The sequence below is a fragment of the Periplaneta americana genome, chromosome 5 (assembly GCF_040183065.1).
Source record: "Periplaneta americana isolate PAMFEO1 chromosome 5, P.americana_PAMFEO1_priV1, whole genome shotgun sequence".
Taxonomy (NCBI): Eukaryota; Metazoa; Arthropoda; class Insecta; order Blattodea; family Blattidae; genus Periplaneta; species Periplaneta americana.
In genome coordinates, this window is record NC_091121.1 from 63,163,830 (window position 1) to 63,268,135 (window position 104,306).

Consider the following 104,306-nt stretch of genomic DNA (forward strand, 5'->3'; position numbering starts at 1 on the left):
AATTCTTAGAGTCGATAGTTTGGTTTATGTTATAATTGAGGACGTCACCCGAATAAGGGCGTATACAGCAAAATGTTGTTCTGATATAAACTGATTTCAATGCTTGTAAGTTGTTAGGTTCATCATAGTTGTGTCGAAAAAAATTATTCATTACTGTTAAATAGTTTCGAGGATATTTAAAACAAAATTATTGAAACATAACAGCAAACAGTATGTTCTGCTATTAGTAAATAAATATAATATGGAACTCAGTATACGCCCTTTTTCCGGCGACAGTATGTTTTAGTAGTGTTTTTAATTATTCTGATGTTCTAGGTGTCTAACTTTGCATGAAAATTAATTATGTATGAGAACATCTCGTATTTATTAATAATTTTGTCTTAAAAAGTAAAATAAAATAAATTCAACACAAAAAAATATACATTTACTATAACAAATTAAATAAAAATATTGAATAATTATGCAAGTAGGCCTACAAAATAACATTACATTTTCAGTTTATGGTTTTCTTGTTCTTATATGTTCTTTTCTTGTTCTTATATGTTCTTTTCTTTTTTGTGCATCATCACTATTGTTGCTAGAGTCATCTTCGCCATTGTGTGATGATGTCCTGGCTTCATTCAAAATTGAGTTCAGCCAACTTTGGCCATCTTCATCTAAAAATTGTAACAGTTCTCTTAAGTTCTTCGCCTTGGAGGGTTCCAAAGGCACTGGGTTCATTTGTGTTGGACTCAAAAGTTTCAGCTGCGACACTTCCATTCTCGTCTTTCAAATGTTGAAGGAAACAAAATGATGCCGAGTATGAGATTCAAGCTGAAAATACCCTTGATGTACTGTATTGCATTTGTTTATACTTTTGCATCATGATTGTATGAGAACGATTTAAGTGTGTACCCCCTTTTATCATTGAGGATTCACCAGTTTATTCTGAATTGTTGTTAATCGTTTCTCTAAAATTTGCAATAGAATCAATAGAAAGTTTCGACACACATTAATTTTTTCACCCCCATTATAGAAAACACTATATTTCCACAAATTATCCCTATTCTTGAATGATTGCAGTTTCTTAGTTTTTAGATTCACTCTTTCAAGGCAAGAAGTAATAAAACGATGTTGTTCTAATTTCGAACCCATGTCGCAAAAGAGTTTGAAAATAGACAATTGATCGTCCTTTGAAATTTCGTCTGTACAGATTTTCATATATCATGTTCTTACTGGTGTAATGACTTCTTTTCCATTTCCTTGTCTGTACAAGTTGTGTATGATTCGTCACTGTTTCTATTTATTTTCCTTTCTTCGGTTTTCTATTTAGTTTTGTTCACAAGCTTCTTTTTCGCCATATGTTCGGTCATGATTCACTGCTGCAACTGACAACCTGAAGTAGGTTTAAACATCGAATATTAGCCTACTACAGTACGGCTTGCAACAGCATGTGACTGCCGCTGTAGTAGGTGCATTCACTTGTTCAACGTAAATATTATGTAACATTGTGTCCTGTGTTACGTATTGAAGCTAGACTTGCGAAAATTTGCTACAGTGTACTATATGCATTCAAATATATAATCCCTTGATCGTCGGAAAACAGGCGTATAAGGATATACGCTGTTATTCGGGTGATGTCCTCAATTGTTCTCCTTCAATAAAACGTTTTCACATGTGATAAATTAAGGTTTCTAAGGTTGCTGTCAAAATTGAGGTTCTGTCATTAATGATGTCTTTACGGTAACTCTCATACCTTCCATTATTTAAATGTGAATAATTATCATTATTACTAAGAATATTGACTATATTATGTAAAACTTTATTTTGTAGAAGTATGTTGTGTCTGTACCTAAGGACGCTAATGGACCTCTAGTTGTTTCTTCAGATACCATACAGCATTTCTTAGCACAACTATCCAATAGAAGTAATTAAAACTGGTGGAAAAGGATTTGGTAGGAAAGCCATATGAGAAAAAATTATATAATACGCAATGAGCGTGTAGGTTTTTTAATTAAAAAAATAAGCCCAAACAATTGATAATATATCATATTAAAAACTGACCTGAAAACACACACTGCTCTAACTTCTTTTATAACTAGCTAATAATTAATTAATTAAAGCAATATTACAATGGTATCAAACTCGAGTTCTTACGCGTTAATTAAGAAATGAATGGGTTATTTATGAAAGGGCCTAAGTCTTCAATACCGGTACTAAATTGTTAGCAAATTTAAGAAAAACTGCTTACAGGCCAAAATTTTTAAATTAAGGCTGGAATAAAAATTGTATCATAAATTCTACTAAGCATTAAAGTGTGGAACTTAGTCCTCTTCATATCTAAATCGATGTATCTACACCCAAAGAGCAGTATTACATTACAAACTCATTTTCACAAAATTAGCGACTTAGGCCGTTTCATAAATAACCCATTCAAATAAAAGATGTGTTCAGGTATAGGTAATGCAGCCCTCTGTTCAAGTTCTTTACATACTTCCAACTGTGGTGGATATCTTGAGCTATAAAAGAAAAAAGTAGACCTACATATTTACTTGGTAAAAAAAAAAGCCACAAAGGTTATGATTTTGATAGGTGAGTGTGCATGTGTATTGAAACTTGTGTAATAACACTTGAGCAGGAAAATTGTCTCTCGTATTTAGGTATTGTGGTCAGAGCGTTTGCAATATTTTGTTCTTTCATTGCCTTTGAATGAGGCATAAAATACCCCGACTAATGAGACTATCTGAGTGTGTGCATAAGCTATGACATTTCATTAATTTTGAAAAACATCACCACTGAATTTTGCCAACTCATACCGATCTACTTTGCGAGAAGGAACAATTGAATTAATATTTCAGTGTGTCTAATTCTCAACTTCCTTCCATGCTTTCAATCCATGCTTTCAATCACTGATAACCTAATATAACAGAACTTGGAACTTAAATGTTACGAATTATCTTGAAAGAATAACATGATTACTCAAAGTATGGTGCAACAGTGTTGACTTCACGGAAGAAAAGAGTAAATTGAGACTTTTGGTGACAGGCGTGGTTAATAAGTAATCATCAAATCATCAATTATGGGGCAGAAGCATAACGTAAGTATCATTGTTTAGTTTTAATACAACGAATTTTAATGGTAAACAATAAAATAAAAAGGCTAGATGTAATGTTGCATTACTCTGCTCAATTGAAAAGTAAGATTGAAACTAATGCAACTTTAGATTTCTTGTCACCAAATTACTACACATTGTTGTATTTAATTTCATTTTTTAATTTTACATAAATTTTATTTACTGCATAAAACCACCCATAAAGCTAATTCGGCGGACATAGGTCTAAGTATTATCACTCAGATCTTTTTTCCTGATTAATTTTACACATGTGCACTACGTAGAAGTGAAACAAAAATGAAATTTAATCAAAACTCGTTAAATTAAAATACAATCATTGTCGGTGTATGCACAATGATGAGACAGATTGTAAAGTGACTAAAGAAAAGTTGTGGTCCAAGGCTGTGGAGTAACAGTTAGCACATCTGACTGAAACAAGCAGGTCTGGGTTCAAATCCTGGTTGGAACAAGTTACCTAGTTGGGTTTTTCTGAGGTTTTCCCTCAACCAATTGAAGCAGAATTGCTGGGTAAATTTCGGCGTTGGACCTCGGACTCATTTCACTATCATTAATTCACATATCATCATCATTCATACCATAGTCCAAGTTAAATTCAAGGTGTGGCGTGCTGTACACAAGTGTGCGGTCGTTCGGCTACCAAATCATTCACAGAACAGTAGTGGTAGGTACAGTAAGCCTCAGATTGCAGTGCAAGCCTTCGAGTCTCTCCTCCGTACAAGAGAAAAAAAAAGTTGTGAACTAAATATAACATTAATTGAAATAACGAGGAAGCTGGATTAGAATAATTGTTTGGAAGCAAAATGTAGCTGCATTTTCAATGTTTTTATTGAGTGGGTGATAGAAATGGGGGCACAGATTAACTTTGGGTCGGTATCAGTTCCAATTAGCCAACAAGCCCCTTCCTGACACTGCTCATCCCAATAAATCACCATCTCGTTGTTCCCAAATAAATCTTTGAATCTTAATGGATTATAAATAAACTGTTCATTTATAGATTTAATCACTTATTACCTATCGGTACAGTGTAAAATGTTACAAGAAAATGCACGAAATTTATGTTGGACTGTTTCCATTTTGCTTCAGGATTATTTTGGAAATTAAGTATTGGTGTATACTGTATGTAGGTACCTTACAGTACTGCTTTAAAAAAATACAGAACTTCGTAAGATGTTGCTTTTACAATTTAAAAAAATTGGGGACCAAAAATTGAAATAAAATCTCTGTAATCAATTTTCGTTACCAGTAGGCTATATGAAAATTTCTGAGTAACAATAGTGATAATCGGCCTGGGTAGCGTAGTGAGTATAGCGCTGACCTTTTGTGCTCGAGGTTGCGGGTTCGATCCTGACCCAGGTCGATGGCACTTAAGTATGCTTAAGTGCGACAGGCTCATGTCAGTAAATTTACTGACATGTAAAAGAGCTTCTGCAGGACTAAATTCCAGCACACCGGCGACGCTGATATAATCTCGGCAGTTGCGAGTGTCGTTAAATAAACCATAATTTAAATTTAATTTAATTTCTAATTAATCTATATCGAATTTAAAAATTGCGACTTCCACATATTTTCTACAAAATATGTTTTTATCGGATTTTTTTACAATGCAAGTCCTCGTTCGATATGCAGAAATGTAAGCATATGCAGCACTCTTAAAAGAATGCTACAAGCATAGTATACATTAATATTATGCTAATTTTAATTAATTTATTTAGAGCCAACTGTGGTAATAGATATGTATCATGTATATCGTTTCTCTTTCTCTGTCATGCATTGCGTTTTACTTTTGTTTCATTTCATGTTGACATAGGAGGCGTTGAACATGTCGACCGCCAACACGGAACAGCTGACACCGAACACCCCCTTAGTTATAATGGCGGTTTCGCGAGTTGTGTATATGAAATGTACTGTATAGTTGTAAAGACATTATTTATATTATGTTCAAACTTCGCACGGTATTCATTTGATTTTACAACGAATGCCGTAGCCCGTAAGTCCATTAATACTTACTATTAGTACTCTTGAATATGGATTATATCCGCGTGATGCCAGGGCATTTACTGACATTTGACATTTGTATTGCCTAGATCTATTGTCAGTTCGTGAGGCTCATTAACATGTTTTTAGCAAAGTGATCAGTTTCATGAAGTTTTAAATTATGAGAATAAAGGCATGGACTACTTTTGGTAATAATGATATAGGTTCTAATGACAAAATGTTGTGTGGTTCCGGCAATACTCAGATATAGGCCTATTCGATTTTAGTAAAACCTAACAAATGACCACATTTTCAAATATGTTACTGCACTTTAACCCTTGCTTATTGCATTTTAAGCTTTTATGATTTGAAATGTGATTATTAATCGTCATGTTTTGTTTCACAGAAGATGACAATGACTCCATCGAAAGATAATCAAGATGTGGCGTGTTTTCTTGTCACCAAACATTCATGGAAAGGGAAGTAAGTTGATAAAATAGCTTGTATATAATAATCTGAGTTATTCTTTTCATCGAGATAGCACTTGTGTCAGAAGGTTGGGTTTAGTATATGTAGTGAAGTATACCTATGCTTCTGACTTACGCTTAATAGGTATTAAGGGAATAGAGATACAATAGTGTTATTATTCTTGGTATTTTCATTATTTCCTAAATATCATGATGCTTACTGAACGCATTAGAATATTCGTTTAAATAAAGAGTAGATGAAACATATAGTGAAATACGTAATTCAAGAAGACTGTTTACAAGGCCTATCTGAGTTTCTAGGCTTTCACGATAACTGTGATCAGAATTAGGCTTTTGGGTATTTCACCGGTCCTGTAACTTGACATTTCCAACGTTACGGAATTTCATATAGGTTCCATAATCAGCAAAAAGTAAGACCAGAGGTCGCTTACTCAGGCTTGTTATGCCAGACTAATCCAGATGACATAGTGGAATATCCAAAAGCCTAATTCTAGGCTCAGTCGCCCGGAGGAAAAAGAAGTATAAGTAGTCCTACAACATACAGAAATTTTGGTATGGGTCTAACATTCTTCATTCCTTTTCAAATCAAGAGTATTTTAAAACTAATAACCTATTATTTAAGCCCTACTATTTCATGAAAAATCAATAAGAATTCCAAATTGTGATAATTGAAATAGATGTCAAAATTCTAAACACACTTTAAACACTAAAAAAATGGATCCATACAATTAGTGACGAAATTAAAAGAAGAATTAGAAGTGTCAGAGATAAAGAAATTCATTCCCAAATACGAACTTATTAGACAGTATTTTAGTACAATACAAATTAGATTAAAAGAAACAGACTTTCATAAGAAAAACATATCTTCAGATCAAACAAAGACCATTACATTAGAAACTCTCCAGATGAAATTACCGGTACATTAGATAACTTAGCTGGACTCATGTTATATACAGATGGTTCTCTCATAGATTCTGATGAAGGGGTTGGAGCAGTTGGAATTTTCCAATGCTTTTGATTTTATAAATGTGTTTTGAAAAACACGTACACATTTTGATGAAAAGAGAGAAGCTATTTATGTGCACCTACAGAACTTATTAATTTGGCTACAGAAGTGTAAGAATATTGTCATAATTGTCATTCATATTCCAAAGCAGCAATTCAGGCAGTGGAAGGGGGGAGGGGGGGAAGGAAAATATAATGTTACGAAGCAAGAAATTCAGAACTTAATTTGGCTAACTTATAGTTTTACAGTGGATACTGAGTCATTGTAGAATAAGAATTTATGAAAGGGGTTGATATGTTGGCTAATAAATATTCTGAAAACGTACAGAAAGAACAGAAACTATGATGTGAATACATTAAGCGAATAATAAAAAAGTAAACCAACCATAACTTTAATTTCCAAATGCTAGAAGAAGAAATACCGTAAATTCTAGGTGGATCAAATTTTTTAAGGAACCTTACTTACTGGTATCACTGAATGGTTAGACCTTTGGCCTGTCACGCAGGTGGTCTGGGTTCGAGTCCCAGCCAGGCCTGAAATTTTCCATTGAAAAACCATAGTGACACTTGAGACATTCTCCTGTTTCCGCATATTAGGCATCTACAACTCTCTATCAACATTTCTCCATTCTGTTATCATTCCATAGCATTCCCTGAACGCTGGCTGGCAATGCATGGAGAGGGCTGGCTTAGGGATGAGTGGGATTGCCTACTTGAAACCTGGGTACGCAGCTAACCTTAGTGTATATAGTCAGCCGGTGTGGGTTTGGGAATGTGTCTACCTTGAGGGTTAGCACAATAAATCTTGAAACTTCGGAATATGTATGATAAGTCTTTCTTGTGTTAAATTTTAACATACCTTGTTAACATGTTTCGACCTATTTTGGGTCATCTTCAGAACTGGTCGGTGTTGGTGTTGGCGTCTCTTGTTTCCTGTGTGGGTGCGTTCGTAGTGTAGAGTCAAAGAGAGTATGTGTGTTGAGAATATCGTTGGGGTGTGTTTTCGTGTGTCTGTATATTTCATATTGTTCTAGTGTGTTCAATTTCAAAACACATACACTCTTTGACTCTACACTACGAACGCACCCACACAGGAAACAAGAGGCGCCAACACCAACAATGACCAGTTCTGAAGATGACCCAAAATAGGTCGAAACATGTTAACAAGGTACGTTAAAATTTAACACAAGAAAGACTTATCATACATATTCCGAAGTGATACAATGTTAAAAGTTGTGTAATCAAGATGTATATGTAAAATCTTGAAAGTTCACAGTGCTTGGTCATATACTTACTGATAATCCGGAAACTACCCCAAAAATCTGAAAAATCTCCTGTTACTGTCATGAGTGCTTTAATTTATCTTCATAAAATTGTCTTCTATATAACTCAGTAAAGAAGAGAAAATATTTTGATAAATTGTTAAGACTGAAATTATGTGACTATATCATCTGTAAAAATTGGGTAGCAAAGAGGAAAATGTCTTAATTGTTACCGGTAAATGCAAAATATTAGACACACACATATGCACGCAAAATTCTTCATAAATGTTATTCTCTAGATTTTTCGTGTCTAAAAAGTTGAGAGAATGTAAATAACATTTCGAATATGCATTCATTGGCGATTTAAGCAGTAAAGAAAAATATAAGCTGCACCTGTATTTGTTCACAAACGAGGCACATATTCATCTTAATGGGTCGCAACTGTCTAGAGAAGAATGTTCAGAGAAAGCAGAGTGTTTACAGGAAGTGTTTTTACATGATGCAAAAGTGGGAGCATGGTGCATTGTAAGTGCATAAAGAATTATTACCAAATATATTGCACTGGAAGACTTCGTTATTTCAAACTTGTGGGCATCCTATTTCTCGTTTGTTCCCTTCCCCTTTTTCCCTTCATGCACCACTTCTACCAGAGTTTTCCTCATCCATCCTTTTTCCTAGGCTTCTCATTTTTCTGTTAGCATCCACTTCAAGAGGTTGTTTTTTAATCAGCTGTCCGAAGATAGATTTGAACCTCATGAGTGACACCAATACAGCATCATTCATGAAGCAATTAAACCAGGATATAGTGCGGTAGAGTGGCCAATTCCTTTCCCCCCTCCATTGCATAATATATCACTGAGTAGTAACATATTATACTAACTAGACTTCATATGTATATAAATAATTCTTCCTCTAACATACATCGTCTAAGGAAATGCCTGATAATAGGTGTACATATCAACCAGAATATAAGTCAGTAAATAATTTGATCTTTAACCTTCTTGTATTTCAGAAAGAGTTGTAACTTTTAGAATTGGCTTTTTTTTTTTAAATAAACTCGAATTAACTTTAATATACTTGTGTGTCAGACCGGGGTTCGATCCCAAGTGGTGACGGGGTTTTTCTCATTGCCAAACTTCCAGAATGGCTCTGAGGTTCACTCAGCCTCCTATAAAATTGAGTACCGGGTCTTTCCCGGGGGTAAAAGGCAGTCGGAGCGTGGTGCCGAGCACACCACTTCATTCTAGTGCTGAGGTCATGGAAAGCATGGAGCTCTACCTCCATGCCCCCCAAGTGCCTTCATGACATGTAACAGGGATACCTTTACCTTTTTTTTACACTTGTGTGCCAGAAGCTTTGCAATTAGGTACTATATTGTTTGGTATGAACAACAAAATCATCTTAAAAATAATCGATTCTCAGACATTTATTCATTTGTGTTCGAATAGTCACAAATATTAATACTATTTTTGTAGCCTATGCTTATGTTAAAACTTAGAATACAAGATTATTTAGAAGAAGTCTTTGTGTATATTTGTGTATCAGATTGCTTCCACTGTGAATGTATTTCTAGTATCGAAGGTTACTCAACTCTGTGTTTGATTGAGAGGGTGAAGTTTGTGTTTTAAGTAGAGTAAGCAGGGGTAGCACTCAGAATGACGAAATTGGCGCCCCCCTTCCCCCCCAACCTGACTTAAATTTCATGGTCACATAGTATGAAAGTGAAATATGAATACCGTACCATCAATTCGTTGCCTAACTGGAGGAGAGGAGTTACATAGTTATGTCCAGCAGGACAGCACAGTACCACAGATTTAAGAAATTTTAATAAATTAATTGAAGGGTGTAGTATTAGTGTAGTGTGGGAGATTTTAATCTCTTTGCACTGTATCATAGATGTGGAGACATCCAACATATCAAAGCTATGTATTGACGGCATCTTCAAAGAAGATAAGGGAAAGAGAGAACTATCTGCTTGATCCATTATCAAGAGAAGTTCTCCAGGACCAGACTGGGAATTGCACTTGGTGAAAGGTCCAGCTTTGTCTTCCCTCATGGCAGAGCTGATACATAATTCTGAAACGTTTAGAATATTTCTTTGAAAACTAATTGCATACAGTAAAAGACGTAAATACAATATGTGTTTTGGTTATGATTTTTTTAATACATTAGACCTGTCATTTATCCAGATGCACTGCAGCCTTAAGCTTATTGTGCTACCTAAGTTGTTTTAATATCGATTCATTAACTCTGCATCCTTAATTGGGTTATGACAGCTAAGATTACATCAGTTGAACTTCAGTGTGTGCCTCAAAACTGACTTAAAAATTGCCAGTTGTATCTTGAATGTAAAGGAGGTTTTTAGTATCTCATGTGAAGGTAAATTTTGTATTGTATTGTCCTTATACCATCACCTCTGATGATAAGATCTTGTAGAATCTGCATATTTGCTATCCATCATGTACAGTAATTAATATACACTGCTGGCAACTGAGTAACGTGAATTGATTATGAATTGGATACTCTGTATGAGCACTACAGCACACAATTGAAAACTTGAATTAACAAACATCCCAAGTCCAAAATTTACCGAATTTGACTTTTTACCTCACCTGAAATAGACTGTTTTTTTTCATAGGCTACCATCCTGTACAAAAGAATATCCCAAGTCCGAATCTTAGCATGTGTTTTTGAATCATACAAATATTTATTTCAGTACTCTTATATGGCAAGTTTGTCAATTCAGGTCTTCAGTTATTTTTATTATATAGTTGAATTCTTACAGACTCTGCTCGATAACTGATAACAGTTTGTTTATGATTATTAAATGTGTAAAACATTTACAGTAATACTAGGCCTAGATACTAATTGACAAATACTTCAGTTTCGTATCAAATATAATGTACTGTACGTCCTGCAAATATGTTTAGTTGAACTATTATGGAAATCAAATAACAAACAAAAATAATATAAACGGCTTATAAACAATCATTTTAGAAGCAGTAATATCTGTTCATTGTTTATACTTCGCACTGCTGATAACTCAGAAGTATATTTTTAAAAAATTTTAATTTTTTTTTATTTTTTATTTTAGTTGGTTATTTAACGACGCTGTATCAACTACTAGGTTATTTAGCATCGATGAGATTGGTGATAGCGAGATGATATTTGGCGAGATGAGACCGAGGATTCTCCATAGATTACCTTGCATTCTCATTACGGTTGGTGGGGAAAACCTCGGAAAAAACCCAACCAGGTAATCAGCCCAAGCGGGGATCGAACCCGCGCCCGAACGCAACTTCAGGATGGCAGGCAAGCGCCTTAACTGAGCCATGCCGGTGGCTTAAAAAAATATGAGACGAACATTGTTAATGTAATTTTTTCTGCACACTGATAAACTATTAAGTTATTTAAATTAAATAAATAACAACTTCTCTGTGTTAATATTTAAATGGAATTCTAGTCAATTCAGAGAAACCGACTGAGCCACGCCGGTGGCTTAAAAAATATGATATGAACATTGTTAAGGTAATTTTTTTTGCACTTCTTAATTTAACACTGATAAACTATTAAGTTATTTAAATTAAATAAATAACAACTTCACTGTATTAATATTTAAATGGAATTCTAGTCACTTCAGAGGATGATGGAAACTACATTGCAACTAGTCAATCAGGTAAAATAACACCTCACTTTGAGTAATAACACAGTGAAGTTATTTATTTAATTTAAATAACTTAATTTTGTGTGTGTGTGGTGTGTGTGTGTGTGTGTGCGTGCGCGCGCGTGCGTGCGTGCGTGTGTTTTTTTCTTTCATCCTGCCCTCCTCATTGAGGATTCTACAGCATTACAGAGTGGAAAATGGTACTTTCATGCCTGTCATGACTTGATTCAAAATTCATTCCTGTTAGCGAGCTCTTCTTGGTATAAATAAGTGATTTTTTATAACACCTATAATAAAAATGACCTTAAGTATAGAATTTATAATTATGTAAATGTGTCTAACTAATATACTATACTTTTATAAAGTTCTAGATTTTCCTTATTTACAAGTTATTCTAGTTCATATTCACTGATTACTATCCTGTGCTTATATTTAAACATACACTATCTCTATAAAAACATACTACTAATTTGAGGAATTTAAACACGAGTATAATGTTGTCTTTTAACAGATACAAAAGAATATTCTCCATTGGGACTTCAGCCATCACAACCTATAACCCCAGCACTCTGGAGATAACAAACCAATGGTTCTATAATGACTTCCTCAGTGTGACACCAATCTTGAAGGGCACTAGTCAGCAGAACTATGAGTTCAAAATCACGTTTAAAAAGGACAGAAAGAGTGATTCGATGATATTCTCCTCTGAGCATCGATCTGACCTGCTTACAGAGGCACTTCACTTTAAGCCACTGTTTGCTGAGAAAGGAAAAGAAACGCTGGTGAGTAGATTTTACGTTAGCGTTGCATATTTATGTAAACTAGCTATGGATTCTTCTTTTATTGCTTTATGGCTTTTCTTGTTCTGTTTTAATTTTGTTGATTAATAAAGAAAATGTTTGTAATATTCTGTTTTGTTAGTTATAGAGAAAATCGAGCAATGTCTGTTTCCAAGTGTAATATGGTGCATTGTTATTGGAATATCAAACATTTTTTGTGAACATGTAATAATGGAAGAGATCAACTTGTTTGGAATAGTAGTTTCTTCTTTATTTTTTTACATCGGGCAATCTAAATAACCTGAAGCACAAAAGTCTATATTTTTTTTTGGTCTATTGTGGTGTGCCCATATTAAACAGGTAAGCCAGAGAAAAGTATGAACTTGCATAAGTTGATTTAATTTCCTTTAGCAAAACCTCAGGAAGTTTTTTTTTTCCTTCCTACGTCACGTACACATGGAATTATTAGAAATATCCTTGACATATTTCCATGTGATAGTGACCTGGAAGTATAACTGTCACCATATTTAAACCCTGTCTGTTTAGTAGTAGGAAAGATGTACTGAACTCTAGCCGTTGTCCGTAATGACAAACTTTGCTCATTTCATAGCTGGTGCTTTACTACTAAATCAATGAAGATGAGTTCTCTGAGTCTGGCACTTAGAAGAAGGCTGATAAATTACTCTGGTCCAATTGGAAGAATGTGGTCCTCTTTTTCGGCCGAAGAATTTGTAATATCATTGCATTCGAAACCCCCAATGGTACCGGTAACAGTATACCTTAGCAGTACACTTGAGTAAAAGTAAAACTTCCTGCCAATGAAGAATGTTTTTCATCCATCTTCATATAGGCCTATATTAATTATGATACTTCAGTACAAACACTTTCGACAACAATTTACATACTGCTAAAGATACCCCTCTCTCTCACCCCCAAGAACACGTGTACACACAGCACATTCCTTTCCTCATCCACCCATTCAATCAATCAATCAATCAATCAATCAATCAATCAATCAATCATTCATTCATTCATTCATTCATTCAGGTCGTTCAGACACTCACTGAAATCAGTTTGATAGTTATTCACTTGTTTGTTGCCACTCCATTAGGTTACTCAGTTGCTCATTCATTTATTTCACTCACACACTTCCTTGGTTAGTAAATCACTTGTTCATTTAATAATTTATACCCCGTTTGTTATACAGAAGGAAACTTCCCACTATTGGGTTTAAACATTAGGGCGAAATCTTGCCAATTAGTAATAAGAGGGGTTGGGGGTATGCTACCATATGCCTGTTTGATAGGATGTTCCTACAACATGTTAATCTAGGCCTACTTGTAATCTAATTAAGTTCAGTTTTTAAATATGCTATTAGAATAATTACTTTTTATTCAACATGATGGATATTGTGATTGATGTACTGGTGTTGATTTAATTAGTAATTACTTTCTATTTAATAGGTGATAGAGGACATTACATACACTCTGATAACAAGGAAGTCGTGTATCGTGTTCATATGTATTTCCAGAGCAAATATGACAATGCAAGGAATGAAAGACAGTAAATTTCCATTAGTCATGTTTTGAAGAGAACGCTTAAAGTGACGAATGTGTCTAAAATTGCAGTATATAGTTACATGAATCAGTAGAAAAGCTTGAAAGCCCTTCCAGAAAACAAATTCGCGACTCTCCTGCTACAACATTGGACACATTTATTCAGGAAGCTTTCAGACGGACAGTGCTTTCTTTATATAATAAACAGTGGCAGTGCATCTTATGTGTTCAGTGGTTCAGAGAATCCCCAGGAAAAACAATTTAATTGTTTAAATAAATTTATTTATAATTTACACTATCATTCTTTGTTTCTTGCTCATCTTTAATAAGTTTATATGCAGGTCTGATGTATTTTTGTCGTATGAAAGCCTATGAACCGCAGAAGTAGAATACGTACATGCTTGTAAGCTTTCGAGGTTCATTTTCTCCTCTGAACCTCACCGAGCCAGCGTCTGGACTTGTGTGCGGGGCAAGACGCAAGGGTATTTGCTGCAGAGCAAATGTGTGAATGCTCTGGTCCTTGAACCAGTGCAGCTGTACAGTCACGTATCTGTGAGACAGCCAGCATGCTCTGGTAGAAGCGTAAGAAGTTAGCTTCAATCTGTAGCTGAGATCATGCTTTTAGCACGTGTGCTGTGTGTTATTGATTGTTGTATTTATTTGTGATTTCTTACAATCCTTTAAATGTCCATTTAGTTGTTCTTGGTATTTTAGTCTTAATATATTCATCTATGAGTGTGACCAGTGTTCGTTTCCAAAGAAAATGAATAGTGTTCAGTATCTTTTACAAATAAATTTTTCAGTTTTAATCTTGGAAGATAAGTGTAAAATAAAGAAGCTTGGAAGGCTGTTACCTCATCTCGATTTAAAGCAAGCACAGATAAATTATTTTGTTTTCTGTGCCTGCTATTTCCTAAGGGTAAAGATACGAGCTGGATGTGCACTGGTGTATCAAATTTAAGCCATTTGACACAGAAAATTAGAAGCATGAGGAATCTATTGCTCGTAAGAATGCTTGCCAAGATTTATCAGTCCTTGGAAAAATAGAAATTAGGCAACAGCTTAGCTCAGCTTTCAGGCAGAATATTTAAAAACAGAATGATGACATAAGGAAAAATCGCTATGTTCTTTCAAAGACAATTTGATCATTATGGTGATGTTCATTTTAAGGTAATTATCTACCTATTTTAAAGAACTGTCCCGCACTGTGACGTCGCTGTCTAAGGCATCCTGCCTAGGACTCGTGTTATGGAATGCACGCTAGTTCGAGTCCTCATGGGGGAAGAAATTTTCTCATGAAATTTCGGCCAGTGTATGGGACTGGTGCCCACCCAGCATCGTGATGCACTTGGGGAGCTACAATAGGTAGCGAAATCCGGTTGCGAATACCAGCTATAACGGCTGGGGGGATCATCGTGCTAACCACACGATACCTCCATTCTGGTTGAATGATCGTCCACCTCTGCTTCGGCATGTGGGCGTGAGGCCAGCAGCCGGCTGGTCGGTCAAGGCCCTTCACAGGCTGTAGTGCCACAGATTATTATTATTTTAAAGAACTATAGTATTTTTTTTAATTTTTCAGAAATTACATATTGTTTAAAGTTGGAAAACTATGTAATATCATAAAAGTAGTGAACCCTTTGTCATTTTTGGCACGAACCACCACTGATGATAAGGCTTTATATCCAGTTTAGACGATATTTTGCTGGAAGCTTGCAAAATACGAAACACAACATATTAAAATTTCGTGTTACTCACTGCGGAAAGTACTGAAAGCTGTTAGATTCCAGTACAGCAGGAACAAATATTTAATAAAATGTGGCGACTTTGTTGCCCATCGTAACGAATTTTTAAGACAAATGAGAGAATTGGAAAGACATATATTTTTAGATGAAATTATTTTTAGTGTAGTACTATATTTTGCCCTCATATATTCTTTTAGTTGAATTTGTTTTTGTCAACTTAGTTCTGAAGCACCCTGTACAGTAGCCCTACCTCAAAGTGGAAATTTCAGCAGAAAGCTTTCTTCTGTGTGAAAAACAGAGTACTTGCACACAAGAACAGATTCCATTTATGGATTTTCAATGGAATAGTGAATTTCAGATTGTTCCTCATGTAAACAACATCTTTTCCTATGGAGTAATATTGTGTATTATACATAAAATGTTTTAATGTTGACAGAAATATCAAGGGTACAAACATCATTGGTCAGACACGAGGCTACCTATAGTGCTTGAGGTGACAGCATACTCTCTAAACCAGCTGGACGCTGCCACACACACTGTTCTTGCATCCTACTGTTATAAGGACATTGAGGGCATGGCTGAGGTTAAAGATTACCCTGGAGGTTTTGTAGTCGTGTGTGGAGGGTTTGGGAGGATGGTATGTTACAATGATATTATATTTATCATTTGTATGTTTTTGTTTCTTCTGTTGTTTAATAAGACGTGTTCTTTCTAGCACCTGTTCGTATGCGCACATTCCAGTGAAGTTCGGCAGAAAATGATAGACATGGCTGTGACTTGTATAGGGAGTGGCATCAAGGTATTGAAAGAGCCGATAACTTTGGATGAGTTTTCCACACAGCGATTAGGCAAATTCAGGTCAGTAAGACAGTAAGTTTTCTTTTATGATATTCATCCACATGATACTAAAAGTTCTTGTAATAAAAACATTCCTAACATTTCTGTACAAAATTGTGTGTTGAGGTAGAGAGAATTCCTCACCTCATCTCGCCAAGAATTTGTGTAACTTTTGACTTGTTCCACATCTTAAAGCTTCAATACTGATGTAAGATCTATGGAATACAGTGAGTGTAATGAAAAAATGAAAACTGAAATATTTTTACTGATTAAACTGTTACACCTTCTAAACATTCATGTCTCACTACACACAAAAAGTGTATATTTTATCGAACATTAACATCTGTTGGAGTACATATGAACCATATGGTTTGTGATAGTTATGCTAATACAGTATTTGCTTTATCATACGTAATATTTATTATCTGACAAAATACCATACAGTCTGATTGTAGCAAAAGTTGTTCAGAATTTTGTTAAAATAGGGTTATACACAGGAATGTACGTACAAGTACACACAAATAGAAGGATATATACAGAGTGAACCAGAACTCTACCGATAAACTTTCACAGGTTGTTCAGAGATGTTGGCTGAGTTTTTTTATATAAGGAACCTATGGTCTCTGCTGACTTATTACTGAGTAATGTGTTGTTGATGTATTTACTTGTAGCAATGTCGTTTGGACATTGATAAGATGGGTTCTGATAGATTACAAGGAAAAATTAAAAAGTAATCAACTAAGTTCTGAAGTAGGTACTATAATATCATAAATTGTAATACAAAGAATACAAAAATTACATAAGTAATGAAACAAACCTTAGAACAAAATGCATACTTGTTTGCTAAACACTTCACTGTACAGTACACTGTGTACTCTTCACTTTCTTTAAAGCAGCTGTTCAAAAAACCAATCTCTGCAAACTGTAGGCCTACAAATACGCACCATGGACTGTTCTATACGCTCTAGCATCCCAGGCGATTGGTGCACCTCTTCAGCGGCTGCAAGAATTCTTGCAACCAGATTCATCTTAGTGTCGATTGGAGTCTGTAGAGATTATGGCTGTCGACATTTTGAACAACTGCTGCCAAGAAGTCAAAAGGAGAATAACGACAAAGGAAGCTTTTAATAGAAAAAGGAGCATCTTCTGCGGACCCCTGGAGGAAGAACTAAGGAAAAGACCAGTGACGTGCTTTGCGTGGAGTGTAACATTGTATGGGGCATAAACATGGACATTACGACGAAGTGAAGAGAAGCGACTAGAAGTATTTGAAATGTGGATATGGAGGAGGATGGAGCATGTGAAATGGACTGATAGAATAAGAAATGAAGCTGTGTTGGAAAGAGTGAGTGAAGAAAGAATGATGCTGAAAGTGATTAGAAAGAACAAAAGGAATTGGCTAGGTCACTGTTTGAGAAAAAACTGCCTTCTGAAGGATGCACTAGAAGGAAAGGTAAACTGGAGAGAGTTTGGGGCAGAAGAAGATATCAGATGATAGACGACATTAAAATATATGGGTCATATGTGGAAACAAAGAGGAAGGAGGAAAATAGAAAAGACTGGAAAATGCTGGGTTTGCAGTGAAAGACCTACCCTTGGGCAGAACACTATGAATGAATATTTAGAGCAATCTGAACAACCAACCTCATCAAGCTACTATACATAGGTTAAGACATCATTGAACAATGGTGTGTATAGCAGTTTGCTGATCGACCAATAAATTTAAAAAAGAATTATTCCAGTTTGAGGCTTTGTTCAGCAAGATTACTTTCTGCATTTTCCAACAAAATGGGACTAATAGACCTCCCAACAAGAGCTGTCAGGACACCAAGACGAAAGATATAAAAATGGGATTGTCTTGTTCAAAATGAGACATCTGGTCACATTATTTCATACTTTTATAGTTTCTTCAAATCTGTATGTTTGAATACACTGTTAGCATGTTTTTAAAAATTAGTTGTATCTTTAGTGTTTCTTAAATAATTAATTATTGTTTAGTTCAAAGTATGTAATATTTAATACACGTTAATACTTAATACAAACGTCAGATTTTTTTTTTCTTGAAAAGCTCATTTTAGTGAAAATTAAAAGTCTTTTCAACTTAGTTATATACACACACATTCTTATTCCTACACAGGAACTTTAGTTATGGTGACAAAACAGTTTCTTATTTATCCCATACTGTCATTTTTTGCTCCATTTGAAAGGTAAAAAAGACAGAATTTTAATGTATTTTATTCAAAATATATTTGTAATGTTTTAGAGATACTTAAAAATCACATTGAAATCTACCATAATTTTTGTAATTTAACATCATTTATCTACTTTTTTTAACTCCAAAAAATTAAAGATAATATTTTTCTTTTTTTATATATACTGCTACTTGGAAAATATCGACAAGAAGTTACATTATCTTTTCTCACAATTTTTGTGCTTTTTGTCATTATTATGAGTTCATTTGCATTGAATATAGATCCTTAATGCAGTACTTTTTCTTGTAATTAATAAACGAAGTTGGTTGTTTCAGTGGAGATGAACATGTTACATCTGTATCAGAATTCTCCATCCACAAAGTGCATAGTGTCCGTCATAAGGAGCCACAGCGGCGAATATTATGTCTCAGTGACACATGTCTCTTGGAGAGAGACCATCAGACTTACAGTGTATGCACTTTGAGGCCACTAGCTGATATCTTCGCACTCATTAGATGCAAAGAAAATCCACAGCTCTTCAATATAGAATATGTGAATGGGCAAATTCGTACCTACACAGCTACTGACAGGTAACTACTCTTTGTTTAATACAGGACTTTGTAGACTTCGTTAATTATTTCTGTGTAATAATATTTGTTATTTATTCAGTGCAAGGCAAAGGTCACACCTTTGCATTTCTCCTTTCTGCCACGTGCATTTATTCTTGGTCATAGAGCAACGATTTGCGAAAATTGTTTTTAGCATGGTGTGAGGAAAATAGCAAAATAAGAACGAAACATTCACTCACTTTCCTTAAAACAGGTGTCCTCCCAGGTCTGAGGGTCTATTTGCGATATTTCATAAACTACTCCTCCACAATCTGCATTTATAATATGATTATCCTGAAGGGGTAGTTTGGTGATGGAGTATCACCAGTAATTTTTATCCCAATGTACTCTCTTTTTTTTTTTCAAAGCTCTCACCCAATCATAACTTCTCCCCCCATCCACCATGCAAATAGTGTCAGCAGGCCGCAGATCTTGTTTTGAGACCTTACCTGTTCAGGGGTTGTCATGTTGGCATGTGCTGCATGGTGTGCTCCCAATTCAGAAAGTTCTTGGAAACATGGGGATGTTAAGCCTGGTGGCCCCCTTGGTGCTATTCGACAGGAGTAAACTACGTGCCGGCACTGGGTTTCCCCTTCTCTCTTCATCATCGTCCTCATCCATTCCCTACACTACACTTACACGGACAATTACACATACACTCACCCTAGTACACGACATAACTCTTCACAGATACACATCATGCACAGTGTGGCCTGTTGAAGTGGTGTGCAAATTGAAAATGGATTACAGTCCTGCCATCTATCTGCAGTATGCGGAACCCGAATCACGTAAAGTGAAATGGGTAGGCATTAGACACACACACTTCTTTTATTTTCTAACTCTTCATAGTATGTGGATTATGGTACATCCCTTGTTTTGTTTTCCCTTAGTTAAAAATTACACTTACAGGTCATGAGTCTGAGATAATCATAGTCCTCAAGTGGTTATTCTGTACTCAACACGCTGTTTTCTTTCTCCAGTGACAGATACTTGACTCTGTATTATTCACCTAATCATCCCCATTTATGGGTTATGTGCCAAAGCTGTAATTCTTTTGACTGTCATATGTTGTTGCCCTCTGTATAGCATGGAAGGCGAACTACATAGCATCGTATGATGATATGATGAGAATGCTTAATGGAGCAATGTTGGCTTATCTGTAGGGGAAATGGGAGTACTTACTCTGCAAAAATCTATTAATAAGCACTGCCTTTGTCCACCACAAATTCCACTTTGACCTTATAGGATTCGAACCGTCTTACTGTGTGGATGGAAAGCTGATGCTTTAGCTGTTTAGCTAATAGTGCATTGTAATCCAACACTTTGTGAAAGGCCTAGATCATATATGTAACAGATATGTCGGGGTTATAGGCTTTGAGGTTAACAACTTTTGTCAGGTTTACTACGCTGCCATCTAGTTGTTACATAAGGAGTCACGTCATAATACCCATTTGAATTGCATTAGCGACTGTGCTGCCATCTCATGATCGTTTACGCCGGACGGGTGGCGATCCTTGCGGTTGTTCTCTTCAAAGCGCTGCCGATTTTAACGTAGCGAGGAGTTATCTGTTACATATATTATCTAGGGTGAAAGGTATCCATTGACTAATATAATGTGTCCGAAGTTGCATTGTCCTGCTGAAAATAAATGTAGTGTTTTTCTTCTTAAGTGAGTATGCCAAAAATGATGTTAGTATGCCATTCACATAAGTCAAAATTAATTGCCTCATAATGAAATATTGGACTATTAATACGAGTATAATGGGCACTAACCACTTGATCCACACCATATCTCAAAACATTGAATTTTGGAAATGTACACCACTGTTTAAATAAAACCATGTCTCATCTTTTAAAGGGTATTCCAACAAGGACACTGAATTTAATAATGTGAATAAATGCAACAAAAACAGACAACAATAGATAACAGCACCGCCAAACCAACAAGTCAGTGGCGCAATGTCCCAACAATGTGTTGTTATTGTTGGGTTGGCAACACTGCTGTCTACTCTGTTATCTGTTTTTGTTGCATTATTCAATCCAGTGTTCTTACTGGGACACTATTTATGAAAACGAGTAGTGGATCAATTGTTTCATCCAGTTACAAACATTTTTTGCATTGAAATCAGAAGGTTGCAAATTGTGAACAGCAGAAACTTTGTTTTGATAAAACTTTAAACTTTGAAGTTCCCTTAAAATTGTTTTTGAAATTCTGGTTCTCTGAGCCACACAATGGATTTACTTTCTTGGGCTTAGTTCTAATCTCTCATGTATATTCTCCAGGTTTTAATGTTACATAATGCTCAGAATGATGCCTCTGAAACTTGCGAGTGCACTTCTTATATGATTTTTTTCTTTAAAATAGATTTCGATGAGAAAAATGCGCTTTTCAGCAAAATATTTAATAATTTTTAAAATGGAAAGTTTATTATTACTATTTAATACGAGAAGAATTCGTACCGGCACGGGGAATCGAACCCAGGACCTCTCAGCTCTGCGCGCTGAAAACTCAGAGTAAACTAAAAAAAAAACCGCTCTTTTTCCCGTTAGGAGTGAAAGTGTGAAGTGAACTTGTTTTTTGTTGCTAAATTTAAAAAAGGAGTGTATGGCTGGAGATTAAGTTGTGACAATCCTGGAAATGTTCAATCTCTAACCACTGTTTAGGGATAGCAAATAACGGGACAAATGTGAAGATACCGCCAATGCTTTGCACTATATGTAACTATTACACTATTAAATACACACAATATTGATGTATAATTTTTCTATTTATATGTATATTTTTAGGGATGCATTACTAGCATCATTACTAGATGGGGTTCGGGCATCAGGAAACAGAGATGTTCATGTAAAGATGCAACCCACACCACGAGGCAAAAGAATGGGTCCACTCAGTGTTCCAGTCGAAGAGGAGGTGAAGAACATATTTTAAACAAGTTTTAATTTACTACTACTACTATTATTATTATTATTATTATTATTATTATTATTATTATTATTATTATTATTATTATTATTGTTGTTGTTATTATTGTTAGTTATTATTATTATTATTATTATTATTATTATTATTGTTATTGTTATACCGTTTATAATAGGCAATTCAATATGACCACTTACAGGGTTGCCTTGTAAATTACTTAATACATATTTTATGTAAATTACATGTAATTTACAACTACATGTTACCCCGTACTTGAAAGATTGTTCTCTTGTGCTAAGGCTTATGGACGTGAGGTTAGCAGTCAACTGTTAGTCTGTCATGCAACACATTCGGATTTCTGCCATTTACAGTACCGGTATGTATCTTTTTCCAGGCTGAATCAAATCATCTGCGGTTTCTTCAGCAGCCTTCTGGGAAGAGATCATTTGCTGAAATTGTGGAAAGATTTAATGCAAACATCCCATACAGTGGCCTTCTCCATTCTGTGACTCAAGACGTGAGTAACATCTCTGCTCATACCAATCTGGAAACAAGCAGAATATGTCACGTACTAAACGTGTTTTCTTTCAGGGTTTATTTGCTGAAAACAAAGAGAAGCTGATCACTGGAGCTCTGCAGTCCCTTGTCCAAAAGGAAGGAGATCAAAGTACTATCTCGCTGATAGATCTGGAAGCCCAGTTTCAAGCTTTGAGACGATTGGTGGCTTCAAAAGTAGGCTTTGCAGCATTTACCTCTCTGCCAGGGTGAGTTCAGAATCAAGTGGAATTCACATAAGACACATTAATATAACAAAAACATTTATAATTTATTTTCATTAGTGATATATTTGTTCATTGAACAGTGTTGAAAGCTGCTTCTTCTTTCAATATGCATCCAACCTTAGCCAATAGCATAATGACTGTAGTAGATATAATAAGCCGTTCTCCTGAAGTTTTGTTCAGGATTTCTTTTGTAATATAGTGGTGCATTCTGGTAACATCTGGAAGCTTCATTGAGAGTTTATAACAGTGTGTTCTGAGGTTTCGCTTTCGAGTTTGCAAAAGTTGCAAAGAATGGTCAAGCTGAATAAAAATTTATGGAGGTACTATATGACAACTGGACATTTTATGTTTTCTCGGTAGGGTGCGAATTAATGGGGCAGTTGGGGGGGAGGATTTCTCCCCCTATTGGAAAGTTATCCCCCTCTCATAAATTCATATTAACATCCCTGCCAGAGATAACTTCTCCATTCCAAATTGTGTTAAGGAAATTAAGAAATCTTTGTAGGAACGGTGGTGTAGCATACTTAAAAGTTCCATATTAATTGTATCTTCTCCTGCAGCTTTATTACTTTTCATATTTTTAAGAACTGTCATTAGTTCATTCATCGTGGAATCTTCATTTTCTGTATTATTTAATAATTTTATCAATATACTGAACAGTTTCCCATGTTCTGCAGCACATTGTGTAATTGTACATCTTTATAGAAAATGAATTACTGTACCATTCAAAACAAGGTCAAAGCAGTTTGAAATTCAAACGTGTAGACTAATGGCAAAAGTTATCTAAATTCTCCCATTTTTATGGTACTTTTGAAGTAACAGGAACGAATTTTATATGAAAATGGAATTATTTTTACTGTTTGAACCGTATTTCACATAATTTAGAATTTTATAAGAATTAATTAATTTCTCCTTTGCACTTTTATTGTATGGAATGCCTTTGTGCTAGGGGCAGGTTTCGAGAAAGTGTGGGGCTGAAAGTGGTAAAGGCTTTGAAGAGGGAAGATGAAGGGGTGACTCACGCTGCTATTGATATGGTGTGCGCTCTAATGCATCCCATGCATGATAACTATGACCTCCGGCAGGAGCAGCTCAATAAATCCTCACTCCTGTCGTCCAGCAAGTTCCTCGAAAGTCTCTTGGGGAAGTGGATCAGCCACGTGGTGAGTTACATTTCGTACTTCATGTTCTCTTGTGTAAAATGGTACACAGATTCATTCACTCTAAGTTTAAAAATAAATCATTACTGATAATTGTTAAGCCAGATTTTTCTTACTGTGTAATATTGCAGTACTGAAGGATGTTATTAAGACCAAAGCAGCCAGCTATAAATTGAAAGAGTACGAATTTATTTGTTGAGTTTTTACACTATCTGCTATGTCTTCAGTTTAATGGTTAATTTACTTTTGGATGCGAAGTTCACAAGTTGAAAACATGGTGGAGGGTTATGAATTTTTAGAAGAAGATAAGAAATCTTAACCATGACTTTCTTAGGAAAGAAAGCAGGTTTATAAAATATGAAAGAATTCTGTGCGAATAAAATTGCTGGCCAGTTGTTTCTTGGACCAGAAAGTTGATTGAGACTGCAGATATTTCTGCAAGACATCTTGTGAGGTTGCAATTGCCGCTGACCAACAAAGTAGAGAACAAGTAGAATATTGGATGCAATAGACCTAAAAAAAATTAAAACAATCACCTTAAGTTACTTATACCTGTTTTTTTCGAAAGATGGAACATGACAGTCAAGCGGCTGAGCTTGGAACTACAGCCCTGTGTTGCCAATATGGACTAACACGCTGTCAGCTGATGAGATTAATGTTAGATGGCTGATGTTAAAACATTAATTGACAATTTACACGAAGGTAAAAAAAAAATACAAAAATCAACAAAGAATGAAAGACGAAACATATCAATGCTAACATTGTGTGCACAATAAATGTCTCCAAGAGGGCTACTGAGTACTCACCACGTGGGAACTGTAATTTTGGCAACTCAACTGTTGTTACCATAGCAACAAGCCTACCACACTATGTAACATTCAGTTGTTTTTCCAATTGTAGCGCTAATGCCATGTCCCATCTTTAAAAAAAAAAAACAGGTATAGACGCATTCACTGGAAGATGCTGTGTATTGCTGCCATGTTATGAACGAGTCTATTTGTATATCCAGTGGCAGCTCGTGATAAAATATTGTGTGTATTCACAATTTTGTGTTCCAAAATCGAAGAGAGTTTGAAATTGTACGTTTAGCCTAATATGAAAGGTCATGATTCCAATATTTCACTACCGAAAAAACCGTATATAAATTCAAAACAACATGTAATAATAATAATAATAATAATAATAATAATAATAATAATAATAATAATAATAATAATGAATCCCAGTCTTTTTATTTCCAATTTTTCCTCGTAAGCCAGTTTACCCAGTTCTTTACTGTTCAAAATTACTTGAACAGAGTTCATTGTTTAGGTTTGTTAAAAATTAATACATACCGTTATTTACAAAAGCGTGTGTTCAGTAATATATTTTGATTCACAACAGACTGATACACTATAGCCTATATCAATACTGTAATCCCATTCGCATAGATTGATTACTATAAATACATGCCAGTAAATATTCTTAAATAATATACACCACCATACAGATATTTAAATTCATACCACCATCACATTCAGCCAGCACGTGTTTGAAAGCCAAACTATGCTATTATGCTGACACTGTAGTATAGTAATTCACAAACTATACTCTTGTAGCAGCACTGTACACACATTCACATAAAGTAAACGTTCTGACAGTAAGGTGCTGACAACTACAGGCTAAAATACAGACTATTAAATTTCCTCCTCGAGATATAGCACATGAACGATAGGCATCGATGCACCTGACATCTGTAGGATAGATTCACTGTTCACTTAACGCTTTGTGCTCTTTACAAGTCATAAGCGGCAGCGAAAGACAATTTTCTCCTGCGCATGCATGGAATTCCTGTAACCTTCTTGAAAAGAGCATGGCTTGTACGTGAACAGATGTTGCCAAGTTTACATAAGAAGTTTATGCAAGATGCGGGAAGTTTAAAATACTCGATACTGATATTATAAATCCCCACTACGTCAATACGGTATTAAATAATAAAACTAGTTGTGCATTAATGGAAACAAGGTGTTCATGTGCTCTTGTGCTCTTATTGACGCACTGCCACTGTATATATATATCTATGTTTCATACATTTTCAAATGTAGTTAAATACCAGAAGCCATAAAATGAACACATTTTCGTTGCCCTCTATTTGTGCAGCATGTTTTTTGCATGCTCATCCACTAAAATAAAAAATTATCAAATATATACATTTTTGTATCTCTACAATAAAAATTATAAATTATGTTTTATTGCAACTGTCGAGGTTACATCAGTGTCGCCAATGTGCCATAATTTTGTCCCGCAGGAGTTACTTTACATGCCAATAAATCTACTGATATGAGCCTGTTGCATTTAAGCACACTTAAATGGTCCTTTATTAATATGGATTTTTTTTTTGTTAAAATTAGGCTTTTCTGTGACTTGGGTGGTTGTTTGTTTATTCCTTGCCAAGCATGCCCACATGGGATGGTATCCACTGGAAAACAATTTCCTTATTTCTTGATATGATACTTTTATACAGTTTTCCGATGTTTTGTTACGGAATATACTCTCTAATGCTGCCTACTTAGTTGAGATGATGAATTTCGTTTTCTTGAAACTGAAATCTGTATTCATTCACGAAACTTTACTTACTTTGTTATAATGTGATCTCATACTTCACAGTAACAATTTTTCACTAGTAAATCTAATTGAATTTCGTTTCATTTCTAGTCAAATAATTGTATTGGTCAGAGAAATAAAATAGTCCCTTCCTCTCCTAAGTTGTACTTTTTAGTGAGTGTCCTCATTACTAAGAAAACTGTTATAGCAGTCAACACTAGTGTTAAAAAATGGAGAAACTTTTCTGTTCATTCTTTTTTAAATATTTTGTTACGAGATCTGTAAATAATAAAGTTGAATTGACTCTGATACTGTTTCAGAGTCATGGGACAGGGGCGCTTGTTGTATCATCTATGTTGGATTTTCTCACATTTGCATTATGTGTACCATACAGTGAAACAACAGATGGCAAACATTTTGATACACTGCTTGAGATGGTTGCTGACAGGGGACGCTCTCTTTTCAGACTCTTTCAGGTATGAATAGCACATGCAAAGTGACCATTTAAATTGCAATTTATTGTTAGATAAACATGCTCTGAAGATTAATTTTGGATATTTGGTATGTTTTACGGTATATTTAAAGAAAGCTCAAGTCTTCTAAACTGACTTTGGAAACTGAAATAAAAGTGAGAATGATTTTAATACTTTCATGCTATGTTCATTTGCCACTGAAATTGCAACTCATTTTTTATTTTCACGAAAATTAAGTCATTTATATTGATAAGAAGTTGTATTATTAGTAAAAACAGCTGTAATTGCATTCTTAATTTTTGCATAGGTACAGAATTTTGAACTTCAATCTTTTGGTACAAAGAGAAGGTAAGTTATTTAAGACAATAATGAAAAACAAATGTAAACTTTCTAAAATCATTTCTTTAATGAAAAGCTAATTTTTATCGTCTTTGAATATTTTGCCTTCATTATTAGGTCAGTTTTCTTCTTTCTTGATATTTATTGTCACTATATCAAACTTCGACTTTCTGTAGAAGTTTATCTACAAATACATTCATGTTTTATTAATTATGTATTTTTTTCTAAGTACATCAAACACGAGTTTCTTGATGTAAAAAAAAAACTGGAGTTATTCGGATAATGTTCAATTTTGTCTTGCATATGAGCAAAATCAGTTTATTTAAATCTCAAAATGAAAAAATAAGCGTAGGTAAAATCAGTTTATTTAAATTTCAAATTGAAAAAGAAAAACATTCATGTAAAGAACGTACATGGATTTATATTTTGTATAAAATTAAGTACTGTATTTGAAAAATTAAAAATCAATAGTATCTTTGAGTCATATGCAAGCATTGTTTTAATTATACTTCGCAACTTAGTCAAATATTAATACTTTTTATTTGTCCTGATTTGAATAAGAAATCTACAATATCTTAGTGTTATCTGTATAGCACAATAGGATGGTTGAAACTTCAAGAGATCGAATACTAACACAAGACTTGTTCAACACAAATTGTCAGTCTTAATACTGTTTTGTAGAGAGAATATCTTCACTGAAATTGTTGTTGTACTTTTGCTCTAGTGTTAATTTTTTATTTTTGTGTATTGCACTATATTAACAGAGAAAACGTAATCAAGGTTCATACAGTTTCGTGAGATGAGCATTTTCTTTTTCTTTCCAATTTCAATATCTTATTAAGATGTAAGAAAACAATGGAATTTATATGTCATTTGTCATTTTTTATAAATTGATTCTGTGCTCAGGCAAAATAGCAGCAATAGAAGCATGTCTTGATGCAAATAAAAGAAATATTATTTATGTTCATATTCATTTATTGCGTCCAACTGATCACATACATAGTTTGGAACATGCAACTTTTATACCATAATTACAAAATACAAAATTTGCAACACAAGTTACAAATAATTTAAAAATTAACAATTCACATTAATGATAACTTCTCGAGACACCATATGTTACTAATTGTTGTGTAAATGCAGGCTGGGGCCAACTTCGGCTATAAAATTTGTCTGAGAGCAATGAGAAATGTCTCATCTTGAAATCAGGACCTTGAAAAGAAAAAGTAGATATTTTAAGTAAACCACTCTCTTACTAGTCAGTTACAGTAGTTTTCAATAAATTCATTTGCACTGTAAAAGTAGTTTTCAGTTAAAATTTTGTAGAGAACTTTCTTAAACTTTTGATGTGGCAGATATTTCTTTAAGATAATTTGGTAGGCTATTATATACGTGGTATAGTCATTAAGTTCTAAGACTTGACGCCTGGAGGGTAGGCTCCCACAAGAATCTGGATGTATCACAAGATGCCGCATAACACGGCATACATTTAAACAGAACCACATCCTCCCTCAAAATAGTCTCCGTTGGCCGTTATGCATGTTTGCCAACGTTGGTATAGCTGCTGGAAGCACCGTTGAAAGATGGCAGGAAGGTCCCGTATGGCTTCTCTTGTGGCAGTCATGACCTCTTCAGAAGAATGAAATCTACGCCCACGTAGAGTTGCTTTCATGCGAGGAAAGAGAAAAAAATCGCATGGTGCGAGATCAGGTGAGTATAGAGGGTGTGGAAGAACTGTCACCTGTTGTCTTGCAAGTTTGCAAGTTCCTCTTGGACAAGGACAGAGCGATGTGCAGGGGCGTTGTCATATAGCTACAGCCAATTCTTTGTACGCCATAGCTCAGGTCGCTTACGGCAAATTGAATCTCGTAAACGGCCAAGGATCTGTTTGTACCGGGTTTTGTTCACAGTTGCACCTTCTGGGATGAATTCCATGTGAACAATTCCATTTGAATCAAAAAACAGTTCAAGCATCACCTTGCCTTTTGACCTGTCTTGTCGCGGTTTTTTCTGTCGTGGTGATAACAGCGTTTTCCAGGTGGCGGATTGTCGTTTCAGTTGCGGATCGTAAAGGAAACACCAAGTTTCGTCTCCGGTTATTATCCGGTTGAGAAACGTCGGATCATCGTCAGCACTACTGATGAGGTCACCACAAATCGTCATGCGATCATCACGTTGGTCTTGCGACAGGATTCGTGGCACACTGTGCTGGGTAACACGAGACATGTTCAGGTCATCAGACAGAATTTTGTAGCAAGTACCATGGCTGACCCCTATTGTTGCTGCGATATCGCCTACCGATTGGGAGTGGTTAGCATGCACCAACGTTGCAACTTCTTGGATCTTGCGTTCAGTTCGAATTGTTTGTGGCCGACCAGTACGCACATCATCTTCCAAACTGTCTCTTCCTTGCAAAAAACGTCGGTGCCACCTAAACACAACACTGCGACTCACTGCGTCCTCACCGTAAACTTGATGCATCATTTGAAACGTTTCGGCAGCAGTTTTGCCTAATTTCTGGCAGAACTTGATGTTTGCCCATTGCTTAAACTGTGACATCTCGGGTTCCGATGTGCGCATTCAAATCACCTTCACAACAAAGACCGTAGTTCTGCTTACAATGCATGCACTCAACTGTTTCTTGTTGGGTCGAGAGACTAACTGACAAGGTATCATACCATGGCGCCACCGATGCGCTATAGTGCACCACAACGCCACTATGTGCTCAGTATTAGAACTTAATGACTGTACCACATATTTAGAACTTAATGACTGTACCACATATTTAAAGACCATCATGAATGAAACTATTTTAATATAAAGTTGAGTTCAAAGGTTCGATGATGATGATGATGATGATGATGATGATGATGATGATGATGATGATGATGATGATGTCTTTATTTCTTGTATTGTACTGGTGCTTGTCTGACTTAATAGGAAAGTTATTCAAGTTATATTTGATAAAAAATAATTATGTATTGTGGTTACTATTCAACAGTGTTCATGAATTTAAATTCTTAAAATATAACTAAAATACAATAAATAATTAAAATAGTTGTATGAACACATTCGATAAAATTTAAGGTTTCATAAATATTTTTAAAGAATGGCTTACCACTAATAGTTTGAAATACTTAAACTGTGGCCCTAACAGCTCTCTTTTGTAGTGTAAATATTTGAATTGTATTGGGCGAATTTTCTCAAAAGATTATACCATATGTTAGGACATAATGAAAAGTATGCAAAGTACATGTCATTATGTTTTCTTCTAGGAGAATAATCTTTCTATCTCTCTTAATGTTCATTCTTCACAGTTTAAGACCTCAACAATCTATACTAATAATAAATCTGTAAGCGAAATTTTTCTGGTAATTTTCGATTTTCCAAAAATAATTGGTGTTAACATGTATAATTAATCATCCTGTAACCGAAAATCGCATTTTTGAAATTTTTGTTTGTATGTCTGTCTGTCTGTCTGTCTGTCTGTCTGTCTGGATGTTTGTTACCTTTACCTTTTCACGCGATAATGGCTGAACGGATTTAGATGAAAATTGGAATATAAATTAAGTTCGTTGTAACTTAGATTTTAGGCTATATGGCATTCAAAATACTTTATTTAAAAGGGGGGGGTTATAAAGGGGCCTGAATTAAATAAACCGAAATATCTCGCTTATTATTGATTTGTGTGAAAAATGTTACATAACAAAAGTTTCTTTAAAAATGATTTCCGATAAGTTTTATTCCAGGCAAAATTTTGATAGGACTGATATTTAAGTCTGTCTGTCTGTCTGTCTGTCTGTCTGTCTGTCTGGATGTTTGTTACCTTTTCACGCGATAATGGCTGAATGGATTTCGATGAAAATTGGAATATAAATTAAGTTCGTTGTAACTTAGATTTTAGGCTATATAGCATTCAAAATACTTCATTTATAAGGGGGCCTGAATTAAATAAACCGAAATATGTCGCTTATTATTGATTTTTGTGAAAAATGTTACATAACAAAAGTTTCTTTCAAAATGATTTCCGATAAGTTTTATTCCAGGCAAAATTTTGATAGGACTGATATTTAAGGATATACAAGAATTTTAAAATAACAATACAATATATTTCCACCGCCGCCTCAGATTATAGTGTCGTTGTTCCATAACTGCTATGTGCAAAATATTAAATTTTTTTAGTAGGAAGAAAAACAAATTTATTCATTCTATGGCAGTAGTGCATAGGAGATCGTGAATTCTTACATTTTTACACAATCAACTCTATTAATTTGGAGTGATTTATTAAAGGATGCATTCAAGACTAATTTAGAAAAATGTTAAACGAATTATATTTGCACCAAATGAGTGGTCTCTGGTCAAAAATGATAGCATTTTAATTATTTAAATACAATTTAAATTAAGTAGCATATTAAACTATTTATTCTTCTATCAGAGACAAATGTTCCTTGGACCCAATGTCCTATTTTAATTATGTAATTACTTTATGTTATTTTCTAATAAGTGCAGCGGAGCGCACGGGTACAGCTAGTGTTAAATATTTGTTTGTTGTAGCATCCTTCACTGGCTGTAGTGAAAGGAGCAGGTCTGGTGATGAGAGCTGTGATAGAGGAGGGAGAGGCGGAAGTGGCTGCTCGTATGCAGGATCTGGCTCTAGCAGAGGGAGCACTACCACGCCACCTACTTACTGCTCTCTTTAATCATGGCACTGATGGTCGTGTTCTTACACATCGACAGCTGTCACGTCATCTGGTAGGACTCTGGGTGACTGGCCATCCCACTGCAATGGGTTTGCTCAAGAGAATAATGGTGAGACTCATAATATTTTTAAGATGCCCATAGTACTTAATGCAGACCAGGAAGAATACAATATGTTATTTTCATTTTACTCAAGGCAGTGGCTGTAATTTTTAGTACGACATTAATTAAAATAATCAGTCTAGATGTAGGCTCACTAGCTGGTTCCAAACTGTGTTGGAATATATCAGTCCCCTAACTGCCCATTGTGCAACGCAAACCAAGAAATGGATTCAGAACACCTCAAAATCTGTGCTTCAGTGGCTGACCATGATAATATCTTTGAAAAATATTGGAGTGCAAGAGGTCAAATGACTTTGTCAAACGCCTGGCATTAGAAAACAACAACAACATTTCTCATCACCTGTGTTCAACTCGAAGTATCTGGTAACATGAAATTTCTACTTATTTCCATAGGAGACATTTATGAGACGACATAGATATAAATACTGCATATTAACTTACTCTTATTAGACGTAACATACTTTTGGATAAAAATGAAAGAACATTAAAACATGAATGTTAATGTAGTTACTAGCTATGGTTGAAATGAATGCAATTCACATTGCAATAATAACTATATTGTACGGTGATATAATCTTCATACCATAAAAAAATAGTGTCTACATTAAAATGGTTATACTTTTGCTACATTACTCTCCTCTATTAGAGAGCAAGAGAGTTAATGACTTTCTTGTCAAGAACTAAGCATTAATTAACAACAGCAATGTTGTATATAGTGAGGATCATGTAAGAGTAGTTCCTGAAAGTCTAATTTGGCCATCTTTTCAGTATTGCCAACTAATACCAGATATCACCAAAGAGGGGTAAAATCACAATGCTACGTACTGAAATAATAATAATAATAATAATAATAATAATAATAATAATAATAATAATAATAATAATAATAATAATAATAATATAGTGTTAACAATAACAATGTCTTGCTTATTTACCACATCTCATCTTTATGTTGCGAGGTGTTTCCTAAATGGTTCAATAATTTATTTATGAAATAATATATTTTCCTCTTGGACTTCTCGCATATTATGTTGGTAATTGGGATTAGTATGATCTAATATTATAATTTATTTTGTTGGCAACATGAAATTTATTGCTTTGACTAAAGAGTTTACGATTCATCAGACCTTACCTAAAAATGTATTTACTTGCTTGCATTTTCATCAGTTTGCTTTATTGTAAACCGAAATCATTGCTGCCAACATAACACTTAGAAAATAACTGCCAGTTGTAGTATTGGTCAGTACCCGAAATTCGAAACAAAGTTGGTAAAATAAAATTCAACCTGAGAGCTAGAAAATCACTATAATCCATTAGCATATATAGTAATAGGGGAAAAATGGTTAGGTTTCACCCTTAGAGTATTAAGTAAACTGATCCAGACTATATATCGCAACTATAACATTATGGTCAAGAGCGATTCACTGTGTATCAGGATCACAGTTTGACGAGGTTGACCCAATTTTGAGATAATTGTATGCCTTGCATATACTAAGTGAAGTGAAAATTTCGTTTCGCGTTATATTTTGAAGTGTTCTACCTCTTTATTTCACAAGTTAAATAATCACTTTTAGGTTATCTACACCGATCAGTTCTTTCCGATTTTTATCCATTTTATGATATGTTTTCAAGTCAACTGACGTCCTATACGAATTCTTCACATTCTAAACTACTTTCCCTCTGAAAATTAGGTCATTTTTCCACTTTTTTCGTCAAAAAGAGCTTCAGTGTTGTGTGCTATAGAAAATCCGAAAATTTTATCAAAAGAGTCGGGAATGTGTGAATGTAGACTGACACCATTTTAAGCAGCTCCTAATAATACAGCTTATTATGAAATAAAAATATAATTGTGTGCATGTTATTCTTAATCAAAGTTGTATGACTAGAAATACGCGGGAGGTTATGGATCAATAATGACTCAACCTAGACCAGCATCTCATGCATGGCTTGTGCACATGTTCCCCATCAGGAGTCGAATGGCGCACTCTGTGCATAGATATTCACTTATATTTTTGGGATGTTATGTTCTAGCCTTCTGGTCTCCTCACTTACCTTGATTCAGAAGAGAAAGTTCCAGATTCTGTATTAGAACAAGAGCATTTGAACACTAGAGACAATCTTAAGATGGCTCAGGATCATGCAAGCAAGAATAAGAGAGGACAACATTGGATTGCCATCGAGCGCCAGATAAAATACTTGGAAAAACATATGGAGGTAATAATATGCAATGGTTTAATATTATAAAATTATTCTGTTCCTATTGATTCCACATCTTCATGATTGATAGTCCACTTATGATCATCATTTCTGGTGTTTCTTCATCTAACATTCAGTTCAATCTGACATAACTTGTTCCAAGCTGTTTGATATATTCATTACAGTCGAACAATATTATGCATGTTTTCAGTGTAACTGATCTCTCTGCTTTGAGAATATTAGGGTCAAAATTCAATTTTTCATTACAATATCATCATTTTGTATTTAAATAATAGTACCGGTATATCTTTGTGTAAAATTATAAAGTGTGTAATGTAACGGTTTAAATGATTACTTGTATGTACTTTGTCTGTGAACTATAATATAATAATTATATCATATCAGCATTTAAGAATGAAAACCTCGTATCTCACGAAAACCAAACTTTACAGGACGAATAAAAAATTGTCTGTAGACTTCATTTTTATATTTTTAAAACATAATTGACCAAATTTAACTTTTAAATAAGAAACAGGAACAGTTGTTTTTACACTTTTTACAGATGAGTTACGAGATTATCTTCCATTTAAGTCAAAAAAGCATTTTTCTTTAATTGAGATAAGAGGTTTTCATTCTTAGCTGATGATGTATGTTTTCGTAAATGAGACTCAAACTCACATGTTTCTCTTTATTCACTTCAGAGCAGAACTGTATTGATAACGTTTCATTTTCTGATTTGTTGATATTATGATGGCAATTGAGAGTGAGAATAGAAACCTTTTTTTTTAATAGACTGTGCAGAGCAATGTCTGATTTATTTTTACTAGAATAGTTTTGTCAGTTTTTATAATTTTTTTTCTATTGCACACCTAGCTTTGTACTTATGATAGGGACTGTTTTCTTCTTCACTAATAAATTAGAGTTTGGTTTCTGGTGCCTGATATGGTATTTACAGCAATATTATGTGAATGCAGGTAGTTTGTGTTGGCTATATTTGTACATCCAGTTATATGATCTATTGATATTAATTCTTGTATGTATTTTTAGTTATTTGTCTCTTTATTGTTGATACTGCTGCTGCCACTATTTTTATTGCCCCTGCTCCATCTCTTCCTATTTCCCTTTCCCTTTTTCTTCCTTTTACTAAAATTTTTCTCCTTTCTTTTCCATTTAATTTCTATTTTTTTTTCTACTGATCCTTAAGAGCCTGTCTCATAATCATAAACACTTGAGGATTGAAGAGGGAACATTATCTTAATTGATTCTTATTATAATATATATCAGTGTTTGAATAAAGGTTTACTTAAGACTCTGTCTCACTGTGAGATAGTTTGCTTGTCTAGTTATTTTTCTAAATGTCTGCAGATGTTAACATTCAATTTTCTGTTTGTGTGTTTTGTTTTTAAAGTGCTATTACAAAACCACGTAACCTAAAGTTGTAACATTTCTAATACAGAATGCCCTTAGGCACTGGGGTGATAGAATGGGACTCGAGAGAAGAGAAGATAAGTATAAAGAAAGACCGATAGTTCTGCGAAAGAGAAGAGAGAGGATCAAGAGTGAAGCTAACTGGAGTTTGTTCTATTACAAATTCACTCAGGACCATGCACTGCCAAACCTGATCTGGAACCACAAGGTGAGTTGTGCAATGATGATGATACCACCATAATAATTTCTGATACAATGGAAGACTCCCTTGAAAAAGAGTATAAAATCAAATTAATAAAATATGTGACTTCTGTTGAAAAAGTAATTTTGAAGCATTCATTTATAACAACAAATGAATGCACTCCAAACCGGAAGGTCATCTAATCCATCTGGCCGCAATATGGCCCAAAGGTTCACTCAGCCTTGTGGGTAAAGGCGACAATGCATAGTACTGATATCCCTATTGCTACTAATGCCAATAAATTGTCTGCAAAAGAGGGTACCTTAACCTCTATCTTGTAGGTAAAGGGTTAACTTTTAACTTTATTGCAATGATTATAGTATGTTCGTATAAATGTATGATAGTCTGTTCACATTATGTATTTTTCTGAATAGGGATCCACTTGAGAACTTCACGTAAGTTGTACATAATAAGTATTTCTTCTTTTCAGACGAGAGAAGAGCTACGTGATGCCCTCGAAAATGAGATCCGTATGTTTGTCAGTGATCGTGACCTTGCAGGCAATGCTCTGATTGCATGGAACCACCATGAATTTGAAGTGCAGTACCAGTGCCTTGCGGATGAAGTACGAATTGGAGAATATTACTTGCGCCTTCTTCTGGAAAAGGAAGATTCTCCAGACTCTCCAATCCGAAAATCGTACGAGTTCTTTAATGACTTGTACCATCGGTTTCTATTGACATCCAAAGCAGAGATGAAATGTATGTGTCTGCAAGCAATGACAATTGTATATGGTCGCCATCATGAAGATATTGGTCCTTTTAGTGACACGAAGTACATAGTTGGCATGTTAGAAAGGGTGAGTTATGTGTAGGGACACTCGATTTTTGCAAATGATTTTTTCACAAATTTCTCCTAATTTTGTCAGAGTTAAAATTTTTATAGATATGAACGAAACTCGTTCTTTAAACACGTTTTGCGATTGCGATTTGTCGCGAATTTTGCTTGTCCCCCCCCCCTTTTTTGGTGAATTTGGAAGTTTTTTACATTAAACGCGGGTTTTTTTTTTTTTTTTTTTTTTTTTTTTTTTTTTTTTTTTTTTTTTTGCAAATATTGCTGAATCACACATTCATCGATCACGAAATTTTATTTTTCGATAACGAAGCATTCAAAATCTGGGTTTGTATTTCATGTTTTATCATGTGGAAAGCATGGCTACTCAGCTGTGAAAAATGAAAATCTGTTTGTCGTGCATGTTCAATGCTTAGGTTCGTTACACACTAACTCAGTACGATGAAATGTGTAAAAAATATCTATCACATTTTCAGCAAGAGTACTAGACGAAGACTTACGGAATAATGTATTTTGATACTTTGGCAATGAAGCTGTCTGGCATAGGGTGCAAATGAACATAGGCCTAAATGTGTTTAATATTCACTTGACATTTTTCTCCATCTAGTGTGTAACCAGCCTTAATAATACTGGGGAAGCATGCAGGATAATGAGCGTTTTATTGCTAATTTTTAAAAGTGGTTTCCATGTTTAAATTCATACTTTTTCTTTACGATTTACATGTTTAAATACCGACTCTTTAGGATTTTTTCATGATTTACATATTTAAATTTTTTTTTTTTTTTTTTCACCCAAGAATCACATTAGTTTTATTTGCCGATTTTGATGTATTTTATTCGCCATTTTACAGTGTCCCTAGTTATATGTAATCCTAATTTCATCAGGCTTCAACTGTTTTTGTCCAGTACTATTAAGAATTTTGAAAGAAAAACGTTTCATAGACTTTGAAAAAATGTTCATCTTTTTCAATTTATTTGTTATTTTTTTCTTTTAGTGAACTGCTGATTCCTGTAGTTAGGAAATTATTTATGTTTTTATTTATGTGCTACATATCCTGCTATGTTTACATGAGAAAAAATTCACTACAGTACTATGAGCTCTTTTTAACAGAAGACACAGAATCAGTGATCTTCAACAATGGTAGAGGAAACTAAATAACTTTCATAAACTCTTTTAAATCTGTATAAATTTTACAAATACAATAATTTATTAATGTAATATGTGTACTTATGTGCATGTGGTGATCATAGACATATTGGGTAGTGCAATAAACTTATTGTAGTTGAGCAGTTTCTACAGTGAAGAAAAGTGATGTAAATAAGTTAATAGTCTACTCAATACTCATGTCCTCAGACAAAAAAGTCGTCTCTTTTCTCCACCACTCAATAAAAAGTTTTCCTAAAACCTTTGGAATGTGGAAGATCCATTTTATTACGGGATAGAGGGTGACAATGTAGTCCAGATATACGAGCAAGATCCACATTCTCAACATATATATATATATATATATATATATATAAATTACATGCAGACCTCATTACACAAAGGTGCAAGGTAAATCCGCGGATAAATGTACCCATTTTCAGTGGCAGGTGAACAGCATATGGAAGAATATTCATAAATCACGACTTTCACACTTAATTTTGTTTTATGGAATGAAAGGGATATTACAGCAAATTCTGTTTCAGATCAAGCACTAATTCTAGCAAAGGAACATAGCGTCAAATCATTATGAAAATTCTCGTAATCATACTTGTTCTACAGAAGTGCTTTCATATATCTATAAAAAGTTGGCAGTAGTGGTTATAAAGTGGGAGGAAAAGTTGGCATCTTTGCATTTCTGCTGCCTAGTACGTGCTTTTATTCTCGACCATAGTGTGACTATTTACCAAAATCGTCTTCACTGTTGTGCAGGGAAAATCCGAAATAGAAACACAATATTTCACCCATCTTCACTTTAAGGAGACTTATATGTAAATGCATGGAAAAAAATCATTATTATTTGCTAATATTTAAACTATAGATACGCAAAAAGTTGGTCGTAATTTGTACAGCATTACAGTGGGTCATTTAGGATATTTTAAGGTGTGAGACAACTTTTAGGTGCGTAGTTTTTTCTTTAGTCACTTTACATACTATGTGAAAAAATATTTTAAAATTTGCTTGTATGAATACAAGTGCACACATCTAAAATAACAATCATTATGTTAGGAACTTGATTTTTTTTTCTTTTAATTTTAAAGATACTAGCTGCACTAGCAGAAAATTCGGTGTAAGCTAAAAAAAACCATTCCGTTTCCCATTAAAAGTGAAACCGGATTGTTCCTCTTCACTGGTTGTAAGGATGGAATCTATGACTGAGGATGTAAACTGTTAAGAGGCCAGAAAATGATCGTTTTCTAATCAGGATTCAAAGTATGAAATATGAAGATATCATCTTTACCTCGCACTGTTCAACTACTTCATGTTAGCTACATTGCAGCACTTCATACCTCTGCAACTACTCTCACTTGACACATGCATATTGTTATTTACTTGAACTTTGAGAAAAACTGCGTTTGTTTCATAAGTTTTCAGTATGATCTGTTTTACTTCTTGGAAGGGAATTGAAGCTGAGAGGCTCTTGTAGATTAGCAGCTCGTAAAATAATCTTGTCTTTGAACGAGAAGGCTCTGGACAAAATTTACCTGTCATTCATTGCCCACATCAAAATTCAACCCTGGAAATAAAACACTGGGTCCACTTGGGTGGCTGAGTGTGCACGAGTTTATTCCAACTTCCACCTAAAATCCATCTACATAATAATTGTACGATGTTTCTTTCGTGAAATGGCGTCTTTTTCGGGATTTCCACTTTAGAATTTTGTATATTGGAGTGCAAGAGGTCAAATGACTTTGTCAAACACCTGGCATTAGAAAACAACAACTACTACTTTAGAATTTTTAAAAAGTCTATTTACTTTTTTTTTTAAATACTGTATTCATAACTTGATGTTTGAAATAGATTTAATATTGATACACAAATATACATATATGTATATATAAATTTAAGAATGCAGTTATATTGTCAGACTCCAAAGCAGCTATTCTATCAATAGTCTCTAGACACACACCTTCATCTCAAACAGCAAAAATAACTAAAATGCCCTCTCAATTAATATAACTCAATAAAAGAATTGTATTCCAATGGATACCATCCCATTGTCGAATCTTGGGAAACAAGAATGCGGATGCTTTAGCAAAGAAGGGCAGCACTGCTACTTACAGACCTGTTACTAAATCTACATATTACTCTGTGAAAAGATTTATTAAATCTACATACTTGTACTTCAACAAACAAAATTTGATAGCATAATCTCAAGGGAAAAAATGGAACTCTCTGCGTCATAATCCACAGTTCATTCCCAATTTACCACGAAAATCGTCTGTAGCTGCATTTAGATTGGCAACAGGCCATGACTGTTTGGCCAGATACCTGCATAGAATTGGAATATATCAGTCCCCTAACTGCCCATTGTGCAATTCAAACCAAGAAATGGATTCGGAACACCTCAAAATGTGTGCTTCAGTGGCTGACCATGATAATATCTTTGAAAAATATTGGAGTGTAAGAGGCCAAATGACTTTATTGTCAAACGCCTGGCATTGGAAAACAACAACAAATATTTTTTTTTTTTATTTTGTAGTGTATGGATAAAATGGAACGTGATCGGCTAGTCATGTTTATCAACAAACTAATCCTGCATCGACGCAATGTTAAGGACATTATGGATGCCAGTGGAGTGCGGATACTTGTGGATCTCCTGACTCTTGCTCATCTGCATACTTCCAGGTATTCTAGAAGTTTTACAGCTAATAGACGTAAGATTATGTCTGAGGGATATTTTGTCATGATATTGTGGAATTTCTTTTCCAGGGCAGTGGTTCCAACTCAGAGCAATGTGATAGAAGCTGGTCCTAATATGACAAGGGAGAGTGAAAAAGAATGGCATTACAATGCGTCAGGAGAAAGGAAAGGCCCCGTCAGTTTCAAGGATGTGAGAATTATATTGCATGAAGTATACTCTTCTATTACATGTTAATATTGAAATGTTGTACGTTGTTAAAACCTAAGATATACTGTACACCACATTAACTTAATAGGTTAATATTTCCACACATGCTAGGAAACTTTTGGCCCTGGATCTTGGATTATATGAATCTAGGGTCCAGGGCCAAAAGATAATCATAGCAGTTGATAAAGTGTCATAAAATAACCAATTAAAAAAATATTGCCAGATAGGAGTCATTTAAATACCTCTGTTAATTGCCAGATGGTTAGGGTCAAAATTGATAATTTCGCGAGTTTTGAAGCCATAAATATCAAAATGTAACCGTCATAATGCCCTTTTGTGTAAGGAAAAATGATGATTTGGCATATAATTTATTGTGCGACTAAGATAAATTGTTGTAGATTTTAAGGTGTTATTCAATTTTTGCTTTAACACTAATATTTTATCTCTCTCACGTCTTTCAATATTTTTTTTTCTTTTCACACAATATTACGTCTAGTACTTCATTTCTGCATGATTTACGTCACAGCAGTCTTCTATGAACTCTTGCAGTAAATGGTGGTGTACTTCTATATGGTATTTCCAGTATGGTACCACTGTTTCCTCCTGTATGCATAAAAGTAACATGTACAGACCCAGAAACAACATTTTTGTTTCTGAGCCTGTACATTGAATATTGAATCTGAATCATCTACAACTTAACTGAGTTGTATATCTATTTAGACTGCATATATTTCACTATTGAAATATATCTTTTCTGTGGAAAACATTCATCTACATTCATGTTCTGTGTTTGATTTAGAACAGTGATTTTTTTTTTTTTTTTTTTACTTTTTAGATCCATGACTCCATTTGTGTCTACATAAATTCATGCAGCTTCCCTATATCAAAAAGGAGTTTCATAATGAAGCGTAATGTTTACATTGCATATGTGTCTTTTTTAATTAACATTTTTTGCCCAAAAAGATATGAAGATGGCTTACCTTTGTGTATAAATTTGTAAATACTTAAAAACTGGAGGAAAAATAAACTGAATTACAAAGACATGAATTAGTAATATGCAGGTTGTTCTCATGTCATATGATTATTCTGCCAAAGCAACTTTCTAACCGATGGTTGTAGCACCATTTCAGGGAGGTTTGCTCCACAGTTTTAAAGCTGCTGTTATGAATCAATCATAAATTGCTTTTGTTTATTTATTCTGAAAGATGACATTGTGTGGGACTTGTGAACAGATTCAAAGATATGTTCGTTATATTTCTGTAACCCAGAGTGCACTACATATGATTTTGTTGTTTTATATGTCTAATTACAGAAGTCCAGAGCTAAAAATAAAATATTTTTGACGATAAAACAGTCATTTTTTTTTGCAGCAAAAAGGTTCCCTAACATAATTCAATGGTAATATTGTTACAGTCAAAAATGAAGTTGTCAAATCTTAAATTTATACACGACTTGACAGCACACTTTCTTGTTAATTCAGAGATCAGAAAAGTCAAAATCGTAATGTAACTGCTGATAACAGTGACGGATGTTGTCTTATTTGTTATTTCACTAGATGCGTGAACTGTGGGAGAGCAATCAGCTGACAGCAAAGACAAAATGCTGGGCTCAGGGGATGGACGGGTGGCGGACTCTGCAGCAAGTGCCCCAGCTCAAATGGTGCCTGATGGCAAAGGGAACGCCTGTGATGAATGAGAGTGATTTGGCAACTCTCATCCTCAACATCCTCATACAGATGTGCCAGTACTTCCCTAGCAGGTAACATTGTCAGTCCTACAGTGTGTATGAAAATACATGCAACATACAGCTATAGGCATCCAACAAGGAAAACTCGGTGCGCAGAAACCAGCGGGTGTGACTGTCTCGCGCAGATGATGTATGCTCCCGTTTCCAGCATGCTCTCATGCCTACTGCAGAGGAGTAAAAGGGGTATAGCATGCATGCTGCGAGGAGTCTGAGCTGAGTTTTGTTTGTAGGATACCTATATGTTAAAAATTGTGTTTTCTTGCGTATAAGTCAGCTTGTGTGTGTGCATGTGCATGTGCGTGCGCGTGTGTGTGTGCGCGCATGTGCGTGCGCTGCTCAAATATTATTGACCACCCACCATTGAAATTGATTAGTGCATATGCAGTCAATTAAAATGATTCATTGGGAAGCTGTACAGAGTAAGCAATAAGTATGGAATATTGCTAATAACTTCTTAAATTTTAATTTTACAAAAATAAAAAAGGTGTTGGAGATTAACCATACAATATCATACCATTTGTCCCAAAAAGTTATTCAGGCATACAGGTTGTGATAGTAAACTTTATTTTTTTAAATGGCACTCTGTATTAAAATTACATATTCCGAATCTCCATTAAATTTTACATATGAATGTGTAGAAATTTTACCCACTCATCAGTTTCATGTCTCGTAACTATTTATTAAACTTGTTTCATGGACTTCAAACTTGAGACAAATAAGTATGTAAAATCATGTTGAGTAGCCCATAATATTAAACAAAACACTATTACTAACCGAACTTTATCACAGATGCTCAAAATGAGAACCATTCACAGTTAAAAAATAGCCCTTGTTTATCAAGAAAATAGTCCCCTCTCCCCCATCCCTCTCCCCCTCCCCCTCCTTTCTCTCTTAATGAAATTTGTGAACTAATTTCTAAAGAGTATCAGCATATAATGATCACATAGTTACATCAGTTATGTTATAAAAAAAAAGTTGCACATCATTTCTCTTACCCAGAGATACAGATGATGCCATCATTCGTCCACTTCCAAGAGTGAAGCGTCTGCTGTCTGATCCTGTGTGCCTGCAACATGTAGTTCAGCTGCTGTTGACATTTGATCCAGTATTAGTGGAGAAAGTTGCAACATTGTTATGCGAGGTGCTGAGAGACAATCCATGCATCTCAACTCTGTACATCACAGGCGTGTTCTACTTTATTCTTATGTACACTGGGTCCAATGTACTGCCTGTAGCCCGCTTTCTTCAACTAACTCACACAAAGCAGGCCTTGAAGGGAAGTGATGTAAGTTTTACTAGTTTATTTTGTAATGTAGTTTACATACATGAAATTGTGTTGTGTTCTAAAAATTGCATTTTCCATTTATTTCCTGTCATAGACACTCCTGTCGGAAATTATGCAGAGGAGTGTGTTGGGACAACTGCTCCCAGAAGCTATGGTAAACTATTTGGAGAACCATGGAGCAGAAAAGTTTGCACAGATATTTCTGGGAGAGTTTGACACACCAGAAGCCATATGGAATGCTGACATGAGGCAAGTAGTTAAGCTAATACTGTCAGTATGTGGTTAAAAATTGGTATATATCAGTATCTCTTTTAACAGTAATGCTGTTTTGCTTTTTCTTTATATGAAGAATGGAGAACATACTGTGATGACATAAAAAACATATTTTGAGATTTTCATTTAGTACATGGTTTTAGCATCCCTACTACTTTCGAAAGTGTTTCGTGGCATGTACAGTGGAACCCCGATTATCTGTTACCCTGTTAACTGATTGGCGGATTATCCGACTGTATTCCTCTTCCCCCCCCCTCTTTTTTTTGTCTACAGAAATACAGTAGGCTACATGAAGTACTAAGACACATTATATTAGTACGCACTTTTTTTCAAGAGTGTGTTATTAACTTATTAGTCATTACAAGCCTTTACTCTTACAGAGTATGGTCTACTGTTCCAATTGCCACGTCATACTGTATAACTTCTATATAAAAATGCCTTTCACGGCTGTTAAAAGAAAACATGTTGTGCTAAGTATCGAAAAAAGTTCTGATTATTGAGTGGTTTGAGGAAAGAGAAACTGTGGCTCATGTCGCATCAGAATACCAGATTGTAGTTAAACTGTGCGTGTTTAATAAAAATCAAGAATAAAGTGTTTAAAGTACATAAATCTACAACATGAGATCCCCTGCAAAGCGTGTTAAATACAAGACCACAGAGGAAATTACGAAAGTGTAAGTACTAGTATTATTTCACTTAACAAAAATTTTTATGGTATGAATTATCCGTTTTTTCGATTAATCATTCAGTCTGTCCCTTTCATTACTATGGATAATAGAGATTCTACTGTATTTTGTTTATCGTCTGAATTCTTTCTTGCTTAAATATTCGACACATTTTATTTATATGCAGTACCTATTCTCCTGCCACTCTTACTAAAAAATGAGGGTAAACAAAGGCATGTGATAGCTAAAAGTGCCACTTTCGCCATCGATTTTCGAATTGATTTAATTCTTATGTAATAAATAGTGCCAGATGAAACAGTATAACATATGCTCCCAAAAACATTTGAAACAGAGCTGCAAAATTATGCGTCATATCGAAGACGCCTGTAATTGTAATTTTATATGAATTATTTGCAACAGTTAACAAATTCAATCTTTTCGGAGAGATGGCAAAAATAACGTAAGTACTGCATTTCGTAGTTATTTGCCAAAACGCGAAATTATCGAACACCACAACGAAAATCATCCCTCTTCATTCATTCCAAGCAGCAGCAATCCCATTCATTCAATGAGTCAAACTTATGTCTACAGACTAGGTGCACAGCTGTTCACTTATTGTGGCAGTAATAAATACAACCTCAGTACTGCATGAAATATGTAGTTTAAAAGTATCTGTCATTTGCAATGAAACAGTTTATTTTTCATTATTTCAGAAACCTTTATCTTGTAGAAAATAGCACATTTATTCTCTCTAGCTTCGATTTTTATCTCTTACCTTGAGTTCCTATAAGAAAGTGTTGTGTGTCTAATATAAATCTGTATTTTACCACCTTACAGGAGGATGCTGATAGAAAAGGTGGCAGCACACATTGCAGAGTTTAGTCCAAGACTGCGCAGCAACACACGAGCTCTATATCAATACTGTCCAATACCAGTTGTCCGCTATCCACAACTGGATGAAGAGCTCTTCTGTAATATCTTCTATCTGAGACACCTCTGTGATACCACACGCTTTCCTGATTGGCCAATAAATGAACCTGTGAGTATGCCTGGTAATGCTTCATTTCTTCTTGGGAGGTATTGTGTTGCATTTAGTGTTGTCAGACTAAATCCATTCCCCCCTGCAGAGTAACAGTGTATAGTAAAACATTTAAGCAGAAGTCAAAGTAGTTAAAGATTATAAATACAGCCATTTCTCACTACTCGTGTGTTCTGTGTTTGCTCACTGCAAAACGCATTTGATTCAATCACAGGTGCATTGTAGCAATTCACAGCCATCAGCCACTCCATAGGGTATCATATACTTATCTGTGCATTGATTGCTGCAAAAAGCTTCTTCTCAAAGTAAAATTTAATTGTTAGTGACCTTAAGCTACGGTCACACATCGCTACTTTTGCAGCGCTGCAGTACAAAAAACTGCGCAACTCTTGTACTGCGACATGTGAACAACGGTGCAACCCGAAAAGTAGCGGCTGCCGAACCTGCTGCCCGCTACTTTTCCATGCTGCGCGCAGCTTAAAAGTAGCGATGTGTGAACAGGGTTCTCAGAGTTGCAGCCGCAGCATTTTTGATATTGGTTTTGTTGAAACTTTTGCTGCGGTTGCAACCAGTGTTACCACCCAAATGTACCAATGATACTTTTATTGTTTGGATATATTTTAATGTTAAATGTGATGAAAATAAATTATTTGTAACAGTTATTAAATACACAACACAGTCTGAACATAATTGCTGACGATATAATTCATTTTTTTAATTTTTCGTAGCGTAGTTCCAAACAGGAGGGTTGCCAACATTGATTACTTGAATATACTGTTGGTTATCATTTAAGTATATAGGCGTTTTTAAAAGCTTTATAGTAAAAATAATGTCAATTTCTGAATACTAGATACGACAGAAAAGCAAATAATAGATAAGGAAGCTTTCGCGTGAGTTTCTTAATAATGCGAACATAACCACAAAATGTATATTCAGAAGTCAACACGGAGATGGAAACCTGCAGCATGACTGCGGCTGCAAAAGTAGCGGCTTGTGTGTGAACAGACTCGCAACCTCCAGTTGCAACTTTTGCAGCACTCGGGTTGCACAGCACGAAAAGTAGCGTGCAGCACGCTACTTTTGGCTTACGTGTGAACATGACATGCAACTTTTGCAGCTGCAGCTGCAAAAGTTGCGCTGCAAAAGTAGCGATGTGTGACCATACCTTTAGGAACAGAATAAAAGGAAATAATATTGTCGCTTCTGCTGTGCTTTCATTCCACAAATAAAAACGACAGATGTTACATAATACAAATAATGTTTTTTCTCAGTGTTTTAAAGTTGTGTTTAATTTTAATATGTAGAATAAATTGAAAGGTGCTTAGGAAAATATTTGGGGCTAAGAGGGATGAAGTTACAGGAGAATGGAGAAAGTTACACATTGCAGAACTGCACGTATTGTATTCTTCACCTGACATAATTAGGAATATTAAATCCAGACGTTTGAGATGGGCAGGGCATGTAGCATGTATGGGCGAATTCAGAAATGCATATAGAGTTTTAGTTGGGAGACCAGAGGGAAAACGACCTTTGGGGATTTCGAGACGTTGGTGGGAGGATAATATTAAACTGGATTTGAGGGAGGTGAGATATGATTGTAGAGACTGGATTAATCTTGCTCAGGATAGAGACTGATGGCAGGCTTATGTGAGAGCGGCAATAAACCTTCAGGTTCCTTAAAAGCCATTTGTAAGTAAGTAAGTAAGAATAAATTGATGTATGAAACCTTTTTTATCATTATTTATGTGCGTAATATGTATCATATAGCTTAATCTTTTAACATAAAAATCCCTTTCCAATTCATACGAAATTATTGCGATAATCTTACAAGTAATTCGCGATAAAACGCGAAATATAATACTTTTATCACGATTTTTTTAGTGAATGCGAAATTCTGTGATCTCTAGTGATAACATTTAGCTGGTCGAATATTCAGTTTGCAGAGGTGAAACCAACTTTTCAAAAAGAAAAAAAAAAATACAACTAACAGAATCAAATTGACATTTAGCTAAACTGTTTTTAAACAGACTCGTTACTGTGACACTTGAATAATTACATTAAAAGAGACTACATTTCTTTATTTCTTCTGTAATGAGACAGTACTTTCGAAAACTATAGTATATATCTGTGTGTGTGTGTGTGCGTGTGCGTGTGCGTGTGTGTGTGTGTGTGCGCGCGCGCGCAAAGGTGGCTGTACAGCATTATCATCCTGATAAGAATTCTAAAAGAAGAGTTCAAGTTAAACTGAAAATAAAGCATTGTTAATATTGTATGAATTTATCTAATTCCTACATTAAATGGATGATATGGCAGTAGTCTATTGTAAATGAAAATATGTATTGTAGTTACAGACCATGAAGATGCACAAGGTAGTAACAGTACTGTATCTTCGAAAATATATGCTGGTGCTGGTGCTGTTGCTGCAGCAGCAGACCATGGAGCCCATATGGTAGTGAGAGGTTAAGTTCTCACTGTAGTAGACAATGGACATTAGTAGCAGTAGGGATGTCAGCTTGCTTTTTTATCACCTTTATCCTCCATAAAAACTCTCAGTACTCATTTTTTTTTTCTAGGTTGAGTTGACCCCAGGATCATAGGGCAGCCACTAAGATTAAGATCAATTGGAAAAATCCATGATCCCATAAGGTGCACAGGGAATCAGTCAGTGCCTTAACTACTCTGATACTGCATATATGTATACGTGCGTCCATGCGTGCGTGACTATATTATATGTAGTAGCTTGATGGTTTAAGTGGTTTTCATATTATATTAGGAGACGTGTTTCGATAAGTGAGTACCTGAATTTGGTCTTTATACTGAATGTTATAGGTAAAGTTACTGAAAGATGTGCTGGAGGCATGGAAAAAGGAAGTTGAGAAGAAACCTCCTGCCATGTCTGTGGATGATGCATATGAGGTACTAGGCTTGCGCAGGGGTGTTCAAAATGAAGAGGCAACTGTAAGGAAAGCATATTATCGGCTTGCACAGCAGTACCATCCTGATAAGAATCCTGAAGGAAGAGTAAGTTAAACTAGAAGTAAAGTGTTGTTAATATTGTATGAATTTAACTGATTTATATATTAAAAGAATGATATGACAGTGTTTAGCCTAAATTAAAATGAAATCTCTGCTTCAGTAGCATGTAACTAGAAAAGAAATATAATCCATTTGCTCTTTCAGACAATATGTTTTCTAATCACATTTCGCTATCGTAAGGGATGATTGTAGTTTCTACTCGAGAATTGAGGTTTTATGTGTGCGTGCGTGCGTGAAAGAGAGAGAGAGAGATTTTTTAAAGTTGCTTATGTACTTATTAAAGTTGCTTATGTACTTTAGCATTATAAGTATGTGGTAAGCAATATTTCTGTTGTTTCTGTCAGGACCGCTTTGAAAGTGTGAACAGAGCTTATGAGTTCCTCTGCAGTCGCAGTTCTTGGGCTAGTCAAGGACCAAATCCTGACAACATCGTACTGATCTTGAGAACTCAAAGCATTCTTTTCCATCGTTATTCAGAAGGTAAATCCTTATTTTATAACCATAAAATTTAATATTAAAAACCTGTTTGAAAGACATGTTATAGTTGTGTCGCTCTTATTTCTGGCAGCCAATCACGTTGTAGGTCAGTTACATTTAAACATCTGCGTTTTGTCATTCGCTGTTGATGACGTTATGTACTTCCTAAGGCTCTATAAATACTAGGTATAATCGTCCGCCATTTGGGTTCTTTCGTTTCCGTTCACAGCAAGCTGACAAAAACTGTTTTTACCACACCGTTAAACATTATCATGTTGTAGCTCCTTGTAGCAGGCCATGTTTGCGAGCTCGGTAGGTGAAGGTCCCTTAGTTCTCAACTCCCTCTTATTCGCCATAGTCGCCCCTTTTTCGAGCAAGTTTCGTTTCACCTCTTTCCAGGCACTGCCATACACCTCACTTCTTATATCTTCCATCATAGCTTCGTCACATCTTCAACTAGCCTCAGTCAGAGTCATAGGAAGAAATATTTCAATATTCGAGATTTTCTCAATGACACGCCCGTTTTCCCTGCCCACGATCCAGTGAAGGGGCTAATTGTTGAAATGAATATCTATATCTGTAACCAGAGTTTTTCCTTCCAACATCGCACCATCCCCACCACATACACTTTGGCCCATCTTGTCCCATCACTCCCATTTCCTCTCTCTCTATACCTTCGACCACTGCATTCAGCAGAGGGATGTCAACGGAAACTGGCTCACGACAATTGGTGCCTAACATGGGACCTAATATCGTTTCATCATCCCCCCCCCCCACAAACTTAGGCCTATCTTGTCCCGACACTCCCGTTTCCCCTCTTTACACCTGTGACCACAGCATCGAGCAGAGGGACGTCAGTGGAGACCAGCGCATGACGTGTTTATTATTTTAAAAAAGCATCTATTCCTTAACTGATGTAATTGTATTAAGTTCTTTCTTAGTGTTTTGTGTAAATTGAGTTGAAAGTACATATAAAGTGTTTTGAAAAGAGTTTTAGCTGTACATCTAGTATTAGCATAGTTAGGATGTGTCGAGTGGGCAGCTTATGGAAGTTCCCCTGTTGATGCTTTTTGTTAGTATGAAGTGATTGTTAAATAAAAAAGTATGAGTATTGATTTTTTCAGAACTGCAGCCTTACAAATATGCTGGATATCCCCAACTCATTAAGACCATACAGCTGGAGACTGCAGATGATCAACTGTTCTCGAAGTCTGCTCCACTCCTTGCAGCTGCTAGTGAATTAGCATATCATACAGTACACTGCTCAGCACTCAATGCTGAGGAATTGAGGCGAGAAAGAGGACTTGATGTAAGAAACAACTCAGATATTATGTGTTTTTGTATTTTTACTACATAATATAATTGGTAGAATTTCTATCATGAGAATTTCATATCCTCTAGTTCAGAGACAGACAACGTCGAAGCTTTGGTGATCTACTGAGAAGTTCTTACATTTTAAAATGATCTGCTTCTGTAAGAATCACAATTACCACACCGTTTTTTATGTCTAGGAAACTCGATATGATAACAAGAAAGAAACATTACGGAAATAGAGTTAAATATTAAATACCAGTACTTGTGGAAATAAAAGTGTCCATTTATAGGGATATCTTATACAAAGTTTTACCGTTAGATGGCAGGAGCGTTCCATGCGGCACAACATGTTGTAGGGCTATATTATGTAGTATGCTACAGTTGATTATGTTCTCCTGCTGTTGGTTTTCTGTGCGTGTCAAATTATATTTATAATTATTTTGTATAACCTAGTATATTTTAATATAATTCAGCATTTTCTTACATCATAATTTAATTTAAATTACAATAAATAATAGTGTAAACTTGCATGATACTGAGCGATTCTCCTTAAGAGATGGATGGAGAAATCTGCAGTACGCAGAATATAGATATGAGTAAATGTTGAATGTTCATAAACATAAACCAGAACTTTGAGAAAGAGGTGCACAAATAAAAAAATAGGAACTTTGTCGAGGATGAATATTACCTCTTAACTTTGTCGAGGATGAATATTACCTCTTAATCATTAGTATTGTAAAAACAGGATATGAGCCATCAATGTGTTGTTGTTTTTTGTTTTTTTTTTTTTTTTTTTTTTTAGGGAAGGGACTATCGAGATTTAATTCCTCGTATTTTTTTCTCTAGTTGCAGAAGATCAAATGCAATGTTTGATAAAATGATATAATATGATTGCAGTAGTATCACGATTATTCCTATGTTTTGTAGGTTAAGGACATGCAGTTTTGAATACTATGTAGGATGATTTTGAAAATTTGAAGTAAAAACATGGTTTTAATTAGTTTACAAGACATTAAAAACATTATTCACGAAATGGATTTCATTATGGTTCGTCCTAGATAGTAAACATCCCAGTTAATCGAGAATTTACTGCAGGCGTAAAATGCTGGCATAAACTTCGGAGAATTCTAGAAGTACTGAATATAATCTAAGCTAACATAGCTTGCTGTTGAAGTTGCATATGTTTTTATTAATTTTTCTTTCCCCTCCTCCAAAATGAAACTGTAGCCATCAATTCCTTACTTGAAGTAGTTATTTTTATTTAATAGCTAGCACTTTCGAGGCGCAATTTAATTGGTTAAATTTTTTTAAGGTTTAACGCATATATTCAGAATATTTCGGGACCTGAATGAAGACAAAAGACTTTCTCTGGTTTTTAAATATAGGAACATAACAAAAATTTGGCATTTTGAGTTGTTTTTAAGAGTATTTATTGTACTAATACACTACGTAAATCCTCAGTGTTTATATATTATATCGGAAAACAAATGCACATGCAAAGCGCATCCCTCAAAGTACATGCGCACTATCTGTTGGTGCTAGTTCAGGATATCCCTATTCAGTGACAAACGTGGCAGAAAAGTTAATGTTTTAAAACAAGACCTTCACCCAAAGTGTAATATCAGTTTGAATACTTGTGTTGATTTTGGTGGAGATCTCCAAGTAATAATGCCATATGACAATATTGAATGTACAGTAGTGGCAAAAAAAAACTGGATCGACCCTTGTAGCTCATTTCAGAGCCTTGTTCACTCCAGAGAACGATACACTGGTAACTAAGACTTTCGTGGTTCGAATCCTGCCTGGGAAGGAAACTTTTTTTTGTTCCTTATTCAAATTTATTCCCAATACTTTTCGATAACTGGTAAAATTCATGTTCTGGGAATAATAAGTTAATTAAGTAGTAAAATATCGCTGCAATCGAAACTGGTAAAATTCATGTTCTGGGAATAATAAGTTAATTAAGTAGTAAAATATCGCTGCAATCGAAAAGTATTGGGAATAAATTTGAATAAGGAACAAAAAATAGTTTCCTTCCCAGGCAGGATTCGAATCACGAAAGTCTTAGTTACCAGTCTATCGTGCTCTGGTGAACAAGGCCCTGAAATCAGCTACAAGGGTCGGTCCGGTTTTTTTTTTTTTTTTTTTTTTTGTCACTACTGTACATAGTCTAAGTAGACAGATTTTAAAAGTTCCATGGGTGATATTTTTGCAAGGACTTGAAAAGCATAATACAAGCTTCTCAGATAGATGTTTTATATGCTTTTCCCTTGTTAGATTGGAATCTATCTATTACTCCTAAAAATTTAGTGCATTCTACTTCCTTAATTATGTAACTATTGATTACTGTATGAATTTGATCACATGGATGTTGATTAAATAACATAGACAGTTTTAACTGCTGAAGCTTTCCTGGCGACGTGATGATTCGAAATTTTATTTACATTTAGCTTAGGTTTATTGTTTGCTGGCCATTGTTCTAATTTGAAAATGAAATTTTAGCTCATTATGTTCTCTTTGATTTCAGGTTCTTCAAGATGCGTACACTAGATGTGTATCTGTGCTTAGTGCATCTTCCAAGACTAACGAAGTGAGTGTGCAGGTGTGTACACATATCACTCGCTGCTTTGGAGTAGCTGCCCAGTTCCAGGGCTGCAGGGACAAGATGGTTGAGATGCCACAGTTGGTAAAAGATGTCTGCCGAATACTTTATTTCAAGCATTTGACACGGCTGTGTTCTGTGGCCACAGAGTGTGTGAGTTCACTTGCTGTGGACAGCATCCTGCAGATGCAGTTGCTGCAAGCAGGAGCACTGTGGCATCTCCTTCTCTTCATGTTCAGCTATGACTTCACTCTTGAGGAGGGTGGTGTTGAACGAAGTGAAGAAGCCAATCAACAGGTATCATAGTCTGAATATTTGTTCATTTCTAGACAAAGTATGGAAATTGCTGATATACGTAAAACATAGTTAGGCAAGAGTCTGATATATTGTCGCTGTCAGAGGACATTTTACTCACGTATTATAGTTGGGGGCACTGTACATTCGATAAATGAAACTTCTGTAATTCATGAAAAAAGTCGTTATTTAAATATGTAAATCGTGAAAATTGTCCGTATTTAAACATGTAAATCATGAAGAAAAATTTCAATTTAAAGATGGAAATCACTTTTAATAATTGGTGATAAAACACTCATTCCTATACATTATTCTTTTGTCTTGATTGCATACTGTTGTTGAAAATATCTTTTACACATTTCTTCTTATTGTGTTAGTGTGTAATAAACCTAAAAATTGCACATGAGTGATACACAAATTTTCATTTTTCACAGCTGAGCAGCCATGCTTCAGTGTATATAAGTGTCAAAAGAATGTAATCAAGAGTGAATAATTAATAAGGACTTTTTTAGATCGCTGATTGATTTATCATTATTTAAAGAAGTATTTTCTATCTATGTCGCAATTACAAAAAGTGCATTTTGCTGACATTAAAATTCCTGTTTGATGCAGATAATCCATAAAAAAACTATGGCAGATTGTAAATTTTGTCGTTATTGTGACAAATGCCTCTCTGTCTGTTTCAGGAAGTGGCCAATAAACTTGCGAAGCTGGCAGTGCGGGCATGTGCCAGACTCGGAGGTTACTTGGTTGGCGAGTTGGAGTCACCAAAGAATGCTCTCACACAGAACATTCTTGATCGACTTCTCACGCCATACCTGGCTCGACAGCTCAGCTTGGACAAACCTGAAGAGGTCAGTAATGCCAGCTAAATGTTCTGGACTTCAAATTAATGTCATTTGGACTTCATTCGCATACTTTACAAACTGTAATTTGTGCTTACAAAAGATATTACAGTAGCGGTATGCAGAAGTGGTAGCTGGATGGAGCTGTACTCCCACTACATTTTGCTTCGTTGTCACTTTCTTTCATCAGCTCCAAATCCAGTTAGTCTCTTCATATTCGCTTGCCCAGAGGCAAGAGATTGTTAGTCTGGAGTGTCTAACTTTCTATGTTTGATCCTGAATCTGTGGGGTTTCACACATCTTTCCTTATCTATCTAGGTTGAACTAATATATAGTGCTTATCAATGTAAACTGTACATTTGAAAAAACTTTACAAGCAAAAGGCATTGCTGTTATATTCTCAAAATAATAAGTACCATAGTTCGTAGTTCAACTGAAATACACATCAATTTATGATTACAATTTACAAACAAGTCTCTTTCTGTCTCTCTGTCTCTTTTTTGATGCAAATTTTTTCCGTTTTTGCACCATGTCACAGATACAGAGGAAACATGCAGCATTTCAGAGGTACATATCCATTCCAACATAAAGGAAGGCAAGAAAAGGGAAACTTATCCATTGGATCTGAATCATGCATCATGGAAGTTTTAAATCGTACATTCCTCTCCCTTTGTCAGACAGCTGTCTTGTATATCCTACACTTTGAGTTTATTCACCTCCCAAATTCGATAAAATTTCCGATGAATATCTTGTTCATTTCTCACACTAAGATGAATAAGATGTTCTTGACTGAATTTAAATATGACATAAATGTAGAAAATGTTTGCTAACAAAGTTATTACAAATTAAAAGTTGCTGATAGTAAATATTAGGTATTGTTGTTGTTTAGTCAACTGTCCGAAGACAGGTCTGAACCTCACAAGTGATACCAACAAGGCACCACTTATGAGGCAACTAGGTCAGGAGATAATGGGTTAGGGTGCCCAGTTCCTTTCCTCCTCCATTACTTACAGTGCTGATTAGCTATGTTTTACACTGATCAGACTTCAGATGTATACAAACAATTGTTTTTCTCTGACACATTGTCAAGTGAGATGTACTGCCTTATAATAAATGTACATATCAGCCAGAACCTCAATCAGAGGCATATTAGGTATTATGAAAAAAAAAAAAAACACTAAAATTAGTACAAAATGGAAACAATTTTTTATCAAATATTTGAGTATTAAATAATTATTTCTTTCCTCTGGCCTGCATGTGAACACTAAAGATTCCATGTGGCTCTTGAAAAGTAATTGGGAATTGCTGAAATAGAGATGGCTTCATTGTAAAAAGAAAAATATTTCCACTTCAATTAATACCTACTGTAGCACAGGGAAAATATTGGAATCTGCATTTATATGAATAGAGAACGTACTTTTAATTTGACAATGAATTGTAACTAGTATTTGTGCTGAAGCAGCTCCTGAAGACACTCAACAGCAACTGTGAAACTCCATATTTGCTGTGGGACAATGGAACACGAGCAGAGTTGTGTGAGTTCCTTGAGCAGGAGAGTCGCATGGGCTTGGACAGTAATGACCCCTCATGTGGAATTGATTTTGTATATACTGCTCACAGTAAGGAGCTCATAGTTGGAGAAATTTTTGTACGAATCTACAATGAACAACCAACTTACCCAATAGAGGTAAGCTGTAAAACTTCCTGTATACCATTTCAATATTTTACTTCTTTCACATACTGTCACCATTAATAAAAGTTTTTTCTCTCAAATTTCCTGCTTTTTTTTTTAATGCAAATTCACGATACTGTGTTGTAGGCCTAATATGTACCATTATTAGAATAAATATACAGCAAATCCTCGATTATTCGTGCTAATCACTGGACGAAATGGCATGAATAAACGAAAAACATGAATAAAATCGGAAATGTTCATTGATTTGCCACAATAACGGTTTAGCTTAAGAAAATCATAAACATATATGTATAGTAAGCTACCTTACTGTATTTAAAATTATAATTTTTACTTTTTACAACAGAATAAAAATATCAGGCTGCAGTTTAATCATTGAACTTACTGTACTGTAATGATCTACAATAACCGCGATGTCAGTTTAATTTTAAAATAATTGCCTCCAACATTCGACAAAAAAGACATTAAGAGTTAACTAAATTGTAATTAGAAAGACAAAAGTCTGTAACACCAACAAATTAGAAGCTCAGAATACGATATAATTTGAGGGATTCGGGAGTAAAACATGGTAAGTGACGTTTTAGTGTTTTGAAGTTATGAGGTAGGTAAACATTTATACATGCAGCAGTTTATATAGTTACAAGAAAAGTAAAATCTGTATACTGCTGTCATCTGTTGAGATGTTTGAAAACTAACTACTGCATTACTGTACTCCAACCACGAGAAAGTCTCAGGGGAATGAGACGCAGCGGGGTAATGCTGTGAATGAATGTTGATGTCAAAAGATGTCATTAGGTCACACACACGTGGGTACACATATCTCTATTGGCTAACTCTCAAAGCACAAACAATAACACTGATACACATATACTTATACTACCCTAGTTACAAAATTAGATCACTGTTAATCTCCTGGTCTTTTAATCCCTCCATACAGGAAATAACATATGCAGGGGAGCACGTGGTTTTTAAACTGATGTTAAAACGGTAATATTATCTATCTACTTCGCTCCAATAGATGACGGAATAGTAAGCACATTCCTTTCACGGTTAATCTCCTGGTTGGAGAACAGTAGATGCATAATGTAAGATACCATATTATATGCTACATATCTTATTTTTGACAAAAATGTTAGCTACCATGATTTATGCCCGAGCCCCTCATTTATATTCTATTGTTTCTAATTACAGTACTAAATACATTACTGCATTTAAATTACTGTACGTTGTTAAATTTAGCTTTCATAAGTTTTTCTAGTTTGGTTCGCTTATCTAGTACATACTGTACTGTGTTTATACTACACCTGTGTGTCGATTGTTGCCGTTTATGACATGCACTCTGCCAGTTGTGCGAGCTCAGTTCACACGTATTCGAAATGTCTTGTTGTCGCTTCAATCTTTCGAACACCTTCGCCAAAGTAAGAAAAAAAAAAGCCCTGCACGAATAACCTGCAAACTGAATAATCTGTGCACGAATAATCGAGGGTTTGCTGTAGCAAGAGTATGTCTTTACATAAGGTTGCTTCTATGTGCTTCTTTAATAATTTATTTCTTTTTGCATCGAGTTTGTTTGTATGTTAACTATACTATTTTGTTATTGAAATGCATAATAAATTGAAAGGCGACATTTTACATAGTGAATTTAAGTTTTAGTAAAAAATAACTTCAATTAACTGAATCGACTTTATTCCATTTATTAGTACTGTCTGCTGTAGGTGAGGCATTGTTCTCGCTATGGAAATAACTTAAAATACTTGGTTTGTTTTTGCTTGCCTGACGAGTTTCACTTTATTGCTTGAGCTGCTGTATACATTGTATATAATACATAATTTGCCATTCTAAAATTCTAACGTTTTTACTTGAAATTCAGGTGTTTCTTTACTGAACTCCTCCATTACTAAATTTTAATGAAATATGGAAATTAATTGTAATATGTTTCATGGTACATTGTACACTCTCAGGCATTTCTATTTTCCGTCATGTAAATGCATTATCTCAGGAAAAACATAGAGGCCATAACAATGAAAGTGAGAGATGGCTGAACTACTGCCACTGATTTATATTTCAGAATCCAAAAGGATTCAGTATTGATCTCCTGGAGTTTTTGGCATCTCAGTCAGAACACCTCAGTTCTTTGGGAAGTGTATCTCTGTCAGAAGAACTCAAAGAGCGCCTTCTTCATGTTGTCATGGCCCTGGAAGCACTCGGCAATGTTATCAAGAACAATCCAGGTTTTTATGCATTGTGTTATTTTTTTTTTCTTTTTAATTACAGTAAACAATTCAGTACACACAAAACATGGACACGTGTTATTTTGTACATAGAATGTACAGCTATGTTATAAAATATGAAGATAAAGTTCCACATTTTTCCAGAATTTTTTTGTACTTCATGTAAATTGATAGTATGTTTATATTTTATCATCTGCCTGCATGCGCACATATAAGTAAGCACAATTTAATGATCTTTAAACATTTCATTATGGTGCAACATTATTGTAGAAACTTAAGTAATTAGTAGAGGTGAAAAATAAGGAAGGTGAAAAATTTGTTGATTTTTTAAGTTTAACCTCAGTGTAATATTAATCCGTCAAAATTTATTAAATGTTGGGAAATTTTATTTCACTTAATGGTAGAAATATATTTGAGTCATTCTCACAAACTTGTATAATTTTAGTGTTAAGAAATGTAAAAAAAGGAAACATAAATTATTGAGAAAGTACTGCTCAAATGGTTGAGCTCAATTATGCATATTTAAAAAAGAAAATTGTAAAGTAATTTCGTAGTGCAGATGTAACCTTTTAACGGAGGTGACAAATTAAGCAAAACAATAAGGAGGCTTCCAAAACAAACTTTTATTTGATTGCTTTATGCCACATTTTTATAATCAAAGGATAGTTTTGAAAATACATATTGTTACTTATTATTAAGTATAGGTTGTGGCAACCTGTATACCATTTTGCTACCCAGAACCAAAGATATGTCACGCTTAGAAGAAAACACAAATTTGTTGATACCACTTTTTTTTTCCTTCTTCTTTAAAGGATAATGACGAAGTTATATCAGCACTTAACAGGGTGCATTTCGAGTTAAATGATAATGTGAACATGGATCAAATTTTTTATAATTTCAATGCTAAAACCGTTTGAACCTTTAGTACTAATTATGTTAACTGTGAAAGAAAAGATTCAGAATACCAAAACAAACTCTTGCAAACGCAATGAAATCGAAAGTGCATTCTCATAATACGGAATGTTGAAACCTTTCTCCTTGAAGTTGCACAATGTTTGTGTGGACGATTTTTAATTATTTTATTTCATGGAGCATAGAATAATAATGAGTATTTTATTCTTTGAATACGTCGTTTACAAAGAACTCTAAAAAATTCTCTGCCTATTTTAATGCACCTATCTGTACATACTGAATTGTGCACATCCTACAAAGATATTACGTCAATTAATTGATTATAGAGCACGTCCATGTTTGGTTTTACTATGTTCAATAAGGTTACGCCTTTTTTTCTTTCTCCTAGGAATGCTGCTTGTGATGTTACAGGTGTGGAGATCCAGTGTATTGGTCATTTCCGTCTCCTTTTCGGCCTGCTGAGCGTAGATAACTGCAAGGCCATTCAGCGAAGTGCCCTGAATGTAATATCAAGTGTAACACGGAACCAGGAGTGTGTGAATGATATTGCAGCATCTGACGTGTTGGTCCATCTACTACTAATCTTGTACAGTCTTCCTGATGCACAGATTATGACTCTGGACACGCTTTATGCACTAATGCATACCACTAAGATCGTGAAGGATGCTCTGGCCAAAGGTGAGACGTTTTCAGATTATTTCTTATTTATGCATAAATTTTGCTGCCTTGAATTATACTTTGACTGCTAAAAATACTGCTCTTATAGCTTCTGTGAAGGTGGGAAAGGAATTTGACCTGTCTATCTGGTTAACATTACTGTGATAACCTCTACATTGTTGTTTTTCCCCAGAACAGAACCACGTGCTTCAAATAACCTTACTGGGACACATAAAGCAATTTTGTGCTTCTTTATCTGTGGGGATTTCTGTTTTTCTTACTGCTAATGTTAAGTATAGTATATTTATACAGCATAGTTTAATTTGTTGAAGTGCATTTTAAACATAAGACTTTTAGACTGGCTGCATTGTTGCAAATTCTGTACCTGCTTGCCTCCGAACAGGACGGTATAATAATTAAGTTTTTCACTCAGTGTAAGATTTTTAGTACCACTGAAGATTATTAAACGAACTCAAGGCAGAAGCTTATTTTCGTAACAACCTGTTAGTACAAGTTCAGTGTTATTGCTTCATTTTCATTTTGCAGTTAATATAATATTACATTGTTATAGTTTATATTATTTTATTTACCATAAAACATGTGGAAGAGAACTAAAAAAATTATCCACTGTTCTCAGCAAGGTTCAAACTCACAGTATTTGGTCAAAAGACAAGTGTGGAAACCATTAGACACCTGAGGACGACTAAGGTGTCAGGACTAGAAATTTGAAAAATATCACCAGCTATTCCTGATGATTTGCTTTTCCGTGATTATAATCATCTCTAATTACGACAATATCTTTGAAAAATATTGGAGTGCAAGAGGTCAAATGATTTTATTGTCAAACTCCTAGCATTAGAAAACAACATCATTTTTGTTAATAGTATATTTATATATTTACAGCCACATGTCTTTTGCTATTAAATACAAATTTTTTTCCCCAACACCTCTAAGTTAAGTTGTTCTTTCTCGAACAAATCAATCATTTTGTCTTTGAATATCTCTGGTTATATTTCAAGACATTATGTGCTTACTTTTATTTATAAGTAATGTTTCTTTTTCCAGGAGCGGTTCTTTATTTACTGGATCTTTTTTGCAACTCAAGTGTGCCTACTGTAAGGGAGAAGACAGCTGAGCTTTTGGCAAGAATGGGAGCTGACAAACTGGTGGGCCCCAAAGTTCGCCTCACAGTTGGTCGTTTCCTACCACCAGTATTTGCTGATGCAATGCGAGATGCACCTCAAACTTGTGTCCACATGTTTGAGGGGACTCATGAAAATCCAGAACTCATCTGGGATACAGATGGCAGGCAGAGAGTCTGCAACTCCATTGCCAATCTTCGAGAAGAGTATGTTGCAGTTTACTAGTATCAAACTTACATGTTGAAACAATTTACTGACAGAGCAGTGATGCCAAACTCGATCACTTGCGGTTGTTAACTTGTTTTGCCTTTGTTCTTTGATCTGGTGCACATTTGTGCTTTGAATTATGAAAGAAGACGCATGACAGCTGTCAAGTTAGTATCTGTAGGAGAGAAATGAAAAATGAGACACGTACAGAAAACATAGACCTTGCCACATTGAATTTGGGGTAATCAGTATTGCCAACCCTCTTATGGGCATCACGAACTGCGAAGGATTTTCTCAGAATTGTAGTTTTTCTCTCTCAACTTCTCTCTCTGTCTTTGTGTTATGTTTGTTTCTGTTTTGTTCTGGAACTAATTTACTCCAGTTTCGGTTGAGGCAAAATTACCTTCAGATAATAGATAAGGATAACATTTTTATTTCCGAGTTAAAGTCCTAATATATTTTTGTTGACTGCTAGCACTCTGTTTTCCATTGTTTTACATATATTTTTTTATTCATTCATGATTTTCTTTCACTGCAAGCCTAGAATTTTACAGTCTTCTCTATCGATAGATTAATTCTTGTATAGCTGGGTTCAATTTCTCCATCAGTAATTTTGTACCTACCCACTGGGGGATACTGCCTGAATGGCAGCTTGGAAGTCTACTAAAGGGATTACACTGTAATGTAATGTAAAATATTTGATTTTCTAATAATAATCATGTTATTTTCTGAAACCATGTTCTGAGTTGTTTTAGAGCACTATTCATCGTCTCTTCAAGTTTATGTCTTTGCTTTTTGCTCCTGCTACTTGCTGATGCCCAAATAATATCATCAGCAAACATATTGACTTTAATACCCTCAATTTTTTTGACAGGTCTTTGATGTAGATATTGAAGAGAGTTGTACTTAAATGCGGCTCATTGGGGAAGACCCAGTTACAAATGTTTTAGCTTGATTGGGTATCCTTCCACCTTGTCTTTACGCTTTTTTGTGACTGGAATCTTGTGTACCAGTTTAGAAGTGTTCCCTCACTCCAGTCTTTAGTAGTTTGCTAATGAGTTTTGGTCGCCAAACTGTGTCATATATGCTCCTTTGATATCTACAAAGACTGTGAGAGTGCTAACTCCTTGCATGTTACCTAAAAGGCTCGGTCTCTTCCACATTGCAGATCCTGTGTACCAGAAGTTTACACTATTGCTTGTTGACATCACTGTTCTGTGGACTAGTAAAATTATTATCTAGTTGTACGTGTACCTGGCTTATGCAGTCACAAAATAAATTAAATTAAATGATCGATTTTATTTACAGACATTATGTAGCCCAAAAGCAAAACCCTCAGGTCAGTTGGCGTATTCCCGATGACACTATGATAGCAGCACCAACTAGTCCTGGTGAGCTTGTAGTGGGAGGAGTGTATCTTCGCCTATTTGTTGCTAATCCAGGATGGGTTCTTCGTAAACCTAAGGAATTCCTTGCTGAATTAATGGATACTTGCCTTGGACTGATGAGCAAGGAGAAAACAAATGTGAGTAGTACTTGCATAAACTTGATCAAAAATGGTTCAAGATTATAGTAGAAAAATCTATAATAACTGATCTAAAAGAAGAAGAAAGCACTAGTGCATTGTTCAATGGAGGTATAGACAAGACTTTTTCCATTTCTGTTAATGAATAAAGAATGTACAAAGTTTCGATATTGGTTCTATCGTCGCCTTCAGGTAAAAAATAGGGTAAGGTGTTTTACTATGGTGCAGATATACAGTATAGGTAGGTAATACAGAATTTGTAAATTCCTTTTATATAATACTGTTTAGTAGTCAACGTGTATATACCTATTAATTTGAGAAAAATTCGTTCTGGCACCGGGAATCGAACCCGGGACCTCTCAGCTCTGGGTGCTGAGTGCTCTTTCCAACTGAGCTATGCCGGGACATGATCCACGAATTTTTCTGTTGACTACTAAATAGTAGTCTTGATTATTCAATCATGAATATAAGTAGGCTATATATTGATGTTAACAGTATTCAGAAACTGTTGTTGAATATGATCATAAAGTCATTTAAAATGCGCTCTTGCATATATGACTTATATGTCTAAAATGCAGGTAGTAGGCCATTGACGATATAATGAGGAGAGTTCGGCTAGCACAATGGATCATGTCCCGATATAGCTCAGTTGGAAATAGTGCTCAGCGCGCAAAGCTGAGAGGTCCTGGGTTCAATTCCCAGTGTCGGAACGAATTTTTCTCAAATTAATATATATGTATATATATATTTATTACTTGTATTCAGGTGGAGTTCTTAGACAGTGCTACAAGTGCCTTAGTGTGCCTACTTCAGGCACAACCAGCTCTGGCTGATCACGTGCCATCCTTGGGGCATATTCCACAGCTGTGTAAGCAGATGGTGATACATCGGCAACAGGGTGCTGTGATACGTGCTGCCATATTGGTTTTACATCAGCTTGCTACAAGTGAGGTATGTATTTATCATCCATTGTATTATATTCCTTATCCTATCGTAATGCTCATAGAATCATGGAATCAGAATTATTCAATCTATTATTTTATTACACAGGTGTGCATTCAAGCTATGGGACACACAGAGTGTATCAGTCCACTGAAGCAAGCAATGCAGGCAAGAAAGGACATGATAGGAGTAGCGTGTGAAGCTCTCCACAGGCTTTTCTCAGCCAATCAAGATCAGCTCATAAGACAGGTACGAGTTGATGATGAGCATTGGGTGTGACTTTTTTTTTTCAATTTATTTTATTACATTTAAAATTATTATTACTGATATGATTGTTATTTGTATGACTGTGCAGATTAATGGGGGCAATAGAATACATTAAAATAAATAAAAAACCTTAGTTTGACGGTAACAACTTTTGTCATATTTACTATGCTGCCATCTAGTTGTTACATAAGGAGTCACGTCATAACTCCCATATGAATTGCATTAGCGACTGCACTGCCATCTCGTGTTCGTTGACGGCGGACAGGTGGCGATCCTGGCGGTTGTTCTCTTCAAAGTGCTACCGATTTTAACATAGGGATGAACAATCTGTTATATATGTGATCTAGGATTTTATAATTACATGCATGGTTAATTAGAAAAGTAGGCTGTAATTCTATGTAGTTTGGCAACAGTTCAGCTCACGAATACACACACGAACTCAGGTCTGAATAGCAGCATTCCATTCCTTAGTCACTACAGCAGGGTTGCCACACTTCCTAATGGTAAGAAATTATACGTGTTGATCTTATTTAACTTACGAGAAAACCGTCCATTTTGTTGAAAAATTACAAAGGGTTTATCATTCCTTATCAATTTCTCTAATGACGAATAAGAATCAGAATCATATGGGTAGTACTTATCAGGTGTTAAAATTTTGGATTTAATATGGTAGAAGTTTTTTGTATTCTATCCAAGGAATTCCACCCTGTATACTTTTAATTTCGCTGCATGAATCCCAGAGGAATATGTTTCATCTTCATGTTTTTTTTCTCGTTTCACCTTATATACCAATACTTACTGTTTGGCAACAGCATTGTAAATTAATGAGAAACACACACACAGTGTAAATACATCTACATCTTATAGTGTACTCGAATTCCGTTATTGTCTCCATATATGACAAGTTTGTATAATAGGTTTCTGAAATTAGTATTGCAGTACCCAATATCAATTTAAAATTGTTTAGTTATTGAGTAAGAGTTCACGAAGCCATTCCAGTGATTGAAATTATCAGTGGAAGTGGGTAAATTTTCGAGTTGATTCCAAATACATATTCGTTAATTTTAAATCAATATGTTGTCTGTAAATTTCTGATCAGTAATATAGCTGTGTCATTAGTAGAGAGCGGAATTTAGGCAAAAACCTATTTTTTTTCCTTGATACATACAGGCTTGAGATATATTTACATTTTTCATGCAAAATAAGTATAAATAAAGGAGTTTTATAGTGCCTAAAATGCCTATTTCGACGTTAGTGCCAATTTTTTTAAGTTTTTTTTTTTTTAATTTTTGCAACATTTTTCGTAACTGTTTACTGTTTTTCTTAACACTCTGTACCGTTAACATTCCAAGACTGATAACAACTCCTTCCTATCAGTAAACAACACAATAGACAAGTACCTCTGGTCCAACCCTTCTCATTCTTACAATCTTTCAATCCTAGAATTCCAACTTTCAATTGGCCTGGGTAGCGTAGTCTGTATAGCGCTGGCCTTCTGAGCTCGAGGTTGCGGGTTCGATCTCGGCCCAGGTCAATGGCATTTAAGTGTACTTAAATGCGACAGGCTCATGTCAGTAGATTTACTGGCGTGTAAAAGAACTCCTGCGAGACAAATTATTATTATTATTATTATTATTATTATTAATATTATTATAATATCTGCCTCTGTTTGTCAGCAATTTAACACAAACTCGCTGGGTTGTACTCGAATAAGCATTCTCTTACATTCCAAGACAGATAATAACCCCTTCCTTTTTTCTCACCATTTGTAAGTACAGCAGTGAGCAACACAATAGCCACAATAGTGTTGATCAGCTACTGTGAAGCAAACTATGAAAATATCATTGGTGAATGAAAAACACTAACTTAAAGATAGAATGTCTTCATTTTGTGTAGCCTATGCATGTGTACCCTTGTAAAATGTGAAATGTGTGAAAGTTTCTTTTAATCCTAGAATTTTGAATTAAATAAATGTTGAATCTTATATTAGTAGTCATTAGTGTCATTCTACTTCTGTCTTATTGTGCAAAATACTTGAATAGTTTGCCTAAATCCTTTTGTTTGCTTTGACTTTGTTTCAATGTAATTTGAATGTTGTTTTCTAATGCCAGGCATTTGACAATAAAGTCATTTGATCTCTTACACTCCAATATTTTTCAAAGATATTATCATGGCCAGCCACTGAAGCACAGATTTTTTAGGTATTCCGAATCCATTTCTTGGTTTGAGTTGCACAATTTGCAGTTAGGGGACTTATATATTCCAATTCTATGCAGGTGTTTGGCCAAACAATCATGGCCTGTTGCCAATCTAAATGCAGCTACAGACGATTTTCGTGGTAAATCGGGAATTAACTGTGGATTTTGATGCGGAGAGTTCCATTTTTTCCCTTGAGATTATGTTATCAAATTTTGTTTGTTGAAGTCTAAGTATGTAGATTTAAGAAATCTTTTCACAGAGTAATACGTAGATTTAGTAACAGGTCTGTAAGTAGCAGTGCTGCCCTTCTTTGCTAAAGCATCCGCATTCTCGTTTCCCAGGATTCCACAATGGGATGGTATCCATTGGAATACAATTTTTTTATTGAGTGATATTGAGAGAGCATTTTAGTTATTTCTGCTGTTTGAGATTTCTTATACTTCTGCGGGCTCATACTTGTAACTTGTAGCTTTTTTATATGTAGTGCTGCTGTATTAGCCAGTGTATGTACATTATATTATTTGACGAAAATATTTAAGAGTGGCACTAGTTTTCAGCGAGAACCTTTCCCACATGTTAATAATTAAATTACACACTAAAAGAAGACTAGCAAGTTCCATATATGGGCAGGGTCAATAAGTTCGTGGACTGGCTGCATAGTTTCACTTGGGGGGCAGGGGTGCGCGTGCGACAAAACAGCAGTCCACGAACTTAATAACTGTATCTTGTATATAGTTTCTGGAATGAACTTGTAGCATTAAAAACTTTTGTGAGCCAGATGTCATGTATAACTCATTCCCTTGTAGGCTCTGGAGGCAGATATGGTGCAATATCTGTTGGGGCTGTTGGAAGGACGTTTGGAAGCACTGGAGAATCCGGCAATGACCAAGGCTCAAATTGTAAAGGCACTGAAAGCAATGAGTCGGAGCCTTCTGCATGGGGACAGAGTGTCTGCCATTTTGGAGAAGTCTCCTATTTGGTCGGAGTACAAGGATCAGCGACACGATTTGTTCATCAGTCACACACCCACTGCTGGTTATCTCACAGGTAACATAGTTTGGTTACACAGTTTAAATGATGTGAAATGCAGTGCAATGCATAGCCCATAAAAACAATGTAAGTTCGATCTGTATTTCCCACTTATGGGAAGATCATACAAAACCATGAAAATAATGAAATGTCATCTCTAACAATGTAATATTCAAGCAACAGTCATAAATAGGAAAATATCCCGAAATATAGTTAGACTACGGAATGTGAAATTCTAAATTTGTTGAGAGCATTAAGTTTGTCACCATAGATTAAACAGTATGAGCATTAAGGCACATGCAGACACTAATATTTATTGCTAATATTTTTACAATATTTCAGAACATCTCTGTCACACAGAATAACTCAAATTAACATGATTCACGGTTTGATGAAGTGAGATTTGTTACTTTTCTTAAGATCATGTTACAAATTTAGCACTAGCAGATACTTTATTTTGCACAAGAAATCTATGTGAATACCTTGAATCTTTCTATGTGTCAACACTGTATTCCCACCATCAGTGGTTCCCAAATTGAGGGTAGCGGATGGTCGTGTAAGAAACTAGGGGGGGTCACGAGATGATTTACAAAATAAAACAAAAAATGCTTTATTAATATACACTTAATGTTTGTTCAGAAACATAAAAATATTTACCTTAAAAATAACAAATATCCTTAGTTTTACACGAAAGTAAACAATAATTAATGCGACAAATTGTCATTTTTTTAAAAAAAGCTCCCAAATCTGGACTCCGTATTCATACCACTTTCAAGTTCAATAAGATTTCTCGTCTTTGTTTTGATTTCAATTATAGACGAGAAGCTTATTTTGCATAAATATATGGTTGTAAATGTTATGAAAAAATTAAGAACTTCTTTTGCAAGCTCGGGATGTTCATGCATTATTTTGATCCAAAACTGGTCTACACTCTGCGAAAAAGCCTACTTTCAACATTCCATCAGTAAGGTACGTACATATTTAAGTGGTCTCCCCCCCCCCCCCCCCCAGTTGAATGCATCACATTGCTTCTTCTCAAGTGAGGTTGACCAGAAATCACTTGTCACCCAGTTTTCTGGAGTTTGTACAGCTGTGATGTTGATTCTGACCATTCCTGTTACAACTGCCAGTGTGTAGCATTCGTTTTCCAAACTTAATATATTAAAAAGCTATCTGAGAAGTACCATGGGTCAGGTAAGATTGAAAGGTTTAGCACTTCTATCCATCAGGCAGGTTAAGAAGCTGGACTTGGAAGAAATAATAGATTATTTTGCTGAGGTCATGGCAAGAAGGAGCGAGTTTTAAGGTATGAAAAATGTTATATGTTTATTTAAGTATAAAATTTAACTAGAAATAAATTCTGAATATCTATTTTGTATATAAATTACATTTAGAGTTACATGGTAAAGAAATTTTATTATTCAGATATTATAAAACATGTACTGGTGTCAGATTGTAGAACGCAAAAGTGGTGGAGGTCCACCCTAAAACTTTCCTAAGGGCCTCCAAACCTTTAGTGATGCCACTGGTTTTGCTGTATATTTGATCTGTACTATGACGGTAAGGAAGCAGCATTTTTGGGACTTCTTTGGACATTAAATATGAAAGCCTTCAGTTATAGAAATTAGTAAATTTCATGTGAAGTATGTACATATGTTACACTGAATGTACAAAAGTGCCTATTTTGTAAAACCAACAAAAAATTGCTCATTTCACAAATTCAACACGATTGCAGAATTTATGAAATTGACAATTTGTAAGTTATTTTCTGAAATAGGCAAACTAAAAAAGTGAGTGATTCTCCCTATGTTGAATTGAGTGCAAAGAATAGGATAACATATGAGGTGAATAATTATGAAGGATATATGAAATTATGTTGATTATGACTGATTATAGAAGTACTGTAACAGGCCAGCTAGTTTATTAACTCTCACATGAACACTTTGGGCATATTCCATTAAAAATAAACTTTAGATCATCATCATAGCATTACAATCCAAAGTGGACCTTGGCTTCTCTCACAACAGCTCTCCACTTCACTCTGTCTCCAACTACAGTCCTCCAATTCCCCATTCCCAGGCTTGTAACATCTCGCAATACGTCGTCCATCCACCACTTCTTCGGTCTTCCTCTCCTCCATTCTTGCATTCATTATTATCTTAGGAAGCCTTCCCTCATCCATTCTCATTACATGTCCTAACCATCTCAGCCTAATAGATTTAATAAAGCTCATTATATTCTTGCCTTCCAATAGCTGATCAACCTCTTAATTCATTCTTTTTCTCCAGCCTCCTTTATTGTATACTAAATACAATTTTTCTTTCAAAGATGAGAAGGCTGAACTTAAGATATGCAGACTTTTAACCATGCCCACTTCTTTGGAACTGTTATCCCACTAGAGGAAGGAAAAAACCTAATATAGCTAAAGTTATAAAAAAAATTCTTGATTTTTTTTCAAGGAAATAGAAGTCTTTGGCATTTCTGATACTGAAAAGGTAGTTTTGGGTATGCAGTGATTTCTCATAACTATTGGACAGATTGTATTCATATTCAGTATCTGAGAGTTGATTTATTTGGGAATGATATACTGTATATGAAACATAAGAATTGTAGTAAAACGTTATGTCTCTATATATAATTATTAACAGTCGCAATTCACTCCTCAAATTTAACTTTCTTTTATAATAAATTGGTAATGAAAAATACAGTTTATATCAAATGAAATTTCCTGACAAAAATCAATTATATATACTGAATTATTTCTACTTTTCATTGTGGTTTCACTGTAGTTCTTATTATCTGGGGCACTAAAGACCAGTGTGAGTAGGTACTAGAAAGGGTTGCTCTCTCTTGAAGCATTAGTAGCCATTAATTCCAACTTCTCCTTGTTATACATTGAATTTCAAGAAGAGGTTGAAGAGGTTAGTTTCACAATGGTATTACTGGTATTTGAAAAGCAAGGAATGTGATAAGAATATTATTACCTCATTTATATCATTTCCGATATCAGTTTTCGTAAGTAAAAAAAATAGAAATGATTACAATGCAAAATGTGTAAAATTAATGTCTATTAAAGTTGGCCTGAGTGGCACAGAAGAGTGCTGGCCTGAGTGGCACAGAAGAGTGCTGGCCTTCTGTGCCCGAGGTTGCAAGTTCGATGGCATTTAATTATGCTTAAATGCAACAGGCTCATGTCAGTAGATTTACTGGAATGTAAAAGAACTCCTGTAGGACAAAATTTTGCCACACCAGCAATGCTGATATATATCCTCGGCAGTTGTGTTAAATGAAACATAGTTTACAATGTATATTAAACCAGAATATGGTGGGTTGACTTGCAGACAATGCCTTTGCTTTAGTGAATGGTTGCCAATTGGTATTCTCTGTAAAGGTCTGCTCCCACTTAGTGGAATCAAATCGAAAAGTCTGCTGCCATTCACATCTAGTGGAATCGAACCAAACAGTACTTTCGTGTTTTGTCATACAAAAGAGTATAATTTTGCACAAGATTCATTTTTCTTCGTTCATATTAAATTGTGATTTTTGTATGTGTACCATTTCAGCAACAACTTTCAATAGTAAACAAATTAAACCGCCAAGAATGGATGTGGTTCATTTGTTTTTTCACGAAGACTTCATGAGGACTTATGATTGTACCCGAAACAAGAAATTCTAGTCTGGCAGTGGAATAAATATTCTAGCTCCTGAATTCTGTTCTGTTCGATTTGACATGCCGCTTTCTGCTATCTTCCATTTAAATACATTGTGAAGAGGAATTCTGCTTGATTCGATTCCGCTAAGTGGGAGCGGGCCTTAACTGCTCTTTGCCAATATATAGTAATTCTGTCTCTGCCTGACTTAAAGAGTACAATTTATAAATTAAGTCAAATGTCTTACTTTTTTGGCTTTATAAAGAATACTTTTCCGAGCACAGTAGTGTAATAGCTGTCATTTCCACCGTTCATTCATGGCTGTCATTCCCACTGTTCATTCGGGAGACCTGGGGTTCAATCCCTGGAACCAGCTACCCTGACTTTGGTTTTTTTTTTTATGGTTTCCCCAAGTCCCTCCAGTCCAATGCTGGGATAATACCAATTTCAAAGGCCAAGAACTGACTCTTCCGATCCTCATGTCATTACCCTTTCATTATCACTTCTCATTTATCATCAGATCAGCTGTCCATGATAGGCCTCCACCTGTCTGACAGAGTAATGCACTCAGCAAAGCTGCGCCCAAGGGGTATGTCAGTAAAATCACTGGGGGGGGGGGGGGGGGGGAACTTTCTATGCAATTCAGGAAGCTGATTTTTCTTTTACATAGAACTAGTCTTTCTCATTAAATAAGATGGTGGGGGGGGGGGGGTAAATGACAAAGATGTAACCACTTCTCACCATTTGCTCCCAAATGAAGAGAGAGTGAGTGCATATATTATTGAATAGAGGACGGAACACTGCATAAAATGAGATGTAAACAGTCACTGCTGGAAGCCTGAACAAATTGGTCTTGACAGCGGTGTCTTCTGACACTCTGCAACTCGTGCTTTAACATGATCTTTCTAAGAAACTGGTCGCTTCCAGCATTAGTTTATCAAGGGAGAATGTATAGAATTATCGAATAATTAAAATGTTCAATAATTGAATCAGTCGGAGGTAAAAGGAACTAAGTCACTTTTAACAACTTTTCAGGAAAAGCAAAAAATATTCCACTAATAACACAAATGTATATATTTTTTTTTGTTATAGACGACAAAAGAATATTTAAAAATCTTAGTTCCTTCTTCCACCAATCGATGCGCATGACATCCATTGTTCAAATTGTTTCATATTTTGACTTAGTTCCTTTTAGCTCCGACCGATTCAATTTGAAAATCAAATGGATGCATTCAATGTAGGAATCAGGATAGAAAAAATATTAAAACTGTCGAGTGATAAACACAGCTATGTCAGAAGGCACTCTGAACTTGCACTACAAACTTAGGTTTGCCAATTGCTTGGTTAGCTATTGTGAATAATTTTTTCAGTACCCAAAAATGACAGTCTTAAATGCACCTCTCAAACTTCCTGGCAAAGCATATGCATATGTTTGTAAAATGTTGATCATTTCTTTCCTAGCTGGGACACCTGCAACAGCGGGTTACCTCACACAAGGGAACACCAAGACCTTACCAGACGCTCCTCCTCCTATGGATAAAGAGGATCCCTTGGCAAGAACTGACACCATCTGATGATAGTCGACATACTTGTGATGTATGAATGCAATACAAAGCTTTTGTTTGAATGTGCAAAGTGTTAAGCCCTCTGTGATATATTATATATAGAAAGGGGCCATTATAAGATTGTGCATTTCTGGAGAGCCACATGTGATACTGCTATATTACAGACAGCTGACAATAAAGACATTTATATAAACTGTGATGCAAGAAAGAGACTTTAAGTGGAGAAGAGAAATCGGCATTAATTTCACCAATAGTGAATTTCCATTGTCTGAAACAGAAATGGATGTGCTTCAGTAAAGCATTACAATCAGAATGTTGCTGTCTCTTGCTGACATTTTATTTTATGCATGAAAATGTGGGATTACTAAGGCCTATATTTTTGTAACACTAAAAGGAACACTAATTAACCTTATCAGTATGCATGATTTTAATGTACATTGGCCTTTGATCTGCAAGTTGAAGTGATGGTCACAGTGTACAATAGTTCCTAACGAATTGTGTAAAGTTAGGTGTACAGAACTGTAGTGAACTAGGACAGTGAAAGGCACAGAAGAACTTGGGAACATTTTTATATGGTAATAAAAAAATTAATCAGGGAATACTGAGTTAGAAGCATCATGGTTCTAATTCAGTACATGTTATTTAATGATCAATGTCGTCTTAAATGCCTGCAACTTGTTGACGCAAAGCATAGCTTGGATATTCCATTCCTGTACTTATGTACATATGAAAGTATATTATTTCTGTATGTATAACCCTCTCCCCATTCCCCAAGTGAACAAGACTACTAATTTAATTTAATTTAACAATTAGCAGGCTTGTTCCGTTAAAGTGCAGAATTTGTTATGCACAAAGAAATAATTTTGGTTCTTGCCAAAGGTAAATGAAGAAATTATATGGACAATTCTTATATAACTTTATACAGGAATCATTGTTTAATACAAAATACAATTTGCAAAATGTATTTTTCTTTATTGTGTAATAAATAATGTATTGTAGGATTTAATTGTTCAGTTGCACTCTAATCCTTCAACAGGCAGCCACTTAGAGCTCTCAAGGGCATCCCAAAAGTTGTAATCTCTGTTAATAAGCTCACTGTTCATCTTTTCTACATCCAATGGCACATTGTGTTCTGAAAAGAAAAGAAAATTACCTATTATAGTTTTACAAATCACTAATGCGTGTTGATGGTACACTTTCAACACACTGCAACTCAATCTTACCAACTAGTTCCAAATCATCTTCTGGACTCGTAGTCTCATCGACTGTTTGCTGAACTGTGTGGGAGCCCTGAGTGTAGTCTGCCGCTGCTTGGGTCATGTGTACTGATGTTGCAGCTGAAGGATCTGTACTTGCATCATAGTAGCCCTGCCACGCAGAATAATTCTGCCAATATGATGGATCATAATACTGGCTATAGTCCTGACTTGAACTGTAACCACTTGTGTTTATTGTAGTTGTGGCATGGCCAGTCCTGAAATTATGCAACACATCTTAACCATGCAACATTACTTTCAAGGAATAAAATTAACAACTGCTCTTAAATTTCTAATTACAATATTATTGCACTAAAAACAACTGTAAATGTTACAGTGAAGTAGTTTGATCTGAGAGTGATCTAATACTCTTCACTCTTTTCATTTGAAAAACGCACAATGATTTTAAGAACTTGATTTGTCAATCAAGAGCTCTCAATGTAGAAACATGTTAAGTTCATACTTTATAAGCTAGGAATGGTGGTATAATTAGTAAAGAAAGATAAACTGGAAAGAATTAGGAGACAGCAAGATGACAATTCTACAATATTCTGATACCATGTACAAGTGCATCAAAAGAAGTGAGTGTACTACACAGTTTGGTCTAATTTATATGACACTAAGTACAAGCAGTGAAGCAACATTTGAATCTTTTGATAAAGTTAAAAATGTTTTATCTTTTGCAGTGTGAAGACAGTATTCTAAGAACATTAGCCTTGATGCAGTCAGCTTTCCTGCTCAAGGATTTTACATAAAGGTTAGTACTAAACATGATTCACTTCAATTTTTTTCATGTTCATAATAAAGGAGGGAAGGAGAATATTGTATAGAAACTACTTGATGCTTATCACATTAAATTTAATCTTGCTTGGAAACTATTTTCAGAAAAAAAAAAATCATAATTTACAGTTGTAAGAACAAGGAGCATTTAGGTTTTTCTTCGCATTTTGGATAAATTTTAACAAACTATAAAATGTTGCACAAGCAGCAGATAATATTTATTTATTAACAATTTCATCCATTTCCATGTAAAATCTTGAAAAAATTCTGAACCCTATGACCTGGATTCTGTTCTTCTCTTGACTAGTTTTATACTCATCTTCCAATAGGTGACAGTGACAAAATACGATAGTTCTTCACGAATGTTAGAAAACTACAACTTTGTGATGTGATTGTGTAAGGTTGCCGAGATACACATTTCAGAATGCATTGTAGGCACAAGTAGTCAGCATTATATAATATCTAATGGCAAGAAATTACCGTAGTTTATGTATGAAAATTAACCATGTGAAATATGTTAAGTGGTTTGGGCTGAAAAGTAACCAATAATTTTGAATATCTCGAAAACTAGCTGCATAGCCTTCCACATACTGTTGGGTCTATGCTGAGTGAGCTTGTGTACTATGTGATAATCGCATTTCCAATGACAAAGTGAGATCAGCAAATCAGTATCAAGTTTTGCTTCCAAATTGGACATGTGTCTGCAGAAATGATCGAATTGTTAAGAGAGAGTGCAAGGATAATTTAATGAATGTGAAGTCCAGATGAAACTGTGGTACTGACACTTCAAAAAAAGGCCGGAAATTCTTTGAAAGTAATCCATGTTCTAAAAGACCTTCAACAAACAGAAAACACAAAAATGTTGAATGTGTGTGAGCTGCAATCAACGAAAATCTGCGACTGATACTGGAAAAATCAGATGATGTTTGGAGATTCCATGGACTATTGATTCAGAGATTTTTATGAAGGATTATGGCAAAACATCACGTCATCCAGGTCTATAAGCTCCCATAAGACCCAGATTTGGCAACTCGCAAATACAGACTTTTTTTCAAAGTTAAATTCGCCACTGAAAGGGAGAATATTGTATTCTCTGGACAAATAAGAGAATGCAAGATGATCCTAAAGAGGATTCTGCAGACAGTTTTCATAAGTGATAGCTAAACTGGGATAACTGTTTGAAGTTCCAAGGAGAGTACTTTGAAGGAATCTTAGGCACTATTGTCCTAAGTCGTTTACTTTTTTATAATATTAAACAGCTGAATACTTTATGGGCAGAACTCATATAGTGGTAATAGCATTTGAAAACCACATTTTTTGTCAAAAATCAGACAGAGTAATGGTGAAAATTCTCTAAGTGTATGCCAAGGAACTATGAATCAATGCAGTGCTAATGTAAAAAAATGTATATGTGGAAGGTAGAGTTGTCTGGAAAATATACATACATATCATTAAAAAGCAATTCGAATTACATCACAGCTGTTGAAAAGATAAATATGCTATACATATATAGCAGTCATAAACCAAAGAGTTATACTGATCTGTCTTTTTTTTATTATTATTATTATTATTATTATTATTAGCTAATGGTGGGTACTTGATTACTTGTCGTTCACTCATATGAAGTCAGTTATGTAGATGAATTTACTGGCAGAGTTGTTGCCCAGGGTGTGCCATAGGAGGGTGGTCTATACTACACCCACAATGAGATAGAGATCTGTTGGGATGCCACAGGGGAGAAAACCCCCGTTTTACCTGGACCATGGGCTTGCTCAACACAAGTTATAAATCGGGCGTATGACAGGGATCGAACCTAGGCCCACAGAATTATACATCCAACATTCTAACCATTAGACCACCATGGCAGCTGTTTTATTATTAGTCACGCCAAACATGCACTGACAAAGAAATGTTACAAAACTTAGTAATTACGTTGTAGGCTGGAAGCGATGAGGCTTTGGTACAGCATTGCTGATTTTAATAGCCTTGCTGCCCAGGCCTTTGTAGCCATTCATCTGGACAAGACAATTTTTCTGTTCATCTTCATTGGCAAACCTGATGAATCCATAGCCTTTGCTATAACCGGCATTGTCCAGGATAACTGAAACAAAGCACATTTTTAATCAGACTGTCCAGTTCTGTACAACAGAAAAGTAAGAAGCAATCAATCTGGTTGGACATCATAAGACTTCAGCCTTACCTTTCGCCGTCCTGATGGACTGGTATCGGGAAGCAAATGTCCTATAAAGAGTGTAGTCATCAACATCTGGAGTCAGATCACCAACCCACAGGGAAAACTCCCTGTCTATTGGGGGGCGACCTGTGGTACTGGCGTGATTCAGTTTGAACCGAATTGGCTGAAACATAACCTTCTTTATAATATCTGCAGTCCTTTAAAAGAAAAATAAAAAGCATAATATGCATGAGGCATGCTAAATTTCTATTGTAATGGATAGGTCCAAGCCAGTGTTTCATGAACATAACTTTAAATATAGATAATTGCCATTTAAATGACGATATTTTTTTCTTTATGTCAAAATACACAGTGCAGGAGATTTTCAGTATTAGTATCTAATTGTGAGTAGGAAAACAATCATGGAGATTACTGCTGATATGTAAGTTTTGCATACATAAATACTTACTGTATTTAATTCCATTAAATATCTGAAACATCTCATGAATTTTAAAAAAGTTACATGGTCTTACCATGTGCTAATTCACCATATTTACATTTTGTTCACATAAGTCATTGCATGTTTAAGCACGAATGGGATGTACAATATTATCTTAGTAATCAGGTTGTTTGGAGTTTGATTCTCAAGTAGTGGCTTTTCACAAAGCTTTAAATTTTATATTTAACTTAATGGTGGTTTTGTATAAAAAGTGTGATCTATTGGCACCAAAACTTTTCGTTTTACTAAACCCCGCTATTGCAATATGGAGTACAATAACTCAAAGCCAGGAATTGTAACAGTTTATAGTACTTTTCTTTACTTTAAAAATAGTGATAACATGTTTATTCGAAATTTTAGAAATTTCTTCCAATGGGAAATTGTTTAAATCCTTCACAACGCGTAGTAAGATGAATTAAGTATTACTATTCAAACTCAGAAAATGTTATAATATTACAAATGAGTCAATCATCAGTAACTAACTGGTAATCACAACACCACAAAAACTACCATAAATGACCCGAAAGTCTAATCCTGATTCTCATGCCACAGAAGAAAAAAAATATGTTACCAACACCAACTAAAGTACTAAACACTGTCACAGGTTTCTATATCCTTCAACTGAACCCCAATATCTGCCTGTCCCTGAAACAAACACGCTGTATATTTCCAGCAACTTCATATCTGTAGAAAAACCAGTGCAGAACCACACACAAAAATAGGTAACAAATCTCTACTTTACATGCCAATCCTTTGGGATCCAGAAACGTATTAACAGTGATTAATGCAAGACAAATGAATGATACTATCCAATAATGTTTTCAGATTTGATAATACAAGGGAGCATTAAGATATGCGAACAGGGATGTGCAAACAGTTCAAAAATGCTTAAGTTTCAAGTTACTCTTACATATAAATACTCATGAAAGTCTCCCATCCTGATGAACTATGGTCATTGCCAGCCTGTGAGATGTTCAGTTTATTCTCTATAGCAATGAGTTAGCTACTTTTTTTTTTCCAGCAAATTTAAGCTACAACACAATTATCTAATTTTGAAAAATATATAGGCCTAACCTACAGAACATTCAATCTCCAAGTTCTTAGAGACATTGGGGAATTGAAAGAAAATTATTCATTATTAAACTATTTCAGATTTAACATGAGATGTCAATTCTAAACCAAATCATATGTACACTATTGTATGAAAACAATATGTAAAATATAAATGAATGTTCTGATTATATGGTAGACCTATTCATCAAATAATGCAACAATATGTTGTTTTCTAATGCCAGGCGTTTGACAATAAAGTCATTGAACCTACATCTGAAATAATATTTAAAATAACTTTTTTTTTTATCAAGTATAGACTTTCTGAACTCTGTAGCAGAAATTAGTTACAGATAATAATTACAAATCATTATGAGCCAGGCTCTGATTTCTACATCTTGAATATTTACAAAAATCCAGACCTTCATGCAACGATGCAAGGTCTGCTATGCATAATAGCCTACATTAATGCATATGCTTACATAATGTGAATTTTGTAATTTTGCTTACATGCAAGGTCTAATATGCATAGTACATTCATGCATATACATATTGTGAATTTTATCATTTTTCTTACATAAAATAGTGTTACAAGTTTTTGTTGACTATTACAATTTGGTTTTCAGCAGTTAAGACTAAAGCCCTAGATTTCTATGTAATCCTAGATATTTAGATATTTATGCCATCAACATTTGTATTCGTTGTAGTGTACCACAACTCTATGTAATCCTACTATATGTACATGAATGTAGAAAAAATCATTGAAACATGTACCGGTATCTAAATATGTAGCGTTAAAATTTATAATTTATTATGCATTCCCGATTATTTTAATCGAACATAATATTAAGATGGCAAGTTTTTACGAGTGACAAAAAACCGAACTGGAGTATTTAAATGCTCACTATTAGACGAGAAATGTTTATTCATAAAAAAATAACAAGTACAATGGTAAAATTCGCCTTCAGTACGAATAAGTATGGTGGCTGGTGAACAGCTTTGGCTTGTTTTTCCCTGGACCAATATTTTCTTATGCCAAAGTAGCCAATTCGGTCGTGGTATTGGTTCGGGGGGGGGGGGGGGGAAGCACAACAAAGTGGTTAGCTGGCCACCATAATTATTCGTACAAGATGCGAATTTTATCAGAAAATTCTCTTCTATAGTATCGTTTATATAGATCACCATTTCAACCGTAATTCAAATGTAACATTTCAATGCAATTGTTAAAATTAATTTTCAAGTTTTGTTCACCTTTCTCTTTCCACAGCATATAACAACTTTTCGAAATACTCCATATTCTGTATTCTTTTATAGCATGCAAAATGTCTTGACAACCACAGTTATTAACATCGACTTCTATATTTAATGTTTTTATTCTGGTAACCTAGCCATAGTTTTATCTTGGCCAAAATCACATCTCGGAATTCTGTATCAAATTCCTTGCACATAATATGAATTTAAATTTTTATTTTGTGATTATAAAATGTCACTCAATGAACACAACTGTAACGTATATTTGTTGTTGCACTCTGCACAACTGTATACATTTCTTTCTTATTTATATTTGTTGTTGCATACTAATATAAAATAGAAAAATTAAATATATGAACTGCTCCTGCTACTCTCATCTGTTACTACTTTGCTGAATATGGGGGTTTTGGAGTAGGAAGAGTATGATAAACAGTAACCAGAAAGTAAAAATTAAACTTAATTTCTTTCAGTTACTTTTTCCTTAAAAGAAAACTCCAATACACGCTTATTTACCATAAAAAGTTATAGACTATATTATTCGTCTTAATAGTAACTCGTACTCTCTTAACGTCTCAAACTGTTGCTCATGACATTAATAAACGATTGAGTGATAACAGCAAGTAACTTTATAAGGTAATATCTTTATCTTTCAAAATATACTTTATGTTCAACTCTCAAAACATATGATGGTCCACAGGCTGGATTCAATTCTGATGAATGTAAATTATACAACGAAGTTAAATCATTAAGCTATTATATTCAAATTTAGCAGTCTCAATTCTATTTCTGCATATTGAAATGTTTGTCCACCCCTGTACAAAAATTACATGTGATGAACACTTACTTTCCTGTATCGTATATAAGAATGCAAGATTTATTATAGCCTACTAACATAAAATTCTCGCAGCAATCACGTACCATATCTCCAGTAACATATTTACACGTGAGTAACCATCTATATGATTATCCTATCCCTATGCAACACAGAGAACAAATGTGCCGTCGATAATTCACAAAAGTAACAAGTATGAGCCCAGAAAATGAAATGAGAAACTTAAGTCCCAACAACTACTGGTACATTACTACAGAACGATCAGATGAGGTGTGGACAGGAGCGACGGGGTTTTCACTGTGTGCTGCTGATGCACTCATGACGGGGAACGAAGTGTAAACTGTATAATGGCTAATCATATGTTTACTACTGAATGAATTTATGATTCATGTGTGTTAACACAGTCTGCCAGCAAAGTACGAAGGTGGTTTGAAATGCTATTCCTGGGTGTAAAAATTCCATCACATACAACACTCCACAATCTTTATAATAAATTTCAGGCAACGGGAAGTGTTCAGCTTAAATAAACAGAACTGACAGCGTAGGGTTCTCACAGAAGAAACATTAGATGACATTGGTCATCAATTGGAATAGTCTCCAAGAAAATCACTTAAGACACTTTTCACAAGTACAAATTGAACATAGCTCTGTGCAAAAGAACTACTAAATTGTTAAAGTTGCAGCCGTATAAAATAACTATGACATATGCTGCGCGCATTTTGTGAAAGGGTGCTGAAAAATATTCACAATGGACTAATAAACCCACATTTAATACCGTATTTACCTGCGTAATAGACGCACTTTTATTTTTCGATTTTTTTATAAAAAAAAAGAACTAGGGTGCGTCCTTTATGCGAGGAAGAAATTTTAATGAAAAAAAAAAACACGAATTAAAGGTGCGCCAGCTCGAATGCTGAAATAATCGATAGAATACGTAACGCTATATGGGCCGCGACTAATTTATATATATTTTGACTAGTTAGCAGCAGTTGTATCAACAGATAACTTGTAACAATAAATACAGCGACAATAAGACAAGACACTTTATTGTTATTATTAACACTAGCCTTACCTCATTCACTGTCTGGTTCAGCATCACTGCAGAGGTCCTAAAAATACTGCGTTATTAATTGGAGAGTACCTATATTTTGTGCGCGTAAAAAAGAAGCAATCGCAATTACAATGGAACCATGCATTGTTGTTGGATTTAAACATTAGTGCATCCAATTTTCCCGAAATGTCATCTGAGAAAAATACCGTATTTACCCGCATAATGGAACATCCCAATTTCTCGCGTTAAAATAAAAGAAATAAAATTTGGGAAAATTTCAGTATACGGATTTCTCACTGACAATTATATCTTCAAATACTAAAAAGGGCAGATTTGTCTGCGTTTGTCAAATGCGCATCATCATGCTTACGAAAAAGCACTTTTCAGTATCAGTAATTTATTTTGTGTGCACAAGGTTGTAATTTTGAAGTAAGAGGGAAAGGAAGGAATCAGTGTTCTGAAATTTATCCATTTTCATAAGGAGTTGCAAAAAATGTGTGGACAACGAAGGCGTCCAGTTTCAGCACTTCCATCAATAAAACTGGCAAGTAAGACTTTTTAAAATAGTTACGGAAACTTGAATGGTTGCATCACCACAACTCTACACTGTCCGCTTCCCGCCATGAGTGTATCATCAGCGCACAGTGAAAACCCCGTCACTCCTGTCCAGACCTCATCTGATCTCTCTGTAGTACTACTATTTTGGAGCAACTACATGGGGAACAATTATATAACTAAATTATCTAATACCTCACAGAGCACATCGTCGATCAATTTACATAATTGGATAACACTTTATTATATGCCCTTGTCAATAAAAATTAAAACAAATGAATTGTTAATTTAAGTTGGCCGTCATGGAAAGTGTACAGTGCGTACACAAAACTACGGAATATTAACTTGCTATCAGAAATACAAGTTACCCAAATGCAGTTTCAGCAATGTAATATAATCCGATAACGTAAAGTATGCATATCATGAAGAAATATAATTCAAACAACACATTCATCATAACGTATCATTAAACGAGCAAACTGGAATCTTATAGAATAAAAATACCACCAACGTACATTACAGTATCGAAGGGGTCGTATTAACCCAAAACTCACAAAACTATCATTCTCCTTTTGCACTTAGAACATCCGCAATTAATACACAATCAACGCATCACTTGCACCTGTTTTGCAGTTGATACGAATTCTGTTAAATAATAAAGAGAAACAAAAGATTATAACACATTTTCAATTTTCAGTCATCACACCTCAAGTTCAAGTTACCATGTTACCACTGGTAGTACGAAGCATCTGGTGTCCATCAACAGCACACACTTCACACAAAGATCGGTTTACGAGTTGTTTATATCGACACGAACATCTCATAGGCCTTTCTTTCCTTATAGAATCAGGACAAGTTCTTTTAGCAAAGCTTGAGTTTGAAAATTTGGATATTCGCACAGCCCTGCAAATATATATTACAATAGGTGAGAAAGGAAGGAGCACGTAAGCACCGAAGCAAGTCCCCACAGTCACAGCGACAGTCGAAATAGTAGGTATTTCATTCACGCTGTAATCTTTCTTGCTATCTACTCCTCACTAAGAAAGTTCACAGCATGAACTATATATCTCTAATTCTTGTTCCATCAATGCGTCTGTGGACTCGTACTCCGGTACTCAAACACTTATAAGTAACTGTATACGTACAGGTTGAGTATTTGGGATAACTTTTCCACTGAGTTTGTGCATTGCATTAAGAGCTGCTTCATCTGTTGCAAAGTGCACAAAACAATATCCTGCTGGCTCTCCAGTGTATTTATTTCTCATAACCTTAACATTCTGAGGCTGCTCACCCATTCTTTGGAAAGCAGACATAACAAAACTTTCTGTCATATAGGGCTCCAGCTGCAAAGAAGAAGTTAGCATTCGCTAACATATCTAGCTCACATAAAGTTATCCATTTGTTACAAGCAGATATTGTTAATACCTGCCTACAACATTTCTACCAAATTCAGTGGGTGTAACCAAGAACTCATCTCGTTCTAAATTTTGATGATGATAAAATACAACTCTGAAATCATTCTTAAAAATTGTTGGAAATGTTCGTCGTATGGCGATCATTTTGTATCACGTCTTTCGTGAAATAAGAACATTGTGGACATATAGAAAATTTGGAAAGATACGATGCATTATAAAATGTTTCAGCACTTTCCTGCATTGAGAATCTATGATCAACACTAACATTCTAAACAATAACAAAAGAGCGACGTTACGTCACAATGGGGCATGACAAAAATTGTGTTCTCGTACTCACATATGCAGCCGACAACTGAAACTAAAATGAGATTCAACAGTTTTCCGAAGAAATGTGCTACATTGTGCATATCCAACAAAAAGTCATCTAACATATAACAAAAATTCAAAATTGGCTATAAAATGCCACCTAAAATCAATGCATTTATGACCCCAATTTAACCTTAACACAATGAAAGTTTAACGCCAAAATTTAGTACGCAGCCCCTGGTGTGAAGATCACTTCCCCATTCAGATTCAACCCGATTTTATAAAAACAGATTACACACAGAGGGGGTAACCGACTCCTCGCAGATACTTACCCCTCCCATCCATAACTGGCAATGTATTAAACCTGCAGCCGACATTTTTCAGTATTCCTAACTTTTATATATGTTTCACTACTTAGCTTTAAAACTATGCAATTTTAATAAAATTGTTCGCTGTAATCTCCTGCTTGTTTCCTACTATGTACCTTCTTACACAAACATACGTAAAGAGATATTGTGTTCGGCGTTAGCTCTTTCCGACGCTTCATTACAACGCCACTACCGCCATTATTACAACTATTTTGTTATGTTCAAGGAACATGGCGGACCAGATCAATCCTTAGAATTTTAAAAGCATACGTTGTAAGCATGCACAGAATAAATTTGAACCAAATTCGAATTAATATTTAGTAATAATAATAGCTGTTATCGACATACTGTACATACAGTAATGCAATGTAGAAAAACGTTACACTTAACTATTTGCCGTTTAATAGTTGCTACAGTCAGAGCAAAAAAAAACTTACGTACCGACACTGCCACCTGACAACCAAGTTTATAACTATCGCAGTACATGAATCGTGAATGTTTTGTGTATTTTGGAAGGGTATTTATTTATATATAAATTTGTAGCAGAGAAGAAGGAATTGTCTATATACAGGTATTATACATGTTTTTAAAATAAGTACATTGTTTATCACTATGATATCTGAAAGACTGTGATTAATGGCTAAATGAAACCATTGACCTTCTCTTAAGAGGTCAATTTAAGAGTTTTAATGTTTATTTGTAACTTAAATCTGCGAGATATTTTAAAGTTGAAGGTATTATATGCGACCGCATTTTGTTTCATACGATATGTCATGTTGGATGAGCCTTAATATCAAGGGTGATTGACATACGCCGAAGTTTTAGTCGCAGCCCTCAAACTGCTGGGGACCCCATCATTTTTGTTCTATATCACCCAAGGCAATAGATGTTTATTATGAGTGACAAATGTAATGCCTTGATGCCTGAAGTCGTCATGAGTTTTCGTAATGGAAATCCTATAGCTACTAGCCTAATTTAAATTAAGAAAAATCCCGAAAATAGGCTTAAGGCGAACCTTAGGTGAATAGAGTACAATACTTTTTGCATAATTTTAGAATCAATTCCCTGGACTTCATGCTACATTCTCAGCAATTACGGTAAGTTTAGTAATGTACCGGCATTATAATTGCTCATACCCCTGTGAATCTTAATTTATATTTTACAGGTATAAACTGTGTGAAGACATTTAAAGATGACAACAGTTGTACCTTTCTTCCGGAGTCCATTTACGGATTTAACGCGTGATCTTGTCAATCACCAACTTTATGGAAGATGTGAAGAAATGGAGATGCGAGTGATGAATTGTCTAGAAGCCTACGGTGCAGATCGTGGAATGAAGAAGTGCAAAGACCTCATTGACGATTTTCAGGAATGTTCCACACGTAAAAAACAGGTTCAGTAATTGTGAAGATTTCATTTCTTACGTGGGTAATTTTTGCCATTCATATTTTGTGTGGGTGTGAGCTTGCTAGAATACATACCAACTGTGATGCTCAATTAAGACAGGTAAATTTTGCCAAACATTTACTGCAGTTGGTAAAATTAAAAGGGTACTTTTGAATTAGTGTTTTGAATACACGGCACTTTATTCATATACCTTACTATTTACTATAGTCACCGTTGCTTACGAGATTATACAAGCTGGCGCATAGAGCTTGAAAAACGAGTCTGAAGTGGTTCCCTCGTAATGCCAATTCCGCCGCTCGGAGCGCTGTTCTGCCCTATATATTCATAGCAGAACACTTAAAAGACATTGACATTTGGGACATTTAAAGGACTCATCATTGCTTATTAAATGCTTCGTACAATATTTTATGGACAATAGACGTAATTTCCAAACTTCTACTCCTCAATTATATTACAATAAAAGGCTGTCATTCTTGATATTAAAACATATTACATATAAACTGAGGGACTGTCTGCTCTGTACTTCAGTTCATACACCAAACATTTCCGGAAATAAATTAACTTGACATCTTACATATACGCACTATAGCCTACCCTTTTCACCTAATATTATTAATATTGTTATTAAATAAGATATTGCAACTAATTAAGGTACTGCATTATCTTTAATTTCCTTGAATTCATAATTACGCATTTGCAAGAAGGCCTAACTTTTCTCTCTCTTTTTAAAAAAAATACGGACGTCACAATAACTGAGAAGTATAATTATTGCGCGATTTTTTCTTGCAGTGGTGAAAACATTTCTATAGGCCTACTGATTAATCTTTTGAGCATAGTAATAGTAAACGCTGTAGTATTTTAGTGCATGTACGCCTACTTAGCTCTTGTAAAACGAAATTTTCACTTTCACTTTCAACGGAACACTCACTTATATTCAGTTCTTGTATCTTGCAGTAAATTATCCATTTGTGATCATCTTTCCAATATAACCTCCCATTGAAACGACCACTTAAAATCATGAGCTAGAATTTATTATTTTAAAAACATTTCCACGTACATACTGTTATAATTGTTATGAACCACAATACAAAAGACAACACTGTGAAATTGGATTAATTTACCAAGATCAACATCAATACCGGTAGTATAAAATCACATATAGGCCTAGGCTATATTATTTCATTACTTTATGGTATTAATTAGAAGGATTAATTTTGAAGAATTTACAAATATGCTGAAATAATTTATGACACCTCTTATAGAAATGTAAAAATATGTATGTGCATTTTAACAGTAACTTGTAAATTGTTCCATCACGTTGTCTATAGTGTTCATTTATTGTAGCACTTTTAGAACGAACGTGGTTCACATACATAAGAAGAAATGACGATGGAATGAGTCTAACACATACAGTTTTCTTTAATTTTTAGCAAATGATGAAGTTGGATATATACTGTTACTTCATATCCTAACATATGCCTAAGTAGAGTTGCCACCATAGATGTAACACCTGAAATGAATATTATAAAATAAATTAATGATATTGGTAATGATACAAGAATAAAAAGAAATTAGGCTAGACATAACCTCACAAAATTACAAACACATGCTAAAACAAAAAAAAAAAAGAACTTTACGTATCTGTATATAATAAAAGTAGATATTCCAGATATAATTTGTTTCACACGATAACCACCTCAGCCTATTTCGGCAGCAGCCATTATTAGTTACAGTTTGAGGTGCATACCTAATCTCATACTAACCTTGTTAAGTTCTCTAACCTAATTCACTGATAATTACGTAACAATACACAGGTCTAAAATACAGACAAATACAGACAAATAAACATTAATTACCTAATAAGTACAGCATGAAGATAATTCATTACTTTTGTCGGTATTTTTTAAAAGAGAAAGGGAAAACAGTAACAACATTATCTTCAATGTTTACATCACGTCTTTCACATTTTCATTAGGCCTATATCAGTAATGCTTGGTAAGTGAAACAATGCATGAAATTATTTTACATTTCGGGTCACATCATTCGAGAGTCGGAAAATGCAATTCGCCACTTTTAACATAGCATTGCTTGTTATATGAGAGAACTTTGACATTTACCTTAACCTATAAACCTGTTGGTACCGAGTTCTTCACATAGCAAAACACACACAATTTTCGAATATAACTTAGCTGAACAAACTTTAAATAACACTGTAATATGCTTGGCATATTTATAATATTCGTACTCAATCAGTAATGCACAATTAATCGAACTATTTTCACGATGCACAATGCTTTGTAATGGTACTATTCATCATTTCATAGGGCAGAGAGGCGAACCTAGCGGCAGAAATTGTCATGACTCACAGAGACCTACTCTCGATCGTGCTATGCGCCAGCTTGTGTAATCCCGTAAGCAACGATAGTCACAGTCTAGTATATACAGTCGCGAAGCTTAGGGTGATTTTTTGTATTTCTCGCGATAGTTGCTAGCCGCTTGGAGCGCTGTGCGTACCAGGAACAATAGACTGTGTCACTGCCATCGTGATCTAATACAGGCCGTAAGGCAAACCATGTGACTCACTTAACCCGATCACAAAGGGCGGCGTTTCAACCATATAAATTAATTGGAATGCATAAAAAGTAACATATTTCTCCAAAATGCAGTGTAATTGCATTAATAAAATTTAAAACAATGATTAGGAGACACTTCAGACATAATTCCATGCTAGTTAAGGTGTAATATTATTTTTGGTGTGAAAATTACGTTGTTTATATGTGTAATAGACCTATCTGCCTTTATTTCGATTAATTATTGCGAAATTATTGTACATTCATTTATGCACGATTCAAATTTTTCAGTTGCACCGCATGAATATTTAGATATGTTAAAATTATAGGTTATGTTTACTCTTCCAGTTGCCCCTCTCTGTCTCATTTTATTGGTCTCCAATGCCCTGCCATTCATATGGAAATATTATAGGTTATGTTTACTATATCTTATATTCCTAAATTCGCAATTATACATTATAATTAAGCATAATGTCATGTATGATACCCCGCACATTCAATTTGTCTGTATTTTAATACTACAAATTGAGTATTGAATTATTGTATTTATATACTACTTAAGAGACGAAGAAACAATCGTACGTACACTAATTTCATAAGAGCGGTGTGATCAATTTTCTGTCTTTATCAAGGAAGATAGATGTGCTATATTAAAATCACAATATAAATTCTTTTTTACTAAACCTCAAAGTAGCTTCTATTCTAAACTTAAAATGTTGATGCGAAAAGATTATGTTAACATGTAAAATTCTCTTCACATTAAAATAACACAATTTTGTAATTATTTCTGCAACATATTATGCAACAAGGAGTAAAGGGAACTGATGAACACATTACACTAAATGAAACTTAGCTATGACACGCAATAAAGTTATAATATAATAATCCACTGAGCTCCATACACTGAAATAGAAAACCCGAACATATATTACGGATTGGTCTAGATCGAAAAGGCATTGACTGTGCCGTATTTCACATTGTTGTGAAAAGTTGTGTAAACTGTGAAATGTTCGTTATCGGTTGTAATAACTGTAAATGGATAAAATACAATAATTTGAGTAATAATATGGGACAAGGAAACGTTTGTTGCCCTATAAATTCTAAGAAAAAGAGGTCAGAGTTATCCTTCCGAAAGATCCAGGAAGGTGAGTTTAAAAAATGTAATATATGCTTTATGAAAATAATATATAAACCTTATGTATTTCGTATTTCAATAGTGGAAGGAAGGTGTTAATTTTTAAAAAGAACACGATATCAAAAGTACAATACATTTTATCGTCTGGTAGGGAAAGATTCTGTGATGAGGCGATAGTAGCGATCCTGGTGGCTAGCAACTATCTATGGATGCATATTTCAACTGTTTTTGTTTGCATATTTAGTAAGTATTGAGCTTCACAACTGTATATACTAAACTGTGCTATAGTAAGGTATTTGCTTTATCCTCGTTGTGCATTTCAGTGTTGACCCCAGGGCTGTTCTGGAAGTTTTGTCATCGAGAAAATCTGTCTTATCACTTGAATCCTTCTAGCCCATATCCAGTTGTTCTACCAATTGAGCTACCCGGTCACATTACTACATTTGTCTCTTGTTAATTTAAATATATATTTTACTATTACTGCTGTTATTTCCATTTTGAAGTAAGCTACAAGTCAACAATATAAAACTGACTGTTAATTTAGAAGTTGGCAACATATTTTATGTCGATTATAACAACAATACATATCGATAATAGCATTCATACCATTCAACCAATAAGGAGATTGGCCCCTATAATGCATCTAAACTCAAGTAATTAAAATGAGTCATTCTATTACAGAATACAGAAGCCATTTACATGTTTTCACATCGCCTGCGAGAAAAAAATCATCATCATCATCATATCCGTCACGTATTAGACTCTACAGGATCTGTTACGGTCTCATGCCAGCGCTTGCGTGGTCTTCCCAATTTCCTCTTTCCTCGTGGTACATAAGTAAAAATCTGTTTAGGCCATGAGAAAAAATTGCAAGTTAAAATTAGTAACTATTCCCATTTATCATGATACTGTATAGTTATCAAATGTTTATCTAATTTTATTAACCTCATCTTTCATATTCATTGATAGTGAAATTTTTAAATCTTGTACTTGAATGTAAGAGCACAGTCTATTTCTTAACACATAGGCCTACTGGCAAATGGAGTGTAGCCTAGCCTATATTTTTATAAGATTCATAAACGACATTCTTTGTTGAAGTGAAGAAAAAAATTGCTACCGGTAAGGCAATTTAATGTAATGCAATTGGAAATACAATATGTATATTCATTTAAGTAAATATGGTTACAAAATCCAATTTTTAGTGAACATTACTGTTATAACTTGTATATGATACAGTAATTGAGCTATGGACATAATATTAATTAGAGATGGTACTAGTACAGACCCAGAAACAAAATTTGGGCCACCTGAATTTTGTTTCTGGGTCTGTACAACTTACATTTTCCAAGCTGTGGACTCCCATGCAAGAGTAAAATTCTGTTATTCTCACCTGGGTTATCTTCGACATGTACATAGGGAAAGCTTTCTTCAGATGTTTCCCTTGACTACGTACACACAAAAATGTGAAATAAACAACTTGGTTGCCACATAGGAAATTTTTAAATAATAGTTTACTATTTGAACATTTTAAACTTTACCAAGTTGTGTCATCTAGACCGGAGCTGTTTTATAAGTAATATAATAAAATATAGCTTACTGTAGCCTATTATATAGAAGCTAATGATCATACATTTCTTACAGTGTAAGATCATATTCTTACGCTTTATTGCAATATAGAATGTATAAGTAAATGACAAAGATACTGTCAAAAATGTTTGAATAGAAGTATGAGGACACCACAGACAAATACCGGTATTAAATTTCCTCTTCTATGAGCTTCATAACATCTTAAGTTAATAAAGATAATCTGGTAACAAATATGAATTAATATTGAAACAACTGGTTGAAAGAAAATCAATTTATTTATTAATTTTTTTCAAGATTTGTGGTGCACATTATTGTAAAGCATTCACTCCATTCTGTTTATATTATATTAGTAGTGTTAACAGTTTTCGCTATAGAAGCGAAAAATGTGTTAATAATATTATGTTTTTCTTTAACTCCACTTAAACCTTGAAAGTCTTAAAGTTGGACGAAAAAGGGGTTAAAATTATAAAATCCCCGTGCATTGGACAGTAATTATTTCCTCATCTGCTGTAATATATTCTATACAAGAGTTCCAGTACCTTCTTCACCAGAAGAAAAGCTGTGTATGTGCATGTGTTTTTTTTTTTTTAATGAAAAATACAATGGTTTTAGGAACATCAAAGTCTTAAAAAATTTTCAACTTGATAGAAAAACTCAGGCACCACATAAAAATTGTTAAGTGCCCTGGCAACCTGGCCAAAGGATTTCTTTACCTACCTCTATCCCCTATATAATATACTGTACTCCAACCACGAGAAAGTCTCAGGGGAATGAGACGCAGCAGGGTAATGCTGTGAATGAATGTTGATGTCATAAGATGTCATAAGATCACACACGTGGGTACACATATCTCTATTGGGTAACTCTCACAGCACAAACGATAACACTGATACACACATATTTATACTACCCTAGTTACAAAATTAGATCACTGTCAATCTCCTGGTCGTTTAATCCCTCTATACAGGAAATAACATATGCAGGAGAGCACATGTTTTTTAAACTGACGTTATAACGGTAATATTATCTATCTACTTCGCTCCAGTAGATGATGCAATAGTAAGCACGGTTGGAGAACAGTATCTGTGTGTGTGTGTGCGTGTGCGCTTTTTTTTTTTATAGCGAAAAATTCGGATATCATAGTAGTCCCAAATGAAAACTTTTCTCAGAAGAAAATAATTTTCCCTTAAATGTTAACACTGTTTTACGCGGTAAGTTAACTTTTGTTGACATATACCTGTTATACATATACAATTATCTAACATAATTCTCCTGAAACTATAGGTTACTCATCTCCCTTCTGTGCTATTATAATTGTATAGTGTTTGATTCACATATAGGGTTGCCACCCCTTTTCAAGTCTTGGGTGTAATACCATTAGAAGTATATTATAAAAGGCATATGTAATGCCTAAGTATAAATTGTTACACAATACTATATATGTGCAAGCATGTTAAGCATTCATGTATGAGATAGATATAAGTCTAGCCAATATACACTATTGTTGTTCAAATTACACAAGTCTTGCATATGGTACAGTAGAACCCCGATCATGTCACCCTATTAAGCGATTGGCTAATTATTTGACTTCTTTCTCTCTCTCTTTTTTTTTTTTTTTTTTTTTTTTTTTTTTTTTTTTTTTTTTTTTTGCTACAGAAATATATTAAGTACATACTGCATATTATATTAGTGTTTTTTTTTTTTTCTTCTAGAGAGAGTTGTTTTCTAATGCCAGGCGTTTGACAATAAAGTCATTTGGCCTCTTGCACTCCAATATTTTTCAAAGATATTGTCATGGTCAGCCACTGAAGCACAGATTTTGAGGTGTTCGAATCCATTTCTTGATTTGAATTGCACAATGGGCAGTTAGGGAACTGATATGTTCCAATTCTATGCAGGTGTTTGGCTAAACATTCTAGAGAGAGTTACTACAAGACTTTACTCTTACACATTATGGTTTACTGTTAGAGTTTATAAAATGTCTTCCACGTATATCAAAGGAAATCATGTCCATTTATTCATAGCATTCTACCCAAGGGTAGATCTTTCACTACAAATCCAGATTTTTCCAATCTTTCTTATTTTCTGTCTTGCTAAGTGTGAAAGAGTGCAAATAACTGAGTGGTTTGGGGAACGATAAACTGTGGCTCATCTCATAATATGAGATTGGAGTCACAACCGTGTGAAATTTAATAAAAATCTAAGACAAAGTGTATAAATTATGTAAATCTACAACACGAGACCTCCACTATTCCTATCTTTCCACAGACAGCCATTACAAGGAGTTTCCTTTCCTGTTAAAAATCTGTTGTTAATAACAGATTTAAATCAGTGAACGTCTGATCCACTACCTAGCATGTTCAATACAAGACCACAGAGAAAATTACAAAAGTGTAAGAATTATTCACTAAATTTACGACAATCTTTTATGGTATGGATTATCCGATTTTTTCGATTAACCGTTCAGCCCAACCTCTTCATTACGATAGATAATAGAGGTTCTACTGTACTTCAACTACAGTAAAATCCCAAAATAGCACGGTTGTTGGGGGACATACTTAACCCCCGCATTATTACTGAACCACAATATATCGGAAGTGATTATAGTCTGTGTGTTAAGGAAATGAAAGTCACATGGAGATGGGTAAAGCCGATAATTTAATGCACCATAACTCTATACATGAATTTAAATAATGTAATACATAGGCCTACGTGTAATATAAACTAAACACTCACCAGTTATGCAGTTTATTCCATTTTTCGTTTTTGCGACATTACTAAAACTGAAGAACTGAACACTCAGAACATGTGACACAAACTATGGTACAGTATAACTTTCACTTTACAAGATTTGAGAAAACTGAAATAAAAATGCCTTGTTAAGACACAAATTGTTTCCCATTATGTCTGCAAAATCCTTTGGAATGCTATTTTACAACCCTGAAGACAAGGTCATTATCCACTGAGGGCTATGCATATACCTGCTGATGCAGAATGTTATACTACAGAAACGATCTATGCAATATTATCTTTTACATTGATTTGTTTTTTAAGATTGATTTCCACCGTGTATTTTATGTTTTTTACTGTGGGACATGCTTTCCCCGCGTTAAATATGAATTCGCGGTAAATCAGACCATGGGCTTTTACTATATTACTTAATCAAAGACAAAATAAGTTTCACTCATGATGATGACCTAAGTTCTGGTTTGTACACTGACTGGAGTTATACACCAGAAGAAAGAGTATTCAGCTATCTACAGTGAAGGTCAGGGAATAATCTTCTGTATAATTAAAAAATGTGATAAGTCATGTTATGAAACTGAAGAACTAGTACATATTGAAAAGAGACAGTGTATTTCCGGACAATACTAACTAGCGATAGGTTGATATGACTTTCTTTCTTATCTCTTTCAGTAGTCCCTTTCATTTCTCATACAGCAAGGGATCAAGAACTCTGAAGCAAACTGTATATACCACTAGATCCTATCACATCAGGATGTATGATAACTTATATATACGTTTATAATAAATAATGGATTAAAAAAGCAGGAGGAGATTTTATAAGGGTGTTCATGAATATGTTTTATTAGAACATAGTGTAATATTAATAAATATACCATAACATAATAATAATAATAATAATAATAATACACAAAATTTAAAATACTGATAATGTAAATTTAAAACAATTTTAATAATGACCTCTCCCCCTTTAACAAAATTCTGCATACGGCACTGCATTCACCCATGAATTTCCTTTGTTTGTTACCATCATTGAGAAAATTGAATTACTATTTATTGATCGATTTTGGCACTGATTTTTTCCCAAGACCGCCATCTTTGAATGTGATTTCACACCATGCAAGTGGGTTTATTGTAATTGTGTCATAACTAATTTTTGAAACCCAATACTGTTCCAGATACAAGACAAAGCAAAAAGGTATCCTTTGATTATGTGGCATATAATTATTATTAATATGAAATCGTCATAATTTTTAGTTTCTTCTACATTTAAGTAGAGATATGTTAGGCAAAGACTGAAAGCCATTGTGTTTCAAGCAGTGATGAAAATAATATCTTTATTGCAGATGTTGCGTGTGGCTGCAATGAAAGAAGAACGAGAACGTCAGTATAAAGCAGGAGAGAGAAGCAAGCAGGATCGTTATGCTGAAGCCCCTAGAATTGACGCTTATTAGTATTATAATATGAAAGTAGATGAGTATATTATAATTCTGTAATTTTGTTTATAGAAATAAATCTTCAGTCCCACTTTCATTTACTGTTGTGTATTTCTCCTCAAGGCACAAGAAACCTTTGTTAGTAAGTACTGTGCTGTTCTTCCGTTTTCAAAGAAAGTGGTTGATCACCAGAAAAAATGCGTGTTTTCTTATGATTTAAATAAAGAAAGCATATCTGAAAATATGGGGTATCGTATTACATTTAATGTTATGTTGCATTATCTCAGCCAGAATAGTTAGTGTAAGATTGATGTACCAACGTCTGTTTAATATTTAAATTGTCGTTAACAAAATTGAAATAAATTTGTTTGGTGAAAGTAACAGAACTTTAGTTGTTAATCTGAAACAAATCACATCACATTATATACTTTTTTATCATTGCAGTACATACTAATAAAAAATCATGGATGAAATAACAGTATTAATGTAATGCCTTTCTTGTTCACATTATTAAACAAAGGTGTTTAATTGACGTCTTTTGTCTTTTGCTCATCTAGAACTTTTCCTTCTGAAAAGGCAAGATTGTGTTCATAATATGAGTTCATGGAAATTTCACATCATAAGCACAATAAGAACTACATTTGAAGTGAATCAGGATTTCAGTAGATATTTGAATAGCTCTTTTGCTCTCTTTATTTCCCTAAATAGGTAAGCTTTTGCAACAAAAAAGTTTCCAAGACATTAGCTATAATTATCTTCATTCCACACCTCGTATAACAAAAGTATTATATAGTATCACGTAACCATACTTTTTCTTTAATCAGTCATTTAACGACGCTGTATCAACTGCTTGGTTTTATAGCATGAATGAATGGAAGGAGAAACATTAAAATGTACGAGAAAACGCGTCCTTGCAAGAGAAACAGACAGGGAGGAAGCATCTGTGTGAACTCCAAGCCTCAGTGGAATTGGTGGCAGCAAGATTGTATAATAAAACCTCGATATAATGCTGTTGAAAGGACCGGATGAAAAGCATGTTATAAGAAGGAAATGGGATTTTCTTACACACATGCTTTCAAAATGTACCACTTAATTCTATTACTGAGTGTGTGGTGTTTTGTTTCTATGCTACACTAACGTTTGTTCCTTTTTTCTTTTCTTTCTTTCCGTATCTTAGTTCTATTATTCTTCTTTCTTTTGTTTTATTTTAATCTAATTAATTAATTTCTCTCTCACTCACTCACTAAAGGGCAGTGCTTCTGCTCCCCGTATTTCCAGGTGGTTGAGTCTATCTGCAACCGAGCTTCTTGATTGGCTCTTTTGATTGGGTAACTGTCTTCATGTTCTCGATTCTTCTTAATGTTTTCTTGGTTGGTACTTATCCAGAGATCCAGCACTCTGCTGCAGGTATTGCTTGGATGAGCATCGTATTTAAGACATGATCGACTGTGAGCGAGCGCTCGCCATGCATTGTAGTAAGAAGATCTGGTGCGCATGCTTGTAGTGATATTTTCTTCGGCCATGTTGATTGTATGAGTATGTTTTCTATGCGCAGAGTGACTCTGTTGGGTTTTCTACATGTTATTTTGCACCGTTATGATGTACAGTATTTGTGACCCTCCAGCTGGACTTGTGAGAAAGCTGATTAATTATATTTATTGTTCTATTTTGTGAATCATGACTTTTACCCTGGAGAGGAATATTAGACTATCTGGTTCTGTGTGAGGAAGTTTAGTCTGCTCGAGACTATTGTTAGTTTATTGTTTTTTTTGTTATTTATTGAGGGGAGTGTGACTGTGACTTATTTAACTTAGAGATTTAATTAATATTAATATTTTGTTTTGGGTTAAGTTTCTCTTCTTCTTTCCCTAGCTAGAGATGGAGTCATTTTATGATTACGCATTTAAAATGTTTGGTTGGTTATCTGCCTCTTAGTAAGGAAGACAGAAGAAAGAAGTTTTGTTCTGAGTTTGTTATGCCATTTTATCTTGAGGCCTATTTGTTAATTATTATTAAAGTGGGTTTGAACTAAGTATTGTTCATGCTGGTTATATTTTGTTACCACAAGACAATCAAACAGTTTTCCATCTTTTGTTCCCGGTTTTCCTCAACACACATTTGATTCATGGATGGGTACGGGTACCAGTACCGTCAAAAGTGTAAACACCATAGATCATTTTACATTTAAACAATTAATGGATGCTTACTATTCTTTTAATGATACCATCTAAAGTGACCATCTGTTCCGATTTTTTCAGGAGAGTCCCGAATTTAGATCTCCTAGTCCAGATTTTCTGGAGGCATTTAGAGATGCCAATTTGCCCTGTATTTTGCCAAGATGTTATGATTTATCACCATTTGGATTTTTTTAATTTCGTAGTAATCTTTTTAAGGGATATGAACTGTATAGTTGGCAATATAGTCGGTTAGTTGCCACTACTGGTGTTGGAAGTATCTCATTCTCTTCAAAACTGAATTGAATATAGGTGGTAGCCAATAAAAGGAGTTGCAGTGCTAGTATTCTAATGCGCTGTGATTGAGTTGGGAGATATGTTATAAGCAGTGGCGGTTCCTTGGGGGAGGGAAGGGAGGAACGTCCTCCTCACATTTTTCTACTTTTGAAAGTAAATACCAAATGAAATATATGCCTTGAAATTCGAGGAAGATTCGATAACTTTTAAGTTCACAGCTATAAGAAAACCTCGGTTGATCGAGTTTTAAACGACGTGCACTCATGTGCTGCTAGAAAACTGTGAGAAGGATGCGAGATTGTTTGTGTGGAGGAAAGTCAATCCATTCCTCCTTTACTGCAGTTAACACACACAGACAACAGCACGCTAGCGGCCAGAGAAAGAAGCAGAGTTTTAAAGCAAGTAAATGAACTTATAGGGAGGAGATCCTCCTCTGAATCAGCGCATGGGCGGGAAATAGAAACAGACTGGTCTTGCAGCAAGCTCGCTACCGCTGCCATCTAACGATGCTGCATTCAACCAGGCTATAACACATCTAGGAGGACACACAATAAAAACAGTTTTAACGCAAAGCTATGAAATACACCATATAAACTTTTTTTAAAATTTATAAATCAAATCATTGGACTTTATATAAGCTACTATTCATGGTTTGAAACTTTCGAGGATAACTGAAAGTTGAAGTTGGATTTATATAAAACAAACAGGAAGTAGTTCTAAGTTAGTATCGCAGATCTTTTTGGCCTCTGAAATTCACTTGCATTCATTGTCTACTAGACAGGACAACACCCAAGGTGTCAGTTTTGTACAAATATATCTGAAATTGAAAGCACTGCAAACTACATTATTTTTAACATAAAAAATTAATTGACCACCGGCAGCTTTGAACAATAATGGTAGTATGACTTTACGAGAACTGACATTCTTCAAAAGCATGTGATACTGAACTTGTAAAATGTACATGTGGCAACACAAACCACGTGGGTGGGTGCAGTGTTCTCGCTTTCCCAACAGATTTCTCATTCCCATTTCCGTAAAATGGTTTCAGTTATATGTTAGTAGCTGGTCTCTTCCAACACGTGTGATGCTGTAGTGAGCGTGAAAAATGCTGCGAAGTTGTGAATTTCCTTGTAATTGTTAATTTATGCAATTATTCAACAATGAATGGAAGTGAAAACATATTATATTTTGGACAATTTAGGAAACTCAGTATACAAAAGGGAAGGCCAACCCCAACACTACCTGGTCTTACATGTATGCATGTAGGCTAATTTGTAGCATGTTTCTCTCAAGGTGTCATTTTGCGCTGTTAGCTTCTTTCCTCCCCTTAAGAAATATGCAGGAGCCGCCACTGGTTATAAGCCATATGATTGGCTAAGGCCCGGTTGCAGAAACGCAAATCAAATCAGTCCCTGATCGCCAATCAGTTGATGTCTGATTTATTTGATTGTTCTTTGCGTTGCACAAACGTGAATCTCCAATCAACTTGTCTCAATTTACTAATTGCTGATTTGAGAAAGAAATACATTTGACAACAGCGCTATTTAGCAACCACAGCCAATTTGATGCTCTTTAAAAGTAGGGAAACGAATGCATCAAGTGGGCGGTGACTAGGGAAACAAGTGAATGTTCAAGTGAATGTTTTGCTGTTTTGTTGCTTTTTATAGAAAGGAAACAGGCGGATTCTATTTGTATATAGACTACAATATAGTGAAAAAAAATGAAGCAAACCCAAAAAAAAAAAAAAAAACGTGAGGGGGCTTCTGTTGTGGGATTTGCTAGGAGAGTCGACAAGAAATTGGAATATGCATAACCTCCATAACCCAAAATAATTCCATTTCCCATCTCTCTGTTTACAAATGGAGCTCGTAACCCACTCATTAAAAATACAGTATTGTGTTGTCATGTGTAGAACCCTGCCAACGGGCTACAACATTCCAGAATTGCAGTGATGGTGTAGACTACATATTGCCTGTATATTCACAGAAAATAAACCTTTTCTACTTCGATAAAGTTCGGCATCATTTCAACCAGGTGATTGGACGGGGATGTGAGCAGTCTATACAACCAATATTAGGCTACTCTTGAAAATCCTGACATGGCTGAAAATTCTCTCTGGATTTCAAATCGTTCCCTGTTTGAAGTTTGGGGATTTATGAGACCCTGCCATAACAAAGCAATTTCATACGTAACATTCCTAACTACTCGGCAAATAGTTGATTTGTGGACCCTAACAAGATAACCCAAGACCGCCTGAAAAATTACAACAGCATAAAATCTCAGCATTATTAGAACTTGGTTCATTGGAGAAAGTGGAAGGTTTCGATTTGTCTGTCTGCATATATTTGTTTCAATTTTTGAAAATAACAAAACACACGAATCCTTACTTAACCTAAATCAATTCATGTCTATCACGAAAACGCCTTCTTCTTAATAATATTTTTTTCATTCTAAAATTTCTTCATCAGAAGAATCCATTATGTCGAAAACAATATTGTTACGATGTAACTATTTACTATATACATTACAGTAACTGCATTATGAACAGAACAACATAAATAGCCTACTTGATCGATGATCAGTGACTTAACCAGCAAAAATCTGTTGATCAAATCTGATGGAAGACTGATCTCCGATCAAACACTGATTGTTCTTTCTGCAACAGAAATAGAACTGAAGGTCAATCAAACCCTCCTTGATTGCCAATCATATTTTGATCGGTGTTTCTGCAACCGGGCCTAAGTGACTAAAGTTTTCATTCCATATGGTATAGTAGCGTGATGCTAGGATATTGCATTTGCATACAACTCATACAAGTACTCTCCTCCTCACCAGTCACTGTTCTAAGAAAACATCAACCGCTATAAATAACTATTACACTAACAAAGCAGAGAAGCCTCAAGAAAGCTGAAGATAAAACAACTGAAAAACACGCAATTGACTAAGCTTCAGCTCTCCTTAAAAAGGGCCAACTTAGATCCCCCTCTGAAAAGAATAGAAAACTATATACATACAAACACCACTCATTTCCCAGAAGTAAAGAACAGCCGATCCTTTGTTTGGTGCTGAATGCTATGAACACAGAAAATAAATAATCAAACTCCTGCACAGAGCATGAACAAACGTTAATGAGTCAAATCTGAATCTATGCAGAGAAAAGGGAAGTATATAAAATAGTTAAAGACCAAGAAAACTAATTTCATAGAATAACAAAGAAAAGCTGAAGCTCAAGAGTCTCTAACAGAGCCATTTTTTGCCCTTAGAATGAAAGTTAAATACAGTAGAACTTGGTTATAATGACATCCAAGGGACCTTAAACATCATGTTGTTATAAACGAGTGTCGTAGTAACCGAGATTTACATTATCAATCTAGTGAGGTGGAAAATGAAAAATAAATTTAATTAGACTTATTTTAGATTTATGTATTGACTTTTAAGCCTACAATGACCATAATAAAATACACGTAGGCCTACAATTATAAATACAGTATTCTGTATTAAAACAACTACTTTACTTAGAAGTGAAGTAATCAGTCATTTTACTCCGTTGTCTTCTACTTGCCCAATACAAACTTTCTAGAGCTAAATTACGTTCTATATTCATAATTTCAGTTGCAATTTCACTGCTCCCTTCCCTAGCTTCATAGAACATGTTCATAATTCTAATGACTTCTAAAGCGTCACTCACTTCTTTTAGTGACCATACTGCATTAAAATGCGTGCACTTAGTGAAAACTTCCTGTCAAAACTGATCTAATACCGCATGAATTCGGGCAGGTTACAATGGGGTGGGGAATCCGCCTGCATTCCAGAGGTCTATGACAGAAGGAGACTAAAGAATTTGTCAGGGTCAGATTTCAACAAAATATTTCATAAAATACTTTGGTTCTTAGAAAATCTTATTCCAAACTGAGGTTGAAAATGACGTTATATGCGAGTAGACGCATATGCGTTTGTCCTATTAAGCAAGGTAGGAAAGCATATGTCTTATGGGGAATTAGTTGGGACCACAGAATATTTGACGTTATAGGCGAGGTGTTGCACAAAACGAGGTCGCTATAACCAAGTTCTGCTGTAGTACAGTACTGTCACGATTCCGGAATCGTGGGGGAAAACGTTTCTTCTTTTCAACAGAGGTAACCTAACCACCTTGAGAGTCGTATGACACAGACAGAGCTGATAAGCATAACAGAAGTAAGAGCAGCCAACCTCAAGGTGAAAAACAAGTAAGCAATCAAAATTGAATGGCATTTGTAATTAAAATCCCAAGGACTTATCTATTCAACACATACAATCGATCTTAATATGTGTATTATATTATTTTTGTTTTATGTTATTATATCCATGTTTTGCAATGTGTTCTTTTTATCGTGATTGTTTATTTATATTGCGTATTTATATTCCCATATAAATTTATATGATAAGTTCACATTTCATTTACTATCCCACTTTGCCAGGTGTCCCTGTTTTGGGACTTGAAAATCTGATCATCTTACTTCATCGCATTTCTTCTTTCTCTGTACATACAGCATCATTCTCACTATGGCGGAAATTACGAAATAAATTTTCCAACACATTATAGAAAATAATAATAATAATAATAATAATAATAATAATCCATGGTGCTACAGCCCACAAAGGGCCAAGACCAACCAACCTGCTGCTGGCCTCATGGCTACATGCCGAAGCAGACGTGGACGATCATCCAACCAGAATGGCAGTATTGTGTGGTTAGCATGATGAGCCCCCCAGCTGTTATAGCTGGTTTGTGTAACCGGATTTCGCTAACTATCGTAGCTCACCAAGTGCATCACGATGCTGGGTGGACACCAGTCCGATACACTGGCCGAAATTTCATGAGAAAATTTCTTTCCCCATGAGGACTCGAACCAGCACACATTCCGTAATGCGAGTCCCAGGCAGGATGCCTTAGACCATGACACCACGGTGCGGGACCATTACAGCAAAAAAAAAAAAAAATAAAATAAAAAATGCGCTCTGACAGTGAACAACGCATCCAGCATAGCTGACTTCAATTCTGGAGGAGGCACACGCCATCATCATCCTCTTCATTGTAGTCACTGTATTATTCTTGACAGTCAGTGAGGTTAGCATTGATAGTGCCTGTTCAGCAGTAATGAGATCATTGTCAAAAGCAACTTATATTTTTTTTACATGATGAGCAATCAGAAATTGTTGACCTTCCTTCAGAGGATATTGTGTTCATACTTCCCCACCTTCTCAAAGAAAAAATTCAAGCTTAAGGGGCACTAAGAAATATGTTTTCAAAATGTCATTTGAAGGATACACCCTTGGATAATAAGAGATTCATTTAATTGGAAAGCCTAATATTGTTTCCTGTCAAGAAAATTGAGAATTATTTTAAAACTTAGCACCATTATCACTATTGTTATTACATTAAATTTAAAGGCAACATTTATCATTAATAAAAATTATAAAACAGTAAATTGTCTGTATTTTGTAGAAATATAAACTTAATAAAATATTAGTTACATTAATATTATGTTGAACCATGTCCCAAGGTACGTCACTCGGATGTACCTAGGGACAGTATGTAGCATTTTAAGAAAATTAAAAGAATCTATACAAAAAATTATTTAATTGAAACCTTTTTTTTTTTTAAGATACTTTACACTTCAAAGATACTGTTGTTAATAATAAAAAATTATAAAAGCTGATACAAAAATTTAAAAAACTGTCTCTGGGTACAACAGCTTCCCCTAACTTTCGGCATTGGACCTTGGACCCATTTCACCATCATTTCTTCACATGTCATCATCTTTACAATAGTCTGGGTTAAACTAGCGGTGCAGCAAGCTGTATTCGTACAAGAGCATGGCTGTTCTGCAAGAAATATCATTCACAGAATAGAAGTGTTAAGTACAGACCCAGGAACAAAAATTTGGGCCACCTGAATTTTCCAAGTACCAGTTATAATAATTGAAACAAGAGCGTTAAAAAAGTAAATATTGTTCCCTTTAGATAGTGTTTATGTCAATTTATTTACGTCACTTGACAGGATTTTGCACTCAACTTTTGTCTAACAGTAGGCTACCCTCATACTTTTTTTTTTCGGATGAGAGGCTTGCATGCTTTCATTGTAACCTGCTGCTTATTGTGCTTATCACTCCTGTTATATGAACGATTTTTTTTTTGTCGCTGTCTGGGACTCTTTTGTATATATACAGCATGCTGCATAGTGAACGTAACCTAGGCTATGGTAATGATGGCAATGCCATTTGAAGTAATGATTGTGAAATGAGTCCGAAGTCCAACACCGAAAGTTCCCCAATTCTGCTTCGATTGGCTGAGGGAGAATCTCTGGAGAAACTCCAACCAGTTAACTTGTCTCTACCAGGGTTTGAACCCTGGCTCACTTGTTGCATGGTCAGACATGTTAACCGTTATTCCACAAATTTAATTCATGTCTGCTGACTTCAGAATCAAATATTTATAAACATTTATGCAAATCAAAATAATTTCAACATTAATTTATGAAATAAATAGAGGAAAACTGATTTTTACATTGTGGAATAAAATTAGGTTAAAATACTAGCTTTTTGCGCATCTCGGAAAAAATTACGGAGAAACCAAACAGCTAGGCCAAAAGGGGGAACTGTTCCATCTTTTATGGGACGTATGGTTAGCTTATGACCAAGTAGTATATTCAAAGGTAAATAAAATTGCTCTTTTTTGTAATATACGTAAAAAAGACGAATTAAGTTACGTAAATTGATTTGTATGTACTTTTACAGCTTTAAGGTTCATGTGTTGGTACTGGTCATATTA

The 104,306-nt window shown here is 34.8% G+C and overlaps 3 protein-coding genes across 10 annotated transcripts; 2 read left to right on the forward strand and 1 right to left on the reverse strand.

Moving 5' to 3' along the window:
* The first annotated feature begins 4,926 nt into the window (after nt 1–4,926).
* Rme-8 (receptor mediated endocytosis 8) lies at nt 4,927–73,610 on the forward strand. 2 transcript variants are annotated; one of them, XM_069825877.1, is made up of 35 exons: nt 4,927–5,099; nt 5,493–5,569; nt 12,017–12,287; nt 16,022–16,222; nt 16,301–16,443; nt 18,950–19,204; nt 22,010–22,136; nt 22,540–22,662; nt 22,737–22,909; nt 23,877–24,090; nt 26,991–27,146; nt 32,037–32,291; nt 34,335–34,517; nt 35,956–36,135; nt 36,599–36,967; nt 40,646–40,791; nt 40,876–40,996; nt 42,570–42,772; nt 43,760–44,045; nt 44,140–44,294; nt 45,821–46,022; nt 48,852–49,043; nt 49,403–49,538; nt 50,660–50,844; nt 53,377–53,748; nt 54,432–54,599; nt 56,053–56,277; nt 58,352–58,514; nt 59,838–60,104; nt 61,149–61,431; nt 62,741–62,957; nt 63,723–63,908; nt 64,008–64,148; nt 67,172–67,412; nt 72,506–73,610. In XM_069825877.1, exons 2-35 carry the CDS (start codon nt 5,496–5,498, stop codon nt 72,616–72,618), a joined length of 6,726 nt encoding a protein of 2,241 aa, XP_069681978.1. In that variant the 5' UTR covers nt 4,927–5,099; nt 5,493–5,495; the 3' UTR covers nt 72,619–73,610. The 2 variants fall into 2 exon arrangements, with proteins under 2 accessions (XP_069681978.1, XP_069681979.1); XM_069825878.1 differs by having other exon boundaries at nt 23,883–24,090.
* On the reverse strand, nt 73,509–84,631 carry Secp43 (tRNA Selenocysteine associated protein). 7 transcript variants are annotated; one of them, XM_069825880.1, is made up of 6 exons: nt 84,110–84,360; nt 83,202–83,399; nt 76,846–77,002; nt 76,578–76,746; nt 73,833–74,083; nt 73,509–73,741 (listed from the first exon to the last, which is right to left on the reverse strand). In XM_069825880.1, exons 1-6 carry the CDS (start codon nt 84,152–84,154, stop codon nt 73,620–73,622), a joined length of 942 nt encoding a protein of 313 aa, XP_069681981.1. In that variant the 5' UTR covers nt 84,155–84,360; the 3' UTR covers nt 73,509–73,619. The 7 variants fall into 7 exon arrangements, with proteins under 7 accessions (XP_069681981.1, XP_069681984.1, XP_069681980.1 ...); XM_069825883.1 differs by lacking the exon at nt 83,202–83,399 and adding an exon at nt 82,779–82,959 and having other exon boundaries at nt 84,110–84,359; XM_069825879.1 differs by having other exon boundaries at nt 84,262–84,339.
* On the forward strand, nt 84,578–95,122 carry ND-15 (NADH dehydrogenase (ubiquinone) 15 kDa subunit). The gene is made up of 3 exons (XM_069825887.1): nt 84,578–84,716; nt 85,311–85,538; nt 94,936–95,122. Exons 2-3 carry the CDS (start codon nt 85,338–85,340, stop codon nt 95,041–95,043), a joined length of 309 nt encoding a protein of 102 aa, XP_069681988.1. The 5' UTR covers nt 84,578–84,716; nt 85,311–85,337; the 3' UTR covers nt 95,044–95,122.
* The last annotated feature ends 9,184 nt before the right edge of the window (nt 95,123–104,306 follow it).

What these genes read in the sequence shown, in the direction of transcription:
- ND-15 (XM_069825887.1), top strand. Translation starts at nt 85,338, where the DNA reads ATGACAACAGTTGTACCTTTCTTCCGGAGTCCATTTACGGATTTAACG. An exon ending in GTTCCACACGTAAAAAACAG is followed by an intron (nt 85,539 to 94,935) that starts GTTCAGTAATTG and finishes TCTTTATTGCAG; the next exon opens with ATGTTGCGTGTGGCTGCAAT.
- Secp43 (XM_069825879.1), bottom strand. Translation starts at nt 84,324, where the DNA reads ATGAAGCGTCGGAAAGAGCTAACGCCGAACACAATATCTCTTTACGTA. An exon ending in TTATCCCAAATACTCAACCT is followed by an intron (nt 77,003 to 83,201) that starts GTACGTATACAG and finishes GTTATGTTTCAG; the next exon opens with CCAATTCGGTTCAAACTGAA. An exon ending in AGATGATTTGGAACTAGTTG is followed by an intron (nt 73,742 to 73,832) that starts GTAAGATTGAGT and finishes TTTTCTTTTCAG; the next exon opens with AACACAATGTGCCATTGGAT.
- Rme-8 (XM_069825877.1), top strand. Translation starts at nt 5,496, where the DNA reads ATGACAATGACTCCATCGAAAGATAATCAAGATGTGGCGTGTTTTCTT. An exon ending in GCATTTACCTCTCTGCCAGG is followed by an intron (nt 22,910 to 23,876) that starts GTGAGTTCAGAA and finishes CCTTTGTGCTAG; the next exon opens with GGGCAGGTTTCGAGAAAGTG. An exon ending in CACTGCTGGTTATCTCACAG is followed by an intron (nt 67,413 to 72,505) that starts GTAACATAGTTT and finishes TTTCTTTCCTAG; the next exon opens with CTGGGACACCTGCAACAGCG.